General features: G+C 36.8%; 2 protein-coding genes across 3 annotated transcripts in view; one reads left to right on the forward strand and one right to left on the reverse strand.

The window, feature by feature from the left end:
- Positions 1 to 4,276, forward strand: part of LOC145676571 (uncharacterized) — a 5,930-nt gene extending 1,654 nt beyond the window's left edge. Inside the window, exons 2-5 of one of the 2 annotated variants that reach the window (XM_081747407.1) lie at positions 604 to 735; positions 1,507 to 1,611; positions 1,694 to 1,838; positions 3,630 to 4,276. In XM_081747407.1, the coding sequence (XP_081603533.1) occupies positions 685 to 735; positions 1,507 to 1,611; positions 1,694 to 1,838; positions 3,630 to 3,805 (477 nt within the window). In that variant the 5' untranslated portion in view covers positions 604 to 684 and the 3' untranslated portion in view covers positions 3,806 to 4,276. Of the gene's footprint in view, positions 1 to 292; positions 736 to 1,506; positions 1,612 to 1,693; positions 1,839 to 3,629 lie in introns of those variants that run through there. The other variant, XM_081747408.1, reaches the window with a different exon arrangement.
- A 44,998-nt stretch (positions 4,277 to 49,274) lies between these two features.
- Positions 49,275 to 120,641, reverse strand: LOC145676572 (guanine nucleotide-binding protein G(f) subunit alpha-like). Its single transcript, XM_081747409.1, has 9 exons — positions 120,534 to 120,641; positions 104,169 to 104,397; positions 101,075 to 101,172; positions 72,225 to 72,279; positions 69,100 to 69,246; positions 64,809 to 64,939; positions 57,053 to 57,180; positions 53,452 to 53,510; positions 49,275 to 49,686 (listed from the first exon to the last, which is right to left on the reverse strand). The coding sequence occupies exons 1-9, from the start codon at positions 120,566 to 120,568 to the stop codon at positions 49,480 to 49,482; spliced, it is 1,089 nt and encodes a 362-aa protein (XP_081603535.1). The 5' UTR covers positions 120,569 to 120,641; the 3' UTR covers positions 49,275 to 49,479.
- Between the last annotated feature and the right edge of the window lie 23,538 nt (positions 120,642 to 144,179).

The raw sequence follows: 144,179 nt of genomic DNA on the forward strand, positions 1-144,179 counted from the left end.
TCCCCCACCCCACCCTTCCAGAATAAGCCTCAAATTGCCCGCCTCCCAATGTTGAAGACACTTGTGCTCCCTTGATCCTCCACAGCATTATTTTTCTACTTCATAACTATTTTGAACATCGCTTAAAAAAAGGAACGGTATTACCCGTCCCCCCCCCCCCCCCTCCAATGTTGAAGACAGATTTGCGCCGATGGATAAGACATACATAAATCGATAGATCCCTTGGAAATGAATGAAATAATATGCTTTAAGCTAAATTCTTATGCTTAGTTTTTGGGAAAATCGAAAAAAAGGAAGATACTAACTTTTGTGGCGCTAAGAAATGTGTCGTTCTTTACCAATAATAAATGACTGTTTTTAATATGCTGGAAGAAATGGTACTACACATGTGGCAAAATTCACTTGAAGTAGGAGATTGTACTTATTGTTGACACAGCACTGTTTACGCATATACTGCTGAATTCCTAGCTGTTAATGCTGTTTATATGCAACTAGAGATATTACGTAGGAAATAAAAGTACAGGGGTATTGTTACAAGTAAGATGAGTCATTGATGAAACAGATTTGGACTGGAACTAAAATAACTTGATTTATATTTCGTAGGAGGAAGCAACACGAAAACGGACCACTCCACCACCAACTGAGGAACGAAGTCATCCCACCTCTCCTCCTGGGACCTCGCAGATGGATCGTGAGACGATGGTCAAAGAAGTTTTCGTGGAGGAGATCAAGGAGGTAAACTGATTTATTATTTATTTATTTATTGATTGATTGATTGATTCCAAGGATACTAATAACAGTATTAGATTGAAGTCATGCAAATGCTTATTTTAATATTTAGTTTGCAAAACTCGCCGGTGTTGAGATAAGCCTAGAGTTAAAGTCGATGTTTAGAATACTCGGATGTTGCTTTCTTTTTAACCCAACAATCGGCACGTGTATAATACCCTTGGTGTAACCACGTTTTTACCAGTGCGTTGCATCGCATTCTTCTAAAGGCTTTCCTACAAGAAGTTATTCTCAGAGGTGAGATGCGAGTTTCAGCAAGGAGGTAGTTTCTTTTATCTGTAGTTACGTTGTTTATTAAACTGAATGCCTTAACTCTCAGCAATAACTTTAATTATTTTTCTTGCCTCCTTGATGATTTGATGAATTTCTGCTTTAGGAAAACCTTGACTATCTACAAACACTTGAAAATTATTTAATGTGGTGTTAATCATCTCTTTGAAAGCTGGAAAGGAAAGGAAAATAAATATATTAGATTCTCAAGAACAATACTAATTTTTTCTTTTTCATAAGTGCTCCTCTATTAGGTGGAGAGGTGATTTTAACAACCAGTTCGGGCGAATCAGTGCGAACTAGCTGAATGACATCACTGATACTGATTTTTTTTTTCGAAACGCAAGTAGCTTAGAATTATCATTATATATAGTTTTCTATATGAAATTTCAAGAATAATAAATAATGCTTCTCTATTCTCATTAAATTTCTATTGTTTTATTATAGCACGAACGGCGACAGGAACCAAGACCGAGAAAACAGCAACAAGAGGGCACCGAGAGGTCACCGCGAGAAGTCGATGATGATAATTTGAGAGAACACCCAGTTCAGGTAAATTGTGACTCATATATATATTGTTTGTATATTCATTATTTGTATATTTGAAAGATTGATACTATAGATTTATTCACAGAACATATTTTTACAGGAGCCGCCGTATCCATACCCTGTATCTTGGCGAAGTAGACTCTGTTGCGTCATCAGTTGTGCAGCTAGATGCGTTGTCGCCCCGTTTTCGGCTTGTTTGGGCTTTGGAGTGGACCCGTGCGACAATTGGTGTAAGTTATTTTCATATTTTAATCTGTACAAATTAGTGTTATCACCATAAGAGTTATGATCATTAATCTTTATGAGTTAATCTTTTATGTACCAGTATACAAATGTTTACTTGGTTACACGGTGAAACCATCTTATAGCACTGATTACTGATGTTATCCATTGAACTGAAATGCAACTAATTCATACCTAGTCCAGTACATTGCAACTTTTTGTGGCAAACAAGTCTAGTTGTCTATATTTATTTATTTCAAATTATTTTAATATATTTTAATCATTTAAGTTTTCTCTTGGTGAACGTGACTTCCTTCGAAATTGCAAAAGAACTTTTCGTGTTTACTGACACGTAACATCGTGACCCATCTGTCAATAGAGATCAAGCAACCTACTTCTTCCACCCTCCATTTTTTTGTTGACACAATGTGTTGTATGTATCAAAATTGGAAATTGTCTTGATCATAGCGATAAGTAAATGGCAGTTTTCCTCGTTTAATAGTCGCAGTTGGATTTTCGCATTTAAAATAATAATAATAATTAAAAAAAAAAAAGTGCTACTATTACGCAAGTGAACACGGTAGTTTGATTATGAACGTTTAGGTCATTAGCGAAGCCATGCCTATTTATATGTCGGTCTTACTCGACTTTTGCCCGAATATCACCTATTTTTTTGTGTGATTGGATGCCTACTGTGAGGAGCATCTTGGATATAAAAATTTCCACAAAGAAAGTGACTGTTATCTTATCTTGCCCGTAAACAGCACAAATTTCTTAACAGGTCTGTGCAATATTTACACCTTTACTGAAATAAAATTGGAAAATGTAGCGCAGTTTTGCGGGAAGTTCACTTATCTTCACGGCGCAATACCTTACGTCTAACTAACTAACTTCATGGCCTTGGAACCCGGAGGTTCAATGCCGCGTTCGCAAGTCAACTAGATCCAGTTTCTGTTTTGTATTCCTATTTCTGCGAGATCCATTTTAATATTGCCCTCCTATCTGCGCCTAGGTCTTCCTAATGGTTGTTTCCCGATTGATCTTCCAGTCAAGTCTTTGAAAGCGTTCCTACTTTCTTCCAGCCTGGCTACATGACCTGTCCACCTGACCCTCTTAGATTTGATGACCCTAACAATGTTTGGTAAAGCGCATAAATTATGTAGTTCCTCGTTATGAAGTTTCCGTCATTCCGCTTTCACGTTCCTCTTCGGTCCGAATATTCGTCTCAGGATCTTGTCCTCAAATATTTTCAATATATGTTCTTCCCTCAGAGTAAGCGACCATACAGCACAACAGGCATGATTATGGTTTTATATATTTTAAGCTTCAAATTCCTCGACAGAATTCGCTACGACAAGAGATTTTGAGTTGAATAAGTACGAATTCCCTGGTTTTAGTCTACATTTAATTTCTTCGTGAATATGGTTTCCGTCTATTAATATTGATCCTAGATATTTGAAAGTATCCCCTTACGTCTATTTGTAAGAATCCCATCACTTATACATCTACTAGCTTCAACTGTGAAATGACCTTAGGCCGGACACGCTGCGACTTATATACCCAGAGACTTGAGACACTAGGCCCATTTCGTACGCGAAAAGCCTACTGTATTCTAGACTACATTATATAATACTGTATTCAACATATAACCTCCCTCTAAATATCATTAGTCCCCATGAGTACTAATAGTTCCCAGATGAATCCAAGTACAAAAACTGAAATTAGAAATAATGCTATTTAAATTGTATAAAATATAATAATTCAAATCCTCATTATTTTTATATTTTTGTTCATTTTAGATCAACGAGAGGAAAGAAGAAGAAGGTGGGAAAGACAGTATGGAAACAGGGATCTTCCTCCCAACTTACTCCATCTCCGCCATGAATCTCAGTGTGGCCGCTGCTTCAAGTTTTATTTTTGCCCCTGCTGCTGCTGCATTCCTTGGTGTGACGATGAGCGAGAGTGCTTCCTCTAAAGAGGAATTGAGGTAAAAAGATAAGAATATCTAAACATAATATATCTTTCGTTTTATCAATTCGCTTTAATGTCCTTATCTGTATTATGTATTTGTAAGTCTTCGATATTTCTCTTTGACGTCTGTGTCTCGAATTTTCTGTATTACTTGTCTGCAGTTATGATTTCGGGTAATTTGACGGACTCTCAACTCGGCGACTTTTAATTCATCTTTTTCAATCCTTTAGGTTGTCATTTTGCAGAAGGGTTAAGTATTATGTTTATAAAATAAATTTAAACTACCGATCTTTTTACCTCAGAATATTCCACTTCCTCTCAAGATTACATCCATTAGACCAAAGGATGATGTACATATGTGTATATAATCTATGTAGTAATTGTAGTTACTCAAAATTCAATAGTAAGCTTTTGCTAATTCTTAACGACAAGTCGTTTTGTAGAATCTAATACAGTGAAACCTCACAATAACGGACACCTCCATAATACGAACAGATTTTATAAAACTGTTTGTATTATAATAGAACAGGAGCCTCAGCAGTGTTATTTTCTCATAATGCTTTAGTAAGCTCTTTGTTCTCAGTTTATATATATTCAGCACAAAAAATGCTTCCTTCAATTTAAAAATAAAACGTGGTCACACTAAGTAAACAGAAATTCTCTTTTCTACAAAACATCTTTCAAATTCAATCTCAATAAATTGGTGAACCACTACACATAACATTCTTCATTTTCCTGTACATCTATCCAAACTAAATTGCTTCCTGGCGTTACTCCTTCAACACTTTCTATGGTGGAGAACCAATTATAAGACCAAGAATTCTACACGAAATTTCTTTTCTTCCCTGAAAAAGTCACTACTTGTGTTTCCCTTGGTACTTGTATCTTCCCCTGCAACTCCACATAAACACATCTCTTCAATGATACTTCTATTTGTTTACAAAACGAATTTCTGCTTTACTCCCCCAACAATTGGAACATGTCTTGTCTGTAACTGTCAACTTTCATTTACAGACAAATAGTTACGTCCGATCAATGCCCGTTATTCAAAGGTATCACTGTAGTAGAAAGATTTCTGCATGAAATTTATATTGTATTGAGTTTATAACAGTATTTAATGATTATTGTTACACTTTTATTCTTCAAGAAAACAAAAATCATCATTACTTAACCTCAGAAGATCAAGTAATGTTTCAATTTGTTTCATATAAGTTTCCTATAGCTCCAGTAGTACAGGACTTGTTCCAACGATTCAAATGAAAAATGTTGAACCATCCCCCCTATATCATTGACTTGTCACTCTGTGGCCTTCACATTTTGGGTCTGCTAAAAAAGCCGCTAAGGTGACAGGTTTTGATGAGATGACATTTCACATATGATGAAATGAAGGTCACCATACGACAGTGGTTCAAAGACCAACCTCCCGAATTCTGTGTGGAGGGATTTAAACACTATCACAATTGGACAAGTGCCTGAATGTGTTGGGTTGACTTCTGAGAAACATACTGACTCTGAGTCACATTAAATATTTCAGCGACTATAGATTTTAAATACAAAAGAGGACTATAAAATTATCTAGTACATAGTGTTAAAAATTCAGGTCAATGTATTTACACATGATGGTGCTACACTTACCAAAAGAGTTTCATTTATTGTAAAAGTTAAAAATGGTTACGAATTTCAAGCCTCAGACTTAGTGATCGAAAGTTGAGAATCCCATCACTCAGTTTGAGGATAACCTAAAAGGAGCAAGCTCTACCTTGCCATTTACATCATTTTCATGTAATACAAATATTCCAACTGTTTCTTTACACAATACATATGCACTGTTATAGACTCAATATAGAAATCAATAAAAAAATTAAAAAATAATAAAAAAATAAAAAAATAAAAAAATATAAAAAGCAAAAAAAAAAAATGAAAAATTTAAAAAAATAAAAAAAAATATGAAGTAGGTAGAAAGTAGTGTTAAAGTAGAATAGTTGTGTAGAATTAAAACGTAGTGTAGTAGTACCGTAGAACATGTATATAATATAGAAATAGAAAATATATTGAGTAATGCAGAAATCTGAGAAACAAAAGGAAAACAAAAGTAAAATAGATCCCAAGCGAAGTAGAAAAAAGAAAGAAAGAAAAAAATGATTAATCCTAAGTACAAGTCAGGAGAAAATGAATAATTTGCTAAGCGTCATAACATCAATTTTGCTCCTTTTTCACAACTGCATTTCTGACAATCCTACATAGAAATAAAAATTAATTGCCTTTGCATACATTCAATAGAATTCTCTGAGGCCATATTTTATTTGTTGACATAGTGCTTAAAACATCAAATATATCAGAGATCAACAACAATCAAGATAATGTATCAGAATAATGTCCTTTAAAAGTTAGAAAACACATTCCAACGGAAATGTGCTAGATGCACTTTGTGAAGCATTGCACAATGAGAGCAAATTTCTTCTTCAATTTACTTAAACAGACAAGCAAATTTATACTTCGTTTTCCTAAAATTCATCCCTCACGACGTACTTTATCGATACAACGTCTGGTGGATCTTACAAGGTTTTGTTTAAGAAATAGATCGATGTTTTTCAAGCAGTAACGGATCCGTGGAATGAGCTGATCCGGGTTTGTAGTATATCATCTCTTAGCATTGAAAGCAGCCTTCAAAACTGTCCAGAAATTTTTCGATGGGCCGAATTTCTGGAACATTAGCTGGGTTACCTTGTTGCGCTACAAATTAAGTTTCTTATGATTGAGATGTTCAGTCACAATTTTGGGTTAATGCGCGGACGCTAGATCAGGCCAGAACACATATGTCCCTGGTTCATAATTTGCACGTATGTACGGTGTTAGTCTATACTTAATGCACTGTACCAGGTACGTCTGGGCATTGATAACAAATCCAGATCAACGCAACAACGTACCCACAATAGGGTTTCCTTTGATTCCCTTCTCACCGTCAAACAAGGTCACGATAACACCACTTGTTCCTGTATCTGTTGGTGCACTACTGGCTAATCGTCCTGATAAGTCTACCGCCTGTTCATGTACCACGCGAGACAGGTGCTGTCCTCTAGAAGTTTTGTGCGTATTTATATTGAACACACTTTACTGTGTGACAGTAAGATCGGCATCATTTTATGAAAACTGATAAACCTTCTCTTGACACCATTCTTTTTCTTTATGACCTCTTTCTCAAACATCGATTTCACTATCAATGTATGTAGCATATCTTCCAAATCACCTTCTCAAAATAACGGCATCTAAATATGATTCTTTTCTAAATAATTGACCTTATCAATTGGTATTTCGCATGATATTATGTCTTCTCGTCATGCTTGAAGCTGCACATGCTTCTTCACTATAGTGTATTTGTAGGTCATCCTAAAAGCCATTTATCTTTTATTCAAATTTCTATTCCTATTCCGTACGTATCGTCAAATTCTTATGCTATGCAAAGAGCTTTCATGAGAATGTCCACGTGTTCTATGGCGCTCTTTGAATGGTAGATTGGAGTACATAATACGGATACATCTTTTCTTATGATCATTGTACTCTAGGGTTAATTTCCAAAAAGCATTAGAATTAGATTGTAGAAATATAGTATAGTGTAGACTTCATATCAATATTAGTTAATTAAAGAATGAAAAGTTTAAAATTAAAGTATTTGTTGTAATAAAATAAATATTAGATTAATTGAAAAATGGAAATCATTACGCTTGGAGTAGATGTGAATCATATACTTCGTAAATCATGACAAATTTTACATTCTACACTGCTTGACAAACTTAAAAAAAATATGCTTACTAAAATTAATTGGCATATTTTTGGTGAATTTTTTTTGTTTCGATTTTCATGGTGTATATTCCATTACTTAGAATTAATTAAAGACCATAATAAACGCTGTTGTAATAAATTAAACAAGCTGAGACTGCCTTCCGTGTTCCCGCTATTTCACCCTATGACAGTGTTTCCATTTTCCATGAACCATCAATATTGCTAAGTACCAAAATTAACATCCTTCTATCTTTTATTTATCACGAGTTCTTTGTTGTTTGTGTAGATCAATCTCACAATTTACCCCATCTAGCATCAACAAGAAGAGGGAAGACTTACATCTAATACTCTTTGACAGTCATGGAACGTTTAGCCTTTACTCCACGGGGAATCTAATTTTTCTTACGTAACTTTATAAACAAAACATTCATGTCGGCAATACCTTCACATATTTCTCTAAGACGACTTCGTGGCCAAACAATAATAAAATTGAACTTTAAAATAATTTTAATCGAGACTAATTTACATGCAAGTTGAATCTTCAAATTAATCAAACGTGTGCTATCAAAATAGTTGCACAATGATTTCAAACGATCTTCCTTTATACCAAAATGTGAATTGTTAGTTCTGAGCTGTAAATCAGTAGCTTTTTCAATAATCTCAAACATGACAGCACACACTTTTCTTTATACATACATATATATATATATATATATATAGAATATACATACAATTTTTACTAAAATTACAAAAAGCATGTAACAGCTTGAATTTTCTAGAAAGGCCATTTACAAATAGTTTCTGATAACACTAAGAATTGTTTTTATTACTTGTTAAATTTCCTAGATTCTTTCAGAAAAGCTGGTAAGTCCCAATAACTATTGCAACCTTTCTTGCAATAATAGTTTCAGAATCACCATCACAAGAAAAGATTTATGCATAATAGGTGAAATAGCTACGTTTCTTCACGGATTTTTCAACTAAAATACTTATTTGTAAATAATAATAACAATAATATAAATAAATAATGAATAAACAAAATAAAATAAAGAAAAAAGAAACATAAAATTAATTACTGAAACATAACGGATCAAAACTTTATGCACAATAGACGAAATAGTTCCCTTTCATCATGCATCTTTTGACTCTACTTAAACATTATATAAAGAACCAAACAAAAAAAGAAAAATCACACACTATCTGTAGTGCATCATTGAGCTTAGCTCACTTACACATATTCCTATGCTCATTACTCGAACTTGGTTCAGTTAACAATGTTCTTCTCAATAAAAGCGAACATATCCTTGTTGGCTACTGGCCTTACATTTGTTTCAGTTATTTCTTTTGTAATCCGTGGAAACATGACTTAAAGTATGATGGAGACTTTTCACGAGGAAAGGACTGCAATTCACAAAAAAAAGTGACTCTTATAGTCTACAGTACCATTTCGTGGTTGAGTGGTTCTTTGATTGCGCCTAATATCGGGTTCGACCCTGAGTAGTTGTTCGGATGCCTGTCTAATATTGTCCAGATGCTGCAAAGGGATGTTGATTTTCAATCAATCGTCGATCAGAGAGATGTTAAAAATCGTAATTAATCATTTTCATTCGCTGAGATTTCTTCTCCTTCTTATGTTACACATTTCACCAGGGTGCTCACTTAACCGTGGAACCGTGAATTTCATTATCAAATCTCAAAAATCTAGAAAGTTTTCAAATGAATAGGAATAGCTTATCAAAAAAAGTAAAAGTCAAAAGAAATGCTATTTTCTTTTTAGTATTTATCTGTTTCTTGTATGCACAGTTGACATAAGGCTTAATGAAGACAAGTTTAGTTATTCCATTGCAACATGCCAACCTTCAGACGATTTTTGTTGTCGTTGTGCGGTCAGTAAAGATTAATTTTATGAACTTCCTTCCCTACCGTAAATCTTGGACCATAAAAACATGCAGAAGCACTGAATTGGATTATTTAGTTTGAATGGGAACCCTGTACGAGTGACAGAATTACTTCTGTTATAGGGCCCATACACTATCAGCTCTAACTGATCAGTCCAACTGAGCTAGAAACTTACTTAACCGATCCTACGATGAATTAAACTGACAGTGTGTGGACTACCGTCAGTTAATCGAGTTCAGTCCTTCAGTTTCATCGAAGGTTCTATGGAGTGCACTTCTAAGATCCCTGAAGTACCAAAGTTTTGGAACGTACACTTCCTCACCCCCAGTCCCAGATTTCTTGGATTCGTTCACTTTCCACACATCTTCCCTAAATGCCGACCGTAGGTTGTTTATTTATTTTTTTTTTTTTAATAAAAGTGTCGCGTGTCGCCTGAGGTTCCAACTCTTTTAATTTTGTAAGTAACACATCATATGCCTCCCCTCTTTTATACCTATTCGCATAATGCACATGATGCACGTTCCAAAGTTCGGGATGATTACGATAGCCTTCAATAAAAGTCAATAATGCCTTTCTCTTACTAGCTGTCATGATGAAAGGACCTGAACTGAGACAGCTTTGTGTTTCCTTCAGTTAATAGCACAGTTATAATAGCAAAAGACGATTGGTTTGTTCAGTCCAAAATAATCGTTCTTCAGTCCAAATAACCGCATGAAGAACTGACTGAACTGAAAGAATTCCTTCAGTTCACAGAGTTTTTCCTTCAGTTCTGACGTCATGATCAGGGTTTCCTTCAGTTAAAGTGATATTGTATTAGTTCTTTCTCTAAACAGTCATGTTGTGAAAGATAAGCCAAATCTCAGTGAAATTTGAGTGGAACAATTCTCTTCCATTACAACCCTGAGTGATAAATTATGCACTCATTCTCATTCTGTGGTACTACTTGTATGATTCTTTCTTCTAAAAAATCTCTAGAAAATATTATAATCTTCGTCCTTCTTCTAATAGCTTCGGTTATCTTTACCTCTAATTTCAGCTATTTCTTTGTCTTCAAGTGGTTGCATAAGTTCTCATACGTCATCTTAACTCATATTGATACATAAAGTGTCTTCAAATGTCTGAAAACCTCTTGATTTTTCGAGCGCCTTAACTACTATAGCACCAATGATGCATTACGTTTCATAATTTTCACAAATCCAAAATACTATAATAAACAGTTAACCTGGAAGTCAACATTACACTTTTACTCTGTTCATTAACACAGTAATTTTGTCAAGCAGTGGCACATAAATGTACATATTTATTATATATTTTTTAAATAAATAAAATCCCCTTCCTGTGGGACGCCTACACGTGCAAAATGATATCTACTGAATTCTGTTCAGTAGAAATCTGTTGCAGCGAGGCAGCTTGTGCAGTTATTTAGAAGTAAACAAAGAAAACCAATAACCAGATAGTGGTTTCCTTTGGACAACAAAAAAGAATTTCTCCAGTTTGCATTCATACGTTTCATATTCAAAGTATAACATCAAAAAGTAATTTGATAGATATTATTTCGTAAAAAAGATAAATTAGTAAATTGCACTATCTTTTGGCTGTTGCTTATTAAAAATTAGAAATTGTACTACTATCTGTTGGCTGTTGCTTAATAATAGTTGTGCAGTGTCTCGTGGCGAAGGGGGTGTCCAGGAATAGCACCTCTTCATATGATGAAGCTATCCCTGGGGCGAAGGGCCCACTAGAGGTAAGAGGTAATTAATATAGTTATAATTAGTGTAGTTTTAACTAAGTTTAGTTCATAAGCATTGAATGAGTTTAGTACAGTGTATTTTTTATTTTTTAATGTAAGCGTAAGAGTAATATTTTTGAAATATCCATAAAAACGACAAAATAATTAATTGTATGTCATGTTTTCAATTATCTTTGTAATTTCATTGAAAATATTTTGATATATATATGTGTGCGTATTTTCATGTTAGAATTTATTCTAAATATTTATCTGTGTATGTTCTATGAATAGATAATTATGAAATGTTCATATGATTACGCTACTGCGTAATTGTATATTTAAATGTGTTGTTTTGTTCGTTCATATTTTTATTTTATATTTTCAATTTGTATATATCAATGTTTTTGTTTAACTAACTTCTTTGTTAATTTTACTAGTTATTAGTAATATGGTTTAGTACTTAACTCAAATGTTTACTCCTGCTTTTAAATATTGAATGTACCTTAACAGTGAATTTTGTGAAGTGAGTAATTAAGCTCTCAAAGCAGGATAGTCTGTGATAAACTTTCTGTTGGAAAGGAAAACAAACATTGTACTTACGAAGATGTAAACAATATCTTAACAAGATATTGTATTTTCTTTTGTAACTTGTTGATGTGTTATTACTATATAAGCACACACGAGGACTATTTTCTCAATCTCTAGTAAAATACAAATAAGAACATGAATATATAAATTAATAAGAATAAATCGATTCATCAAAGTAGTCATTTAACAAGTTGACATACACGTTTCAACGACCAACTGTTGTCATTCTCAGTACACGTTTCTTTAAGACATCAACTGCTTGTGGAACTACACATTCTGATCTACTGTAGAAATAGTGTTAATAAATCTTGAATTACTGCCTTTAAATTTCCATGTCAGGTAAAGATGCCTGTGAGCTATATATCTATACAATGCTGCTTTGTTAATACTGCTTTACTTGATATAGAAAATAAAAACTAGTATGGATTCCCCACTGAATCACGGGTCGTTTACTTTTTAAATCTGTTTTATTTGTTCACCTTACCTGAATTCAAAATTTCTTCTCAGTTCAATGGGGCCCTGCAACTGATATAAGAATCCTCAGCACATTTGTAAATTCATTAACTTGCTATGAAGAACCGGTACGAATATTCCACTGAATCATTTTGACGCAACTTCTAAAGTGTATTGTTTTCAACTTTGCTGATACTCAACTAAAAATTGTGGCAATGCCAACCAAGATACATATCTATGCTCCAAATTTAAATATTCCTCTTAAGAAACTTATAAATCTTCGAACAACACTTTATTTTTCACTTGCTAAACATTGTCCTAATGTTGCTAACTCAAGACACCACACTCTGATATATCACAGGAACAATCCTATGCTATTTCTACATAGCTGCCGTTGTGATTAAAGTATTTATCATACCTTGGCAAGAGTTTCCTTATGTCCTCCGCAAAGTAGATTTCTTTCTGATCACTTAGCTATGGAAGCCATAAGCCTTTGTTAGCTTTGGGATGGACTTTCATCTCTATAATTTTGAACTGCATACATGTCTCGTCTCTCCTAACAGTTTTGTTCAGGAAACCCTCTCCTTTCGCGTCGTAGCGTTCCAAAAATTTCAAGGCCGAGTCTATTTGCTGAGACTTGTGGTGATCAGTAATCAATTTTTGGAACTCACAGTAAACAAAGTTTCTTGTACTCAAGCATTACAGTCAAAGTGCCATAGAGAACTGATCTTAAAATTTCAGGGAAGACAGCACACATTTCAGAAGACGAAAATCTACGTCTTTAATCAACCACATCGTCACAGATTTCCGCCCGTGACTACCATTGCCATTTACCTTGGTACGTCCCTTTTAAAACTTTCTGTGCCCTCGTACACACAACTATCATTCATTAAGTTCTCGCTGTAGAGATCATTTAATCGATGACAAATTGTGGCTGAAGCCTCGAGAAAGCGATTTACAACATTAGATCACACCTGGTGAGCTCTACGGTTACACTTGATGTTTCTACGTTTGATACTCCAAAACTATTAACCTAGAGGTTGAAAAAATAGACATAGGGCCAAAATAAGATATACCATAAATATAGTTTGTAAGTGTGTTGGTAGGTAGGTAAATACAGAGACAATCTTAAATCCTAAGAATTGTTTACTCGGGCTAAAATAGGATGTAGTGTAGAGGTAGGTAGGTAAATAGATGTAGAGGTCATCATAAGAATCGGTTACTTGGAATAAAATAGGAAATAATGTTGAAATTATAGAGACACATAATGCTTGTAAATGAAAAAGTATCCAGTAACATTGGAGCAGATATAAAAATATGTTCATGTAAAATTGAGTTATTTGGTATAATGTTGTTTGGCGCACTTTTAAAATTAGTATTAAAACAAGTAGTCTTATGAATGAATGAACTGGATTTTGTTTTTTGCTTTCATAGGGTTGTAAAATTAGAACAAATCGCAGTTATTTCCAGGTATATGCTGTTTTTTATTTCGTGTTGTAAAAGAGTATGTATTTTTTTAAAAAAAATGTTAAATGGGTTAAAGTGTATATGACGTGGTTTGCTTAAGAATACTAACAAGTTAGTGTGTGTGTGTGTTTAAAGTAAGATTAGATGGTAGATGAGTAGCTACTTCATCGCTTTCAACGAAAAATTATATTCTCTCTCTCTTTTTTCCTATTGAAGAATAATATAATAAGCTTGTTTAACTAAATTTTAATTTCGTTTCAGCAGACTGGTAATTTAGAGGTAATTTTGTTATTCAAATTTCATTTATATTGCATATCAGTAAATAAGGTTACATGTGTTGTTTTGATGAAAGATAAATTGTACAAGTTTTTCAACTATGTTTATATTTTGATGGTTTCCAATATTGATGAGGTCATTATGGGTATATATATAAGGTTGTAATAAAAGTAATATTTCACGTAGAAGGTTTTCAACATAATAAATAATAGTGTGGTTTTATTCATATTGTTTAAATTATCTAAATAATATCATAAAAGTAATGTTCCTATATGCTACTTTTAAAAGAATTTAGTTAGTAAATTTTGTCACTTCTTAATCCATTATATTGATTTTATACAATACTCTTATGCTGTCAAATGGAAACCTATTCTCTGCCTTGTATCTTTGATCTGTGGTGCATAAGTTTAAATGTGTTTTGTGTATCTTCAGTCTAGTCTTTTGAGGTTTGCCCAGTTTGCATAAGATGTTTGTCGCCGCATGTTGAGAGTCCGTCTATGTTCGTCATTACATATTCTGTGTATTTGTTCAGTAAAACTTTCAGTTGACGTATTGTGTATTATAGGTCTCATTTTGTTCCGTTTTTGTCTTCAAATAATCTTGCTTTACTCCTTGGCTATTTAAATAATTAATTATTTTTTTTCGCTGAGCCTAATTTTTCAGTTTGATCTGGAGTTCTTCATAGGAAGAAGCTATTTAAAAGGTATATTTATTGATGACTGATATCGTAAGTATTCTGATCTTTTTTAATTTTCTACTAGATTGGTGCACAGTAATGCAGGATCTTGGTTCACAGGTTCAAATGGCCACAACTTACATGAAACTGAACGAAATTTATTGAAATAAAAACTAACATCATCAATATAGTTCTGCCAACAAGAAACAACGTTATTTATCCTAGTAGCTTGAGAGTCTGCGGTTATGGATCTAATAAAATCTCAACACATTCTGAGCACTGATTTGGTTATTGAAAACGTGTTCGTGCAAGAAGCAGTCCAAGTGTAGAAAAATATGATAAATAATGGGCGAGAGGTCTGACGAATATGTTGGACGAGGCAGTTTCGTATCCTAATGAGTGTTCAGCAATACAGTGTGCATAGCATTATTATCATTAACATGATTTGAGCCTTTTATGTTCAACAATGGTGGCCATAGACGTTGTAGATTTGATGCATTTGGTAATTTCCTGATAATTTTAGATCATAATGGATTCGCGTGGATTGAGGGCTTCACTCCATCTAAAGATAACTACACAATTGCCATGATCTTCGGGTATAACTGTTGTTTTAGAAAGTGTTTAGGTGCAGAAGCGCAATCTAGCTTTCGCGCGAAATGTCATACAAGATCTTCAACGCGTTCTAAAACCGAATCTGTTTTATTGTGCAGGAGCAGCGTTTACCATCATAATCAAGATTCAGTGGTAGAGCGTTCACCTCTGGTGTAAGGGGTCCCTGGTTCGATCCCAGCTCACGCCAAGTGAACTTTATGGTAGACAAACACCGTGTGTGATTCTGCTGTTTCCTCTCACTTTCTTCATTCCACCATTCCATTCATTTCTCATCATCACAGTCTCCTTTAGCCTCGCCGGCACATCCGTGGGACGTAAAACTGAAAAATATTTCATTAATTTTATTTCATAATCAGATATTCTACCATTATTGTAGATAGTTTGCTGCAACAAAGAAGCTTCTATGCATCACGTTCTTCAGCTAATCTCTTCGTCTTGACGTAGGAATTTTCTTTTTTAATACCGTCCATCAGCTGTAGGCTCTTTCGCTCTCCTTTTTCCACTTCACTTTAGCTTCTATCATGTCCTTCTCATCGAATGTCCCAACCAGTTTCTCTACCTCTAAATTGTACTTTTCTCCCTTCACTATTTCTAACACTTTCTCATTCGTTTCCCGTTGAACCTAGGTAAGTTTCTCTACTCTTTTTCAAACTATATTTAGAAAGCCTCCTGTCTTTTGTTTTTCTTAATTAAAAGTACCAATATGTTCGATTCTTTGTACATTCTTGTGCTACGAATGTGTCCATCTTTTAGACATTTCATAATTTTTCCAATGCCATGTGACGGAAATTCCGTACAACTTCTCGCATCGTTGTCCCTGTTTCTGGATGTTCTTTACTTTGTAACCAGCATTAAACCAATGTTCGAGACTTACTGTATCTTGAGGCTGAAATACCGATGACAGAGCTGACATGCTGCTCATTTATTTATGCACGCTACACTGAAGTTTAAATTCGTGGAGGTAGATTCGACAGAAATGGTTTCAATACACAAAACGGAAACACAATCCATACTTTCTACGAGGTGTATAGCTAAAATAAGTAACACACAAGCTGTTGAATGATATATAACACGGTATATATAGAACATCACTATGACCACAGTCATGTTTTACATTGAGGTACCCCAAATCCTGCATTACTTGTGCAACAACTCACTGCTTAGCAAATAGTTATGAAGGTACAATAGTTAAAATATTTGGTTAAAACTAAAATTAAAACTAGTAGTTTAGCAAACATTCTAACTAAACGTTTCGTTAAGTGTTATTTTGCTATAATCTTGGTATTCTTGTTTCATGTTTGTGTTTTGTCGCTTTTCCAGGAATGAGAAAGAAGAAAGATATCATCATAGCATTTATCTAGTATATAGGGGACTGGTAATAGATTAAGTTTAATAATAATAATAATAATAATAATAAATAGCGATTACCCAGGTTCTTTGTGATCCGAGATAAACCTAAACTCACATTTTCTAGTAATTACTGAGTTAAACCGTTGATTTGTAGATTCAGCATCCATTTTGATCACCGGGGCTATATGAGATGTAGACCTATAAGGTGCAATACACATTTCCGTAAAACGATCAAATTTCAAAGCCCTCCCACCGAGAATCGAACTCGACATCACATGTACTAAAGGCGCGCACTCTAGCCGCTAACCAATGGAGATGGCTAATAAACGATTGAGGGTTGACGATTGGTTGCACTGTGTGTACCAAGTAATTCTTCTTCTTTTTGTTCTTAACCATAGGCTGGTTGGCAACATGGAAATTTTAAAACTTTTCATTCCTTTGAAAAAGCCGTTTTATACTTTGATAAGGTCTCTTCTTCGCAACTGCATCTAGATATTCTATCCTTGGCTTCCTCTTCTTGGTTTTCCTTCTGCCTTTTCCTTCATCAACACGGTAATCCAGAGTGCCGAATAAGATGGTCAAGCATGCTGTTTCTTCTTTTTCCTATTATCTTTATGATCTGTCGTCCTTCATTATCTTCCTTTAGTACGTCTTCATTCCTTTTCCTTTCGATCCATGATATGTGTAGCATTCTGCACCAACACCACGTTTCAAATGTTTCCAGCTTGGATATTTCAGCTTTTCACAATGTCCACGTTTCAGATTCGTAAAGCGTCACACTCCATACCAGAGTCTTAATAAATCGTTTTCGAACGTCCAACGACACATTTCTTAATGTTAGTAGTCCTCTTTTTATATTGAATGCTTGTGTAACCTGCGCTATTTTTGAATTTACATCTTTTTCACTTCTTCCATCCGAGGATAATAGACTTCGTAAATAAGCGAACGTCTTAACGTCTTCGATTTTCTCTCCATCTAGACATATGCGTAGCCCTTCCTTTCAAATAATTAGACACCATAAATATAAGCAAGGATAGGATTTTTATTTTTACCTTTATTTGAAGGTGGATTTCCCAAGTAAGGAAAAGAGTCTTAAAAATATACGCCGATCTCTGTGTATATATTGAAAACCTCTGTTATATTTCATAATTTTAAATCTAAAAAATCTCCGCGGTCGTCGTCTTAGAGTATTCGGTTCAGTTCTTATTTATTATTATTATTATTATTATTATTATTATTATTATTATTATTATTATTATTATTATTATTATTATTATTATTATTATTATTATTATTATTATTATTATTATTATTATTGTGTGTAGTACATTATGTCTATAAGGAAAATAGATGTTGCAAAAGAATAGGATCGGTTGTATTGTACCAGTAATGAGATCTGATGGCATGAACTGATGAATTATTATAAAGGTTTCCGAGCTTGTACCTTATTAATATTTCACTTTTTTAGCATTAATCAATGAAACCAATTCAGTAACAGGAATGAATAGTTAATGTTCTTTAATCGGAATTCATTTGGCAAAATTAAGTCTACAGTTGCACCGAAAACAACTTAAGAGTCGAAACACAAACAAACAAAACACATACTCTATGAATAAAAATACATAAATGAAATATACGTAATATTCTTTTGTGACTTCTATTTCATTTAGTGTTACGTTAATGTATGTTTTATTTTTAAGGAAAACTGCAGAGGTGACTGCAGTACATTTTTAACTCGCCTAAGCCGGTCCCAAGCCCGGTTGCAAAAGCAGGAGGGAAAATGTACGGCCAACTTCACCTGAAGGAAGATTCAACGGCACCTGGAGTCAAATTTTACGAAGAGGACTACGACTGTGTAAGTTGAGCCTAAAATCAGTAAAGGTATAAAAAATTAAAATATACATAATAAAATTGTTATTTACGTTGACTGCGTAGTTATTTTAAATACTCAGCCATGTTTCGTCCTTATACTAACATGGCAATGCCTACAAAATAGTGGGATAATACATAAGTTGCGTATAAAGAGAACTATGCATTCAAGATAAATGATAGTGTTGCTGTTTATTATTATTAAAGGTATATGCTCATTTTAAGTAGCTTTTACCTGTGTTTCACGGGGCTTTCCACTATTGTAACTTATATTAAAAATATGAATCCATCAGTCGAGAATCGAATCGAACCCAGTATAATATGCGAAATCAACTTCTACTTACAATATATAGGTAGATAGATTTATATGTAAAACTTACTAAAGAATTAGTTTAACTCCTTAAGCTAATATTATAGTTTAATTCAGCCATTAAAAAATAACATAATTATTTTGATGTCACTTTTATCCAAGCTATTGCTTTTGTTTGTCTCTTGAGGCAAGGAAAACAAAATAGTCTATTTGGTAAGAAAAGTGGCTCACCTTGTGCTCTGCGTTTATTACTAGAACGGAATAGTTTCTTTTTCTCAGAGAATATCAGCACCATTTTTATTACTGTATAACCGGTCCATATCAGGTTCTGACTTGTCACACAACGTGTCCTCTTTTACTGGGCCGTCAGCAACGTGCAGAGATTTTTTTCATTAACAAATGTTTATGTAGAATGGAATGCACACTGCCAGTTGAGATGCCACATGTCTCAGCTATATATGGCAGACAGTCACTCACCGTTCTACTAAAATCACGGCATGCACTCTTGTAATCATTTCTGATGTGGTCACGTTGCAGCGGCTCATCTTTACAGGCCAGTCAACCACATTTAAAATTCGTGGCATCATCTCTTCACTAGGTCATATGTAGGGCTAGAGTCTCCAAGAGTTCCCACCATATCTGCATATACTTCGGTGTTAGATTTTTCTTGTCAATATTTTATCACTGCTCGGACCTCTGATTTTTCCATTTCTTCAAATGTGGCTACACTTCTTACTGATCACCAGCCTGTAACAAAAAAAGAGAAATTGTTGTAAAGTCTTGAAACTTTGTGGATATTAGTCTAAAGTATGCTCAATATTATGTATAAAATTACAAGTCTTTACTATCACTAGAAATGGGTCAGGAGCGGACCATGCTCAACCGCCGTCGTATATTTCCTATCGTAAATCTTGTTTTCTTTAATTAACAATTAGTGCAAGGTATTCAGTGACTTAATTTTGATTTTTGATTACCCTTAATAATTGCGGCAAATGACCTGCCAATAAGGGCAGAATATCTATGATGATGATGGTTAATAATTGTGTATTTTACGTCAATTCTCTATGTTTATAAAAAATACCATTTACATTAACAGCGGACTTCCACAATATGTCTTTAATTTATGTTCAATGTGGATGTTCCTCAATTCATTTTCAGCTGTTGTAAACACTAATTCCACTGGCAGATTTAACATTCCGCAAATTTAGTGAATTTTTGGACTAAGGTCATTGAACACTTATTGTAGCTTGTGTAGTTTGTCAATTAGATTTATTCTGAAAGCTAGTTTAAATTTTTGTTGGCATCAAAGTGTGGATTTGTGAAATAATTTTCAATTGACGATTCAACTCCAAGTGAAGGCAATGTTTCCAGACCCAGTGTTTGAAGTAATGTTAAATATCATCAGAAAACATTTATTGAGATCCTGTTTAGGTCCTTGATAAGACTGTGAATCTTAACGGTGAAGTTGTGTAAACTGGAAACAATCCCTGACAAAAATATAAATAATGCAATAAAATATAAATAAATATTTCCGTTAATTTTATGTTTTTCTTGAGATGTTGATGAGAAGTTGTTGTTTCATCTGTGATCTAGGATGTCCTTATCTAAGCTAAGTTTAGGTTTTTTGGGTCTGATGAAAAAGAACTCAAAAACATTTCTTTCTGTCTTGTTGGAATAAGGGTATGAAACCGTGGTGCGTTCTATGTTATGGCCTGTATCTTGCAGATGATTTGAGAGACCGGAAGTGGGAGGGGTCTCCCTTTCTTGATATATTCTTTAACCTTGGTTGAAATGTTCCTTTTTGTCATACCAATATAGGATTCATTACATTCACACGAAATATTGTAGATCCCTGAAACCAATTCATCTTTAAAATAATTTTTGTATGTTAATGAGAAACTTTCGAAAGTGGTACCAGATTTTACAAGAAACTAATTCCAAAGGCATTACCTATTTTCTTTAACCTTTCAGAAATGCCTGACCAGAGAGATAAGAAAACAATTTTTTGTCAACTTTCGTTTTTTTTTTTTTTAATAATAATAATATCCCCATGCTGAGCTTTTCTATTTTTCTAGCGTGTGTGTGACAAAGTGATTTTTCTTCCTTATTTAAAAAGTGTTTCGATCTTCTCATTGAGTTCTGTTCCTTTTGTAGAATACCTGAAGACTCTCAAAAGAAGTTTTTTCCAAATAATCCCTTTGATGGGGTGCAAATGCGCCGATTCTTTGTGAAAAAAGAAAAATAATAAAATCCGATTTTTTTTTTCTTTCTTCATGGACCGAAATGAAGAATTTGTTATGCTTCCTGTAAATGTGGATGTCCAGAAAATTAATGCTGTTTTCTGACTTTTCTTCTGTGATGAATTTTATACTATTGTGAATGTCCTTGAATTCTTTGATTAGGTCTGAGAAAGTGTTCTTATCTTTGTAGATCAAAACATTCTCAACATACACTATCTACCAAAAAGTCACCGGTCAGTCTGCTAGGACATCGCCGTAAGGAATCCAGAGCAACTTGCACGACGCCAGTCATTTGTTTTGGTGCAGAACGCATTATCAGTGATCGTGCGTCATGCGAGGAGTCAATTTGACTGAGAGTGGTACACAGATAAGAATTTAGTGAATTCGATACGGGAGTCGTCATCGGTTTTCATAATGAGGGTTTGTCGAATCGTGCCGTTAGTGCCCAATTACGCCACCCAAAATCAGCGGTGGGTTGATGTAATCCTGAAATGGAAACGTCACGGTGTCATCAGTGTTCCTAAACGGCCCGGACGACCCAAGAAATTGACGGACAGGGACCGGAAATTGCTGAAACGAGTGGTATCCAGCAGTCACCGTCAAACTGCATCTGTCATCCAGCCGGAGTTCCACACTGCATCGGGCACATCAGTTTCACTGAACACTGTCAGGACACAACTTCTTGCACTTGGTTTCCATGGTGGAGCAGGTGCCCACAGGCCACATATCACTCCAACAAATAAAGCCAGGAGGTTGGCATGGTGAAAGGCTTATCGAAATTGGACCCTAGACCAATGGAAACATGTGTTATGGAATGATGAATCACGCTACACGTGTTTCATGTCAGATGGTCGAGTGTGGGTGTGGCGACAACCCGGGGAACGATTCTTACCAGACTGCATTGTGCCAACAGTGAAATTTGGTCGTGATGGTATAATGATGTGGGTTCGGCTTAGGCCCGCTTGTTGTTGTACCTGGTAACACGAAGAGTGGAAGTTTTGGACAATTCAGTGCTTCCCGCATTGTGGAAATTCTTTGGAATGGACCCATGTTACTATCAAGATGATAATGCCCCTTGCCATAAAGCTGTCAATGTTATGTTGTGGTATTACGGGAACAATGTGCAACAACTCCAGTGGCCTCCTCAATCGCCATGGAACATCTGTGGGATGAATTGGAGCGGCGTTTAGAGTTCCAGACCAACTCGTTCAAATTTACCTGCCGAACTTGGAACCGCCTTGCAGGAGGAGTGGGTTCTCCTGCACTCATTACTAAGAATTTTCTTTTCGAAATTATCCATAACTATATAGTTAAGTAGGTGAGAAAATGAGCTTCTCATCCCAAGATCTTTTTGGTTGTGAATATATTCTTCAAATTAGATAATTATTGTCGAGATAGCTTTAAAGGAGTTTTATGACTTCGTAAATGATGAGATCGGATACCTTGTTTCTCTTAGTTTCCTCTGTGTACAGGATATAGCTAAATTGATTAGTATTGAACTAAACACAGCTTTGACGTCCAGCGAAGGTAGATGTATATTAACTAGTGATGTGATGTCTGGAATGACTTCCATACCATTCTCGATGGAGTATTCAAAAGGTGTGGTGTCAGAAATGAAAGATGTTAGTGACTTAGCCAATTTGTAAGTTAAAGAATTTTTGCATGACATATAAAAGTAAGAATCCGGCGACACAGTAATAAAAGTGGTGCTGCTGACATTCCCAGAGAGGAAGAAAATATTCAATTAAAATATTAAACATGGAGGCACAAAGTGAGTCACTTTTCTTATGAATACGTGTCCTATAGCTTCTATAAATACCTGGATCAGTCAGAAAGTTAGTTGCACTTCTTCGTAAATATTTTCAGTTAAAGGCTATTTTGATGAAATTGTGTATCAACACTGCAGACATGTAGCTGTATCGTGTGACATAGCGGCTTTCACGAGGCAAGTGGAGGTGCTCTGATAATTAGTTGTAAACGTCTCGACAGCTGTAAGTGGCGTCCAAATTGGAAATGCATGCAGTGATTCGTTTTTTGTGGGCGAAAATGTGTAACTGCATTGAAATTTATCTGCATTTAAAAGTCGACGGCCAAGTAAATTGTCTAAAGGCATTGTGCAAGACCACATGCAGCATAACAAACGTGCGAACTTCTGACAAAGTTTAGGTGGGAAGTGTGGGATTACCCTCCTTATAGCTCAGACCTTTCACCTTGTGACTTCCATGTGTTTGGTCCCATGAAAGACGAACTTGCAAAGCCACGATACCACTCGGATGACGAGGTGAAAGCTGCAGCCCAAGAATAGTTACCTGGCATTGGATAGGATTTCTTTGCAGAAGGCATAGAAACACTTGTACCACGCCTCGACAAATGCTTAAATAACAGAGGTAATTACATTGAAAAGTAGATTGTGAATGGAACTTCACGGTACAAATAAAGTTATTGTAAAATTTCTATCCTGTTTTAATTTCTGAAGTAATGCAATTAACTTTTTGACTGACCCTAGTAGATAGTCTACTTGATATTTTATAACCACAAATCCGAAGTTTCTGTTATATTTGTCCATATTGAATCTTGATATGTCTTTCTATTTCTAGTTTTCAATTGACAACTATGAAACTCACCACAGAGAATCTTACAAGTATACATTTCCCTTATTTGATTGACTTGTCGGAATTTAATGTCCTCAGCACCACGGCTGTAGGTGACTGGGAGTTAACTCTTGAAGTAGAATCCGAGCCATTCCTTCGATTTATATGTGAGGCTTTGTATCCTCACCAAGGTACAAACCCTGAACTGTGTGCATTAGCTATTTGGAGATAGGGAGTTAAAAAAAAAGCCACGTTTGAATATAGAGAGGAAAACTGGTAGTCTTTCACTGAGTTCAGGGCCAGACAGTCTTATAGGTTCTAGAGCATTTCATACGAGTGTACCACAAGTCATGTGGCCAGGTTCACTAACATCCTGCATGTCGGGTGGAATTCGCGATGGATAATAAACGTTTTTAAAATAGTGACTGTACTATAAAGGGGAAAACGAAATTTTAAATTACGTTTTGCGATGTTGTTAATATGTTTTTCATGTTGAAGTATTATAGTTGTGATCAGTGGCGGCGGTTGGACGTTAAAAGTGAGGGGGCAAGACATGATCTGAATATTTGTATATAAATGTTAGCTTTCCTGGTTGTTTCTAACATTTTGTTTGACGAAAGGTTGTATAACTAATAGGATACTATATTTTCAGTTAAAATACCGTATATCGTATATAATAGTTTATTAAGTAAATTGAGAAGAACAACGCAAGTAGATACTAACCCTTTGTACTCTTAAACAACGAAAGTGTAAGAAGAGATTTGATTCCTTGCTCATGAACATCTTAAAATTCTGTCTGGAAAATTGTGTGATCAGATTATTTAATAAGTTTGCAAAACAAATAAATAGAAAGGATAATATTAATCATAGTAATGAATAATGATGCTTGTTTTGCAAAAGTTATATTGAAACTGAGGATTAATGAAAAACTTAATATTTAATTCCACACATGCTATTAAATGTATGTTATTACTTTTAGAAAATGAAAGACAGTAAATACTACAAGCATATGCTACGACATTTAAAGAAATATTTGCTTTTGCAACTTCTTGAAATATGTTCGTTGCCATTAGGTGCAGATTTCACTTTCTTGGAACACATCAAAACACAACAATACTTACAATCCAAACTTCAGTTATACAAAATAAACTTAAAACCTAGAATTATGTTCAATTTACTAAATTTTATTGTATATAGGGGAAAGTGGGGGAATACCGCGCACTTAAGGTACATTTTCCAATATCTCGCTACAAATCAAACAAATTAACATGAGGAAAATGTATGTTGTAACTTAATCATTCTAGTTTCATATTCGGTCGTCGGTAGTGCTCCTTGATTTTCATAGATTCTGTAAAAATAAAGTTTGTGGAAAACGAGAAACGCGTGGTATTCCCCACCACATCGGGTAATGACACGCATTACATCGGGTATTGGCACGCACTAATTCCTTAACGTGAAGCATTAGAATATCTTTCCATAAACTTAGGTCGTTTGTTGACTGTACGTTTAGGTCAACTGCTAGTTTGTCTATACTTTGAATATACCTGTTTCGTCAACGTTAAAGATCTAATCTTTGCAGAAATGATATTTTCGGTAACTCTGTCAGGTTCTTAAAATACTCTTTCACCTCTTGTTCATTGAATTCGTCGACCCTGTTAATACTAATTGCTTCAGATTTCCTTAACCTTATCGTGGAATTTTTCTTTAAAAGCAATTCCAACCAATCATTCCCAGCAAGTCGACCTTTTTTATTCAAATTGTGTTTGATATTATTAGCTTCTGCGTATTCATAAGCTTTTCTGCGTAGTTGAATTAAAGACATTCCGTAAAATAACTTGGCTAAATGTAAAGCGTGACCAGAAAGTTCCGCTTTTTGTGTAGAGCTCAATACAGCTTTTCTTCCCATTTTCTTAGAACAGACAGTCCCAGCTTTCACTTTTGTTCTTAATGTAGCCTCATGTATCCCAAAATCATTTACTACCTCTCTAATTTTTCTTCCGCCATTTATTGCTCCTATGGCGTTTGGTAGTTGTTTTAATGTCCATTTGCACTTCTCTGTTTGCCTAATATAGTGTCATGGCATCTGCAATATACAAAAAAAAAAAAAAAAAAAAAAAGGAAAAGAAACGCAGCATAAACTTTTTTGATAACTGCTTCGTGAAGGGGCAATACCATGCACAATGGACGACATGCGTGCAATTACCCCATTCCAAGCCGAGAAAGAAAAATTGAACCTTCAGAAGTTTCACGTCGTTTCATATAAACAGATTTAGCGTGAACTTAATACTAACACACTACGCTAAAATATTGTATACACATTATAAAAATCAACTAAGTATTTCAATACATATCTCTAAATCTGCAAACGAAGTAAATTAGAAGAAATTACAACAAAACAACATTTCGCCATGCCATAAACCACACCTAGCAGCAACTGGCGCCTCACTCATGCAATATGTCTTTCATAGTCTAAGCTAGATATTAGCACTAATCTGAATCGGTTTCGAAGCATTAGAACTGAGAAAATAGGGTGCGTGGTATTCCCTCGTTGCGTGGTATTCCCCCACTTTCCCCTACACTCGTACATCCTTAAACACAACACTTCACTCGTATATTACACTACAAAACAATGGAAAAGGTAGAAGTTGTTTCTTATCACGCTCTTTTTAATCGATATTCCTTACTTTAGAAAGAAGAAAAGACATTTTAAGAACTGTCAATTTTTGTGCAAATAAAGAATAACTTGTGAAATAGGCCCTACTTTTTTGCATAATGTTCTTTCGATTAGCTTCAAAGCGGCTCACTAACATATCGAGCCCTTGTAAGAAGAAATGAAAGTATGCTGAAATTGTGCTCCAATAGGTTATTTTTTGGGGTTATTTTCTGTGGCGATTAAAACGCAATTACTGTAGCTTTCTTTACTCCACGGGAAGACAACCAATACGTATTCACGCAACAGCAAATATTATATGGCAGAATTTTTTCCTATTAATCAGTAACACATACAAAATCGTTACATTTCCAAATGAAACTATATATATTAATTGGTTACTTAAAAAAAGTGCGGGGGCAACTGCCCCCCTTTGCCCCCCCTAATCGCCGCCCATGGTTGTGATATTGAATGTAAAAGCTAGAATAACTGTATAATAATTGATTAAGGTTTATTATCAGAAATAGTAGCTGCCAGAAGAAATGGAGGCATGAATAAATATAGTGGAGACAACGTGAGGTTTTTTATTAGTTGATGGAGTTGTTCTGTTAACACAGAATTATTATGACTGAGAATTGTACAGTAGCAGCTGGCATTTAGGTTATTAAGACACTAGAAGAGTAACCACAATATTAAGACAAGAGACTCCATCTTAAACCTCATGTATTATCGAATAAAAGTATCGATAAATTCCCTAGCAAACATTTACTAATGATCAAGACACTTTGGCTAGACCAGTTACACACAAAAGGTATAATAACAATAACACTGAACTATTGTAGATATTTGATCAACACCTGGACGCAGAATAAAGCCATTCGAATAAGAGAGGAAAAAAAAAAAAAAAGAAATTGTATGACGAAGAGAAACATTGAATCTAGAATGTAACATATTCATATTAAAGACTCTAAGATATGAATCAGGCGGTTTCAGAACTATCATAACACCTAACTGAATCTTAGTATTCTATTAAACAAACCAACATTTTGCACAAAATTTCTCTGTTTATAGAGAGACGTAAACGTTTATAGAAAAGAAAATTCATCAGAACCAAGGACTCAAATTAAATTTAGCTAAAGGTAGTATAGACAAGCAATGGGATAAACAAAAAGGAATAGATTCGGTATATATTAATATGCAGTATAGAATGCAAGTCGGAAGCAAGTCTCAGTCTTCCGAGAATAAATTAGTTTGTAAAAGAGTCAAAGTATTGTACACTCGTACACTCGCACAGTCATGAGACCTATGGTGGACTATGGGGCAGAGATATGGGTTTAAACAAGGAAATACGAAATGAGCTTGAAAACATTCTAATGAAAATATATAAATATGTGAGGCAAAATGGAATCTGGCGTATAAGATACAATGAGAAGTTAGATATATTAATAAAAAGAGAGGATATTGTAAGGCAAATAAAGATTCAAAGAGTTGAGTCACTGGGTGACCTGCAAAAACACGTCAATGCCAAAAAGAATATACAGTGTGCGGAAAAAGTCCCGAAACGGTATAATATCTCTCGAAATATACAGATCAGCAAAACAAACAAAAACACATGTTAATAGTTTTGAAAAAAACTATCCAATGATACCAAACGCAACCTCCTGTCCCCACCCCTTTCGGAGGTACCGGGGGGTAACTTTAAAATTTTAAGTGAGAACCCCCATTTCTTATTGCACATTTGGATTCTTCAGAAAAAAAGACAGTGATTTGACCCAGAATTGAAAACAGTGCCTTCACAGATAGCGCTTAAATCGACACACAAAACAGGGAGGTACCAAAACGTTATGGAAATGGGAATTGTCAGACCTGTACTCTGTGACCATACTGTTAGCGTACTGAACTGCGGAGTCAGAGGTCCTGAGTTCGATTACCGCTCACAGTAACATTTTTATGTGTATTTTTTGTACCCAAATAATGAATTCGTTTATTTTAACTCCGATAAAAATAATGTATTTGTTCGTAATTTATTAATTTGCAAGGTTTATTTTTGTTGTAAATAACTCTATGAACTCTAATGCTAATAACACTGTTACTAAGAACCACCTCATAAAGCTAGTTTGCAAAACATTTATCGAAATTTGTATTGTATGTAACTTGAATAAAATACTACTTGAAGTTAAAACATATGGACTCATTATTTAGGGAAATAACAAAAGAAAAAAAGGTTACCTTGAGCTGGTATTGAACTGACGATCTTTGACTCCGCAGTCCAGGACGCTAACCGTATGACCACAGAGAACAGGACTAACAATTGGCATTTTCATAACGTTTTGGTACCCCCTTTTTAGTGTGTCGATTCAATCGCCATCCATGAAGGCACTGTTTTCAATTCTGGATCAAATCAGTACCCTTTTTTCTGGAGAATCCAAGTGTGCAATAAGAAATAAGGTTTCCCATTTAAAATTTTGAAGTTATCCTCCGTATCCCCGAAAGGAGTGGGAATAGGGGTTGCGCTTGGTATCATTGGATAGTTTTTCAAAACTATTTAACACGCGTTTTTGTTTGTTTTGTTGATCTGTATATTTCGCGAGATAATGGACCGTTCCGGGACTTTTTCCGCACCCTGTATATAGTTGTATCGAGTTTTGAGTTAATTGTCTACTTTTATAACTGTTACTAAATTCCACTTGGTGTAGTTGAACATTTGCTTTTAGCTAATATTAAATGAAACACCAGGAATGAAGTGTGGAGTATAAATGCTTCCTTCCTAGAGGTCAAAAAAATGTTTTATCTGTAAAACTAAGTGCTGTCAAGTAAATGGAGCTTTTTCAAATGATATAAACAAAACGACGATTCATTTCGGTATATACACAATTTGCAAAATAGCTCAGATAAAGGGTGATGTTTACCAACAAACCCGTTGAATTTTTAGAAGTTGTTTTTCGTATCTTGCCTCATTACTTATTTTCTGGGGTGAAAAGTAAATCGGAATCAGATCAAAAGCCAGCATATGTTCAAATAATAATCGTTTATACTGTAGGTGTGATACCTACTGGGGCCAATTGCCTTGGACACAAACCCGAACAGTGGATCGAATTCTGCTTTAAACAGTAAATAATGTCTCATATAGCGTCGATTTGAAAACAAATTCAACTCCAATCAACCAAACAATAATCATATTAATAACAATAAGACAAATCACAATAATGTAATTTACTATTAACTGTACTGTTTCGGTGTTCCCTGACACCTTCCTCAGAAGCCTGGGCAACTCACATGTAATTCAGACCATTCCTCAGAATTTTGTCTTATACTATTTGGTATGACAGCAGACTGTAGGCAGGTTATACGAAATTTTCTAACAAAAAAGAGCATCAATAACATCAGCCAAAATTAAGAAAATTTAAATTTCAGCGTTTAAAAGATTGGTTGGACACAATGGAGTGCTGGTCATAAAATCAGATAAAGAAGTTATGTTTACTAATTTAGACAGATAGGATTACACAAAAATTAAGAACAACTACATCATTTTAGTTCCTATTCTTTGAATGAATTACACGGAAAGTCAATAACTTATTGGATGAATCGTAAGTCATAGACGAAAAACTAGCTAAGAGTCTAAAAACACATCCCCCATTTCTGCTTCTAATCTTTGGTTTACCGAAAGTGCATAAAGAAGGCGTCCCTATATGATTCATAGTTCCTGATAGGAACTTTATAACTTCCTTTTATAGAAAAGCGAAGTGGTTATCCAATTATAGGCCTATTTTTAAACACGGAAGAAATCAAATATATTATAAAGGGTGAAGGGTGAAGTGTTGAAACAGGAAGTTAAAACAGGAAGTTGCTCATTAGTCAATGTCAGCAGTTGAAAATGAACGACGTTGGACGTCGTGCACGTGTATAATTCCACTCCGGTCAATCTTGCTATCGAATGCACTCAGAAATGGCTCTAAAACAATCCAATTCAACGATTTAGGAACAAGGGAAATTGTAAACATTTTGGAGCCTTGGCTCACCACTAGCAATAACACTCACTGAAAAAAAAAAAAAAAAAAAAGGAAGGAATCGTCCAAGTCAACTGTGATTCAGTAAATTTTTAACGCTATGGAGGATGTGCAAATGATTCGAGATTATAAATCAGGAACAACACGAACAACACAGTGCAAGAAAGTCGAGAAACACATAACACCTTGTCGCCGCATTAGACGGAATTACCAGCATTTGACAGCGTTCGAAATGCGCCACCACGAGTCAGGTTGGGTATTTCGTTCGATTGAAAATCATGTGTAACATTCTGTTGTAACTGTGGCCCGATGTTGGAACTAGTGGATGCATGAAAACAACAAGCATGACATGAAGGTTCTGGTCGATCACCACCGATCAAAACACGGGAGAATCGTCGCATTGTGCGTGAAGCATTACGTAACCCTGTCATGACTGCCATCCAAACAAAATAATAACCTCTGTAAAACACCTTATGTCCCTGCGTAGTTTTCCAATAACATCAGTGCATAAGAAAAAAAAAGTATGGAGGTGGCGTCGCACTCGGGTAGCATGGAATCCACATGAATGATAGGATCGTGTTGAGTGACGAGTCTCGATTTTGCAGCAAAATTTTTGCATAAAGTTGTCGGTAAGTTTTGAAAAGTTGTAGTCTATACATATTTCTTTTTCTTTGTTGATAAATGGACTAATTCAGGAATATATCATGCAAATTGTGAATGTTGGGAATATTATATTAGGAAAAAAAAAAAAAAAAAAAAAAAAACATAGAAACAGAGTTAAAGAAACACATTAGAGACGCATGAAGTGAAGATACTGCTGAGTCGGGTATCTTGAAACGTCTGTATTGAGACACAATATTAGATAGTTTAAAGTGTTACGTAGATCGTCATCTTACATTGAAAGAAATGTATGTGAATCACTTTTCGTCAAAACAATGATTCGAAGTTTGAATCTGGACAAGAGGAGCTTTCAGTGGGATTTCAATATGAAAGTAATAATGTTTATTATTCAAATGAAGTTCAATATTCACATACAGATAAAGTGAAAGAGAAAATTATCTATATTAGGCATTTCGTAAGCCAAACATACTCCTCAGAATCCAGAAATAGGTTTAGAAGCACTAATCAAAATTGTTATGATTAGTTACACCCAAAACTTCAACAATTTACAAGGAAATCCCGCAATACATACAACTGAAAGAAGCTTTTCACAGTAACAACACTTTCAAAAGATGATTTTAGTGCAAAAAATTTACACGATCACATTAACAAGTTTTTTTTTTTTTTTTTACTTTTTTAAATATTTTATTTTATTTTTTTTTTTTTTATACCGTGCACACGAAATATTGAAAAGTAAGATTCTAACAAGTGATATAAATTGTGCGTGAGTTGCAGAGATTTACTGAGAAAGGTGTCATGGAACGCCGAAACAGTACAGTTAACACATTTCAGTCGGGGCTCTTTTTTGTAAATGTTATCCCTCAGTTCGGTGGTTTCTATCATGTTTTTATACAGGCTGATTTTTTTTTTTTTTTAAAAAAAGAAAATTCACGGATTTCGTTTGGGTTTAAAATTTCTAATTGAGGTCCGATTTTCATGGGGTTTGTGGCAAATTATCAAGGATGAATGGGAGATTTATGGGACTATGTTTATTGGTTTAAATTCATCCGGGGTAATATCGACCACGTCTCAAGAAAAACAGCAAATATTCGCAAGTGTAACTTAGAATGGAATGAGGTTTTGGATTTTTAGAGCGAAATTGCAGAATACAAATTAAGTATTAGTGAGAATAGAAAGTAAATGTTAGTGGTAATACCCATAAATCACATGTTGAATAGCTATAGCCGGTTTCGAAGAGATTTCTTGGGCGACCTAAGGAGTCGATAGCTGACATCTTCCACAACACCCACCTGCGGAGTCCGATGCTTCCCTGTCTCACTCCGAAGCGATTCTGTTTCTTCCAATTTATTCACTAACGACCATATTATGTTCCTCTTTTGGGCAGAACGTGAGACAAAATTTGTTTCTAAATGCCCTTTGCGTAACAACAACAGATTCCGTTCTCCAAAAACTTAACGATAAACTGATGTTGTTCCAAAGAGTACACTATTCTTACTGTGTCCTGATCATACGCACACAGTAGCACTGAACTGTACAGCACAATTCCCAATACAACGACCCAGCTTTTTGTTTCTTATTGACCTTGGCCATGTTGCCATCTAACGAAGAAAACTCAAATCTCCACATCGCAATGCACCTCATTCAAACTGTAAGGTACACTGGCGAATATTTTCTGTTTTTCTTTAGGCGTGGCCGATATTACCCAGATGAATTTAAACAGTAAATATAGTTCCATAAATCTCCCATCCATCTTTGATCATTTGTCACAAATCGTATGAAAATCGGACTTCAGTTAGAAATTCTAGACCCATATAAAATACGTAAGTTTTTTTTAAAAAATCACCCTGTAGAAAAACATGATAGGAACCACTGAACTGAAGGATAAAATTTACAATAAACTGTTTCGGCGTATCATGGCACCTTTCTCAGTAGATCTCTGTAATTCACATACACTTTTCTCACTGGTTAGATTTTTACGTTGTAATATTTCGTGTGCACGGTATAAAGATCACCCTTTATTTTTGTAATAAACTATTTAGAAAATTTTGGGTAATCTAATATTTAGATATACAACAGAATACACTACATGCAAGCCATTTATATACTTCAATCGCTCCAACCCAATAATAGAGAGGAAAGGTAATGAATTAAGAAAATAGAATATCTTATGCGCGGTAATTGCATTACGTTGAAGAAATTTTATCATTGCTGAAAAGTAAAAAAAATAATAATAATAATAAAAAAAATAAATAAAATAAAATAAAATAAAATTGAAGTTTAATACTTGATTAAGAGTTTCAAGAAATTCTTTGATTTATTCAGATCGCATTTAGAAGACCCAAAGAATAGATGGCGAGAAGTGTAATAGAAGTTTTTAGTTTATGTTGCATTTATTAGCTAAATATGATCCCACAATCTTAGAAACGAACAGTTTACCTGAGGATCATATTATATCAGTGCATCCCAGTTCCAAGTCATTCAAAATCAGATCATCTATTGCCTGCTTCAAACCTAGAAGGTAGGTGGTACACAATATTGGTACTAAAAGTTTTGCTTAGCTTAACAGCAATTTTTTTTTTTTTTTTTTTTGTGTGTGTGTGTAAGAGATCCGGATTTGATTCCCAGTGGGAGCTCAATTAATTCTAATCTTAAAGTAAACTGTACGTTCAGCACTGTAAGCAAACAAACAAATAAAAAACTTGTGAAAGGAAGATAAAATAACTATTGTTATTCATTATAAATGTTTCAAAAGAGTAAGAGAAATTTTAAAAATTACTTAGTAGATTTGAGTTGAAAAAAAAATCTACATTTTGGAAATTTATGTAAAAGATTTGCACATGTTCTATAGCAAGTGCGATTTTATTTAAAATCGCAATTGTAGTGTTATGATATTTTGAAAAGTTGCATTTGGACGTAAATATATATCTTGAGACTAGTGATATAATAAAATTCCAATGATGAGTGGTGTGTAGAAATTAAGGACTTAGCTGCTGTCCACTGTATAGCGCATAATTAAATCTCATCATCAACGGTAGAGGAAGAAGTGAAAGAGAAATATTAAACAACTTTCCAAGCTTTGCACATGTTCTTCGGTCATAGTATCAAGAATTGTAATTCTTTCATCTTTGGCAAATAAAAAATAAAATGTAAGTTTGAAATGGCTCAACTGCTCCAGCTGTTACTTTACTAACAAGCTATTACTTTTACAATGTGAAAGTGTAAGTATGAAATGAACTGCCGTATATTTTTTCTTGTACTTTTTATATAAATTACAAACATTAATGAAAAATAAAAATAAACTAAAAATAAAAATGATAAAACCTTATCATTTTCATATTTCTCTTGATATTTTCATAATTTTATTTATTATTTTCGATACTTTCGTTTGCTCTGTTGCACTCCTACTCGTCCCACTATCTTCCTTCACCAAATTGCATCTACGATAACACTACTACATGATCTTGCATTTCAATATGGCGTCCATCAGAATACCTCTCAGCTATTTCTCTGTTCTTTATATCTTTCTTCCCCCCCCCCAACTTCTTCCCCGTATGGTGAAGTAATTTAGCGAAAGATCTCTAATTCAGATTTCAGTGTTGTGATCATGTTTCCACTATTTTCTGGTAAGTAATTCCTTATGCAAAGCGTGACTTACATAGAAGTAGTACTAAATTTATATTTCATAAACGGAAGCAGATGCACTAAATTGTGTTGAAGCACCATCCTTTCTCTAATGCTTGAAGTTTAAACTCGCCCAATCTTGGTAGTTCCGAATAGGGTGTTACTCCGTCAACATGTATAATCACGCTGTGCCAGAAAATAGATCGTGTGAAAGTGAAACAAAGGATTAACATTTTTTTTTTTTTTTTTGGTGAAAATTGAAAAGTTGTCAACTAAAACATTCCAACTGATGATCGGAACGTGTGATGGCGTTTGTATGTCCATAGTACAAGTTTTTCAGTAGCGTAAACGTTTATCTGAAGGGAAAGAAAGTCTTCAAGGCAATGATTTTTTTTAGGTAAACCACGATCTTCAGTTACTGACACAAACATCAACAGATATACGAGGTGATCAAAAATTAACGATGTAATGGCTGAACTAATTGAACTTGGACAGGGAATTTGTTCGGAGAATTATCGCAAAAGAATTAAAGATGGGGAAAATCTATTTCAAGGTTATGCCGAAAAATATCTGGCAGAAACAAAGACAGCGCTTCAAGAATTGTGTGCGGCTATGTTACAATACATCGAAAAGGAACTAGGCTTGCTGGAATCTGTAATACCTTCGACTAAACATATATAATTTGCCTACAGCTCAGAGACTAAGCAGTAATCCATGGAGTAGAAATGCCCTGCTTTCCCAAGATCGATAAAAGCACGCATTTACGCTCAAAACTTCAGGCAATGCTGCTTGTGTTGTTTGACGAACATGGAATTGTAATAGTTGAATTACTGTACTGGAGAAATAGTCAATCAGCACTTCAGCGTTCATATTTTGACCCCCTTCGGAAAAAAGGGTGAGGAAAAAGAGGCCTCAACTTTGGAAAAATGGATGAATTCTGCACCAGGACAAGGCACCAGCCAATAAGGTCCTGTCTGCCTACAATAAAATTACTCCTCATACTCGTTGGATCTCTCAATACATGGCTTTGTCTTCTTTTCCGTAGACTAGAGTCTAGGATCAAGAGAACTCGTTTTGCCTTCATCGAAGAGATTTAGTTTTCTCTCAGGATTCTCCCATTTCCTCCCACATTCAGTCATTCAATTTTATTAATCATTCATCTTACTTAGCTTAAAGGGCATAAATAGGGGACGTAAAACTAGAAAATTTATTTTATTTTATTTTTAGGAAGAGGCAGATCTCCTAATTCAACTCATAGAAAACGACTTCTAGTATTGTTCCCAACAGGGCAACAGCATATGCACCTAACCTTTTAATTTGTTCCTAAGAGTTCTCAGACCACCAATCGGGGAAGGCTTTTATATGTTTTCAGTGAATTAGCAGAATGCCCGTTCTTCCCACTGGAAGAATAAGATGTATTGAAAATATTTGAAAGATAAGCAGAAACTTTTCCTTCTTTTTAAGCAAGTTTGATTTTCTCTGAAGTTATGTAAACAATTGTCAATAATAATACAGTATTTTATAACAGGAATAAGGCTAATCTTTTTCTCACAATCCAAACCGATGGATTTATCGAATTCATGCAAATCGTTAGGCAAGATCTTTATAAAATCAAAATAGGAAATTACGAGGGCTGGAAAGAAATAAGTGGCAACATATAAATCGTTCGTAAACCTTGTATTGTACAATCATGAGACTTCTACAGGCCTTCAACGTAATCCCCTGCAGCATGTTGCCAGATGTGGGAAAGTAACAGAATACCAGCAGCTTTTGCCCTCTTTGTGGATGTCTGCAAGAGAGCGCCCTATAGCTCGAAATATGGCATCTCTGGTGAGAAAACGCATCCCTCGCAGTGGTTCCTTCATTGTAGGAAACAGATGAAAGTCATGTGGACTCATGTCGGGTGAATAGGGTAGGTGCTCTAGAACCTCCCACCCACATCATGCAAACACGTTCCTCACAGCAACTGCGTTGTGACAACAGGTGTTTTAATGTAAAACAAGGAGTGGATCCCTTATGTAGTTGGGTCGTTCCTGCGCAGTACAGGACGAAATGTTGTTCCAGAAACCTGCGGTAGTACATTGCATTTACGGTCTGGTTCGGAGGAACTACATGTCGTAATATGACACCACGTTTATCGTATGCCACTATCAGCATCACCTTCACATTCCCCAGTTCCTGACGCAGCTTGTTGGGTCGGGGAAATGATGGGTGGCGCCATTTATTTTATTGGCGCTTAAGTTATGGCTTATAAGAGCGCGCCCATGTTTCGTCAAGTGCGATGATCCTGTCCAGAAACACGCCACTCCCCGCCTGTAACATGGCAAATTATCACCGGCGAGGGCATATCTATGACATTTTTGAACATCTGTCAGGTGATGCGGTACCCACTGGGATGCAATTTTTCGGCAACCAAGGACATTGAGCAACACATTCAACACTGTAGTGTGGGATGTTTCTACCTCGTTAGTCAATTCCCTGGCAGTCTACCTCCTGTCCATATACAGCAAAAATTGAATCAATTCAATAATTCGATTGTCGACCCGATGTCGACCTTCACCTGGTTCCTGTTGCACACTATCACGTTCTGCACGAAACGTTGTAACCCAATGCGCCACAGTCCGATACGGCAGTGCTTCATTACCGCATGATTCAGTTAGCCCAGAGTGACATTCCTTGGCGTTTTTTCCACGAGTCACTTCAATCTTTATCAATGCATATTGTTCTAACTTGGAAAACAGCCCTTTTAGAGAGGTGTGATTTGAGAACCTATATTCAACACACTCCACTACTATCACTGCAGCACCTACATTAGCGCAGCCATCCGAGTTGTATAGCTCCACCCACCCTCTACATGTGTTGCTATCAGCAATTCAAACAAAAGTTTCTGCACGGGGATAAAACAGTGTTGCTTTTTTCTAGAATTAGTACAATATTATAGAAATTCCCCTTTTTATTGTTTAGAAGAGGAATTTTCGAAAACACTGAAGCAAGTGTTCGCTTACTTTTAATGACGAGTTTATATACCGAGTTTCATCTCTCTAGCTAAAAGGGTTTGTGAGATGCATATCCTTGACAAAAAAATTCTCTCCTTAGGATATTATTTCACTTAAAAGTTAAATTATAAAACTCCATGTCGATCCACATGCTATGTTCAAAAATTCATGTTTCAGGTTTCAAATAGTACTGAAAGATTTCGGCACCACCTGACTCAAACTCATTACATTATAATCCAAAGAACTTCTTCTGCACTAGAATTGTAGACAAGTCCTGCTAGGACATAAATATGAATAAAATCAAACGTTAAATTCAAGGGATTTGATAAATTCTATAGCAACAAAAGCATAGTCCTTTCTCTTTTTTTCAATGTATAAGGAGGACACGGTGACACAATGGTAGAGCGTTTACCTCTGGTGTGTGGAGTCAGTGGTTCGATCCCCGACCAAGTAAGCTTGTGATGGACAACATCGTGTCTCGAGTACCCCCGTCTCCTCTCACTTTCTCATTCTACTAATTATTTGGTCATCATTCACTTGCCTTAATCATCCGTCTTCCGTAGCCTTAAGGGCATAACCGTTGGACGTTAAACTAAAATATTTTACTTTTTTTTTTTTTAATATCCAGGGTTAACCTAAATGATTCATCGGGTTTCAAACCACTTTTTGTTTAGAAGTAAGTTATACGACGTACAAAGACGGGTTATACATGAAAAGATACGTAGACTCACCAAGTTTCTGCTATATTTTACAAATGTTGAATGTGTGCGCCCTTGGTCACCCGGTACATATCCAAACCCTAATCAAGTTCCTTCATACGTTCACTAATATGTTTTCGTTTATGTCCGTAACAGCAGAAGTCCTGTACTTCATGCAGCGTTGTTGACATTGGGGGTACATAAACTTTGTCCTTAACATAACCCCACAGAAAGAAATCACATGGCATGAGATCTGGCGACGTGAGTTTCCTCGCAGGGCCGGCCCTAGGCAATTTGCCCCCTTGCAATGACATCATTTGTCATCCTCTTTCTCCAGAAAGAACAAATCTTAAAAGACACGATTTTAAGTAAGCTACTCCATCATGAACAACGAAGGGAAGGGAAAGTGCACTCACGCTCAGAAAGGCCTAAACACTACAATACAATCTCATTGTGTCTGCTTTTTCTCTAACCAATAATCGATTACGTTAGACATAAAGCAAACACACCTGCAGAGAAAAGATGGTAATCCTTTTTATAAAATTCAATATCGAGCTTCAATCTCAATATATCAATTTGCAATTCCAGTGTAACTAGCTCTTTTATCCTTATTTCTTGATTTTAGTTCTACATTTGTTAAAAAATTATATATATAAACTTGTTCCCACCTTCAATGATATGGAACTTATTTATGATGAAGGCAAAACTAGTTTTCATATCAAAATTGTGATAACTAACTGAATGGAACTGGTATTCGCTACTGATCGAGAATTGTGTTCTTGTATTTGATAACAACTAAGCAACTAATGTTGGGATTTGTCTGACCATTTGCTTTAGCACTGTCCATGTGACCTCAAAAGAATGCGACCCAAACATGATATATGAATGTAGTATTCAAATAGGTCAGCTTAGTAAATTTAACTGCCATCATTATTAAGTTTGTTTCCAACAAGAAATATTTATTTTGAATAATATAGTTATGACAGGCTTTGCTGCTCCACATGCACGTAGGGTAGAGCCCGGCCCAAGTGCCTTGATTGAACCTAATGAATCATTTAGGCCCTGTGTGATTTCCAAAAGAAATCTACGAAGTTATGGAAAAGAATAACAACGTAAAATTTTCTTACCAAAGGCAAACCCTTTCTTCCTTCACCTTTCCTTTTTGGAGCTCCAAATACGCGGAGGTTTCTAAACAGTTACGTTCACTTTTCTAGGACGTCATTCGATTACCAGCGCTCTTGTCACCCAATGTGAAGAAATAAAATCGTTGGTTCGTTCATTTTGAGCTTTCTTGAGATTTCTTCTTTTTGGCGTAGATCTTTGATCTAGATCGCCAATATCCTTTAATTGAAGCTTTAGTTATCGCCAATATCCTTTAATTGAAGCTTTAGTTGTTAATGTGATAAGTTTCTTGTTGATTTTTAGGATCTGATGGAGTTTTAGGTTGTTACTTTTATCTTCTATTGAAGATATATATGTTAATTTATACGATAAAAATACGTTAGAATTTCAGTTTCTTAGATCAATCCTTTATTAACAGTTCGCATCAACACATATTTACACTCTTTGTTTATAAGATTTAGTTTAACGGATAAACTCAAAGTACCAATCTATCTCTTATACCAACAATCCCTATTTTAAGTATACATTTTAGATTCATTGCCAAAGAAATTCATCATTGTTTGCTAATGAAACTTCTCATTGTATTGTTACATATATAGCCAGGGCCGTTCCAAGGCAGTTTGTTGCCCCGTACAATTGCATCATTTTCCGCCCCTCCTTCTTCAGAAAGAACAAACCTTAAAAGTCACAATTTTAAGTATGCTACCCCATCATGATCAAGAAAGGAGAAGGAAATAGCACTCGCACTCAGGAAGGCCTAAACACTACAAATACAATCTCGTTGTATCTGTTTTTTCCTTTACATATTAATCTACTATGTTAGGGATAGATAAAGCAAATATACTTGCAGCGGAAAGTTGGTAGTTCTTTTTATAGAATTCAATATCGAGCTTCAATCAATATGTCAGTTTGTAATTAGAGTGCAATTAGCTATTTTATCTTTATTTTACGATTTTCCTTCTACAAAAAAAAACTTGTTTCCACCTTCAATGATAAAGAGCTTGTTTGTGATAGAGACATATTAGTCTTCGTATCAAAACTGTGATAACTCATTAAATAGAACAGGTGTTCGCTACTATTCGAAAATTGAATTCTTGTATTTCACAATAATCAAGCAATTGATGCTGGGATTTGTTTGACCATTTACTTAAACACTGTCCATGTGACCTTAAACTAAAGCGATATAAACATGATTTGTAGACTGACTATAAAATCCATGCTAAGTGCCAGAATGAAGATGTTGAGTAAAAAACTCATATTGTACTTAAGAACTGATAGGACATAGGCCCACGCGCATTCTTCTGGCGATTATTTGAACTACTTCCACAGTGAATACTAGATAGCTCGACTTTAACTGAGCAGTGTTAGGCACTTAGCCAACATTCTGACATTAAACCGAACTTTTCCATTTTGGGCATTTAGCACGGATTTCATTTTCAATCTACATTTATGAATGTAGTATTAGAATAGAGACCAGCTTAATCAATTTAGCTACCATCGTCATGAATTATTATAATCCTATATTAAGCTACGAAGGAACTGGAGAATGTCTGGGGAAGTCAAGAAGTCAGTTGATGTAGTTTGAATTTAGATGAATCCTGCTTGGCAGTTGGGGAAGCCAATAGAACGAAGAGTTGTGTGACCCTCATGAAGGTTTGGTCCGAATGTATCATCTTCTGTCATCTAGCCAAAATTTGACCAGATGTACCACTGCTTGACGGAGAATTTAGATAAAGTAGGATAAAATTTCCAGTGTAATTTTACTGAAAGTGTCAGCCGCTTGATGGAGTTGTGGCATCTTCTTCGTGACATCTTGTAAAAAATCTGAAAATGGGAGGTCTCGGAAAATTTGAAGGAGTTCTTTGATTGAAGAACTGGAGTCGTCGGAGGAGTCCACTGTCAGCTGAGAAGGAGGTTGTCTTCTGGATGTAAAAATGAAATGAAATCTTTGAGTTTTACGTCAGACAGTTATGCCGGTTAGGCTAAAGGAGACGGTGATTATGATAAATGAATGAAATGGTGGAATGAAGAAAGTGGGAGGAAACGGGAGAACCCCGAGAAAACCCACGAGCTCGGTGTTTGTCCACCACAAAGTCCACACGGCGCGAGCTGGAATCGAACCAGGGACCCCAAGCACCGGAGGTGAATGCTCTACCACTGAACGACCGCGCCCTCCTCTTCTGGATGTAGTTGTACGTGCATAAGTAGGTGCAGAATCAGTGCGTGTCGGTTGAGAAGAAGTAGATTTCGACATCAGCGGTTGGAAGTCTTGCTCAGTAAGTTTGACGTCAGCTGGAGCACGGCGTGCTTGGAAGCGTTTGATGATAGGGCATCCTTTGAAATTGGCTTGATGGTCTTTACCACAGTTAGCAAATTTAGATATGGTTTCGTTTTTAGTTTGGGTGCATTGATAACTAAAGTGGACATCTGCACATCACATGCATTTTGGTGTGGCATAACAGAATGACTGTGTATGCCCTAAACGTTGACATCTAAAGCACTGGATAAATTACTTGGGTCGGTATGGTTCTACAGAAATTTTGTGGAATTCCAAATAAATGAGTTCAAAAATAGCCTTTGACGTCTTGGCTAAGGTAACGAGAAACAATGGGAGAGGATTTTTACTTCTCCTCGTAAGACATCGTAGCCTCTGTCAATGAAAACTGTTTTAATATTATCCAGCTGGGTGTCGATAGGAAGTTCGCCGATTACTACCTTAAGGTAGCGGTCGGTAAGTGCAGTGTCCATGAAATAGGAAAATTTATATTCCTGGCAAAACTTTTCCAAGGTTTGGTAATCTTCTTAATTAGCGCATTGAAACTTCATACCGTTCTTGGTGACTGCACAGTAAGGTATCTCTTTACAGCGGGCTAAAGCACCGTGGCTGATCCTGTATCCTTTATCGGTGGAGTAGTCATAAACATAAAAAGATTTTATCTTTCGTCGGAGTGAGACTGAAGCCGCAGGAGCTGGGTCTTACGGATTTGGGAGTCCTCTGCAAGGGCCATTGCTTCCTCAGTGTCAGTGGTACTCGAAAGGGCCGCAAACTTATTTGAAGTTGGTGACTGTCTTCGGAGTGGGTGGGGTAGAAGGCCGACAAAGCTCTCTTGAATAACTGCATTAGGTCGGGAGGTTAAGTTCTCGCTAACTTGAGGTGTGGAAGCAACATTACGGTAACCATAATGGATTTTTCATCGTATGCCAAATGAGGTTCTTGACAGAATTTGCATTTACAATTTTCGTCCGTACGGAAGTCTTTGTGATTCGGAGTAACTAAAAGCATAGTTTCGACGTCTAATAACTCTCCGCCAGTGCACTTGGTTGACTTTTAAAGATTTTCTGCTAGCACTCACGTGAACGTTTTAATCCAATAGACGTCTTATTGGCTTTGTAGTGTAGGTGATGTTAATTACCACCCAGTCGATCAAATGAGGTCATTGCTATTTGGCGAGTAGTTGAAGTGCTTAGTTGCCACGCGCACTCAAGTGTCTTACAGTGATTTGTGAGTGGTATAGCGTTTTGCTGTTTCCTAGCGTATTGTAACTCACAACTCAACCATACGTATGTCAAGTTAGCATACACACATTTAGCCAACACGACCAAAACTATACAATAGTTAGTGCTGGTTAGTGCTAGCTTTCCAAGGTTAGTGCTGCTATACTTAAAAAAAACAGAGCGACTTTTTTATTGTATGCCAACTTGACGTCAAGTAAGCATACGCATATGCAAAAATTAAAGCACTAACAAAAGTAACTGTACCAATCGTTAGTGCTGGTTAGTGCTAGCTTCCCAACGTCAGTGCTAATATACTTAAAAAGTTAGAGCTACTTTTTTGCTGTATGCCAACTTGACGTCAAGTTAGCATACTCATATGCAAAAATTAAAGCACTAACGAAAGTAACTATACCAATCGTTAGTGCTACGTTAGTGCTGGTTAGTGCTAGCTTCCTAACGTTAGTGTTGCTATACTTAAAAAATAGAGCGACTCTTTTGTTGTATGCCAACTTGACGTCAAGTTAGCATACTCATATGCAAAAATTAAAGCACTAACGAAAGTAACTATACCAATCGTTAGTGCTACGTTAGTGCTGGTTAGCATAGGCGGCGCCACAGTGGGTGCAGGGGGTGCAGCTGCACTCACATTAACTTCAATTTTCATATTTTCCTACAATAATCCTTTCTCTTTTGTATATTTATGTTTCCTATGTTTAGATATGTTTGAGTGTTCCTTGAGCACCCTTTCAGACAAAGTCGATAGTTTTAGCGTAAAATCAGTATTTTTAAAAATAAAAAAAAAATCCTTTTTTGGTTTCATTATTCATGGCGGACAGATTTACCACACATCTAACACAAAGTTTGCATACTGGTTTCGTATTAGTGTCAACGGAATATTTTATGGAGATTGAAACAGCCTTATGCAATAATTTGGAGAACGATCATCACGATTCTAAACCGTATTTTTCTACGTTCGTGAACTTGGCCCTCACTTAAGACACTAACAATAAAATTACACTTGTTAGTGCTTCTTAGTGCACCAATCCCTAATATTAGTGCTTCATTAGTGTAGGTGATACAAGTAAAAATCTTTGGGAGGCTAAGTTCATGCTGATCCATACTTCAAGCACTAACGAAAAATTTACGTTAGTGCTTCATTACTGTAAACTCTAGAGCCAAAGAAATGGTACACGTTGGCCCCACTTCAAGCACTAACGAATACATTAGTGCCAGTCGTCGTTAATGCTTCTAGAAAACACTAATAGTTTCGTTAGTGCTTCACTATTAGCACTAATGACCATATAGTAAAGTGGTTACTACTTTGTTAGTAGGTCTTATTGCAGAACTCCCATCATTATGCTTCAATACTATGGATGCTAGAAAATAAAACTTAGGGGAAGCTAACTACACGATTGCCCCTCCGCACAATAGCATTCACGATGAGAAGCAGTAATGTTCGGAGTTGATGCACTAGCAAGTACTAATGAAGAACTAACGATTGCACTAGAATAGTTCATTACTACTTTTGAATTTGGCGAGAATTTGACCCAATGAAAAATTTCCTGCTTTTCTTACGGGAGTTTCGTGATATATATAATTGGCAATATCTAAACTAATATTGAAACACTAACTGAGCTATTAGTGTTTTCTAGACGAAGCACTATCGATTGCACTAGGTTTCATCGTCAGTGCTTTCTTGCTGGCTAAAGCTTTTTGCTTCTAGCGTCTAACCTATTGAAACACCAATGTTGGGAGTTGGTGCTCTAAGAAGCACTAACAAAGCGCTAACGATTGCACTAGAAGAAATTATTAGTGCTTTTGAATTTAGCGGGGATTTGACCTAATGAAAAATTCCCTATGTATTTATTATAGGAGCTTCGTGACATAAATGGCTATATCTACACTGATAGTGAATATCTAACGAAACTATTAGTGTTTTCTAGAAGCACTAACGATGCACTAACGACTAGCACAAATTTATTCGTTAGTGCTTGAAGTTGGGGCCAGCACGTAAAATTGTTTTGGTTCTAGAGCCTACACTAATGAAGCAATAACGTTAGGGGTGGTGCAGTAAGAAGCACTAACGATACACTAACGAATGGCATTAAATTTTTCGTTAGTGCTTGAAGTAGGGCGCCAGCGTAAACTTGGCCCCCCAAAGGTTTGTTACTTGTAGCACTTACACTAGTGAAGCACTAACGTTAGGGGTTGGTGCACTAAGAATAAATAGCAATCCACTAATGATTGAACTACGAGGTCATTAGTGCTTTTGAATTTGGCGGGATTTGACACAATGATAACTACCCCATGTATTTCTTATGGGTGTTTCGTGACGTGTAACTTGCCATAACTACACCAATACTGAAGCACTAATGAAACTATCAGTGTTTTCTAGAAGCACTGACAATGCATAATGAATGGCGATAATTTTTCGTTAGTGCTTAAAATGGAGGTTTAAGTTCACGCTGGCTTCCCAAAGCTATTTATCTTTTACCAGCTACACTAATGAAGCCAAACATTAGAGGCTGGTACACTAAGAAGCACTAGCGATACACTAACGACTGGAACTAAATTTTTCGTTAGTGCATGAAGTGGGGGGCAGCGTGAACGTGCCTTCACAAAGATGTTTACTTGTAGCAACTACACTAATGAAGCACTAACGTTAGGGATTGGTGCACTAAGAAGCACTAACGGTTGACACTAATTTTATCCTTAGTGTGTCATGTGGAGGCCAAGTTCACGGGCGTAGAGAAATAAGGTTTAGATTAGTGATGATCGTTCTCCAAATTATAGCATCAAACTGTTTCAATCTCCATAAAATGTTCCGTTCACACCAATACGAAACCATTATGCAAACTTTATGTTAGATGTGTGTGGTAAATCCGTCCACCAGGAATTAAAAAAAAAGGATTTTTTTATTTTTTTAAACTACTAATTTTACGCTAAAACTATCGCCTTTGTCTGGGCAACTTAATTTATTTACGTTATGATAGATACTATTACTGTCAGCTTTGATATAACTGTCATAATTAAAATATATTTAATTACCATTTGTTTATAATCACAAACAAAGCTATTTTTGTCTAATTACATTAAAAATTTAACAATCAAATATTGTTATAACCCTCGGCCTCATTCAAATTTCTAACACTCAAAATTAATTAACATTAGAAATTTGACAAAAATAAGATATTATAAAACCATTGTTTCAACAATTAGATTTAATAAATGAAATAATCATTTCTAAGAAAATGTTATTTTTTAAAAATTTTCACCTACGAAACAGTAACTTTCTATTCAAGTTAGAGAATATCAGATTCGTATTCGCACTTATGGCTGGTATAGTTAATTTTGCTAAAAAGTCGCTTTATTTTTTTAAGTATAGTAGCACTAACGTTGAGAAGCTAGCACTAACCAGCACTAAGGTAGCACTAACGATTGGTATAGTTACTGTACCTAGTGCTTTAATTTTTGTGTATGCGTATGCTAACTAGACGTCAAGTTGGCATACAACAAAAAAGTCGCTCTATATTTTTAAATATAGCAGCACTAACGTTGGGAAGCTAGCACTAACCAGCACTAACGTAGCACTAACGATTGGTATAGTTATTTTCGTTAGTGCTTTAATTTTTGTATATGTGTATGCTAACTTGACATCAAGTTGGCATACAACAAAAAAGTCGCTCTATATTTTTAAGTATAGCAGCACTAATGTTGGGAAGCTAGCACTAACCAGCACTAACGTAACACTAACGATTGGTATAGTTATTTTCATTAGTGCTTTAATTTTTGTATATGTGTATGCTAACTTGACATCAAGTTGGCATACAACAAAAAAGTCGCTCTATATTTTTAAGTATAGCAGCACTAACGTTGGGAAGCTAGCACTAACCAGCACTAACGTAACACTAACGATTGGTATAGTTATTTTCGTTAGTGCTTTAATTTTTGTATATGTGTATGCTAACTTGACATCAAGTTGGCATACAACAAAAAAGTCGCTCTATATTTTTTTAAGTATAGCAGCACTAACGTTGGGAAGCTAGCACTAACCAGCACTAACGTAGCACTAACGATTGGTATAGTTATTTTCGTTAGTGCTTTAATTTTTGTATATGTGTATGCTAACTTGACATCAAGTTGGCAAACAACAAAAAAGTCGCTCTATATTTTTAAGTATAGCAACACTAACGTTGGGAAGCTAGCACTAACCAGCAGTAACGTAGCACTAACAATTGTATAGTTTTGGTCGTGTTGGCTAAACGTGTGTATGCTAACTTGACACACGTCATAACACACATCTTTTTCATATAGTACGATCCTAGAATTTCAATAGTTCAACGTTGTATTCTACAGGCTTCATAAGTAAAACAACGAAATGTCACAAACACCCGTAGATTTATTTAATTCTGAAGCTGCGTATATCATAGCTCTGCACCACGACGTCATTTTAATGGATCAATTCTAGTCAACTATTGTCAACCTTTCTTGTTATTATGTAGATATTGTTATTGCCTTAAGTTATAGCATAGATTTGTTAGGTATTCTTGTGTAAACTGGCGTTCAACTGTATCTGGAATTATGTTCGTAAATAAATAAAATAAATATTATTTTGCCCTCATTGTAATTTAGTCAGAGGCGGATCTAGCCCGGGGCCGGGGGCCTTGGCCCCCTGTTTTTTGAATGACAAAAATAATTTGAGTTATTATTTATATACTTTTGTAAGTTTATAGTAAACTCATGATATACTGTACCTATCATAGTCTTGGTTCTGGCGGCCCGCCCCCCAGGTCTTACCTTTTAGATTCGCCACTGAATTTAGTGTCTATATCAGTGATGGTAAAAAGAAAGTGAAAAAGTGTATGATTTGGTCCTGTTTCTTTCAACTCCATACGCATTGGAAACAGTATATTTGGTCCTCATAACATACCTGAATCAAAATTTGATTTTCAACTATCATTTTTTTTCTGTAACCTTTTGGTACCAACCTTATTCTGGAAGGTAAAACCGTTGACACCCATTAGAGTTTTGTTCTACAATAGATTATACAGGACGATCTAATAAAACTTTCACTTTTATTGGTGAGTTCCTTCGTGGCTAAGCGGTTAGCGTATGCGCCTTTGGCGTGGGACACCCGGCTTCGATTTCCGGCGGGATTCCAATGTTAAACAGCAGGTCCCGTCTCATAGCCTCACTGCTGAAAGGGACGGTAAACTCAAAATCAACTCAACTCCACCTTTATTGATCGACTGTCAGTGAAGGGGCGAGAGGAGTAGGGGGTGGTTGCTTCCGCTCATTATTCTCCTGCCATTTCAGTTGACGTAGTTTGATCAGGAGCTCATCGCACGTACGCAGTCGAAATCTTTTTCAAAAGCATCAGTTTTGTGATTACAATGTAAAGAATTAAAGTTTGCTATTCCACGTAATGAAAATATTCCTGATCTGAAGATTATCTTGCAGTGGATTAAGACTTTCCGAACAACGAGTTCAGCATTGAAAAAACAATCATCTGGACGTCTGAGAATATTGGGACTATGAGACAGTCTATTTTCTAATCCCCAAAACGTTCCGCAATAGAGCATGTTGCAGCTATTGATCTTCCTAGGGAGAGTGGAAGAATTTTACAAGAAGGCCTGGAGGAATTACAAACCGTTTTCAATTCCACTTTATATTTCTGAGGGGACTCGGTGGCTCAGTGGTAAAGCGCTTGCCTCTATTGCGTGGGGTTCATGGTTCGATCCCCAAACAATTAAGTTTGTGGTAGACAACCTGGATTCCTGGAAACCTGGAAATCGTGCCCGTGGATTTCTCAGGGTACTCCCGTTTAGCTCCATATTCTCATTCCACCGTTTCTTCCATAATCATTCATATGCCTTAATCACCGTCTCCCTTAGGATAAAGGGCATAATCGTGGGACGTTAAATTCAAACATTTCCTTCATTTAATTTCACATATTTTTGAACAAACAACTTTCTTTCCACAATACTCTTTTTTTTAAGTAGCTTTTAAAATGTGGCAGGGTGCGAGCGATCATCCCGGGTTCGATTCCCGATGGGGGCACTCGGTCGAAAAAGTGTAAAAAATCTTTTCCAGGCCTGCTATCCTGAATGAGGCGTTCCTTGGTTTTCCTCATTCACACCAGGCAAATGCCGGGGTGGTACCTAACTTATAGACCCAGGTTTCGTTCTCCCTTCCCTTTCCCCGGACAGCGTGCTCGCCGTGGGACGTGATCCCTGAGACGTGACGGGCTAAATAGCGTTAGATGCCGGAAGCCCAGAAATATAAATCCTAACTCTAATCCTAAAATGTGGTAGGTTTTGTTGGATCACCCTGTATTTGTTCAATTACTTTCTTTGAAAGTATGGGTAGAGAATGGTTTTTCTTTTATTATTATTATTTATATACACACACACAAATCTTATAATTTCTCCAAGTTCCCATTGCTTATGAATGAGCTTACCGGGATTTATAGTGTAGAAAAAAAAAGTTCATTACAAAAAATAAAGCTAAACAGATGAAGGAATACATTTGAGTATTTCGAAGCGTCCTGATTTCTAAGGTTCACTTTGTGATCGGTGACATGATTCTTGTAGTGTTTGTTTACTTGAAAACTGCTGCCATTTTTGATCTAATCGAGACCTGTGGATTTTAAATTCCATTGCACAATCATACTGTGAACATCATTGAACACTATCCGAATATTATTCGTATCAGTGGCGGTCGTGAAATGCCAATATAAAGTCCTTTCTTTCGTAGATATGTCAGCCATTATCTGAAATCCTGGGCCGAAACTCAGTCTTCTATCTTCTTGTAGATCCCTTTGCTTTGTTACATTCTGAAAATAAAATAGAAATAAGCTTTAATGTTGCTTTTATATACAAATAACATCTTCATCAGTGCTACGACTACAACTTGAATCACGAACACCTCTAGACATGAATGAATTCGATCACGAACACAATTTCGGAGCAAATTTTGACTCGACCCGCGAACAATGCCTTGCGGCACGAATACACGTACATATGCGGCTTAGGCAGTGTTCGTAGGTTTCCTTAAGAGTCTTCATCCCGGCGAAATTAAAATACCGCTAATTTTACAGTAATTATGTAATATTTTTAAATAGATAAAATATAATCGAAATGTGGAACAAGAGCGCCCTAGACAATATTATTTTACATGAGAAACCGTTATCACGAGTCACTTATCTGCTTTCGATTTCGAGTCATTTTGAAAATCGGCATTTATTTTCGCGTTTCTAAACAGCTGAAAACGGAAAGGCGGTAAGTGACTTGTGATAACGGTACCTCACGCAAAATAATAATGTCTATGGCGCTCTTGTTCCATATTTCAATTATCTTTTATCTATTTGAAGATATCACATAATTACTGTAAAATTAGCGGTATTTTAATTTCGCCGGGATGAAGACTCTTAAGAAAATTTCCCTTAACTAACACAAATTTTCCCTTTTCTTATCAAAATTTCCCTAGTTTATTGAGTGTCCAATTCGTATGACAGGAATTATGTGATAACTAAGATTAATTTAGCTATATTAAAGAAAGTGCCAATCATATTTGTTTCGTTCACTTGTTTTTTGTTTATATTTCTCTTACTTTTTTCCTTAATTTGTTTATATATGTACGAAAACACAAAGAATGGGTACAAATTATGCTCCTTTGCTATTATATTGGTACATTTTTGAAGAACACAGAAGAGTTTAAACATTTGTATTGGTCAACTAGTCTGCGCGAGAATTTCCCTGCATTTTCCCATTTTATCGAAAAAATCCCATTTTCCCTTTTTGCTAAATTTACGTACGAAATTTCCCTATATTAGGGAAATTTCCCTTATATTACGAATACTGGACTTAGGCGCCATTCGTGGGAAAAAAATCCTATATTATGGGATTTTTTGACGATAATTTCTCGAAATGGGATAAAGGGAATTTTCGTAAAATTGACAGGATTTATGGGATTTTTCATATATCTATTTCATTGACGGAAACAAAATTGTCTATGGGCGAGTGGACAGACGAGTGTTCAATAAACATGAAATCATTGCTAATTGTCCATTGTTTTAAAGTATAAAATGCGTATTAGTGTTAAAGTGATTTATATAGTGACTTGTAAAAGTAAAAAGAAAAATTGAACCTAGGAACTTTCGTTCTAGTCTGCTATTAAACAGAAATGAAAAACAGAATTAAGGAAATAAAGTGAAACAAGAAACGTCAATTTCCAAAACGTTCCATACGAAATAACTGAAGAATAAAGCTTGTCTAGATTGATTACGTTCAGTGAAAGATCATGGCACAAAAGTTTGATGGAAATACTAAACTCACGACAAAATTTACTTATTTTTATCAGCCTTTTCAATTCTCTCTTTCAATTAAGGAAAAATACGTGTTCATAAGCTGTCTGATAAACATAGACGATCGGAATCTAGGATAATTCACTCGTATATTGTAGAAAATGAGTACATTAATTTCACAGTTCATGTTTTCTAAGTTTAAGAAATTTTGTTATTAGTATAGCGTAGGAAACTAAAAAGCAAAATGGGAATTTCTGCGTCTCAAAATAGGATTTTATAACGTTTCAGGTTGGCATCACTGGCGCCATGTTTTCGGCTTGCTAACAGCAAAAGTTGTACTGCTAACAGCAGCAACATGTGCAGGAACGGCGCCAGAAACACTTGATTGGGTTGGCGGAAAGAGGCGGACCTAGGTGCTGGGTGGGCGGACAATGAAAATGAGAACTGGGCAATGTAAACTTTTTTTTTTTTTTTTTTTTTTTTTACAATTTAATTAAGTTTCATTTTTTATACTCTTTAGTTAGCTAAGGCTCAAATTCAAATAAGGGAGCAACAAGGATGTGGAAAACAGCTGTCTTGCCCTATAGAAGGTACAATTCCGGCATTCGCCTGATGGGACTGACGAAATGCACGACTTAGGATAGGCTGAGGGAGTTCGTGGCTATATGCTTGACCTAATGAATTCCACGTGGTAGACACACTGGGCCTTATGCAGAGTCGTTTTGACGTGAGATTAGTGACATGCTAAATAGTTCGACTAACATATGTTTCCTGCAGTAGTCAGGCTTTTAGTATGACTAATCATATGTCAAAACGACTCTGCATAAGGCGGACTACCTCTACTTCCATTTTTTAAAACATTAATAACGGTATGTACTGTGTAGTCGATGAAGCTCAAGACAGCTTTACCTCCTCTCCCTTCAAGAATGCACATGAATGCATAGAAATGAAAGAAGGTCAAACAACACATTCTAACAGATAATACTCTACTTTTCGTTAATAACATAAAATACACAATAAGTAGGTAAAGTAAAACAAGGATAAAATAGGTTACTGCAAACATTTTTATCTTTGAAGGATTTTATGTCTATTTATAAAGGAATTAGTAACATCTAGGAATTCTTATTGAAACTCTTGTAAAGAAAGATTGAACTCTTTACTTACCGAGATTAGATCATATTCAATAGACAATAATGTTGTGAACGGCTCGAGAGCCTCGGCTCACAGCTTAGTCACCACCGAGCCGAGCCGAGCCAAGCCGGTGGCTCACCTGAGCCGAGTCGAACCGAGCCAGTGGCTCAACTGAGTCGAGCCGATGGCTCATCGCAACCGAACCGGCTCAAGTCTATAGCTCAGTTGAACCGAGCCGGTTGACATCACTATTTGAAACCGGAAATCGTATATTTGTAACACTACCGGTTTGAATAGAACTATAAGAGTTGAGACGAAACTTATTTTGCAGACAGCAAATGCATATCAAAATTCCGTTACTTACCAGATCTGAACGCTTTTGCTATAATGAGATTAATATTGAAATCTAAAGATGTAATACAGTTTCAGTTTTAGTAGATAGATAAAGCTAAAAATGGAACTTATTTTTTGGGAAGCTGAATTTATTCAAATAGCTGTTTTACTCTAAGGTGATCAAAATCGAAACTGGAAATGGTTGACTTATACAATTTCCGGTTTGAACAAACGGTTAAAGAAGCAGATGGAACCTATTTTGACAACAGAGAATCCATATCAATAAACGGTTTGTCTCAATCCGTTACTGTTTTTGCTCTGACATTGCCGACAGAGGGAAGACTTGTTTCGCGTAGCATCCCACAAAGCACACTACGTCCCTAGGACGTCCCATTTTATGCCAATTATATCATATAGTTCTCGGGATTATTTGGACAATGAGTGGACATCCCATGGACGTCGTAAAGGATTTCCACGTAGGATGTCCCGGATGGGACAGGAGTTCCCAGGAAATCTCACGCCGGACATACCTAGGACCACATTATCCCATGATTTTCCAGTGGACATCCCTTTGAGCTCCCGTTGAATATCCCGTTTTCCGGAATATTAGCGAACATCTGGATATCTCGTGGAGGTCTTGTGGATGTCCCGGGAGCCAATTCGGATGATCCCGGGATGTCCCGTTGTCACTATGAGATCAGTTTCGGACGTCCTGTGGATGTTCGCGTGCTATGTGGAATAGTTTGGAAGACTAAAACTAAGGGAGAAACTATACCACTAATTAATACACTCATATTAAAAAAAAAAAAACTTGATCCAAAGAATACTTACAATAAACAAATCTCGAATAAAGCATTTTGATTTTGTATATTCGTCCTTCACAGCTCCATCTGGAAATAAAAACAAAATGAGTATTTAATCGATAATATTTCAACATTATGAGAGTCAACAAATTGTTTAGAGAAACCTTAACTAATTTTGTGGGCAAATCATCTTTCAAGTGACGTCATCAGCCACATGATGCTGAAGTTAATCGCTTGTTCCACTGACAAGATTATATGCATAACACAAATCTACTCTACCTATTAGGACTAAGTTTTAGGTAAATAGTGTTTAAACCTTCTAGTTATCGAATTAAAATTACAATTATTTGAAAATGGTCAAGCATAATGTAAATATCGTTTACGCCCACTTTGTGATTTACTAGGCGGCGCAGAGTGCAGAAAAGCAGCTTTCCAGTTACCAGTTCTCTAATAACGGAAACAAACAAACAAACAAAAATCTTCCTAAAAGAGTGTTCGGATTTTCCAAAAAAAAAAAAAAAAAAAAAAAGAAAACTATGGTTTACCTAAACTTTCACATAAAAATCGGAGTCTAGAAGCCTGCTCACAATAGGGATGCGCACGAGACAAGATTTGAGACTGTCTCGACTCGAAAATGTGTTGTAAAAGTGATGCCTCGACTCGAAAAATATATATTTTTCTATTGGAAGAGCTGTGTCTCGACTCGAATTTTGTCAGGAAAATTCTGTCTCGACTCGACTCGAACGCATCCCTAGCTCACAATGTATCACTTCACTAAATAAATATAAGTAATTAAAGGGTGTCTCATAAAAAACGCAACTTTTGAAACACGCACTTTTTCTGTTCTAGTAAGTTGGCAGCACTGAGCGTTACACGATTTGCATGTGTTGTATTTGTGGTTAGTATTGTGCTCCCAAAATGTCTTGAGCCGTGGCAAAAATGCGAACTGAAGCTCACACCCTCACACACCCACGCGTTGAGCCAATAAGGGTTGAGCTGTTGCTAAGCGAGAGAAAGCGAGTGGAATTCCTTCAGCCGATAGCAGCGCTTGCAACGGAAGACTAGGGATCAAGTCAATGTGGTATGTTTATAGTCAGGGAACGCCGAATAGCGTATGATCGCCATCTGTTTTCTGTAAGGGTAGGAATGTAGCGCTTCACAACGAAACGGGGTGTTGTCATAGTGAAAACTTAAGTTATTATAAATGAAGTGAATATTGTGCAGAGATTGTTCTCTGTGGAATGTTTGGTCAACGTAATGCACTGAATAAGTCGACTGTGATCAGACTGACTGCTACATTTATGAAAACAGATTCGGTTGTGGACATTAAACACTCGTGTTAGTCGTTCTACCGAAAACATCGCCATCGTAAGTGATAATGTTGCTCTAAGTTCAGTCCAGAAATCAGATGACGATCATGCGCTGGTCCGCGCTGCGTGAATACTAACCACAAAGACAACACATGAAAATCGTGTGATGTTCAGTGCTACCAACTTACCAAAACAAAAATGATGAGCATTTCAAAAGTTGCGTTCTTTGTAAGACACCTTTAAGTTTTCGGTACCTGAGTAGACTTAATAATAAAGTGTAGTAGACAATATAAAGGATCACAGAGTAGAAGTTTCAATTTCGTCCGGTAGATGTCAGCCCCTGGAGTATGTGTGCTCCTATCTATCGGAGAAATGTGTAACTTCTACTGCCTTTGTCTCAATAGTAGAAAATCGGATATGGATAGCTACTATCAAAGTCACCGTTACCCCTGAAGATTAACCGATTGTCTTAAATATCTAATTTGGCAGAGATACTCCCTCTAGCTACCTACTGCAAAAATAGAATTCAAAATTTGATTTTGTTCTAGAGTTCCTTCGTGGCTAATTCATTAGCGTACTCGTTTTTGGCGTAGGAGACCCGTGTTCGATTCCCGGCGGTAGTTTCGTGTGAAGTGGTGTACTCCATGAGTAGTGTGGATACTATGCTAAAGCATGTATAAACGAGCGGACGCTTCTGAAATGTGGGTGTGGAGAATAACGGGGAAAATTAAATGGGTTCGAACGGAAAGCGCATAAGGAATAGTTAAGGACTATTGAATAACACAGAAAATAATAACTTTTAGATAAAATTAGAAAGAGAATCTGTTCCAAACGTTGGCTAAGGAGGAAGTGTATTATGAAGACTTGAAGAGTGCAGTGGAACGAAAAGAAAGGGAGAGAATGAAAAGAGGCTACAATTGATGCATGATATTGTAAGAGGAGATTGCTACGTCAAGATGAAAATATTATTCAGGGAAGCCTACGAGATTGTGGAAGTAACCTACCGCTAATGACAGAATATTTATTATTATTATTATTATTATTATTATTATTATTATTATTATTATTATTATTATTATTATTATTATTTTAACTTTAATATAAGATAAAGCATTAATTCTATTCTGCTTTAATTCTTATAATCTGATAATTGCATAATAATGAATGCCACAAAAGTATGTATTAAAACTTTTCCCTAAGAGTTACACTACGTGCTTGAGGCAACATGGCGTCGTTTATAAGCAGCCGTGTCTTGAACTCCAGTTTGATACAATATATTATTTTTTACAAGTGTTATTTTTAGTTCAATTTATGTTTGTTTCCAATTTTAAAAAGTGTAGACATTTCTAGTGTTAATAATTTTCAATAGCATGAAAAGTTAGCTATCAGAAAAACAGTTTAATACGGGCGACTTCGGGCTCTATGCTTGCGCCATTTTATTGCAACTCCGGTTGTGATTCTAACAATTAAAGTGTATAACAATTTTAATTTGAACCAATTTTTACTATTTAACAATCATAGAGTAATAGTCGACATGGCTTATAGCTGCGACATCCCTATTATCAAACCACCAGTGTGGTTATAGAACAAGAACAACAACAAGAGTTACACTAAGTTTTTGAGCGGAAGGAATAAACTATAACTATGCTACAAATTATTCTTAACTTATATTCAGAACTGAGTATCACAACATTCAATAAAGTACATGCCGTCGCTCTGACTTAGGCTTAAGCGTCTGTACAAACCAAATACATATAGGCACACTGTTTACTCTAGGCACTTACATATTCCACAATAGAGATTCCGTTACTAATTGTTACGCAACTAATCCTCATATAATCATATTAACATAATAAGAGAAAGATATTCCAGTACATGAGAGAAACTAAGAGATTTCTTGAGTCCTAATCCATCTTGATCCGATAGCAATCCAATATTATTTGTTTGCACAGAATCTAACCTAGCAACATATATTCAATATATAGGTAAGTACATTATTCCGTAACAATACGTGTCCGTAGCCATGTATCCTAACTCCCAACAATATAAAAGCATATTTTTATATAATTTTATATGCAGTAAAACGCGAATAGATGTAACATATAAATTAAATATTGATAGTTTAAATCGATCAATTTTAACACAAAATGGCATTAGTCTCCATTTTAACTGAGTTCTCAACAACCCGAAGAAGTTTCAATAATAAATGTAGGTTAGAAAACTGAAGTTTTTTTTTTTTCTTATATAAGTATAGAAAATAAACCACAAGTAATCAATTCGAATAACAACTAGACAGATGCTAATGATAGTAAAATGTACCTTCTGGTTTAAGTTTGTACGAGTGATATTCAGGGAAGTAATCTCCTAATCTTCTGCCTTGTCTAATCTTTGCTTCCAGAATGTCCTGTTTATTAAAAAATATGATCACACCCGATTCCTTCAGAAACCTGTAAAGGAAACATAATTTAGAACAAAAATTATATTGTATTATTGTACAGTTTTTAGGTAAACGAAATATTTATGATTTCGTTATGGAAGTATTATCCACTTATATCTAGCAATTTAGATACAGTAGTCTCGTTTAACCGAATTTGATGGGGCTGATAGTGTTTCGGTTGTATGAAATTTCGGTTAAAGCGGAGCAAATGTTTTTTTTTAATATACAGTACTGTATATTTGATATATTTTTTTATTGTAATATTCGGTTAAGTAACAGTAGAAGAGTGTTCCTTCATCTTTCTTTTTATTACAAAACATGTTTATACAGTTCGTACACAAAATTACAAGTAACTAGATGTCCAAAAGTTCTCTTCCTTACAATTGGAACTCCTGCCCATTGGAGCTCGGAGGTTTTGAGGTTTGTTTGTTAAAATGGTCCTCTCAGTTGCAGCTCGGTTAAAGAAACCTCTTGCCTGTTGCAGCTGGTTAAAGAAACCTCCTGCCCGTTACAGCTCAGAGATAGGGTAAGATGTCCTGCCCGTTACAGCCCGGAGATGGGTGAGAATTCTTCTTGCTCGTTGCAGCTCAGGGATAGGGTTAGAGGAGTCTGTCTCGCCCGTTGCAGTTTGGAGAGAAGTATATGTTGCACATTGCAGCTGAGAGATTGGTAGAAGATGACCAGTTCACAAGTGATTTCTTCTGCCTCTAGATGTTCTTTTATATAGCCAGTCTTCACAGGTGGAGCCTGTGGACAGGTCAAAAGCGTCTTCTTCGTATCTTTTCGGGTTCCATCGGTGACGACATCCATCGGCTGCTTCCTAGTGCTTGTGCCGATGTACGTGGTTGTGTTTGCTAACATGAGGTGATACTGCAATATTTTCAGCGTAGATGGAGTTGGGCGACTGGGTGAGTATGGCTAATAATCACAACAATGGACTTTTCTTTGATAAATAACTTTTACTGTTAGACTAACCGAACACTACTCATTGTTGATGTTTTTCGATAAAAGTCATTCACGAGTGAAGGCTTTCTTTAAACGAGTCGGTTAACTCAGTTTTGGTTAATCGGAATTCTATTAAACGATAGTCATCGGTCATCAGATTTGGAGTTTCGACTTTTCACAATTCATAAAACTCACCCAATCTTGACCAAACTTGACCCAATCTTGACGATGGTAGACCTTGACAAGTTTAGTACACATATGGAATGATTTGTTCATGGAACGTTAAGTTTGGTTTCCGAATTATGGAGCATCAAATTCCGGATTCGATAGTACAGCTTAACGGAACGCATCCGAAAGCAGTTAAACTTGGCATAGTGGTAGATTTTGACCTCTTATACAAACATGTGTAATATTATGGTGTTCAAACGTTCGAGTTAGGGGCCATCATATTTAGGGTTTGGAAATTTTCGCAAAATATTTTAATTTTAATAAAAATTTGCTTTAAAATCAGAGGACAATTTCTTTGCGAAAGGGTTATGTTCCAAAGTTGGGCGTCCGTTTCCAGCAAAATTTTTAAAATTTACAGGAAAGATATGGATAATTTGATCGTTTGTGTGCTTGATAATATGTAAGAGTCTCGAAAAATCTGTTTATGTGTTATATATAAGCGGTTATAAAGATGGGACTATACGGCGAGCGGAGGGAACTACTTGGCGCAAGGTAACCGAACAGTTGCATACTGGGAAAGAAACGAGCATTTATGTTATCAACATGGCGAATGTACAAGGGCAATGAACTAAGTTTTAACATTTGTGAAGCAATACGTTGATAACGAGCAAAATGTTTTAAAAGTTTGTGAAGAGCACGGATTAATGAACCTAATAACAAATTGTCGAAAGTGTTCAAAGGAGATAACAGCGAAAAAACGTGGAGAAAGCGGACGCCCAACTTCGGAATAAATGCCTTGCGAAATAGGAGAGACTAACATTGATATTTAGGATCAGTTTTACGATATATATCAGAACGTGATTAGAACGTGTCTTATATGAGCTGACGAATTTTCATGTTTTATTTATTTATTTATATCCGCAACTTTTTTTACTCCATGCATCTTCTCCCGCTCCGAAAAACAAACAGGGAAAACAAAACAAAGCATTTTTAATTTCACATTTACATAACCACTTATGCTGTTCGTACAAGTTGAGATTAAACTTCCTTGTAAATGTTCGTTTCTGACTTCTAATTACTTGCGTTATATTGAGAGTCTGAATCGATCTTCCGATGTCTTTCACAAGTAGGTTTGCTTCTGAAGTTCTTTTCGAAAACGGCTAATTCAACAGAGACGTTACAGAATTCATTGCTAGAATAGTTCACGTATATCAGGGACAGACGCGTAATTATGCAGTTACAGCAACAATATCCCAATGAACAACGAAGACCGGCACACACACAGAAACATAGAACACTACAAAGTCCGCTACCCGCTTTAAAATCTCACCCCTTCCCCAATTAACACTCTTTTTCTAAAATCTGCTCTCCAACTTTCTCATTCACCCGTACACACATGAAAAGGAAAACATTGTATCTATGCTGCCAAATTTCTACTCATTCAGATATGAGTGTATTAAATATCGATACCCTCAATTTGTCTTCACTCTTCACGGGGTCGCCTGTATTGTCTCCATAGCTGCCTTGACCTTACTTGGTTTACAGAACCAATTGTTATGACCACTTGGCAATTTCGCATTTAGGCAAGGCGCAAGGTTTTTTCCCCCTCTGTAGCGACTTGGTTACGGTACGCAACATTGTCACTAACAGGGGGGGAGGACGGTGGAGAGTTCCAGTTCCAAAGCATTATATTTTGGAAAAGCTGTTTTTGTTTGATACACTTGTTTGCAACAGATCTGCAAGCATATGGATCCTTATGAGGCAATGCACGGCGTGATAACCCCTCCTTACTGCGCAGCCCCGCAGTGGCCCAGAAGCTGTTATGCTGGGGAGTTTGACAAACTCTCAAGCAGAAAGCAACTAGCCAGCTCCGTTTCAAACGCACTTGTTTAAGAAAAGATGATGCTGACAATAACACGAAATGTGATTTAGCACAAATAAAAATTGAAAATATTGGAAGGAGGTTTGTACAAACATGCAAACATTAAGAGAAACCGCCACTGATGTATATATATATATATATATATATATATATATATATATATATATATATATATATATTGCAAATTCCTAATAAGCAAACAGGATACAAGGGCTGGCTGTAGTGTATATTCTATGGTCTGATTGTAATAAATAGCATAATAACTTCTTTAATAGTTTTATCTCGCAGTTAGCAAACTGAATATTTATCAAAAGATCTGAAAACTATCTCTTAGATTGAACGATGATGAAATATGGTAGTTAACATTCTATCATTAAGTATCCTATAAATAATTTACTTAAAGTGAGCTATTACAAAACATACCGTATTTATTATGGTAAAATATTTACTTATCTACATCAAGTAAATAATTTCTTAATTTAAATAACCGATTTGTTACTCTAATAGCGCGGAATTTATTGTAACAAGGTAACCTAAAAAGTGTTTGTCACTTTTGACGTCTCATTCAATGAAGTGCTCACAGAGAGGAAGGTGGGCCTGTCAGCATCCGTATCAAGTCATTGAATAACGTCAGAGATTTGGGTAAAGTGTCCTTGAATGAACGCACCACCAGATATTGGTTGCAGAAGTACAGGTCAGGATCTTTATGGCTTCGTGACGAACTCACACTGGGCGATCTCAGATGTTGAATGACAATGACAGGAAAGTAGCCATGGAGGAGGACAGGAATCAAACGTGTGGTGAACGTAACGGACGCCTCACGGTTTACAACGACATACTCAGATTTTTCCTGCACCACATGAGGAAATCGACCCCACACGTTGTCAGCAGCCAAGAAGAAACAATGAGTAACAGCCTATTTGTGGTTGCTGTCTCGGCACCGCAACACACTTATGTCTGATCAGTGTTTACGAGAGACGAAGTGTCCAGACGGTCCAGTATGACAGTTCTAAGTAGTCACCATATTACCCTGTGCCTCACACGTCTACGCCTATATAAGATCATACTCTGTGAACCAGTCACCAATTAATGTATTAAGAGCTCCTACCACCAGGCCTCACCATCACTGCGGACGTACAGTATATTTACATACAACACTTACAACGGATGTAACATGCATTGCAGTAGAAGGAGGCAGAGTTGGTTAATCTCAAGGGTGTGCTTTTCTTCCACAATAGTGCGAGATGACACGTAGCAAGAACGACCAGGGGTACCATTCAGTTACTTGGCTTTGAGACTCTGTCTCAGCCACAAGATTTATCGGATCCAGCACTATCAATTTACTACCTGATTCATTACCTGGACAAACATTTCCATTGGAAATCCTTCGATATGTGTCAGACCTGCAGCATGCAATCTAGACTTTGTTGCATCGAAGATTCCCCGGAGTTTCATCACCAGAGCATTGAGCAGCTGCAGGAACGTTAGCAAAGGGTGCTGGATGTTGATGGAGATGACTTCGAGAACTAACGCTAAGTACCATGAGCTATGTGTGTTCTGTTTCTCACGATCACGAACGGTAGGTACTTTTTTGGCCACTTCGTACATATGTTAAATATTATACTTCTCAAATAACTAAACCAAGACGCATGGATTTCTCTTACATAGATTAACTTAACCTCATCTTAAGCCAATAAATACAGCTGAATTTGCTGATTTTAAAATGTGGAAGTGCTCTGCCCCAAGGGCGCCGATTTCTGTATAACTTCGGGGGGCATTCAGATGTGTGTTTGGTTGCAGACAAGGGTCTAAGAAAGCATAATGAGGATCTTAAGACAAATTGAATTCAAATTATGCCAAATATTGTATATTCATGAAAAATATACATATAAAAATTACATATTCATAAAAATATATGGGACCCGCATTACATTAGCAGGGCCCGCCCCCCTAGAATCGGCACCCTTGCTCTGCCCCTAAGTTTAATGGGCAGTTAGTGTGGTGTAGTCTAACAACTTGAGGCGTTAGGCTGAGGCAAAAACCAGGGGGAATTTCGAGTAGCTCTGCAGAGCACAGGCGAACTCTCTCAAAGTTCTGTCCTCGTGTCCGTGTCGTATCAGATTAGGCACAAAAGAGATTAAATATATGATCATAGAGATAAATGTCCGGTTTGAGTGGTTTTTCTTAAAAGAAGAAGACAGCCTTTGGAGCACGAAGTCCCGCGTTCGATTCTCGGTTGAACGCATAGAGCAGTTCGGATATCACTTTATGGTAAACTGTAGGTCTTTTTCTCATATAGCATCAGTGTTGAAAGAGACGCTAACCTCTAAACCAGGCCTGTCCATGAATTGGCTCCCGGAGCCAAAGCGTGAGCGGGCACGAGCGAAGATAAGAACAGGTGAGCACAGGTGCTGCTAGCTTCGCTTCTTCCACTGCATCCGATAAGTGTTGCCAACCACACATGATGGCAAAAAACCTATGACCAAGCCTGGCCAGAAATTCGCACGATGATAAGCATTGAGCAGACGCAAGCGTGAAATGTGCAGGTGTGCTCTCCCCCTCCCCATTTCGAAAGCAGTGACGCGAAAACACTGCAGGAAATAAAATTGGTACGTTTTTTGGTTGAGGAAGACGCATGATAGAGGTTACAGTTAGCGTTGAAGTAACTAACAAATGAACAAGAAAGAAAGAAAGAAAGAAACTAATATTAAACATGTCATCTTACAGACGTAAAAACGACTGCAAAAATCGGAAACGAATTGTTTCAGACCTTTTTAGCTTGCTTACACAATTCGTGACGTTGTATTACATTAGCACTCGGTCTGTAATTTGTCATTCGCTTCACGTTTGCTAAGTTGTAAACGCCTTTCGTTGCTAGATTGATAGGAGAACGACGGGAGGTTGAAAATAATAATAATAATAATAATAATAATAATAATAATAATAATAATAATAATAATAATAATAATAATAATAATACGCATTATTATTATTATTATTATTATTATTATTATTATTATTATTATTATTATTATTATTATTATTATTATTCGGACCAAAGAGGGATGAAAATGGGGATTGGAGGAAATTCATAACTAGGAATTGCATAGTTTATACCGCTCACCTAACATTATTAGGGTTATGAAGTGTAGAAGGCTCAGGTGGGCAGGCCATGTAGCCAGAATGGAAGAAATTAGAAACGCTTTCATAATTTTAACTGAAAACCCAATTGGAAGAAGACCACTAGGAAGACCTAGGCGTAGATGGGAAGACAATATTAACATGGATCTTGCAGAAATAAGAGTACAGAGTAGAAACTGGATCCAGTTGGCTAAGGACATAAGTTAGTGGAAATATTTTGTAAACGCGGCATTGAACCTTCGGGTTCCAGAGACCATAGAGTTAGTTAGTTATTATTATCTAAAAGAAATGTTCAAATGTTGTTAAGAGACAATTACACAGAAGAACCGAGTTTCGACCAAACACTAATTTGCCGGAAGGAAATTCCAGTGCAGTCCAGCCTACTTTAAGCGTTATCCGTGCAACCCACGTTTCATGTTCAAGACATTGGGAATAATTGTTCGTATCATTCAGTTGGAACGTTTCCTTTCGAATTTACGCTATTACAGTAGACCTACGCTATTACAGTAGGCCTACGCTATTACAGTAGGCCTACAACATTGTGACTTTCAAAATCAGTCAGTAACTATCGAAGAAAGACAAGCGTGTAGCTTCAGTCGTTGAAATGATTTAACATTCTTTTTCACTTTTAACAAGCCACCGGCAAGCAACCAGCCAGGGACAATACATTTTTCCTTATTAAAAAGACACTCCTTGTTAAAAAAAAAAAAAAAAAAAAACTAATTGCAGTCACTAACGGTCACACTTAAAAATGGAAAATCTCTTTGGCTCTCTTAATATTTTGTTTGATTCTTTGCGATCAAAGTAACTTTAAAAGTGGAGTAAGAAATACTATTCTTCCTATTGATAGTGTAATAGTGGCTTCTAATCTCCACAACCAACCCCTTGCTAAGCCTATTCGTACACACATACATGCATAAGCTAATTTTCTGGAGATATACTTAGATAATTACAAACAAGTGCTACAGTTTTTTCTTATCAACAGATTATCTCTTTTCCTAAAAAGCGAAACAACATAATATAACAAACCCACACTCGGATATAACAAACCCACATCCCTCTTTAACAAAAGGAAAGAAAAAAGAAGAAAAGGAACGTACATAGTTTATCATTTGATTGCTGTTACAAGTTTGTATTGTCTATAGTTAACGGTTACCACATTGTAAAAAAACACTTTACACTAAATGGCAATCAGTTACCATACATACTTTTTTTTTTTTTGGTAAGCTAGTGATTACCGCCAAGGTTGACAACACTTCCGCTCCTCTAAGGACAAAACCCGAAGATCCACGAAGCACGAACAATGGTATTTGCTCGTAGAATGCTCGTGAGCGTTCACGAGGAGAGTTTCCACTATCTGCTCGCCGTGGGCAGGGCTGCTCTAAACATAGCAACGAACCTAAATCTATAAATCATCTGTTGTTAACTTCATTACAGAGTTGCTTATTATACTACAGTAACAATGTAAATAATAGAGTAAACTTAATAAAATAATCTATTACCTGCTTCTCCATACATTTTCGAAAAGCTTAATAGCTTCTCTTAAACGATTTATAGATGTGTCTTCTCGAAGAGTTTGGTCGAAACTACTGGACGCTACTAGAAACACAATCGCATGTATTCCTTCAAATACCTGCAAAAAATATTATTCAGTATTTCTAAGTGAACAACAGAAGTTTATTGCAAAAGAAAAACAATTTGACAGCGTAATTGTAGATTAGATAGCATTACAATTTGACATCAGGATGAATAAATTACTAAACATATTTGTTTTTGTTTATTTTTCAAAACTTGATAAAATTGCTTGTCGTGCAGTCAAAATAGATACATTACACTGGTTTGCTGTGCCTGTTTCAACTGGTTTTATATTACATTTCCAAGTAATGTTTGTTTCGCAATTCAAAATTATACTTTCGATATGGTTTTTCACAATGTACTTCCAGTGTGGTTTTGTAGGCTCAACATGATTGATGGAGACACTAGATTCACAGCGCTGCGCCGTCGTTATTATGAAAGATGAAACCACAGTACAGTTTCAAACTACTGTATGTGACTTGAATACTGGATCCAGTAATAATAGATCTTTTACTTCCAGATCAAGGGCGCTCGAAAGGTAGGGCAGGGTGGGGCATGAGCCCCCTGGCACACGCAAATGTATTAAATTTCTTAAGATTATTTAAATACAAATAAAAAAAAAATACCAAAGTAATATAGCAACCAGAGAGTTGAGCCCTTCTAGAAAAATTTTCTTCGAGTGTCCATGTTCCTGATGTATTAGAGAGGGTATATTCTTCGGACGTTGAATTCATAACAAAAACATTTCTAACAATTTTGATATTATTATATAGGGATCAATATTTAAACCAAAAGTTGTACTAGTTTATACCAGTGGTTCTCAACCGATGTGTCGCGACATACTGTTGTGTCAAGAAGTTCCTTAAGAGGCCTCATCCCGGTGAAATTAAAATACCGCTAATTTTATAGTAATTAAGTGATATCTTCCAATAGCTAAAAGATAATTGAAATGTGAAACAAGAGCGCCCTAGACATTATTTTGCGTGAGGTACCGTTATCACAAGTCACCTAGTGGCTTTCCGTTTTCAGCTGTTTAGAAACGCGAAAATAAATGCCGATTTTCATAACGGCTCGAAATCGAAAGCAGATAAGTAAGTCATGATAACAGTATCTCATGTAAAATGATATTGTCTAGAGCGCTCTTGTTCCAAATTTCGATTATATTTTATCTATTGGAAGATATCAATTAATTACTGTAAAATTAGCGGTATATTAATTTCGCCGGGATGAAGCCCCTTAAGGTGTATCGCGAAATTTTAGAATTTAAAAATTATGAAGAATTTAACAAACTGTACCAGTCAACCCTGCAGCGGTAGCAATAATGCTCAGTGCTATATAGAGTCATGATAAAAACTAATTGGTTTTACGATTATAATAGGTAATAATAATAATAATAATAATAATAATAATAATAATAATAATAATAATAATAATAATAATAATAATAATACAAAACAAGTGTGTCCTGGACGTTTAGTAAGTGTGTCGTCGGACAAAAAAGGTTGAGAACCACTGGTTTATACTACTTCTGGTTTCAGTGGACGAATAAGAACTAAGTTGACAGAAATCTATTCTTGAGGTGCCAATTCCATATTAAAAAAATATTTCCCACTTTCTGTTACCATTTTCGCCCTATGGGAATTAATGTGAGAGCCAGAACTCGTTGTCGATTCTTACCATTTTCGGTTGTAATGGAAAAAGTCAGAGATGATACTTGTTCATGTAGTACTGAATCCACATAAAAACAAGATGATTGGTATCTATTACCCTTCTCTCCTTATGGCGGTTAGTATTGGAATCGAAATTGTATAGATACACCTACCTTTTTCAATAGAGGAAACAAGATCAGGATGAATCGGTTCCGGAAAACTGGTTTTCACCTTACTGTTTTTGATCTGATAGCTGTTGACAGACGGATGGACGGAGGGATATGGAAGTAATACAAGACTTGCCAAACTTTTCCATAGCATAGTTTGGAACTGTAAAGCCGTTTTTCACCTTCTCTTAACAGTTTTTTTTCTGTGGCTATCAATGTTGTAAGCCGGAAGTAGTATTTTTCTGCTACTTCCGGTTACAACAAATGGATTAGAGATAGGGATGCGCACGAGACAAGATTTGTGGCCGTCTCGTCTCGAATATATGGTGTAAAAGTGGTGTCTCGACTCGAAAAATGTGTATTTCTCTATTGGAACAGCCGTATCTCGACTCGAATTTTGTCACGAAAATCCTGTCTCGACTCGTCTCGTGCGCATCCCTAATTAGAGAATACATTTAACGTATTTCTGGGACACTTAATTCATATTTTAAAACAAAAATGCTATATTTTAACTTTTTGCTTATCTGGCGATAGTGCTGAATCCGGAAATGACATATAACGTTCACTTCCGTTTGATATAGAGCCCGTACCAATGGAGATGAAACCCTTCCAAGGACACTAAATTGATACCAAAAACCCGTTTGTCGTATATATATATATCTTGGGGGTCGCGGCGCCTCAGTGGTAGAGCGTTCACCTCTTGTACGCCGAGTTCTTGCTTCAATGCCAGCTCGCTCCAAGCGGACTTTATGGTGGACAAACACCGTATGCGTGGGTTTTCTCGGGGTTTCTTTCGTTATACAATGTGTTATAAAAATTTGACACAATATTTTGAAAATAGAATCCTCACATCAAAATAAGAAAAAAATTCATATGGACATGAGGTCGGAAGTGCATCGTTTCCTAGTTATAGGATGCCGAAAATTTGAATAAAATAAATTTTAAGGTGCATAGTTCCACTACTATAAGACCGATCGTAGTCGGGTCAAGACATCCCTGAGGAACTATATATTGTTCAGCGTAAGCTCTAAACTCCGATAAACAAAATATTTGTATCCTTCCGCTTGTCACAAGTACGATTGGCTAGCGATGTATCACTCCTACTCCCCACGAGGAGGAGCAAATTATAGACGTGCATTTTGACAATACTGTCTCGTGTCGTCCAGATACAGCAGCAGCAGAAAAGAAAGAAAAGAAACTCGAAAGATTAAAAAAAAAGAAGAAGAAGAAGAAGTATTTGAATTTCGCTCGTAAACAATTGTTGCTTAGTGAGTAAAGGTTTGCCTTGTTGGTGTTCCACCACAAAAGTCGCAGAACCGGGATTCATGCCAGTCATCTTTCAGACTTTAAAAGCAGAACACCCGTCCACAGTTGAGTTGGCGCCATAATTACTGCGCATGCTTAGTGTTTATTTCTATTGTTTCATTAGCCACATTCGATTGCAGTATTATTAGATAATCCGTATTATATTTTTATCATTTATAATAATATAGCAGTTTTATATGAAGCTTCATAGTGAAAGTAATAATGCAATCACATGAACTATTTTGCGGAGGAGTACAAGCGTCGGTAGGACAACAGCAAATAAGCGAGTTTTAGTTTCACGTGGCTTTGTTTATCGCAGTTTAGAGCATACGCCGAACAATGTATAGTATCTGAACCATCCAAACATCCATCTTTCAGAACCTCCGGTACTTGCACAATCATTTTTACAGAGGCTGTTTGGGAGTACTTGATCACTCTCCACCTACCTTTAAAAATTGCCGTGCAAGTACTGAAGCACTCTTAAACATGGGTATTTGGATAATTCGTATGCTAGTTCCTTACTGATGTCTTCACCCGACTACGATGAGTCCCATAATAGTGGAGCTATGAACTTTTAAAATTCACCCATTACACGTTTTCAGCAGCCTATAACCCCGAAACTATCCACTTTCGAGAACAGTTCCATATGAACTTTTTTTTTTTTTTATGTGAGTAATCTGTTCCCAAAATATTGTGACATGTTTGTAAAACCCTGTATATTGCTCAGAATATTTATATTAAATACTATAGGACTATAGCTTATTCACTGTAAGTAACAAGAACATGTGTGGATATAATTGTTTTCATACTCTATATGATATACTGTATTATGTGCACACGCTCTTCTGTCCCCATGGAATCAGTGTTTTGTTGCCTTAGAATTGGCTGTTTGCCACTCCTTGAAAGCATTCTTTCTGCCTCCTTGGAACTTGTCGTCCCCTCCCTCGGAAAAGATCATATTGGCACCCCCTATCTACGTGTGTGATTGTTTTTTTCAAGTTTACATCTGTTTTTATTACCTGCGAATCTAATTTATTAAGTATAATAAAATTGGAAATTTCACAAAGAAATAAATAATAGTTGAAATTGCTTTTTACCTGAATCCACTTTCTTCTCTCTCCTCTCTGACCACCTACATCAAACATCCAAAACGGTTTTTTCCCTCCGCCGAATTTTTTCGGAATTTCAACCGTGAATTCGATCTTCTGTATACTAGTTGTGGTTCTTCGACATCGGAGAATGTCCTGAAACAGAGTTTCATTGTATTATGTTTAGCGAAGGAATTACTATGGGGAAAAAGAGAAGGAAATTACTCTCTCTAGTACAGTATGTCCCTACATTTTTACGTTCTGTCCTTCGTATTACGAAAGCATAAGTTTTAAAAGTTGTTTTGTTTAAAAGATTTCCTTAGATATAATAGACAGTCATTTGGGTTTTCGAACTACTTCGATTTTTTTTTTTTTAAATAAAGTGTGTAGCAACCATTATTTTCAAATTTAAGCACAAATTCCTGGAATATTCTAGTTGAATAGAGTGAACCCTTTAATTTCTTTCTTTTTTTTAAAAAAAATGCCGTATTTAAGAGTGTAGATAAAACTTTTTCAGTTAAGGGTAAATTATTTACTGTTACAAAGAATGTACGCTGTAAATGTGAGAAAGTGTATAATGCAAATATACTTTTTTTTTTTTTTTTGATGCTACACATCACTAATTCGCATACTGATCTCTGTTTCTTCCACATATAGAAAATACTTTGAGAAGGTCTTTCTCCCTTAGAGTTTGGTGACTGATTCCTAGAACTAAGCTAAATTACTTTGTGATTACACATCACTCTTGTGCAGCAATACGTATACGCAGTGGCGTATTTACGATTTTGTTTCGGGAGGGACTTTGCTAACTTTATTCTGGAAGTGTGAAAATTCTTCAAGACATTTCATAATATTTTAAAATAGTAAATAAAATTTCGGGGGGCTTAAGCCCAAAAGCCCCCTCCAAAATACGGCACTGTGTATACGTATGTAATATACGTAAGAATGTTAGATGTCAGACCTCCTGTAACGACATGATGTAGCATCTAAGTAGGAGAAAGGGCAGTGCGTATGTATCATATGGATAATGTATGCTCTGTACAGATTTCCGTTGTAAACATACGGATTCTGTATATTCGTACAATATACCGTTGTCCGAATCACAGATTTTTCTAGTGTACTAAACATTTACACCAAGAATCATTGCGATTAATTCTTTTTTCTGTTCTTCGCGATTGATTACCAGCAATTTGAAACTTTTTTGAATTACACTTTCGGTCATTTGAACAATAACTAAAATTCAAGTTATGGATTGTTTTAAATTTCGTTACAAAAAATTCGCACATCTATTCTTCTTGCTTTAAAAGATATTAAGATAGGATTAAAGTCTATGTTGCTTGACTTCACGTACAAACTGTAGAAAGGCTCTGAGAAATGGGTTTCATCAACTGTTTTTGTCAACACAAAAGTCAAAATTTCTTTTATAAAAATTAAATGTACCGGTACTCCTTTTCATTCAGCACAGGTACGGCTTCATATTTACTGAAATTCCGTACAGACAAGAAATTCGGCAATATATTCAGCATACACTCTGGTCGCCTTTATCCCCCAAGTACCATTTTCAGAGATTCGCTAAACATCTATATCAAGAATGAATTGGAAGTATTTTCCACCTGATCGGAGATCGAACCTGGACTGAGTGGTTGATAGGTAGAGGCGTTACCGACTATCCCACGCAGCTCAAAATAAATTTAAAGTAGTAAATTTAATTCAGAACAATGTGCTAATTGAAATACAACATGGAAACACGGAAGAGTAGTCTGGGTCTCAGAAACGCAGGACGCTTCGCCACTGTGTTTTTCGCTTTAGCATAGAGTCAAAGGTTTCGGAAGCGCTACAAGCTTTCTCTTATTCTACCAGAGGCGCTAGTAAAGCAAATAATTATAAAATAATAGCATCTGCTAGTCGAAAGGAATATTATGTTAGCTAATGAAGAAAACTTACAAGGTACATTCGCGAAGCGTTCCTCGGGATTCGTGTAAAATTGATTCGAAAGCAAAGTTCTTCACTGCCCAATGTGTATTGTACTAATTTTAGTGGCCCATACCGGTAATGTGCATATTTATGGGCCTTCCTATATTCGGAATTCAATCATACACTACTATAACGCTCGGACAGAAAATCACTTTTAGTTTCTTTAGAAGTAATTGGACATGCATATCGTCATATGCAAAACAAATTAGATCAGGTACTGCTTCTATGACACATGTTAACCACCCCAGCCGCCATCTTAAATTCGCCATATTAGATTAAAATTTCGGTTTTTCAAATTAACATAGGTGCAAGTGATACATCAAATTCATGTACCACTTTCTCGTAAATTCACTTGTGTAGTGAATTTTATCGTAGCTTGTGCCGTTTGGAAGATATTACATGTTAAATCCCTCCAGGCACTTCGCGAAAGATATTAAATAGTTGCAGACATAGTTCCAGAGTAAAATCAGTCAATGTTATACTATTACAAGGAAGTATTGTATTACAGTCAAAATGCCTAATGTAAATCCAGATAGATCAGATTGGGTGAAGGCCTACAATTTCTGTATTGACGTTTGTGTGTCTGTATGTACGTTCAGAGAATATTTCGTCTACGATAAATCACGTAAAAGATTACATATACACACGGGGCAGTGCAAAACTTACTATTTGGTTCAATATTCTTGAAGTGTCTGATATTTAACATGGAATACATTGCAAACTGTATAAGCTACGGTAAAACTCACTACACCAATGAATTTCCAAGAAAACTGTACAAGAATTTGATGTATCACTCGCACCCATTCCCATTTGAAAAACTGACAGTTGAATCCAATATGGCGGATCCAAGATGGCGGCCGGGGTGGGTTACATGTGCCAAACAAGCAGCACTTAATCCAATTTATTCAGCATATGCCGACATTTATGTTCAGTTACATCTAAAGAAACTAAAAGCGATTTTGTGTCCGAGTATTATAGTAGTGAATGATTGAATTCTGGATATATGAAGGGCCACAAATATGCAAATTACCGGTATGGGTCTCTAAAATTAGTACAATACACACTTGCTTTAGAATCAATTTTACATGAATCCCGAGGGGATACTTCGCGAATGTACCTTGTTAGACATAAGGAATCTTAAGCTTATATTGAAAACTAACCTGATCTGAGGGCACGTAGTTAGGCTTTCGGATTTCATCCAGTCTGTCTAGGAAGCTGGAAGGACAACAAAATATACACGTTAAATAGAATCTCCTTACACATTTCTCCTTATACAGTAATATGTAAGAATATATCTGAAATACACAGGAGCGAACTGGGTATATTAGGGCCTAGGCGGCTGTTACCATGGAGGACCCTCAGACTATAACACCAATTTCTAAAATAGCGTACAACCAGTTTCGCAACCAGCAATGAGCTCGGGCGGCCCAGGCCCTTCCCAAAACAAACCTGGCCTATTTTATACAGCAGCGTTGCGGACAAATTTTGGTGAAATTTCAAAACAGACAGGGGTGTAGCCAGCAGGTTTGTGTAGGGGGGCCCGTCGTTTTTTAGGGGGGGCAGCTACAATGTACAAAGTAAAAAAAAAGTGTTACTGTTAATGTTTTGGGGGCCTGAAAGAAAGGAAAATTTTGGTTTTCTTCTGGAAAACTATAACACTATTTTAGCTTCTGCTGCTTCTTCTTCTTCTTCTTCTTCTTCTTCTTCTTATTATTATTATTATTATTATTATTATTATTATTATTATTATTATTAGTAGTAGTAGTAGTAGTAGTAGTAGTAGTAGTAGTATCCATAAATTATATTCAAGATAGTTTTTATTATGCATAATCAAGAACTACTGCCCGGGACCAAACGCTATACTTTTGTGCATAACTATAAAGGTAACCAAGAAAGTTCTGTCCCTTTTCGTGGAGGTCTGTGTTCAATTGGACCTCACACCTTGAGTTGAATGTGAGTGGAGATAAGGCGAACGTCAGTTGTTGGTGTGGGTATATCCAACATACTACCTGGTTGTGGCAATTCAGACACACCGTGAACTTGCGTAAAGACAGAGGGAACATGGGACATAGTAGTAATGGGGCGACTTGGCCTCACTTTTTGGCCCCTGGGTCCCTGCCTCAGGACCCATGGTCCCTGGCCGGGGTCAATGACCTAGGGGTACATAGGACCACCCCCTCTAAATTTTGGCAGGGGTACCTTGGCCCACCCCCTAAATTTTGGCAGGGGTACATAGGACCACCCCCCCTAAATTTTGGAAATTGCCAAATCTAAAAATTTGGTATAGTAGCCTAGGACCATAGTATGTACCTCTATCAGTATTGGGTGTCTATGTCGTTCCCTTTCATGAGTAAAAAATTGCCAAAAATTCAAATTTCGGAGGTTTTTGACCTAATTTATCCCCTTTGATGAGGTGTTATTACCCTATATAGTTATATGGGCGTATACAGGGGTCCATTACCTTTCATAAGACATGGGTATATTAATGCACCCCTTTAAATTTTTGGGAGGGGTACCTTGGCCCACCCCTTCAATTTTGGAAATTGCCCAATTTCAACATTGGGTATTATAGTATAGGACACTAATATGTACTATGATAAATTTGGGTGGTCCACCTCATTCCCTTTTAGGGGTACATAGGACCACCCCCCTTAAATTTTGGAAATTGCCAAATCTAAAAATTTGGTGTGGTAGCCTAGGACCATAGTATGTACCTCTATCAGTATTGGGTGTCTATGTCGTTCCCTTTCATGGGTAAAAAATTGCCAAAAATTTAAATTTCGGGGTTTTTTGACCTAATTTATCCCCTTTGATGAGGTATTATTACCCTATATAGTTATATGGACGTATACAGGGGTCCATTACTTTTCATAACATATGGGTATATTAATGCACCCCTTGAAAAATTTGGGAGGGGTACCTTGGCCCACCCCTTCAATTTTGGAAATTGCCCAATTTCAACATTGGGTATTATAGTATAGGACCCTAATATGTACTATGATAAATTTGGGTGGTCCACCTCATTCCCTTTTAGGGGTACATAGGACCACCCCCCTTAAATTTTGGAAATTGCCAAATCTAAAAATTTGGTGTGGTAGCCTAGGACCATAGTATGTACCTCTATCAGTATTGGGTGTCTATGTCGTTCCCTTTCATGGGTAAAAAATTGCCAAAAATTTAAATTTCGGGGTTTTTTGACCTAATTTATCCCCTTTGATGAGGTATTATTACCCTATATAGTTATATGGACGTATACAGGGGTCCATTACTTTTCATAACATATGGGTATATTAATGCACCCCTTGAAAAATTTGGGAGGGGTACTTTGGCCCACCCCTTAAATTTTGGAAATTGACCAATTTAAACATTTGGTATTATAGTACTGGACCTTAACATGTATTATGATAAATTTGGGTGTTCCACCTCGTTCCCTTTTAGGGGTACAAAATTGTCAAAATATAAACGTAAGCAATACGTTGTACCACGTGTTTGGTCTTTTGGCCCAATTTATCCTCTTGGATGAGGTTCTATTACCTTATATGGTTATATGGTTATGTATAGGGGTCTATTCCCTATCATAAGACATAGGTACATTTGTGCACTCCTTTAAAAATTTGGGAGGGGTACTTTGGCCCACCCCTTAAATTTTGGAAATTGACCAATTTAAACATTTGGTATTATAGTACCGGACCTTAACATGTATTATTATGATATATTTGGATGTTCCACCTCGTTCCCTTTTAGGGGTACAAAATTGTCAAAATATAAACGTAAGCAATACGTTGTACCACGTGTTTGGTCTTTTGGCCCAATTTATCCTCTTGGATGAGTTTCTATTACCTTATATGGTTATATGGTTATGTATAGGGGTCTATTCCCTATCATAAGACATAGGTACATTTGTGCACCCCGGGAGGGGTACTTTGGCCCACCCCTTAAATTTTAGAAATTGCTCATTTTATATATTTGGTATTATAGTACCGGACCTTAACATGTATTATTATGATAAATTTGGGTGTTCCACCTCGTTCCCTTTTAGGGGTACAAAATTGTCAAAATATAAACGTAAGCAATACGTTGTACCACGTGTTTGGTCTTTTGGCCCAATTTATCCTCTTGGATGAGGTTCTATTACCTTATATGGTTATATGGTTATGTATAGGGGTCTATTCCCTATCATAAGACATAGGTACATTTGTGCACCCCGGGAGGGGTACTTTGGCCCACCCCTTAAATTTTAGAAATTGCTCATTTTATATATTTGGTATTATAGTACCGGACCTTAACATGTATTATTATGATAAATTTGGGTGTTCCACCTCGTTCCCTTTTAGGGGTACGAAATTGCTAAATTTTAGTACAACCACGTGTTTGGTTTTTTGGCCCAATTTATCCTCTTGGATGAGGTCCTATTACCTTATATGGTTATATGGTCATGTATAGGGGTCCATTACCTATCATAAGACATAGGTACATTTGTGCACTCTTTAAATTTTTTCGATAGGGGTACTTTGGCCCACCCCTTAAATTTTGGAAATTGCTCATTTTATATATTTGGTATTATAGTACTCGACCCTAACATGTATTATGATAAATTTGGGTAGTTCACCTTGTTCTCTTTCATGCGTAAAAAAAATTGCCAAATTTTACTACAACCACGTGTTTGGTATTTTGGTTCACCCCTTGGATGAGGTCCTATTACCTTATATGATTATATGGTTATGTATATTGGTCCATTCCCTATTATAAGACATGGGTATATTGATGCACCCTTTAAAAAATTTGGGAGGGGTATCTTGACTCATCCACTCAGTTTTAGAAATTGATTAATATAAGCATTTGGTATCTTCGTACAGGTCTTCAATATGTACCACTATAAATTTGGATGGTCCACATCGTTCCCTTTCATGGGTAAAGAACTACCAAAAATCAAATTTCGGATGTTATTGACCCCTATTTAATACGTTATATGGTTTATTACCTCTATATGTTTATGTTCTCTTTTAAATTTGGGAATTATCAAATAACAAAATTCGGTAAACGTTTTCTAGGACCCATTGGTATTCCTCTTATGGCCAAATATTCAAAATTTAAAGGTTATTGACCGGCTTTATTATTGAATAAGTACAGGATTTATTACTTTTTCATAAGACACAGGTGTATTTGTGTACCAATCTTAAATTTTGGGAGGGGTACATTTCTTATTGTCATATCAATAATTGGTAATTGTTCTTTGGGTAAATCATTGTGATCACGTGATCAGTTATTGACCTATGATGGGATTAGGAGTCCAGGACATTGGTACATTGAAACTTTGTAGGATAATTTGAGAATGCGTCATTGGTATTGATTATTACAGCCAAATATAAACGTAAGCAAGACGTTGTACCACGTGATTGACCTTGATGAGGTAGTGTACAGGGATACATAGCTATCCTTATTGAATCTTATGACTCATAGACGAAAGGCAATACATGCTACAACACTGGCAAAGTTATTGTTAATGCAATTTGATTGGTTGATCACTATCTTTCCTGCAATCTGATTGGTTGATCACTATCTTTCGTGCAATCTGATTGGTTGATGAGTTTCAAATCTTTGCTGTATTCAGTTTTAAGTTTTGTTTTACATTTAAAAATCTTGTTTTCGTTCAACATTTTGCACTCAATGATAAATATGATCAAAACCGTTTATTTGTTAATCGAATAGTTAAAAACCGGATAAAGTTTGACGGTTAACCGTGAAACGTAAAAAAATTTTTGTTTGAAATTTTTTCGTTTCAAAATTTTGTTTGAGATTTTTTCGTTTGAAATTTTTGTTTGAAATTTTTTTCGTTTGAAATTTTTTGTTTGCAAATTTTTGTTCGAAAATTTTGTTTAAAATTTTTTGTTTGAAATTTTTCGTTTCCAAATTTTTTGTTTCAAAATTTTGTTTGAAATTTTTTTCGCTTCAAAATTTTGTTTGAATTTTTTTTGGTTTGAAAATTTTTTGTTTGAATTTTTTTTTTCGTTTCAAAATTTTGTTTCAAAGATTTTTGTTTGAAATTTTTGTTTCAAAGTTTGAGTTGACATTTTAAAAGTTTGTGCACTTATTAGTAAAGAACTGGAACTGTTTAGAACAAAAACCTCTGGCAACATTGTGGTGCAATAGTACACGTCAGAACATGATAATGCAACGTCATCAGTTTTGCATCATATATAAGTATCGTTCGAGTTAGTATTCATGATAACGTCATCATGGCTACTTGTCTGCAGTTTCTAAACACACGTGATGTGATAAAATCATTTACCAAGATTACTGATTTACAACAGAATGTACCTTATAGAATCTTAGCTAGCCAAATGATCCCTACAAAGTTTGGATTAAGAATCGTAGTGAAGCTTGAAAATGATAAGAATATAATTTTACCAGCAAGATATTTACCCATGGAACCATCAAAACAAGAAGAACTGCTGCGTTTCTTAAATACTGGATCTGTATCTTTATGTTACAAAGGATTCTTGGGTCGGAGTCATCAACTTGAATTTAGTACACAGCCAGATTCGTCAGCCATTGTGATGAAATCGTGAATCATCACATTTCTTTCCAATGACGTCAGCTGTAGTTGTATGAATTTGGTTGGTCAGCATGACGTCAGCAACTGTGATGAAACCATGAATTCAAACGTCAGCACATTCCTTTCCAATGACGTCAGCAATAACTATAAATCAACCAATACACTGTCATCCCACGAAATCATTTGAGCAAGTGCTTTTCAGGAGGAAAGATGTGTACTTCTAACGATAAAGAGTTCATCTTCGCAAGCTATTATCCAATAAATATATTTCAAACAAAACATGTGATGATTGGTATCAGTGCTAGAACATTTGAACCTGTGATTCGATTGGGCAAAGCAGAACAATTTGGTGTACAACTGACCTATGAAGAATGGCAAATATTATGTTCACGAATCGACCAAATGAACGATTATTTTCATGATGAGCTAAATGTGACCATAGTCAAATCATTAGGCTCAAATCATGAAGTGGTGCTGCGTACAGTCCTCGAAGAGAAGATGGTGCTGTTACGTAAAAAGAGTACATTTCATGTCCCTCGCAACATGGTGTATCTAACGGAAACAGAATGGAACAAATTCATCAGCGTATTTCAGTGGGTGAAACATGCAGTGGAAGTGTGCAACAAAACCAGTATATTCCTGAAAAAGTACTATTTTGAAAAATGTGTCATGCATATTGTACAACATGTATCTAGATATTGTGATGGTTGTCAACATCGTTCGTGGGTGCATACCTGTATTGATAAACAGTTTATTTGTGATCAAATGGACATTGAGTTTCCACCAATTGATATTGCATTAGACCTTAAAAGACTTCAACTGGAATTAAAATTATATGCTAAAGACAAACTAGTGCAAGAAGTTCAAAATACATTGTATCGACAATATCCAGAACCACTATCTGGTATGGATGTATGTGGAGTGTAACAAAATGATCCATTTCAATGAATTGTGTTTTTTCATTTCAAGTACAACCCCAGGTTCTGACGTGTACTATTGCACCACAATGTTGTCAAAGGTTTTTGTTCTAAACAGTTCCAGTTCTTTACTAATAAGTGCACAAACTTTTAAAAATGTCAACTCAAACTTTGAAACAAAAATTTCAAACAAAAATCTTTGAAACAAAATTTTGAAACGAAAAAAAAATTCAAACAAAAAATTTCAAACCAAAAAAAAAATTCAAACAAAATTTTGAAGCGAAAAAAATTTCAAACAAAATTTTGAAACAAAAAATTTGGAAACGAAAAATTTCAAACAAAAAATTTTAAACAAAATTTTCGAACAAAAATTTGCAAACAAAAAATTTCAAACGAAAAAATTTCAAACAAAAATTTCAAACGAAAAAATCTCAAACAAAATTTTGAAACGAAAAAAATTTCAAACAAAAAAATTTTAAACAAAAAATTTTGAAACAAAAGTTGTCAAAAAAATTTTCAAACAAAATTTTGAAACAAAAAATTTCAAACAACAAAACTTAAAACTGAATACAGCAAAGATTTGAAACTCATCAACCAATCAGATTGCACGAAAGATAGTGATCAACCAATCAGATTGCAGGAAAGATAGTGATCAACCAATCAAATTGCATTAACAATAACTTTGCCAGTGTTGTAGCATGTATTGCCTTTCGTCTATGAGTCATAAGATTCAATAAGGATAGCTATGTATCCCTGTACACTACCTCATCAAGGTCAATCACGTGGTACAACGTCTTGCTTACGTTTATATTTGGCTGTAATAATCAATACCAATGACGCATTCTCAAATTATCCTACAAAGTTTCAATGTACCAATGTCCTGGACTCCTAATCCCATCATAGGTCAATAACTGATCATGTGATCACAATGATTTACCCAAAGAACAATTACCAATTATTGATATGACAATAAGAAATGTACCCCTCCCAAAATTTAAGATTGGTACACAAATACACCTGTGTCTTATGAAAAAGTAATAAATCCTGTACTTATTCAATAATAAAGCCGGTCAATAACCTTTAAATTTTGAATATTTGGCCATAAGAGGAATACCAATGGGTCCTAGAAAACGTTTACCGAATTTTGTTATTTGATAATTCCCAAATTTAAAAGAGAACATAAACATATAGAGGTAATAAACCATATAACGTATTAAATAGGGGTCAATAACATCCGAAATTTGATTTTTGGTAGTTCTTTACCCATGAAAGGGAACGATGTGGACCATCCAAATTTATAGTGGTACATATTGAAGACCTGTACGAAGATACCAAATGCTTATATTAATCAATTTCTAAAACTGAGTGGATGAGTCAAGATACCCCTCCCAAATTTTTTAAAGGGTGCATCAATATACCCATGTCTTATAATAGGGAATGGACCAATATACATAACCATATAATCATATAAGGTAATAGGACCTCATCCAAGGGGTGAACCAAAATACCAAACACGTGGTTGTAGTAAAATTTGGCAATTTTTTTTACGCATGAAAGAGAACAAGGTGAACTACCCAAATTTATCATAATACATGTTAGGGTCGAGTACTATAATACCAAATATATAAAATGAGCAATTTCCAAAATTTAAGGGGTGGGCCAAAGTACCCCTATCAAAAAAATTTAAAGAGTGCACAAATGTACCTATGTCTTATGATAGGTAATGGACCCCTATACATGACCATATAACCATATAAGGTAATAGGACCTCATCCAAGAGGATAAATTGGGCCAAAAAACCAAACACGTGGTTGTACTAAAATTTGGCAATTTCGTACCCCTAAAAGGGAACGAGGTGGAACACCCAAATTTATCATAATAATACATGTTAAGGTCCGGTACTATAATACCAAATATATAAAATGAGCAATTTCTAAAATTTAAGGGGTGGGCCAAAGTACCCCTCCCGGGGTGCACAAATGTACCTATGTCTTATGATAGGGAATAGACCCCTATACATAACCATATAACCATATAAGGTAATAGAACCTCATCCAAGAGGATAAATTGGGCCAAAAGACCAAACACGTGGTACAACGTATTGCTTACGTTTATATTTTGACAATTTTGTACCCTTAAAAGGGAACGAGGTGGAACATCCAAATTTATCATAATAATACATGTTAAGGTCCGGTACTATAATATCAAATGTTTAAATTGGGCAATTTCCAAAATTTAAGGGGTGGGCCAAAGTACCCCTCCCAAATTTTTAAAGGAGTGCACAAATGTACCTATGTCTTATGATAGGGAATAGACCCCTATACATAACCATATAACCATATAAGGTAATAGAACCTCATCCAAGAGGATAAATTGGGCCAAAAGACCAAACACGTGGTACAACGTATTGCTTACGTTTATATTTTGACAATTTTGTACCCCTAAAAGGGAACGAGGTGGAACACCCAAATTTATCATAATACATGTTAAGGTCCGGTACTATAATACCAAATGTTTAAATTGGTCAATTTCCAAAATTTAAGGGGTGGGCCAAAGTACCCCTCCCAAATTTTTCAAGGGGTGCATTAATATACCCATATGTTATGAAAAGTAATGGACCCCTGTATACGTCCATATAACTATATAGGGTAATAATACCTCATCAAAGGGGATAAATTAGGTCAAAAAACCCCGAAATTTAAATTTTTGGCAATTTTTTACCCATGAAAGGGAACGACATAGACACCCAATACTGATAGAGGTACATACTATGGTCCTAGGCTACCACACCAAATTTTTAGATTTGGCAATTTCCAAAATTTAAGGGGGGTGGTCCTATGTACCCCTAAAAGGGAATAAGGTGGAACACCCAAATTTATCATAGTACATATTAGGGTCCTATACTATAATACCCAATGTTGAAATTGGGCAATTTCCAAAATTGAAGGGGTGGGCCAAGGTACCCCTCCCAAATTTTTCAAGGGGTGCATTAATATACCCATATGTTATGAAAAGTAATGGACCCCTGTATACGTCCATATAACTATATAGGGTAATAATACCTCATCAAAGGGGATAAATTAGGTCAAAAAACCCCGAAATTTAAATTTTTGGCAATTTTTTACCCATGAAAGGGAACGACATAGACACCCAATACTGATAGAGGTACATACTATGGTCCTAGGCTACCACACCAAATTTTTAGATTTGGCAATTTCCAAAATTTAAGGGGGGTGGTCCTATGTACCCCTAAAAGGGAATGAGGTGGACCACCCAAATTTATCATAGTACATATTAGTGTCCTATACTATAATACCCAATGTTGAAATTGGGCAATTTCCAAAATTGAAGGGGTGGGCCAAGGTACCCCTCCCAAAAATTTAAAGGGGTGCATTAATATACCCATGTCTTATGAAAGGTAATGGACCCCTGTATACGCCCATATAACTATATAGGGTAATAACACCTCATCAAAGGGGATAAATTAGGTCAAAAACCTCCGAAATTTGAATTTTTGGCAATTTTTTACTCATGAAAGGGAACGACATAAACACCCAATACTGATAGAGGTACATACTATGGTCCTAGGCTACTATACCAAATTTTTAGATTTGGCAATTTCCAAAATTTAAGGGGGGTGGTCCTATGTACCCCTGCCAAAATTTAGGGGGTGGGCCAAGGTACCCCTGCCAAAATTTAGAGGGGGTGGTCCTATGTACCCCTAGGTCATTGACCCCGGCCAGGGACCATGGGTCCTGAGGCAGGGACCCAGGGGCCAAAAAGTGAGGCCAAGTCGCCCCATTACTACTGACATCCACAGAGCGTCATAAGAGCATGTATGCTGAACGAGTTCAAATGGTGGTCAAACGCTGCTGTAGCGGGACAGAAGATATGCCAGGCCTTTGGTGAGGGTGTCGTGAGGACGCGGACATTGCAGCGATGGTTTAACAAGTTTAAGGACGATGACGAAACTCCCGAAAACACCACGTGCCAGAAGACCAACACATGTACAGAGAGGAACTGGGGCTACAATTCAGTATGTGGTGAAACCATTCGGCAGCACATCCATCAACTTGTGAAGCACTGCAAGTTGGGTCGATGGGTCTCACATATTTTGACTCCGGGACAGAAGGCAACGCGGCAGCCGACTGTCTTTATTTATTGTTTCGGAGCCATTTCTGGACAGGGCGTTGACATATGATAAAAAGTGTGTCTTATTCGAAGCTCCACAGCGCCCTCATCATTGGTTAGCATCCCATGAACCGATTTCAAAACAGCCGAAACCAGCACTGTACCAGAATAAGGTCCTTCTGTCTGTTTGGTGTATCGTGTATCGGGAACTGCTACCAGCTGGTCAGAGTATCAATGCAACTGTGTAGTGTCAGCAGTTGAGCTGTGCTCAACAAAAACTCAAAACTCTGGAGCCATCACTTCTGAATTGCAAATGTGTCCTCGTTTACAGGACAACGCTAAGTACCACGTGGCTAGGATGACTCAGGACAAAATTCTTCGCCTTGGATGGGAAACAATATTGCAACCACTATATTCCCCGGGGATTGCACCGTCCGATTATTACCTGTTCCATTCTTTGGACAATCACCTTAGAGGACGCCAGTTCAAATCCCTAGTAAAAGTCCAAAATGCATCTGATACTTTCTTCGTTTCACGGCCCACCAAGTTCTACCGCGATGGATTCCATGGTCTTCCAGAATGTTTTCAGAAGGTCGTCAATACTGATGGGGACTATTTTTAAACTTCCAGGTTAGGTGACATATGATGTTCAAAGGTGGTGGGTGAAAAAAACAACAAAACTTTTCTTGGTTACCTTTATATTTAAATTTTAAGACCTTGTATACAGAACCTATCTACATAAGATTGATTTTCTTTGAAATTTCACTTAATTTCTTTATGGTTTCCTGACAAAAAATATTTATTTATTATTCGCGACGAAGAAAAACATAATTATTTTATTACACTGAGTAGAAATAAAAGAGAGAGCGAATGAAATTCAAATTGAATAAAATCATTCTTTCTCACCAAATTTTCCATCCTTTATGTCTTTTAAAACACTTGTTAAAGCATATAAAAATAGTACCTTTGTTTTATGGTTGTATTTGTAGTACCTTGTTAAAATGTTTGTCTTCAAACTGTCAAATATAAATCGCAGTAAATTGTGTAATCTGCTGTCACAAAAAAGTATCCTATTTTTCGATCGGTATAAGGAAGAAATACTATACTATTTTTCGATGGGTATGGAAAAAGCAATATTTCTCCATACTATTTTACCATAAATTATTAATTGTCAATAAACTTTGTTACTTTTAAATGAATGAAGCGAGATAATTTTACTGTGATGTTTTAAAAGCTGGTTATTTGGGGGGCCAGGAAACCATTTGGGGGGCCTGGCCCCGATGGGCCCCCCTTGGCTACACCCCTGAAAACAGATGAATACATAAATGAATATTGAATTAAGTCAAAGCACTGTACAAAAGGAGAAATAGTCAGTGGAAACTCTACATTAATATCTTAGAGTAATAAATGTTAGTAAAGAGTACGCCATTTTATGCAAAAAATAAAGATGTACAAAATAATAATTATAGTGCAAGTTTTAAAACTTGTAACCGTTAATAATTGAGAATTTGTCAATTTGAATTTTCATTTTAAGGTCTTTTAAGATGTTAATAATAAGGATAACTAAATTGCTTGCGATGAGGAAAATTCAAACTTTCAATTTTGTTCATAATAGATGGTGCAGCACGTCGTTTGCAGACTACTGTACTAGGTATTCTTGTCCCCTCCCGAAATAAAATCCTGGTTACGCCACTGCGTACAATGAACATCTGCGACGAGCCATCGCGTTATGCAGTTGTAAATTCGTTGTTACTTGATGTTTTTGCAAGCTATGAGTTATCATTGGTCATTGGAAATTTGATGTCACAGCAAGTTTTAATCAAACGGCAAATCACAGGATTTCCAGAAACAAACTCTAGTAGTTTACGTTATTATTGTACTCCCATACGAGGTGATTCAAAAGTTCCCTAACATCAGAATTACAACAAAATGTAAGAGAAGAGACCGTCTCCGAATATGTTTTTTTAATGAGGGATTTTTTAAAATTAGGCCAGCCATTTGGCCTGTACACTCTTTATGTACCCAATGTTACACGAAAATGCAATGTTGCCATTTACCTAGAGCCAGAGCGTAAGTGAATGAAGTTACTGTCTTTTATGGTAACATGTCGATGGCCAGCCCCCATTTCAAAGAGTAACTTCAATCATTTATGCTGTGGGTCCAGGTAAATGGCGCTGTTGCATTTTCATGTAACATTGGGCGCATAAAGAGTGTACAGCCCAAACGACTTGTCCGACTTGAAAAATTCTTCCACTTTAGATTGAAAACATCATATTTGGAGACGGTTTCCCTTCTTACGTTTTGTTGTAACTCTGATAATAAGAGAGTTACCCTATGTCATGGAACTTTTGAGACGTTCCGTATAGTAGCTGAAACACTAAACAAATAATAGCCAATAACTTTTTACTATGGAATGAACAGGACAGCTTACTGAAAATGGAAACACTAACCAACTAATAATAACTTTTGACTGGAATGAACACGACAATTTTACAAAAAAATGGATAACACTGCTGAAACACTAAACAACTAATAATATTTTTAAAAAGTTAAGATTTTTTGCACTTCAGATGATGAATTGCAGAGTTCCTGAATAACTTTGTCCACGGACATTAAATATAACATGTCTCTTTCCATACTCATTGGTAAAAATGTGTCCAAAATGTCTTCACACTAACTAGCTCTGAGATTTGTTTACTCTCTAACTTTAACTTTGAGAAGCACCTTCCACATGTTACTTGTGTGCATGGTAGAGACAACGCATGTTTGTATACAATGTATAAATTATTAAAACAACTAGACTGACAGAAATTGGTACAAAATTTTCCCTGCACATGACAAACAATTTTTACACAAGGTGTTCGCAGTATCATTATCACTCTTGCTGTGAATCCCGTCCAAAGATGTTCCATCCAGCATAGCATGCTCAGATGCATCTTCTACGGATTCAGGGGCATCATTCCCTTCAGGATCATCAAAAAGCATAACGTTTTGTGACAGAGTGTGTGAGCGGGAGGAAGTGAGATTGCATGATATGAATAAATTACCAAATAATTAATATGCAAAAATGCAAATGAGGGAGGAATCTCTATCTGAATACTGACAATTACTTTAATTAATACAACCTCCAGCCACAAAGTTAATTTACTAAATTTAGTTCAGTCGGTAGAGTCTTAAGTTGAATAAAATTAAAATTTTGAAAAGTAAAATAAAATTCCTGTTAAGCATGAAACTCTAATTTACAGGTTACTATGGTTTTAACACCCATCCTGTATGCGAAAGATACCCAAAATACGTTCATCGTATTTACGATCCATTGATAGACCCAGCTTCTGGCCTGAAAAGGAAACAAGATAGACAAAAGGGTAACACATTACCTTGCGGCCATACTGCAAACAAGAATAGAAGTCAAAATTTCCAATGGTAATCCTGTTTAATGCACCACTTCAATAATTCCAGATGCACAAATATTTTTCTATTACAAGAGCACTCGCGCGCGCGGTCTCGCTATGAGACCTGAGAAAAAGAAAAAAAATTCTTTTAAAAAATTTCTTTATCACACTTTCGAGCTCTCAATTTTTTTTATCGTTCGTGCACGTTTATGTTTATTGCGCCGCGCTCTTCATACTTGTAGTGTCTCTGCTTTCACTATTGTATCCACTTCCGGGTAGGGTTTCTTCCGATGTTGGGGACCATGCTCCTTTCCCTCCTATCGTGCTGCTAGGCTCTTTCAACCGTCATCTTTCCTCTGACATTGGATTTCTGCTACACCAGTGGCGGTTCAACGGGGTAGTCGTTTGTGCGATAAAACTAACAAATAGGTTTATATGTGAATAAAGTTCTCACTGAAGTATCATCATATAACACACTGACGTTATCTTGCACTAAACCCGCCTACTTAATACAAGCAAAAAGGCTCAGTTCTTGTATTACACGGTATTTAAATCAGCTATGCTATAAGATAGCATCGGACGTTGCCTACAAAATCAGGCATTGAGTTTGTGTTCATAAATGCGGTTACTAACTTTAGTTTTCACTGTATGTAAAGTTAACAGATGATACGGCGTGCGACGTAAAATGACAAAAGTGACTACTTGTGCGAAGCACTTCACAAAATATATGGTAAAGCATTGTCTCTTCCCACTAGTAACTATTAATACATGTTGCACTTTGTCTGATATCACCTCGTAGATTTTTCGTAAAACGCACTTATGTAAATGTTAGCGTTACCTCCTACGCACTCATTCCACCAAGAGAATATTAGTTCGGCGTAGACGAAGAATTACCGGAGGTAAATTAGCTATTAATGCTCATTTCCAAGCACACAAGCACTAAGTATAGGTTTGTAACTAACGCACTGTTCTTGGTAACACATAGCTGAATGTTACAACGTTTCAAGGAACTGACGGTTAAACAAGACTCCGAATTTCAGTGTTCGATGTTCACTATATCGCGATTCAGGAAGAACTGTCATTTCTGGTTGTCCCCTGTAATGTTATATTCCTTCAAGGTTCATTGTTTCTTCCAACTTTTGGGTTGGGCCATTCCACTATAGCCCGCTTCCCTGGAATAGGGGTGAAAGGTGCAACCCTCACCTGTAAGCTTCCAGTGACCTAAATAACTCGATATACCACACTTTTCATCTTCTTTTGCACTTTGTAGTTCACTCCAATAGCATCGGGGATAGTCACTATGTGTGTTAGATAGCTTAATAATCAAGCTTCAGTTTAGTATATTACACTCACTCACACTGTGCTGTATTTACAAGAAATATTAAAATAAACACCAAAATTATTCAAACTTCGTCACTTGACATGTTTACCTACACACCTTGACAGGTTGAGCCACCTATCGGCGACACCAGGAACTGTTTGTACAAGTGACATTGAATATTGTAAATTACTGAAGCTGATGCATTGAAGGACTGAGCTTATTAGTTGATTACTTATGTTACTTAAACAATTTAAATAAGCCAAACAAAATGAAAACAAATTAAAAGGACTCTAAACAAGGCTGAAGTAGCCTGACACATCATAATAATCATTATAGAACTGTTTGGGAGTTCGCTTCTCTCTTGCAACAGTATTGCATCTCGGCTAGTTTAAAAAAAAAATTGAGGTTTGTGTTTTAGTCTCTCTGAATACCTTCCACAACCATCAACTAGGCCTAAAACTGCCATTAGTACAAGCCATTTGTAATAAACAAAATATATATCGAGCTAAATATATCTAAAACTACGGAAACACCCAGAAAGTTTATTTACATAACATAACACATATTATTATACAAAGCATATATCAGCGGAGCAGATGACAACTATCTTTTGACAGAGACATCTAGCGGATGTCACGGAACAATTACAAACAGCGTTCTAGACGACTACCACTATAACTCAAGTGGACTCGTCCATAATTTTGAAATTGTCAACTTCCCTTTCTCTGAGAGTGTTCCGTTGACCAAGGGACGCTTCAAGAGTCTAACATGCTAAAAAGGGGTGTGTCTTAAAAAAATAACACCTCTTTGTATCCTGCATTCTCTCATCGATACGCTAAAAATTTTATGACTTTTAAAGCATTGTATTTGTAGGAACTGTGTCGCTATAGTGATAGTGTATGCTCCTACCTATAACAACACTAAGAAATGAGACTAGCTATCCATCTATGTAAAACCTGAAACTCATAGGTATTCTATCCTTATGAAGATGGTTACATTGATTCCAAAATCTTCCACGACGTGGGAGTCCAACGCTCCGTTAGGAACACATGCTTTCTTTAAGTTTTTTTTCTGTGAGGCTTTCTCTGCCTTTCTGTTAGCAAACTAGCGTATCTAAAATATAGAATTTACTCTCTTCTTCGAAGTTAATATTAATTAATATCAAAATATCATTGCTTCACTCTGAAGTCCCGTCCTGTTGTTTGTTAATATTCAGTTACGTAACAAAATAAACCATATATATACATAAAAATACTAATAAAAGTTATATACTACCGCTGATACGTATGTAAATATCAATAAACTTTATATGCAAATCCCTAATTAAATTGTAATAATATTCATAATTTCACGCAAAAATTAAATATGTAAATCATCTTAAGACACTGTTCATGTGATGTTCACATTATTCCCCTCCTAAGGAAATGCAACCGTTAATCGCTTAATCGTTGCATTTTCTCAGAAGAGGTGCCAATATACTTTACGTAAATCACATACATATTCCGTATATACTAAACTTTACACAAAATTTCCCTAATTACATCAATATATTCTGACACTATTAAAATAGTAAACTAAGCACTAATACCAAATAAAAATAATCCCTAACATGTCATAATCACTTCATCACTTATCATTTTATACGTAATTCATCTCTCTACATTATATAGTTATTCATCTGTAGTATTACACTCCGCGCAACAACTCTCTTGAACGCCAGACGTAAGGAGGTGCGTCTGGGAGTGTATACTTCTTCAGCTCTCCATCCTGCATGACGTGCTGTGTTTACTTCCTGCTTCTCCTACGTCATCAGGTCAGCTGTGTCCTGAGGAGGCGTGGCTTCACGCTGCACGTATTTCTTCAGGTGAAACACGTTTCTCTTCATTAACTCTTCTCTAGTCTCAGGATCGCTATTTATTTTCTGGCTGTGCTATCTCGAATACTGCGTACTGAACGTTACTCATAACCGACGAAAATTCGTTATTGATATTCATTCGTGAGAGACTACTGTGACTTACTTTCACAACATATTTTATTGACACTTTCTTTACTCATCAACCATGATGGTTGAGAGGCACACACACTAGCGAAGCACACCACGGCTTCAAGCTCTTAAACGATTTCTTCACTTTCTATGTTATACTACCGTATAGGAAACTGAATTGTTACTGGCTAATTGCTTCTATTAAAATTGTGCAATGATCCATTCTTCTTTTGCACTCAACAAGCGGACTCTTAAACGAAGTGGTATTCTTCTCTACAAATCCCCACGTCATCCATCGACTAAAAGTATTATTAACAGTAGATCTATGTCGCAGAGGGTAAGGATACATCCTAGTCTTCATGGGTCGGTCATCGGTCACTTGTATGGAATGCTGGTAGTCCCTAATGGTACCGGGCTTCTCATCAAATATGCGTTGATGTATGTAGAGCACGTCGTACAACTTTTGCTTTTCATCCCCACTCAAATCCGTATACTTTTCGACATGATCTCTGATATCGTCGGGTGTAGCCTGGGTTCGAACCTTCGCCCATTCCTGTGGCGAGTAAACAACATTTGCAAGTTCGGCTGCAGTTGGGAACTTCCCATCGTCCAACTGGCTGCGCAGGGTAGCCAACTCTCCCTGGTGGCCTCCACCTGCTGACGCTCGCTCGAACTGCTCTGTAGTCAGCGGTCCTCTCCTCGACACGCACATACTACTAACTGTGGGATTCTCACAATCAACCACATCCTCTTCGAACTCCCAGGATAATTTTCTTATGAAAAGGTCTTCTTCCTCTACTTCAATGTCTCGAAAAGAAACTTCTATATGGTGGGGGTGATTAAGCAAAAGGACGTTTCTCTCATAGTCTAAAATCGCCCTACTTTCTACAAAGAACTGTGAACCCAAAATGAGTTCACGGTTCAGCCCTTTCACTATTATTGCCGAAGTATAGTACTCCTTGTCTGCAATAATGAGTTCTAACAATACTTGGCCGATGATCGACGCCACGGCGCGACCGAACGCTGAACTGACTCTAATGTTCGCTGACTTAATGAACGCTGGTGGGGGGTCTCGCTTACGTATTTCTTCCCAACATTGCAGTGAGATCGCGGATATGCTAGCTCCACTATCCAATAAAGCCAAAATTTTACTATTAAATAGACCTACTTCTACCTCGGGAAGTGTTACTAAATTATTATTGGGTAGCTTTTCGGTTGAACTTTCCAACAAGTCTCTAAAGATCGCATTCGTCTCGTCAAACAACTTTCTGTTTATTTTAATTTTGTCCCCATTTCTCTGTAATAACATAATTTCAGGGTGACGAATGTCGTTATTTCCTTCACGATCGAAATGTGTGGTGCTAATTATACGTCTACAAGTTTCACAATCCCCATTCTCAAGTGTCTCTACAGTCTTTACAAGTGTCTCACTATTTTCTTCTTTTTCTTCTTCTAAAACATTGTTATAATCAATAACACAATTACGCATATTCTCAGACATAGATTTCGCCGGTTGAACCTGCATATCCAGTACGCAAGTATTCAAGTCACCGCTCTGAGAACATGCGGACAGTTCTCAGTGGCGTTGACTAGTTCCAGGGCTGTTCGCACGTGAGTTCCCTCGAGACGAGACTTGTCTCGAGGACTGTTCAGTCCTTTCGTTATGAACTCGGAGCTCATTAACCTCCGCCGCATAGTCACTGTTACGATTGTTATTGCGTGGTTGCGTGTTACCACGACCCCTATTCCTTCCACGTCTTTGCCCACGATTGTTTTGATTTCTCGTTCGAGAATCTCCAGTGTCACGAGACTGACCACTGGAATTTCTCGGACTCCAATTGCCATTATTATTGTTATTTCTATTGCCATTACCTCTTCTTGTACCCCTATTGTGATAAGGCCCATTGTCCCTGTGGAACCTTCTGTCTCTAGTGGGGTTACTCGGCCTACTGTTTCGTGGGGGGGGGGGAAGATCGTCCTGTATCTTCTTCTTCTTCCTCTACGGTGAGTGTATTTATTCCCCTCCTATTATTGTTACTTGGTGGCTGGTACGTGGACTGCAGCTCACCAACAATACTTAAAAGCTCCTCTAGAGATCGAGGCTTCGATGAAACGATACATCTATAGATGGAGAATGGCAATTGTCGTGGAAGAACTCTCAACAGTACTTGTGGGGGTAAAGGGGGGTCGAGAATACTGTTGGTGTGTAGTAACTCCAACAAGTATTCAGTCGGTTTCTTGTTTCCCCGTGTCTCAAAACGTGACGTCAAAATGGAGGCGCGGAGATTAGCAAGTTTCTCTTCGCTGAGATAGCCGTTCTTGAAATGCCTAACGAGATCTTGGTACGTGTTGCATTTCTTTAAAGTCACCTGCACCCACTGACGTGAGATGCCACGGAAGCAGTGGGAGGCAAATGCTAACCGTCTCTCCTCTGGTACACCCGTTAAATCAAAATAATTTTCTAGCTCTACTAGAAAATTGTGGGCCTGTACTTCCGATTCGCCGCCTGTAAAAACAGGAAGAGACAGATCTCGGTGTAGTAGCCCTAAGGCTGACGCAACCTGGCAAGTAGCTACACTACCATTACTGCTGTTGTTGTTGTTGATGTTTTGAGGGGGGGGGCAGCCTGCTCGTCTGAGTTCTCACGCCTGGGAAGCTCAGGGAACTGTCCCGCATGTCTCGGTCCAGCGACCGGTGTGTCGACTCTCTCATGCGAGACAGAGGCTGTGTTTTGACAGCTGGAACCGTTTTCTCTCACCGACTCCTTCAACAGTTCCAGCTGTTCCTCCCATCTCAGTTCTGCTCTACGTAATTTGGATTGCAAGTGACCCACTGAACTATCCACTGTTGCCTTCACTCTGTCTATTTCAGTAGAAACGGCGGCTACATTTTCCCCCACTCTCTCCATGTCACCACGTAAATGGCTGACATCCCGAGAGACCTGAGCGAGGTCTGAACCAAGGACCTCAGAAATCTCGCCTATCTTATTTTCAGTGTGTACCTCCAATTCACTGATCCTGTTTTCGGTTGCCTCAACTGATGACTTTAATTCTTGGCAGGATGCTGCGATCTTGGATTCCAGAGCTTCCGCTGAGGAATCGATCCTTGCCTCTAGCTCTGTCACATTCTGAAGCATCTCATGCCGGAAACTGGCAGTGATCTGCTTTTCAACAGCCTCTAACCTATCTAGCATCGCTCTGCTAGCGTTCTCCTGCCTACTTGCTAATTCCGATAATGTTCTCTCATGTGTCTTTTCTTGCGTTTCTAATTTATTTGAAATTTCTAACAACGATCTTTCGTGAATCTTTTCCTGGTTTTCAAGTTTATTCGCAATCTCTAAAAGTGATTTGTCCTGCTTCTTTTCTTGTTTTTCCAACTTTCCTGAAATCTCGGTTAACGACTTCTCTTGTTTCTCTGAAAGCTCTAGTAATGTCTTCTCTTGTTTTTCGGCCATTTCCCTTATCATGTTAACCAATGACGCGAGACACGGGTCAGTTATAGATGTGACTTGCACTGAGGTGCTAGGAACCGGTTCCCTAACCTGCTCCGATTCATTAGCCCTTTCACTATTAACGGTGCCTTCTCCAGGCGGAACTACTTCCTGGAGAGAGGCGTTTACATTGCCTACAGAATCGCTCACGGTGTCCTGAGACTCCGATGGAAATTCCATTACTTGCGCAAATTGTTCGTCACTGATATTGTCGCCTACAAAGCCTTCCATCGCCTTAGCTTGTCTACGCGTTATTACCATCAAAGTGATTATGAACTCTAAATAAACAACTATGTGCTCTAATATGCCTGATCTGAATTCACTAAATACAATTCCCCTCCAAAAGGTTCAAAATTTTGCAACACAATTCAACAGAATAAATGCATATGACACAAAAATAATACACACATAAATGGTAAACTTTCTGGATGGCAGCGCGACAACCTGAAAGAAAAAAAACACATCTACTGACAACCGCGTCTGGCTTGTACTAAATTATCGTAAAAACGTTGGGTATCTTTCATTTCTTGTGGCAACATACTTTACTGAACAGAAAAATGAAAAGGAAAACAAGACTTTAATTTAATTCTCTTGCCACAACATTTAATATTAAAAACAAAATTTAGCAAGGGACATTTCTATCAAACATACATCCAGGATGGTGTGTGTGCCGAGCCCCACGCGCACGGCAGCCAAGTTCTTTGTGAGCGGGAGGAAGTGAGATTGCATGATATGAATAAATTACCAAATAATTAATATGCAAAAATGCAATTGAGGGAGGAATCTCTATCTGAATACTGACAATTACTTTAAATTAATGCAACCTCCAGCCACAAAGTTAATTTACTAAATTTAGTTCAGTCGGTAGAGTCTTAAGTTGAATAAAATTAAAATTTTGAAAAGTAAAATAAAATTCCTGTTAAGCATGAAACTCTAATTTACAGGTTACTATGGTTTTAACACCCATCCTGTATGCGAAAGATACCCAAAATACGTTCATCGTATTTACGATCCATTGATAGACCCAGCTTCTGGCCTGAAAAGGAAACAAGATAGACAAAAGGGTAACACATTACCTTGCGGCCATACTGCAAACAAGAATAGAAGTCAAAATTTCCAATGGTAATCCTGTTTAATGCACCACTTCAATAATTCCAGATGCACAAATATTTTTCTATTACAAGAGCACTCGCGCGCGCGGTCTCGCTATGAGACCTGAGAAAAAGAAAAAAAAAATTTTCTTTTAAAAAATTTCTTTATCACACTTTCGAGCTCTCAATTTTTTTATCGTTCGTGCACGTTTATGTTTATTGCGCCGCGCTCTTCATACTTGTAGTGTCTCTGCTTTCACTATTGTATCCACTTCCGGGTAGGGTTTCTTCCGATGTTGGGGACCATGCTCCTTTCCCTCCTATCGTGCTGCTAGGCTCTTTCAACCGTCATCTTTCCTCTGACATTGGATTTCTGCTACACCAGTGGCGGTTCAACGGGGTAGTCGTTTGTGCGATAAAACTAACAAATAGGTTTATATGTGAATAAAGTTCTCACTGAAGTATCATCATATAACACACTGACGTTATCTTGCACTAAACCCGCCTACTTAATACAAGCAAAAAGGCTCAGTTCTTGTATTACACGGTATTTAAATCAGCTATGCTATAAGATAGCATCGGACGTTGCCTACAAAATCAGGCATTGAGTTTGTGTTCATAAATGCGGTTACTAACTTTAGTTTTCACTGTATGTAAAGTTAACAGATGATACGGCGTGCGACGTAAAATGACAAAAGTGACTACTTGTGCGAAGCACTTCACAAAATATATGGTAAAGCATTGTCTCTTCCCACTAGTAACTATTAATACATGTTGCACTTTGTCTGATATCACCTCGTAGATTTTTCGTAAAACGCACTTATGTAAATGTTAGCGTTACCTCCTACGCACTCATTCCACCAAGAGAATATTAGTTCGGCGTAGACGAAGAATTACCGGAGGTAAATTAGCTATTAATGCTCATTTCCAAGCACACAAGCACTAAGTATAGGTTTGTAACTAACGCACTGTTCTTGGTAACACATAGCTGAATGTTACAACGTTTCAAGGAACTGACGGTTAAACAAGACTCCGAATTTCAGTGTTCGATGTTCACTATATCGCGATTCAGGAAGAACTGTCATTTCTGGTTGTCCCCTGTAATGTTATATTCCTTCAAGGTTCATTGTTTCTTCCAACTTTTGGGTTGGGCCATTCCACTATAGCCCGCTTCCCTGGAATAGGGGTGAAAGGTGCAACTCTCACCTGTAAGCTTCCAGTGACCTAAATAACTCGATATACCACACTTTTCATCTTCTTTTGCACTTTGTAGTTCACTCCAATAGCATCGGGGATAGTCACTATGTGTGTTAGATAGCTTAATAATCAAGCTTCAGTTTAGTATATTACACTCACTCACACTGTGCTGTATTTACAAGAAATATTAAAATAAACACCAAAATTATTCAAACTTCGTCACTTGACATGTTTACCTACACACCTTGACAGGTTGAGCCACCTATCGGCGACACCAGGAACTGTTTGTACAAGTGACATTGAATATTGTAAATTACTGAAGCTGATGCATTGAAGGACTGAGCTTATTAGTTGATTACTTATGTTACTTAAACAATTTAAATAAGCCAAACAAAATGCAAACAAATTAAAAGGACTCTAAACAAGGCTGAAGTAGCCTGACACATCATAATAATCATTATAGAACTGTTTGGGAGTTCGCTTCTCTCTTGCAACAGTATTGCATCTCGGCTAGTTTAAAAAAAAAATTGAGGTTTGTGTTTTAGTCTCTCTGAATACCTTCCACAACCATCAACTAGGCCTAAAACTGCCATTAGTACAAGCCATTTGTAATAAACAAAATATATATCGAGCTAAATATATCTAAAACTACGGAAACACCCAGAAAGTTTATTTACATAACATAACACATATTATTATACAAAGCATATATCAGCGGAGCAGATGACAACTATCTTTTGACAGAGACATCTAGCGGATGTCACGGAACAATTACAAACAGCGTTCTAGACGACTACCACTATAACTCAAGTGGACTCGTCCATAATTTTGAAATTGTCAACTTCCCTTTCTCTGAGAGTGTTCCGTTGACCAAGGGACGCTTCAAGAGTCTAACATGCTAAAAAGGGGTGTGTCTTAAAAAAATAACACCTCTTTGTATCCTGCATTCTCTCATCGATACGCTAAAAATTTTATGACTTTTAAAGCATTGTATTTGTAGGAACTGTGTCGCTATAGTGATAGTGTATGCTCCTACCTATAACAACACTAAGAAATGAGACTAGCTATCCATCTATGTAAAACCTGAAACTCATAGGTATTCTATCCTTATGAAGATGGTTACATTGATTCCAAAATCTTCCACGACGTGGGAGTCCAACGCTCCGTTAGGAACACATGCTTTCTTTAAGTTTTTTTTCTGTGAGGCTTTCTCTGCCTTTCTGTTAGCAAACTAGCGTATCTAAAATATAGAATTTACTCTCTTCTTCGAAGTTAATATTAATTAATATCAAAATATCATTGCTTCACTCTGAAGTCCCGTCCTGTTGTTTGTTAATATTCAGTTACGTAACAAAATAAACCATATATATACATAAAAATACTAATAAAAGTTATATACTACCGCTGATACGTATGTAAATATCAATAAACTTTATATGCAAATCCCTAATTAAATTGTAATAATATTCATAATTTCACGCAAAAATTAAATATGTAAATCATCTTAAGACACTGTTCATGTGATGTTCACAAGTGTCATTCACAACAGAGAACTGCTAGAGCTCTTGGCATATTTCCTCCTGTTTTATATTTAGCTTTTTCGCAAGAACTCTGAGAGATCCTGCAGACACACCATTCTTCTTGATTTCCGAAAAGTGCTTGGGATCCAGCATTTGAAGTTCTTTTGGCTGCTGAAATCTATCACTGAAACATGTAGCAGCTGTATTCAGAATTTCGTTGAAGTTTTTTATTCTGAATAAATCATTTTCATTAGCATTTCACTTCTTGCGGCAAACTCTCCTGACATTTTCTTCTTTAAGATTCTTCTGGGTTGAAAGTCTTTTTTTTTTCATTTCTATCTTCTCTACACCAGATTACGCAAGCTGTTGATTTTTTTCACAAAATGTTTTTGTATTTTCATAAAGTATTAAACATTCATCTTTTGCCTTTATTTTCTTCTGAAGCTGGTGCTGCAAATTATCTACAAGTCTCCAGGTTGTAAGATAGTCCAATCCGTGAGACTGCAGGTATTTTGAAACAGGTTCCGTTTCTGTAAACAAGTCCGGAAACATAGAAGTCCTCACTACAGTGTTAAATTCTGTCCATTTATTCAGCAAATTCTCTGCCTGAAATTCTGATTTCTCCATTATAATACCTGTCCTGTACAACATCATTGAGGAACAATAAAAATGAAAAAAATCTTGATGATGATGGACAGTCGTTCTCGTCTTGGCTTCCTGTTTCGTAGCGAAACTCAGTGTCGATTACTGCATTCAGTGCCTTGTTTTTGCTTCACCATCGTGCTGCACCAACTTGTTGAATTTTTCAGTCTATCATGTCCCTCGTGCCTTGCATCTATCATTTTCTTCAAAATATCTTTTCTTTTGCAGGATTCAGACAGAACACAGCACTGGTTTGAACCACACTAAATAACTTTGCAGCTTTAGGGATATGCTCAGTCAAATTTATCATAACCAAATTAAGAGCATGAGCCATGCATTGGGTGTAACTGATTTCAGGATTATCCTTCTCCAGTAATGCTTTAACTCCTTTGTATCATCACTCAAGTTAGCAGTTCCATCAAAAGGGCAGCTTACAATATCAAACATCAAAACATTGTTGGCACAAAGTACTCTTTTGATTTCATTATCAGTTCCTTGTTCTCTAATGTCACTGTTTACAACAACTGCTAACAGCCTCTCAAATACTTGACCATTTATAACGTAGCGAATTACTATAGCCAGCTGATTGAGCACTGAAACGTATTGGTAGAATAAACCATTACGTTGAAAATGCCGGCTTTTTTGACGGCTTCCATTATTTTCTTCTACAATTTTATAAACGTTTTTGATAGAAAATATTTTTTTTTTTAAAATGCGCTGTTTTTTCATTTTTGAGCTATCAAATATAGACTTACAACCTGAATTAACATCCATAAATGACCAATCAGCCTGTGGTTAAATATGGGCCCAGCTACAAACCAGGCCCCAGTCTTCAATGATAAAAGGGTCCCAACTGCCCAACATAATGAAAGACTGCCCAACGTAATGAAAAACTGTCCAACATAATGATAAAAGGGCCCAGATCCCAACTGCCCAACATGATGAAAAGGGCCCAGGGCTCCAACTGCTCAGTGTTGTGAAATAAGGGCCCCAACTGACCAATATATTAAATGAAGGGCCCAAGGCCCCAGGCACAAACTAAATCACAGTTTCTAATAATAAAAGACCATAGTGAAAGATGGACCTAGCCACAAATCCAGTAACAAAAGGGCCCTATTGAAAAGATTAACTTACTGATTGAAGGTTGAAAGAGTGGTGTATGTTAGCAGCATAATAACAGTGATCTACCTAATTATTTAGCTTTCTTCTGTTTTAGCTTTTCTCCCTTTGTCTTTCTTTCTTTATTGTTTTATTAATAAAGGCGCCCCTGGAAATACAATGGCGTTCGCAGAATATTATTATCTGCAAATCCGGGACGGGGAGATAATCTCATTTGTTTATCTAACATATGTTTATGACTTGTGTTTCACAAAATCAATACTTCTCCAAATATCACTCCAATCTAGCCTCATGTTCATGATCAAAGATCATAAAATTCTCTCTCGAACAGAATTTTAAAAAAGATGGATAATAAAGAGCGTTTATTCCCATTGTATTCCATTATCCTGTACATCTCTTACCGAGTCGAAGATGTAACCCTTGAGAGGGCCAGCGTACGCTGGCACAAAAATGTCCTTTCAGTAGCAGCTAATGCATCCACCCCCTGCGATGGGTAAGGCGAACCCCCGCAACGATGAGTCATGCTAAAGAAAACCATAAATATAAAACACGCCATTTTGCCACAATAACGTCAGTATGCTGTGATCCGACGTCAATTTTGTAATCTGTATGCTGTGCCACCATAACGTCAATTTTGTAATCAGTATGCTGTGATCCGACAATAGAAACTGGAAGGAGAGTCCATAGCGGAAGGGGAAGACGATGATGAAATAGTAACAGCAGGACAATAACCAGAGAAGATGAAACTCACCAAGGAGAAGGAAGACACTTCAGGAGAAATCGCCCTCTCGGATCTAGCAGCTAAGAAGGTCCCGCCTATCTTCATATCTGGTATTAAGAACACACATGTACAAACGTTGGTAGCCACCTATACCAAACTTCCTGATATGTTTCTCAACCACGAGCTAGTCAAAATTCATTGGGCCAATATGCAGGACCAACGGCGCCGACTTTCCAAAATTTATGTGGGTACATATCAATGACGGGACGTGTTAGCCTATATGTTTTCAGGGAAGTCTCGATATTTGATTGATTTATTTTTAGTTAAAAATCTTTTATGAACACTGTCATAAAGGCTGTGCTGTGATAAAGTAAAATATACCGTTACTATAAGGATAAGTTAGGGCTGCCCTAGCCTAGTCGGTAACACGGCTGAGTTAAACTCAAAAGAAACGGTTTCAAACCCGACTCCAAATTAAAAGTCTTGTGGGTGCAGCGCACTCACAAGATTATTTGTGTGGGTGCTGGAGCCCCGGAGCACTCACGTAGTCGGCGCGTATGTGCAGGACACCAGAGAATTGAAGCTTACTGCATTCAAACCCAAGCTTCGTATTAATTGGATCTCCCCAATTAAGCCCGACCCTTAAAAGTGGTGAGTAAAAATTTACTAAGTGTTACAGTAGCAAAATATATCCACAAAGCGCTGGAAAAGCTGAGACACACTCAATCAGCGTAATCACAGCTCAAAGGTCGTCCAGACGGAAAGGGAACAAGACTAGACTTCCCCTGTCTTCTAGGTCACCCTTTCAAACTAGCAGATTTACAATCTTCGTCTTCTGCTGCACTTCAAGGTCGAGATCGAACCATGTAAGGGCGTAGACATCGTACAATGTTACAGGTGCCAGAGAACAGGACATTTCCAACTGGCCTGCTAGTTCAATACTTAGTGTATAGAGTAACGGGCATCATTAGAATCACCCGTTAGGTTTTAAAATGTTAATGAATAGACTCCATTAACAAACTCAGCCGAGATAATCACTTTTGCTATCTACTGCAGAAAAAATATAATTTGAAAGTTCACTTTGGTTCAAGAGTTATTGTGTGGAGTAAACGGACGGGTTTAAATCAATGTTACCCATTAAACGGTTAAGGGATTAATTCACACATAGCACACGAACATCCACGGGACGTCCGAAACTGATCCGGAATGGACAGCGGGACATCCCGGGATAATCCGAATTTGCCCCGGGACATCCATAGGACCTCCGCGGAATATCCAGATGTTCGCTAATATTCCGGAAAACGGGATATTCAACGGGACCTCAAAGGGATGTCCACTGGTAAATCGTGGGATAATGTGATCTTAGGTATGTTCAGCGTGAGATTTCCCTGGGATCTCCTGTTCACCCGGAACGTCCCATGGACGTCCTACGTAGGAATCCTTTAGGACGTTCCATGCAGGACGTCCATTGGATGTCTACTCATTTTCTTGATAATCCCGGGAACTATATGGGATAATTGGGATCAAAATGGGACATCCCAGAAACATCGTGTGTTGTGTGGGTTCTGTTAAGGACTGCCAATATAGTAAATCTAGTTATCTACTGCAAAAAATAATAAATAAAATAGATAAAATGAAAAGCAAATAGTGTGGAGTAGTACTAACATTACAATATTAATTGTCCTACTTGCGTATTCGTAAAAATAAGTAAACAGAAATCCCCATCCATATGTTGCATAATTCTTATCTGTTAGCGAACAAAGTACAGACACGTTACAAGACAAAGGAAAATAAATTTGCATTTTTTTAAGTATTCATACTGTATACTATAATATATGAAGTGCACATAATGTTGGTACATTTGAAATTATGATTACGTAATTGTTATGTAGATAGCAAATTATTAAAGGAAGGCCAACAAATACTTACTATTTTGCACTGTCAATCAGTTGAAACTCATTCGACTTTTTAAAACAATTTCGAACACCTTCGTCAGCCCATAATTGTTTGGCGTGCACGTAGAACTCCTGAAACAATTTATATTTAAATAAAATAAAATTAAAACAGCTTCCTGTCTAGTAATAAAGTAGCCTACGTATTTTTTATCTCAAGAATTATATCTGTTTAGTGTCATGTCATAAAAAGTATATAGTGTATATGTATATAAAACAACTATGAAACTCTCTACGAAGCAAATATTAATAAAGGAGAAATCGTTTGACATATTCTGCAGTACCACCACATTAACACTGTTGCCAACACAACATGTAAGTTTTTATTTCACTGTTTCAGACTAGTATATATTTCAAAATCTATATGCTAAACGAAAATTTACATTACTAAATTTATTACAGGGTGTCTACTGGAATACCAGAAAGTAAATTCATGACTTTTTCATGACTTTTCATGACCTTTTTGTTCAAATTTTCATGACCATGGCGATAAAAATTTACCATTAGTAATAATAAACCCCTACCATCAGTGGTGCATCGGAACTATGCGGGTTGCTAGTCTTAAATATCACTTATTGTGAATCTTAAAGAAAGAATCTAAAATTCTGCCGCCTTGTGCTCGAGCACAGAATAGCACTTACCTAAATACGGGCCTGCTCTTACCAGTTAATCACTCTATACTGTATTTGAAGTTTTAATTCTGAGTATAATTATCCATCTAGCAGAAATTTGTCTGAAATTAAGCACTCAGAGAACTGCCCAAAGACAAACAAATTATAAAAGAAATTCGTTCTAAAAAAATAGATCATCAAATTTAAAATCTGCAAACTCAAACGAATAATATTATTTGCATAAGTCTAAAGGCCCAAAAATACACAATTTACATTTCTTAGAAGAAAAGAAATAGCAGATCAGAAAGTTGGACAGTAAAAAGTTGTTACTATATTACAGAGACTAGAAGATAAAATGAGGAGCAGCTAGGAAGACAGTAAAGTACCAGTTAGCCAGCACTAACTGGTGGGGGAAATTCTCCCAATTACTGACCTGATACAACTGTTTCAGTACATGCAGTATGAGGTATAAAAGTATGAAGTATAAAAATATACTCTGAGATTTCAGATTTTCATGACCAGTTGGGTAAATAAAGGACTTTTTCATGGCTTTCATGGCCACTAAGCAAAATATATGACTTTTTCATGACTTTCATGACTTTCATGACCAGTAGACACCCTGTATTATTCTATTTTGGAGGGCCTACGACATTATACTACGCCATTCTGGAGACCTACAACATTATCCTACGCGACTCTGGAGGCAAACAGCACTTTTCTACGCTATTCTGGAGGTCTACGACATTATTCTACGCTATTTTGGAGGACTTTATTATCCCACGCTATTTTGGGGACTCACGACATTATACTATGCTATTCTGAAGGCTTACAACATTATCCTACGCTATTCTGGAGGCCTACGTCTGGGAGCCTACGACATTATTCTACATTATTCTGGAGGCTTACAACATTATCCTACGCTATTCTGGAGGCCTACAACATTATCCTATGCTAGTCTAGGAGCCTACGACATTAGCCTACACTATTCTGGAGACCTACGACATTATCCTATGCTATTCTGAAGACCTACGTTATTACTCTGCACTATTTTGGGGACCTACGACATTATCCTACGCTATTTTGGGGGCCTACGAGATTATCCTACGCTATTCTGGAGACCTACAACATTATCCCACGCTATTCTGGGGGCCTAGGACATTATTTTACGATATTCTGGAGACCTACGACATTATCCTATGCTATTCTGGAGGCCTACAACATTATCCTACTCTATTCTGGAGGCATATGACTTTATTCTACGCTATTCTGGAGGCATCTACAATAGTAATAAATTCCTGTAACGACCATAGCGAAGTCCACGTGGAATATTTGCATATATGAGATACGGATAGACACCGTTAGTCACCGTTATCCGTTAAGAAGTTAGATTTACTTCATTACCGAACTCGGCCTAGATAATCGTTCTAGTTATCTGATGGAAGAAACATAATTCAAAAATTCGCTTGCATGTACGGAATATGCGATAGAGATACCCACCGTTACAGTCAGCGATATCCGTTAATACGTTAAAGGATTAATTCCATTAACGAACTTGGACGAGATAATTGCTCTAGCTATCTATTGCAGAAAATAGAATTTAAAAAATCCGTTACAATAATTGTATATGGACTATATAAAGCCATTGTTAAAGTTGCCGTTATACGTTAATCCTTTAACGGATTTGTTCCATTAACGAGCTCGGGTGAGATAGTCTCTTGAGCAATAGATGGACGAACGGAAAGATGGTCGGACGTATTAAAAACACAATAAGTCTCACTACGTAATCCTAATAAAGGAAGTGAAATTGACTAGTCAACACCCATGCAAGGAACCTTCGTAAAAAATGAAATGAAATGAAATATTTAAGTTTATGTCCCAGGCTAATGGAGAGGGTGATGAAAAATGAATGAAATGGTGGAATGAAAAACCGGGAGGAAATGTGAGAACCTCGAGAAAAGCCACACATATGGTGTTTGCCAACCACAAAGCTCACTTCGCGCGAGCTGGGATCGAACCAAGGATTTCATACACCAGAGGTGAATGCTGTACCACTGAGCCACCGCGGCTGCAGGAACCTTCGTGTCGAATACTTTGATCATACGATGTATCTCGAATCTATATATTAAAATGCTAGGTTTATGTGTTTATTGCCACGGAAAGTTTTCACGTTTGTGGACAATAATTTCGACAATGAAATGTCGAACAGCAGAAATGATCGAAACGTGTGGTTTTCGCTGGTCGATTTCAAATTTTCGGTAGATTGTTCAGCTCTAATTGAATATTTTAAAAGAATGGCCGCGCTAAATGAAGACAAAACTTTTCAGGTAATTTCTTGCAGATCAAGAAAACAATTACAGAAAATATACACTAAATTCATTGTGAGAAACTTTCAAAATTTTAGTTACAGAGATATTTTTATGCTAAAATATTTAAGAAGAGTGCTACTTATGAAGGCATTACCTGCGAATAGTGTCTGGGCGTTTCTATTACGTGAGAGCCTCTTTGTTGGAATGTATCGAGGGATAGAATTTGTACAGGTGGCGGCAGCGACAATATGAAATCTACACTCTTCTCATTTTCCGCTTTCTCTAACTCAATCGGTGGATTAAATTTTCTCATGTTGTTAATAATACTGTAAATAGCTTCGTGTACATTTTGCCTTATGTCAGGAATCTTCTCTATTCTTTCTCTGAAAAGAAATACACATATAGAGAGACAGTGATTACAACAGCGTAAGACAATTATACCTTGTCATGAGTAGTGATGGGTAAATTCCCGGGAAGATATTTTTCGGGAATATTCCCTGGGAATATTTCCGGGAAGATTCCCAAAATGGGAATTTATCCGGGAATTTATGTTCAATCAGAAAGAAAATTGCATTCTATTACTATATTATGATTTCAAAGTTGAATTAATTTTTATATCACAGCAAATGATTACTGTTGTCCACAGAGGATTCTTTAAAATGTATATTCTGAACGGACTAGGTTACTTTATTACCACTTTATTATATTTAGAGAGTACGCATAAATGTATATTTATTTACAATAGGTTCTATCAATTAAATATGTATGAAAAAATATATAGTAAATTATATAGTAACAGTTTAAATTTATATGTAAGTGGATTTGCTCAAGTTGACTCTATTACTGATATTATAAACACATTAAATTTATAAATGTTATAAACCAATTAGATTGGATAAATGCTAGAAGATACATGTTTCCCCAATTTGTCAACATTTGCGCATACATATTTATGTTCACAAAATTTGCAAGATACTTACTTACCTTTATATTTTAGCACATTAACATTGCTATACACGACCTTTCATTCTACCTATTTCTCGAAATTCCATACGTTAATTCACATGTAAAAAAAGTCCGAGTACTTCTTCAGAAATTCGAGTCAGAGAGAGGAGATAGACCGACGTCTATTACTAATGGTGGTTCAGGGTTTATTAATAGTACTTCATCTCTATTTCTACATAATTCTAAATTACTTTACAAAATGGTTCCTTTTCATCATTTGTAAATTAGTACTTTGCTAATTTTGGCTGTTCTTTAACATTGGGGGCCAGCATTTGCACCTACTTTTTTGCGATATTCTATTCCGATGCGGTTGTTTTATGGTTTCATATGTTAAATTACGTTACCAATATTAAATTCAGACAGCGTTGCAGAGCGAGCGTTAGCGAATGAAGGCGGGTTAGAGCCCCGCATGGAACGTTGTTTTCTATCTTCGTTACCAACAATTTACTTTCTTTTCTCACATAAATCACTTCCACTTACATTTCCGTTTTGTATAAATCACCTACTGATCTAAAAAAATGTTCGATAATTTCTTGACTACTTGAACATCACTATCAATTCATTTCTTCCGTATATCATCCTACTTTTTGCTAGTTTTGCCCCCCAATTCTAAACAATTACCTTACTTTTTAGTGCAAATGGAAATGGAAATTAAAAAATCATATTATTAGTTATATAAAGTACCGTCAAATAATTTAAAATTTTTTAACCTCTAAATTCTTTAAAACCTAGAAGTAAATCATAATATATTAAAATAAAGTAATTAGTCATACGGTTTTTATAATTTGGAAGACAAAGTAAAGAAATTGAAATAAATTCCTTCCCGGGAATTTATAGGCCAGGGAAAAAACCCGGGAATATTCCCATTTTTAAATTCCTTCCCACCGGGAATATTCCCACTGCCCATCACTAGTCATGAGCAAGAAATTAGGACGTTAGATGATAAAGGCTTAACCCTTGGACTACCAACGGGAGGTTACTTTGTGCCCACCACCTCCATTTCAGTCACTGTAGATTTTTGTGAGAGTTTCTGATTTGTTTATTTTGCGAGATATATTTAGTCTAGGGATGGGCAAAACCGCTTCTTATAAAAACCGAAAAACCGACATTTCGGTTTTCTCTAAAAACCGGTTCGGTTTTTACCGAAACTGGTTTCAGTGAAAACTTTTCGAAAACACATAAAACTATATATTTCTGTGGAAATGGATTCGGTTTCCGGAGAACAACGAAACACCATTCTGGTCAGAAATAGAACAAATTTTGAAAAAAAAAACGGAATCGGTTTTGAAGAAAACCGAAACCGGATCAGGTGAAAAACCAAACCGGTTTTGGAGAAAACCGATAGCCGGTTTCGGAGAAAACCGAACCAGTTTTGAAGAAAACCGAAACCGGTATTTTGAAAATTTTTGTGCCCACCACTAATTTAGTCTTAATAGGTGAGCACAATATGACCTCCCGTGATAGTCTGCGTTACGAAAAGATACCTAGGTAGTGTGAGGGTTAACGACTGTTCATATGTTAAATATTACAAAGAAACAATCGGATCATTGCTGGTGCCTTCGAAGCCCAATCAGATCACACTCCCTTCTTAATTTTCGATATTCTTTTTACTACAATACAATGTAACGCAATATTTTAAATAAGTATGTTCAGGAATCTTAATATATAAAATAATTTACTCGGGCAAATTGACATTCTAGGAGAAAAGAAAATGTCTCTGTCTAAGTCCTTGCCACTTCCCAATCACAACAGCATCAGTGTGGCACGTAATATGTTGACGTCATTGTATTTTATTTCACAGCAACTACATAGTACAAATACATTCATGAAATTATGTAGTCTCATTACCATTTCAATCGGAGCTCCGACACTTCAATGTTGTGTTAACAGTTCTTTTCTGTTTAGATTTGACGTTAATGACAACGACAGCATTATCAGGCAAAAAAAAAAAAAAAAAAAAAAACCTTGTTGTGCGTGGTGCTACACCGAGATTAAGAAACACATTACTGTTCAATTAGAATTCCGGTAGGAATATGTGTAAGCTTCATCCTCCAAATCTTGTATAATGAGATAAACGAGTAAGTTCCAAGAGGTTGGAAGCGGTTACAACTTGGGTCGAAATGGATGATCAAATGTGAGTCGACAAAATGTGGATCGGAAAATTGTCAGAGGTGTCTCTATGATAGCTGGATGTCTATTGAATTCAGTAGGGAGCAGGGCCGTGCTGGGATACTAATGAGGGCGGTGGACAAGTCTACTAAAAGGGCGCCCATACAAACGGGAATATACATATATATATATATATATATATATATATATATATATATATATATATATATATATATATATATATATATAGAGAGAGAGAGAGAGAGAGAGAGAGAGAGTTTGAAAGAAAGTATGGGTGCCATTTTATATCAAAATCACCACCAAATTTGTTTTAGTATTAACGTAAATAGCTAACCTCGAATCGAAATCCTGTTTACTACAGAAAAACTTTTTAGTTCCTGTAACAACATTTCTGTCAAATAAAAAGAAGCTAAATGTATCAACAACTTAATATAGCACGCCTATGGACGCAGGAGGCTCATTGCCGCGTTTACAAAAGCTCTCCATTGATTTCTGTCCTTAGAAAACTGAACCCAGTTTCTACTTTATATTTCAATCTCTGCAAGAACCATTTTAATATTGTCTTCCTATCTGAGCCTCGGTCTTCCTAACGGTCATTTTCCTATTTGGATTTCCAGTTACAACTTCGAAAGCGTTTATAATTTCTTCCATTCTGGCTACATAACCTGACCATTTGAGCCTCCTAGACTTGATGACCCTAACAATGTTTGGTAAACGATATAAAATTATGCAGTTCCTCGTTATGAAGTTGAATATTGGTTTAAGAATCTTGTTTTCAAATACTTTCAGTCTGCGATTTTCCCTCAGAGTCAGTGACCATGTTTCGCAACCATACAGCACAACAGACATGATTATCCTTTTATATTTTGAGCTACAAATTCCTCAACAGAATTAGCGACAACAAAAGAATTTTAACTGAATAATAGCACGAAATCCCTGCTTTCAGTTGACATTAATTTTTTTAGTGATTATGGTTTTGGTGTGTTAATAATGATCCTAGATATTTGAAAGTATCCACTTTGTCGAAAGAAAATATTATTTGGTATTTTAACGCATCCATAAAATGCAGTATTACGATCCCGACAAACTTCCATTTATTTAGTTTTCTCTGCATTTACTTTTAAGCATATATCCCTGCAAGCGTTAATTAAGGTTTCTGCATTCCTTTCTATTGTTCTATCATTCCCTATTAAATTTACATCATCAGCATACGCCATAACCTGGCAAATAAAATTCAGCTCTAGTACCTGATTGCTGTCTTTGATTTTCCTTAAAATGTTCTCCAGAACAAAGTTATATAATTATGACGACAACGCATCATAATTATATAACGTCAGGTCATTTCAGGTCATTCTCAACGTGAAAACTCGTGAACAAGAATTTTTCTACTCGAACCTTACTTCGGGATACATTTAAACATATCTTAATTAATCTACCTTTTTCTGTATTGCAAATTCTGTAAGCATGTTGTACAATGTTTCTCTCTCTCCAAAGTCTAAAGTCAATAATTGAGGTGCCAGGATGTTGTATTCTCTCATTTCTTTTCAAGTATTAGTCGAATGGTAAATATGTGGTCGATAGTTGATCGATTTTACCTAAATCCGCTCTGATAATCTCCAATAATTTCATCTGCGTATGGAGTCAATCTTGCTAATACAATGTTTAAGAGGATTTATTGGATGTTGCCAGAAGAGAAATGTCTCGATAATTATTAAATCTGTTTTGTTGCTTTTCTTCTGAACTGGAACAATGATTGAGTCTCTTCATTTTTGTGGTAATTCCTCCTTGTTCCAGATAATGAGAATGAATTTGTGTATCTTGCTCTACAATTTTTCCCCTCCAGCTAAAATTAAGACAACCAGAATTTCGTCTACACCCGGAAATGTGTGTTTATTTATTTTTTTAAATACCGATTTCTATTTCTGTCTGGTTAGGTTCTGGAATATATGGTTCTGCTGCATGCATTTCACTTTCTCCACGCGCATTAGTTTTTGGCTATGTGTTAAGCAAATCGTCATTGCAATTTTTCCATCTATTTAAGATGCTATCTGTATCAGTGAGAACTGTTCATTTAGGTTTCTTTAATATATAAGCACGAAGTTGATAGCCCTTCTTAAGTTCGCTAATGCATTTATACATGTCCCGAATTGTTTTTGTTTTCACTATTATCTTTAAGTTAATTAACTTTCAAAAGTCGCGTTTCTTTGTTCTAAAAGTTTTAGAAGTTTTCTGCCAGATGACAATGAAATTTTATGCAGTTATTTCGTTTGGATTTTGTAGCCAACGCAGTTTCTTCTGTTTTCTCTTCTCTGCTACTTTAGTACATTTCTGGTTGAACCATGGTTTGTTCCTACATATTTCTGCGTGCTCCAGTATTTCTTTTGCTGAAATTTTAATGTTATCTTTAATTTCAACCAAGTATCTTGAATACTAATGTACTCCGAACCTTCTAAAACTGAGAATCTATTCGGCACTTCAATCTGTCTCCCCTCTCACCTGACTCTCCTCTATTTTAAAAAGTACCGCTCCGTTTTCAGATATTGAATATTTCCTTTATTCAACGATAGTCTCTTACTATCACAATCAACTCCTCTGAACGACCGAACATCAGTTGAGCTAAACTGTTCTTTTCTATCTACTAAAACATGATCAGTTTGAATATGTGTTTTTCCATCTTATGAGGTCCAAGGATATTTATGAATGTCGCGTTGTTGGAATTTTGTAATCTTCACGATAAGGTTTCTGGGTGTTGCAATTTTCACGAGTCTAACGCCGTTGTCACAACCTTCCTTATGCAAACATTTATTCCCTATAATCGGTTTGAAAATACCCTCTGTCCTACCTTCGCATTGAAACCGCCTAACAGAATTTTCATATGGTATTGCAGGAGATGATCAAATACCCGTTCTATTCTTTCGTAAAAACTGTATTTTTTAAATCGCCATCCTTATTTTCTGTTGGAGTATGTGCATTTAAAATAATATTACACCACCGACCCTTAAGAGAAGTAAAAGAAAATCTATAATTAACAAATTCAACCTATGTAATAGCTGATATTACGTATTCGTTTGTGAACGGAAAGCTCTGTTTCTAGTTGGTAATTTTTAATTTGTTCCCCGTAAAAGGTAAAAGAACGTAAAATTTCCCGACTTGACTCCTCCATTTCCTTCTCATCTAACTTCCTGATATCCCACTAGGTCCAACTGTGACGACGTGGATCGTCACGAATATGTGGGTCACTTGTTATTATGGATTTATTTAGAAATAGATGGCGCCATCTTTTATTAATATGGAGACATACGACCTTATTCTCCCTTCGCCCTTTTCCATCCTACCTTTTTGGTCTCAAAATCAGGTTTGTGTTGTAGTAAGAAAATATATATGAAGATCTGGTACCAGCTGGTAAGGTAATATGACGAGGTCCTCGTGATGTAAAATCCGGATTGTGATTGGTTGGTTTTGAACCCGGAATGGAAGCCATGGATCAACTGACGTAGATCGTCAGTTGGTCACTCTTCGAGGTACGTAGTGTTTCTTTTTCAAATCTGTTAAATTATATTATTTGTTTTTTTGTGAAAATTGGTGTAAATGTATCATCAGAAATTTCGTGAGTATACTCATAAAGGTATTTGAAAAATGATAAATACTTCTGAATTGACATATTTAGTCTCGAGCAAGTGTAAAATATTGCTGATTGAAAAGTTAGATTACTGAAAAGACGAAACATAGTGGTTGGTGTAAGCCATGTTGGAATGGCGACTTTTTTTTTTATGTGTGCTAGGCTGTTTTTCCATCAGAAACAGTAAGATTGTTTATTCTTCTTATTACTATTAATATCGAACTGTTAATATTTTGTGTACTATTTGTTTTTTTATTTTTTATTATTATTACTTTTTTTTCTTTTTGTTATAATAAATTGTTTATCCTTGTTAAAATTGAAATAGTAGGTTTTGTCATTGCTAATTAACTTCCTTAAAACAACTGAGAATTTTTGCTTGCATTTTTCGTAAATTAAAGGTGAGAGTTATACCTATACATATTCTGGGTGCGCTACGCGGCCTTTTAATACAGTACCGGCGAAAGCTCTCCTCGCTTTTTTTCAGGATTATTTCCCCGGTGGGCGGGTCTGTATTTGAATGTTTAGATGTGTGTTATTCTTTTTCATTCTATTCAAGTATGGATTTTGGCCCGGGGTGGTCATTCTGAAAGAGAAGGGGGATTAAGGGTGTTTTTCGTTACAGAAGAGTGACCAACTCGGTTAAAATACTCTCACTTATTAAATTTAAATTTAAATTCAGTTGTTTACTTTCATGTTAATGGCATATAAAGTCAGGGCTGTGTATGTAATTACTTGCTCGTATATATTAATTGGGTACCTTGTAGGAAGTCTTTGTACGGCAGTTCAAGGAATTGGTTCCGGGGATCGAACCCATACTATCCGGTATATATGTATAGAATCGTATCCAAAAATAAAAACAATGGGTGTAGGTGGTGATTCTAGTTTCTTTCTTGATGAAGAGTTTATAGACGAAATTCCTGTGGATGTTAATGCATTTTTGAATATGACTATAGAAGAAAAGCAATCGAAAATATTTTCTATGAATGAAAGTGATGCTAAGAAACTGCTGTTGTCCATAACAACTGCTAACAGCAAGTCTGCACCTGTTGGTTCGGGTGTTGTAGTAGGTCAAGGTAGAGGCACTGATAACACAACCACACAGCCGGATGGTAGTGTGTGTGTGCAAACAGCTGGCAGTCAGCCAGGTCATTTACCTTTTAGCTCGGTGAACGATAAAGCTAGAACTGAAACTCTATCTGGATTGACACAAAATAGTTGTTTTAATAAGATGGAACAATCATCAGCATTTTTGGTTTTACGTTCATTCATGGAATCATTAGAGAATTGTGGTGGTACGGATCCCTTAAAATTGTATCAATTTATTCAAAAGATTGATGAGTTTTGTAATATTGAGCGTTTTCCTTTTTCTGCGGTTTTGTATTCATTGCGTGGGAAAGTTACGGGTCCACTGCAGGAAATTCTGAACGAGCTGCCACATACATGTAAAAGCTGGGATCTTGCACGTGACTTTGTTTTTCATAATTTATTATCAGAATGTGCTATTCAGAGAATAATAGTAGAATATATGTATCGCCATCAAGAAAATAACGAGGATTTAAAAGCTTTTGTAAAGCGTGTAACCACTGTTGATAAACTTTTGAAGTTGCGTTGTGGGGACGAAAAGCTGATTAGTTTTATTACCAGTGGCGTTCTTCCGAACATAAGGGAGCGGTTGTTTTACCAAAGAAAACCCCAGACAATAGATGAACTTAATAAACTAGTTAGTGAATACAGATATCATGAACTTTATATGAAGCAGTTTAGTTATAAAACGACGTCCCAAACAGGGTTGCCGGATGCTCCGGTAAGGAGTGACTTTAAGAATTCTCGTAGAACTATAAGCTGTTACAAGTGTCAGGGTCCACATCCAGTGAGACTATGCCCAGAAAACAAAAGTTCGAAAACATTTTCTTTTTCAAATAAGATTAATAGGAACTTAAATCGTTTAAATAAAAAAGATGATGCAGCCTGTATTGAAGTTAAAGTATGTGGAACTGCAGTGAATAGTTGTTTAGATAGTGGGTGTGTGACTAATCTTTTGAATTTGGAGCTTTTCAATAAAATTAAAAACTCTAGTGATGTGCAAGTAAATTATAAAGAGTGTTTTAAAGGAAAGACTATAAATAACGAATCTATGGTGTTGAGACCTTCAGTTTTGATTCCATTTACGGTGAATGATTACACCTTTAAATGCAAACTGTTTTTGTTTAAAGAATTGGAATTTCCCATTTTGATGGGACTAGACTGTTTTCGTCAGGAAGGAGTTTTAGTGGATTTCAATGAATCTAAGGTTGTTTTTAGCAAAGGAAATGTTACAACCCCTCTTGTTGACTTCCCCTCCCCCTCATCTTTCCAAACGAATTCTTCTGCGGCTTCTTGTCATTCCAGGGGTCCTGGCGACGGAGGGTCATCCGCTAGGCTATTTTTGGGAGATCTCTCTAGTCCCGATGGTACGCCCTGGAGCAAAAGAAAGAATAAACGTGGAGTAAATAGGCAATTGATCTTCGCTCGCTCGAGTTTTCCTGAAACTACTGCTGATAGGGAGAGCGACACTGGAACTTCGTCTGGTGGTCCAAGGATGTTTGGTAATGGAGAGGAAAAGAACAGGTTTGACAAAAAGCATTCATTCCAGAAGAAACAACATAAAAAAGTAAATGGTAGGAGAAACAATAAACATTCGGTTGAGAAAATAAAAGAGAATTCCAGCTTTAATTCTAATCGAAAAAGTGTCGCGGATATAGGTGGCTCTGTTAGTTCTATGTCAATAGAGGGAGAAAAACAGTGTGTTAATGATGATGTAACGTCTTGTTATAGTAAAGAAGATTATAATTCTTCTGATGTTTTGGGTCAGGAAGGGGATCCGTTACTATTAGCATTTAACAAATGTAAAAACGATAAGTGGGAAATTAGTACAGATGAAAAGGTTAAGATTTTGAACGGTATTGATGAGGATATGGTGAAACAAGATCCTACTTTGGTTCAGTATGTAGAATATTTATTAGATAAATATGCGAATGTCATTACCCACCGAATTGGTACTATCAGTGACTTTGAATACACTATTCAATTAAAGTCCGATGAAGTAGTTCGGGAGCGCCAATATCCTTTTTCGAAAAGTCAGCAACAAGAGTTATCGAACTTAATTGAACAATTATTAGAAAATGGTGTGATACAACCTTCTAAATCTGAATATAGATCTCCGTGCTTCCTGGTGCGTAATAAAGATGGGTCACCTCGATTAGTAGTCAACTACTCTAAACTGAATCGGCTCATTTGTGGGGACGGCTTGCCATGTCCTAATATAGAGGAATGTATTAGTTCGCTCGCTAAAGCTAAATATGTAAGCAAGATAGATGGAAAAAAAGCTTTTTTCCAGTTACAGTTGACTCCCGATAGCCGTAAGCTCACAGCATTCGCCGTACAGGATAAATTATATGAATATTTGCGAATCCCCATGGGTATTTGTGTCGGAGTACAAGCACTTATGAGGGCCTTGGATGATATCCTGGGAGACCTACGTGGGCGCGGGGTAGAATACTATGCAGATGACATTGTGATCTTTGGTTCTACAATCCAAGAACATAATCGGTTATTAGAAGAAGTCTTATCGCGTTTTGCGAAAAGGGGCTTAACCATCTCACCAGATAAATGCTTACTTTTGAGAAGTAGTATAGAATTTTTGGGGTTTCTTATTAAAGATGGTGAGATATCTATGTTGCCAGATAGGTTGCAAGCTATACAGGATCTCCGTCCGCCTGTAAATCGCCGGGGGTTGTGTAAAATGTTAGGATTTTTAAATTTTTACGCTAAATTCTGCGATAATTATGCAGGTATCGTAGAACCGATGAATCGATTAAGATCTCCGAAGGTGAAGTTTGAGTGGGGTCCGTTACAGGATGAGAGTCTTGCACAAATAAAAGAGGCTTTTTCTGAAAAAATTATTTTGCGAATTCCAGACATGAGTAAGCGCTTTTACTTACATACCGATGCAACTTTACGTTGCCAAGCGGCTATTTTGTCACAAAAGGATGAGCAAGGTTTATTGCGTCCTGTATGGTTCTACAGTAAAACTTTGAAACCAGCCGATTTTAATCGCACTATTTTTCAACTTGAACTTCTTGCTATATATAATGCGGTAATGAGATTTCGCCCGTTTTTATGTTCGGAGTTTACTATTTTCAAGGATAATAGTGCCTTGGTTAATATGCTGCGAAACCCTAAGAACTTAGGAAGATATGCCAATATTGTACAGAACTTATTTGAGTTCAGATTTAAAATAGTGCATGTCTCGTCTTATAAGAACTATCAGGTAGATTTTCTTTCAAGGATTTATGAGATAAATCCGAATGATATTGATGTTGATCCTTGTCCTTTTAATGACTCAGAGGGATATATGTATAGTCTGTGGAATTTACCGCTAGCACATGAGGACATTAAACAGTATCAGCAATCAGAGGCAGATACTAAGGATATTTATGAGATGGTAAAGAGCCATGGCGGAGAGAATGAACAATATAAGTTAATGAGAGATACTTTATACATGAAAACCAAGGCCAAGGTGTCGCCTTATAAAATACTCGTCCCACGTATCTTGAGACCTCTACTACTAAGCTATTATCATACTTTATTGCCCAATGGCGGGCACTTAGGTTTGTTGAAGGTATACAAAAAGATTTGTAGATATTTTTCTTGGCCAAATATATTCAACGAAGTGCGGGACTTCGTTCGCTCGTGCCATGAGTGTCAATTAGTAAAGGCACGGAATACTCTTCCGCAAGGACAACTAATTTCGGAATATTGTAAGGAAGTTAACGCCCACTATTACGCAGATTTAGCGGGGCCGTTGCCGTCTAGTTTCGGGTATCAATATGTCCTTCTGTGCTTAGATAATGCGAGTCGTTATCTACATTTAGTTCCCTTACGCAATGCTACTAGTAAGTTAGTAGTTAAGGCGCTATATGATATTTTCTGTAAATATGGATTTATTAGAGCTATTTCCACGGACCGGGGCCCTTGTTTTTCATCGGCCTACTTCAAACAATTTTTGTTTGGTAATGGGATAAAGCACATACGCTGTTCTCCGTATTTTCCAGGAGGGAACGCAGTTGAAAAATATGTGAGATTGGTTAAAACGAGCCTTCGGGCATATCTGGATGGTAAGCAGGAGAAATGGGTGCGTTTCCTGAATGAGCTCCAATTTTGTCTTAATGCTGCGGAACATGCGGAGCTTAAGTTTAGTCCATTTTGTCTGTTTTTTGGGAGAGAACCGGTGGATACGTTGATGGTAAAGTGGAGTATTACACCTGAGGATTTGGAGGGTCCTAATAATGCCCAAATATGGGAGCAAGCTTTCGTTAATAAGGATAAAGCATGGGAAGCAAGGCGTCGGTTGTATAATAAGCGGATGCTTCCAGTCACGTTTGCTGTCGGAGACAGGGTGTTGGTGAAGTCTCAGTTAAAATCTTCCTTGAAAGATAACGTAACAAAGTCATTGATGCCACAGTGGTGGGGGCCAATGACAGTCGTATCTAAACCTACTGCCAACACACTTCAATGTAAGACTGAAGATGGTAAGACGGTTGTTACCCATACAAGTTTAGCAAAATTATATAGAGAACATAGAAATGTTAATAACATCAGTGATAATTGAAAGGGATAATGAGAATTGAGGGTACCGGTTTTGTGTGTATATTTTGTTGTTATTGTTCACTTTCATAATCAATCAATCATCTACTAACACTTTTTTCCATCATTTCATCTTCATTGAAAAATGTCTAAGGTAATCCTCAAATTTGGTTAAGATGATTTAATTTGTTCATTTTATTGAAAATTGGTCAGTAATGAAAAATTTCTTTGGGTAAAATTTTTCATCTACGGAGGGGGATGTGTGACGACGTGGATCGTCACGAATATGTGGGTCACTTGTTATTATGGATTTATTTAGAAATAGATGGCGCCATCTTTTATTAATATGGAGACATACGACCTTATTCTCCCTTCGCCCTTTTCCATCCTACCTTTTTGGTCTCAAAATCAGGTTTGTGTTGTAGTAAGAAAATATATATGAAGATCTGGTACCAGCTGGTAAGGTAATATGACGAGGTCCTCGTGATGTAAAATCCGGATTGTGATTGGTTGGTTTTGAACCCGGAATGGAAGCCATGGATCAACTGACGTAGATCGTCAGTTGGTCACTCTTCGAGGTACGTAGTGTTTCTTTTTCAAATCTGTTAAATTATATTATTTGTTTTTTTGTGAAAATTGGTGTAAATGTATCATCAGAAATTTCGTGAGTATACTCATAAAGGTATTTGAAAAATGATAAATACTTCTGAATTGACATATTTAGTCTCGAGCAAGTGTAAAATATTGCTGATTGAAAAGTTAGATTACTGAAAAGACGAAACATAGTGGTTGGTGTAAGCCATGTTGGAATGGCGACTTTTTTTTTTATGTGTGCTAGGCTGTTTTTCCATCAGAAACAGTAAGATTGTTTATTCTTCTTATTACTATTAATATCGAACTGTTAATATTTTGTGTACTATTTGTTTTTTTATTTTTTATTATTATTACTTTTTTTTCTTTTTGTTATAATAAATTGTTTATCCTTGTTAAAATTGAAATAGTAGGTTTTGTCATTGCTAATTAACTTCCTTAAAACAACTGAGAATTTTTGCTTGCATTTTTCGTAAATTAAAGGTGAGAGTTATACCTATACATATTCTGGGTGCGCTACGCGGCCTTTTAATACAGTACCGGCGAAAGCTCTCCTCGCTTTTTTTCAGGATTATTTCCCCGGTGGGCGGGTCTGTATTTGAATGTTTAGATGTGTGTTATTCTTTTTCATTCTATTCAAGTATGGATTTTGGCCCGGGGTGGTCATTCTGAAAGAGAAGGGGGATTAAGGGTGTTTTTCGTTACACAACCTCTATTTCTAAACTCATTTTTTTACAAATTTTAACGCGCATGTCCTATAGAGACTTCTTATATTTTATGTTCCAAATCTCATGTCGATTTTAGTTTGCGCAGTTCATGCCAAGTTATCAGTTCTGATCCGAGGATTCTGCGAACTTATCTGAAAATCCTTTTTTTTTAATGGATGAGGTTGTTAGCCTCACACCAAATTCTCAAGCTGGATTATCACCCCTTGTCTGTATGCGACTGCTTAGTCAGTATATTCACAGCTAACCTCTATATCCCAGAGGCCTTCTCCTCGATCCCCAACCTGAGGACGCGCCGTGCCGTGGTGACAGGAAGACCAAATTTTACGGAAAATAATACAGCTTTATTTCAGAAATACAACAGGTACTGATTATCCGAACACTGCTTAAAAACACACAAGATCAATCAATATGCTCGGATATATGGATGCATATTAAGACTGTGAAAGCTTCGATGCCGTAAAAATTGTAAATTAGAGACTAGTGTCAGTGTAGTATTACATAAATGCATCGTACATTTGACTATCCAAACTATTCTTGATGTATCACTTTGTTTCGTTTTATAGGTATATAACTTTCTGAAAGTATTTGAGAACAAGATCCTGAGAAGAATATTCGGACCCAAGAGGAACGGGAATGGGGAATGGCGGAAACTTCATAACGAGGAACTATATGATTTATACGGTTTACCCAATATTGTTAGGGTCGTCAAGTCTAGGAGGCTTAGATGGGCAGGTCATGTAGCTAGAATAGAAGAAAGTAGAAACGCTTTCAAAGTCTTGACTTGAAGACCAATCGGAAAACGACCATTAGGAAGACCTAGGCGCAGATGTGAGGACAATACTAAGATGGATCTCGCAGAGATTGGAATACAAATAGAAACTGGATGCAGTTAGCTAAGAATAGAAGTCAGTGGAAAGCTTTTGTGAACGCGGCACTGAACCTCCGGGTTCCATAGGCCATAGAGTTAGTTAGTTAGTTAGATTATACTTTTTACCTGTTCTCTGCCAATAGCAACTGTATGAATTTATAATACAAAACTGAAATACAGAAGAATAAAATAAAAAAAATAATGTGATACTTCGCAGGGCATCTTGTGTAAAGGGCGCCTTGTATTCTTCACAGGTTCTGTACTACCAGTCAGTATTTGAATTTATTAAACAAAACTGGTATACAGGATAACTAAAACTACTTATCTATAATGTGATGTCTCGTAGGGCGCCTTATGTAAAGGGCGCACTGTGCCTTTCACGGGTTCTTCGCCAACAGTAACTGTGCTATACAGAAGAGTAAATAACATCGTTCATCTTCGATGTGGTCTCGGAAGGGCGCCTAATGCAAAGGGCGCACTAGACCTTTCACGGGTTCTTTACCAATAAAACTGTAAGAATTTATTACTAAAAACTTGTACCTTTATTTATACTATGATATTTCGGAGGGCGCACCGGGACACGTCCCGGTGTCCCGGTGGGCCAGCACGGGCCTGGTAGGGAGCCTGGTGGACGACGTATATCTTTATATGAACTACACATTGATGTATGTGGAATGTTGGAAAACTTATCATGTTATTCTCAGCTCAAAATACCGTGACCCAAACTTTTACCGCTTTGGTTTCATAGTATTGCGTTTGCCCATAAGTCCTAGCGATTTATTTAGTGAAATTTTTGGGTGAAAAACAAAATGTTTTGCAACGCATTTTATGTTATCCGGTAGAGAATTATGTGCTCTACAAAACAGTGTGTTTAGTTTTTTTTTTTAATGTTGAAATACTTTTTTTCTTTTCAGGTCATTAAAATGAGTGTCAACTCAACAAAATAGATAATTTTCGACACCTTCTGCTTTTTGCGTTTAATCAAGGTACCAAAGCCACAGAAGCAGCTCGAGAGATTTCTGAAGTGTATGGCGAAGAAGCGATGCCTCTTAGGACATCTCAAAATTGGTTTAAGCAATTCAAAGACGGCAACTTCGACCTCAAAGACATGCATCGCACCGGATTGGCATAGATAATGGAATGCTCCCACAGTACCGTAGAGCGTCACCGTCACGCGATGGGAAAAGTTGAAAAAGTGCCTGAACTTATGGGCCAATCCAATACTTTATATACTATAAACTGCTATATTGTCCTTATCTAAGATTGACTTTTTTGACACTTGTTTCGCAAATTCTGTGGAGGAAGGATCTTGAATTTTACACGTGAGGGGATTGTGCAAACGCTTCTGCTAAGTATACACAGTGTGGCAATAAAGTTCCTGATTTGTTTGTTTGTTTGTTTGTTTTGCAAGCAGAGGGAGAAGCTTATCACAGGAATGACAATATGGACGCGAGCACACATGTTTACAAGGTAACTTGAACAAGTTTCAACTTAGCCGACCAGCAGAGCATGAAGTGGAGTTTACCAGTGGTACAAGCTGCACAGCAATCGTGCTTTTAGAATATAGCAGAGGGCTGGAATCAAGTTTTGTGAAGTAAAACTGGGAAAGTCAGACATGGGAACCAATTACTTTTATATAATACCTACGCAAATGATACATTGCGTAGAATAAGCATTTTTGAGTAATATGGGTGGTCTTCACCTGCGGATACTGTTCTCAACAATCATAATTTCATTCTCCCCACACTGATACAAACTGTCTGTGGAAATTTGATTCAAGCGTATTTTATCGAGATCATTAAATTTAATTTTACTGTCATTCCTAACCCGTATTTAGTTCTTTATGCAACTGTGATGTATATCTTGCTTTGGATTTAACCCTCCCAAATTTCTCTGTCCTTAATAAAGGAACCATAGTAATGCTTGTGGCACAAGTCAAGATAAAGCTCTCACCTTTCACTAAAGCCCTGGATATGTAGTATCTTCATTTGCTTCAATATTGTGGTCTTCCCAGCTTCTCCCGCTCCTGAAAAAATCAATTTGCTTTTTAAAATCTGATTTATTAGTTCTAATGTTTAAAAATTAAATAAATAAAGAGTGAAATATTATTTTTTTTGGATCACAATATCTAGTAGTAGACCACAAAAATGAAAAGATAATATCAACACTAAAGAATAAATACGTACGTAGTTATTCTCAAAATGCTTTGATGGAAGATATCATATTTAAGAACTTCCGGAAGAATTCATAGATCTGGACCAAAGTCAGTAGGTTACAAGAAGATGCAGGTAGGCAGTAGTAATCCCAAAATGGCGCCTGTGAGATATCTCAGACTTATTACAAAGACTGTTCAGAAACGCAAAGTATTCACTTCAGCAGAACGTCTAAGAACCTCGAACGGGCACCAAAGCAGCTTTTCAGGTAGGAAATGTTTATATGGATGTTATATGAATGGTCTGTGTAGATCCTGGCGCAGGTGGACATTAGTTGTCACGGAAACCCTGGTCAGGCGCTCTCCTACCATGTTCTACAGATGCTCGAAAGAACTTAGTCTGGGAAGGTTGAAAACACATACTAAATAGTGAGTAAAGTGCGTTGGATTCTCCTGGTGTTATGCAGACGCGCGTTCGTCCTGTATGGCAAATGCGAACCTAAAATGACTTATTCCATTCACTTGTACGTCTACGTGCACTGTGCAGATATCACTGTGTCCAAGATGACTTCCGTTGCAATGTAGCAACGCCCTCCACTTGCATTACCATTGTAGTCTCTCCAGACGCAACCGAAGATTTCTTGGTGTGTGCACTGGGGGCGTGACTAGTGGGGTGACATCCAGAAGTCCTAAAGTGCAGAAGTCCTAAAAGGCAGAAGTCCTAAAAATATGGGCACTAGACCTAAATTTTAGGACTTCTGCACTTTAGGACTTCTGCATTTTAGGACTTCTGCATTTTAGGACTTCTGCACTTTAGGACTTCTGCCGCGATATGATTTTTAGGACTTGTGCCTTTTAGGACTTCTGCCATTTAGGAATTGTGCCTTTATCATTCACTTGCTTTAGTTCTGAAATTCGCCACCACCACACGAAATTGGGACGATGCAGCAACTAGTTGGCAATAATGTTACGAACGTATCTAATTCCAACAGTAACAGCTATATTTGTACTACTAAAATCGTTATTATCACTATCTGTTCTGCACTTATACACAAATTACATAATACAACCTATTTCATTCTAAGAATTAATTACATAATTTGTTAAGAAATTTGTTTCTTTCGAATGGAGATACGAGAATCCCAAGACAAATTCCTAAAACAAAAATAAATAAATAAATAAATAATAAAAAAATGTTTAAAAAGCATATTTTACCAGACTTCTGAAACCAAGCAAACATTCAGAATTGCTTTATATACTGTGCGGAGCGTATTTTATTAAGAGTAGGACAAAAATCCACCAAAGTTTACTTAATTAGGACAAAAGCTCACTAGACATTTCACGAGTGAACATTAAATACCAATTGTATACATAAAGAACGCAGTAAATTTAAAATTGTGCAAAGAACATTTACTATGCAACACGTGGGCGACATTAATAAGTCTTAAATGGCACAAGTCCTAAAAATATAGGCATTAGACCTAAATTTTAGGTCCTGTGCCATTTTTGCAGAAATTACTACATAGTCATTTAGGGGTGTAGCCTGCAAATTTTTCTAGGGGAGCATGATTTTTATATATTAAAAGCAAATCAAAAGTTTATTTCCAGATTACGAAAGCTTCAATAAGACAATAAATTTATACATATTACACATGTACACAAATACATATCATTATATTTCCAGTTAGTTCCTTTTTGAAACCTGGACCTTGACAGAGCGTAAATTTAAAATCACAGCTTGTGGGAAATGTACGAATCAGGTAGTTATAAGAAATCGGAAACTGTTCATGGAAATCCATTTGTTTGACTGTATTTATCTTCTGTACTCTTATATAAAAGAGTAAAGATGAGTGATTTTTTGGGCATACTACTACAAGTAGAGTCGTTAAATTTTAATTATAAAATATAATTTTCTTATGAAAGCAGGACATAAGAAAGAATTTTTGGAAATAAGTATCGTAAAACGGGTGGGGCAAGATTTTTTTAAAGGGTAGTTTTTAAAGGGAAAGAGTAAGAAAGGACAATAGGCTTCATTCATTTATTTATTATTTCAGAACGATAGAATATGTATTTATACAAATAACTTGTAAGAACTAAGGCTCTGTAATATGAAACAGTATATCTAAAACTTGACTAACAGATTGACAGTATTCTTCTTACGGACGCGATGGTAGCGCTACAAGAGATTTTTAGGACTTCTGCACTTTAGGACTTCTGCACTTTAGGACTTCTGCATTTTAGGACTTCTGCATTTTAGGACTTCTGCATTTTAGGACTTCTGCCTTTTAGGACTTCTGCATTTTAGGACTTCTGCATTTTAGGACTTCTGCACTTTAGGACTTCTGCATTTTAGGACTTCTGCACTTTAGGACTTCTGCCATTTAAGACTTGTGCCGCGAAATAATTTTTAGGACTTGTGCATTTTAGGTCTAATGCCGTTTAGGACTTCTGCCATTTAGGACTTCAGCCGCGTCCCCGACTAGTGATGGGCAGTGGAAATATTTCCGGTGGGAAGAAAAATAAAAAATGGGAATATTCCAGGGTTTTTCCCCTGGCATATAAATTCCCGGGAAGGAATTTATTTCCATTTCTTTACTTATCTTCCAAATTATAATAACCATATCACTAATTACTTTATTCTCATTTATTATCATCTACTTCTAGGTTTTAACTAATTTGGAGGTTAAAAAATTGAAATTCATTGTCTGTGCTTTATATAACTAACTAGCATAAATGACCCTCTTCGCTGGGCTGAAATAAATAATTTAAATGCACACTGATATTGCTGATTTTCGATTATTATAATGTATGTCATCTCTCCTCATCCCCCAAGTGTCGCGCTGAAAATGGATTAAAACAGCATCAGAATTGTCACTGTTCATCTCGGGGACCGCAAGAACTATAGATTCAACACTAATATCGGTCATTTTTGAAAATATATATGGCATCGGCCATGGCATCGAAAGTGTCACCGTTTATCTCAGCGACCCCCAAAAATTTGGATTGTTCAGTCTACATTTGGCCAATTTCGACTTACCTAAAAATCTAGAAGAATCCATGGCGCCAGGTCCGTAAGTGCTCGATGTGTTTCCCTTGGTTCCTAACAATAGCCCGACAGTGTAATTTCCACTGTAATAGGCTTCTCTGAAGAACTGGGAAGGGAATCTTGTCCCATTCCCTTTGCACAGCTTTCCAAAGTCCTTCCACACTTCTCACACGCCGTTTTCCCAAAGCCCGCTTCAGCAATCCAAATCCACAATAGTCCATAGGACTTGCATCTGGAGATTTAACAGGTACCTCATTGAAATGTATCACCTGTATACCACTTGCCTTCTCCATCTCCCTGTAGAATGCGAGAGACGATCGTGAGGTATGTGATGAGGCCTTGTCCATGTGAATGCGGACAGATTGGTGTAATTTCCGTACATTGTTGGAATCTCATGCTCGTAGATCGCCCGCATGATCTGCTCCTGAAAATACTGCGAATTTATTTTGCAGTTCTTCGCCACCCTACGAATCTTCAGTTTACCTAAGTAACAGTAGCCAGTAACAACCATGAACCCTTTTGGGAAGGATTCTTTACAGACACGGACCCACCTTCTGAAGTTCTTGGCGCCTTTTTCTCGGTACATGATGGCTCTCGGTTTGCCGCAGTCGGAAAGGCAAATCCATGCTTCATCGAGCATTACGACGTACATCCACCTTTGTTTTCCCAGATGCCGTTCGTACAGCTTCCGGGCGTTATACTTTCGTTCCTTTTGGTGGACATCCGTGAGAAGATGGCCGCAAGCTTTCATGACTTTTTCCAGCTTGAGTTGATGATGTAACGTCCGGCTTACAGTCCCCAAAGACACGTCAAGACGATTAGCCATACACCTTTGTGTTGGCGGATTTTCTTGCATTGCCATTTTGCGAAGTTTCCTCTGCATGGTGGAGGTGGCCTTGGTGCATTCCCGCTTCCTACGCAACTTCGTTGGTGATCCAAATGGTAGAGCTTCATTGCCTTGTACTTTTTAATGACATTTTTTATTCCACTTAAACTGATGTTGCATCCATCCTTCTTGCACTGTTTTCTAACGACAGAAACACTAAAGTGGGCGTCATAAAGAGCCGCTTCATAGCCTTCTCAAAACCGGCTTAGTTTGGGAGGCATTTTGGTCACAGAGCGGAAACCCACACACTTGGAAACAAATTTAACACAACACTCACAACAATGGTCCTGTTTTGCGTGCTATTGTCGTCCGCGCGGGAAAACAACTCCGTTCCCAGGAAGAAACTGCATAACACTGCAGGACGCCACGAGCCAGGTCGGGTGAGTCCATTCTGCACGGGAGGGGGAATCGACCAAACGTAGGCTGAACAACCTCTGTAATATTGGTCATTTTTGATTATTTTTTAAATATCTCTTCCTCTCCCTCCCCCAAGTTGTGGGCTTGAATTTGGATTTAAACGGGATAGGAAATGTCACTGTTCATCTGAGTGATCCTGAAAACTATGGATTCGACACTAATATTAGTTATTTTCGATCATTTTTAAATGTTTATCCTTACTAGTACTACTTACTAGTAGTACTAATTTATAAATGTAGTACTAATTTATACTTACTAGTAGTACTAATTAAATTTTATCCTTACTAGCAAAGTACTAATTTATAAATGATCAAGAGGAACCAGTTTGTAAAGTAATCTAGGAATTCTGTAGAGACAGAGGTGAAGTACTATCAATACACTTCGAACCACCGTCAGTAATAGATGTGGTCTGTTTGCTGTCTCTGATTCGAGTTTCGCTCTCTGACAAAGAATCAGATATTGAATAAAAAATCTCTGTAGTCGTAAATACATACACTTTTAAAATGTAATGTTTACATATCACAATTAGGGTTGATTCTCAGGATGTTTCATTAGTACCGGTGTTTACGGACCTGTGTTAATTAAGATTTGTTTGATTCTTTTAACGTGTGTATTCATGTACCGTGTATATTGTTCGAAATACCCTATTTTCTTAAATTAAAGATTTAATGGTACTCAGTAACAAAGCACAGTGTACCTCAAATCAACATTCTTTATATATGCCATCCCATACACTGGCAACCTTACGAACTTTTCGAGACTACGTATGGTATCTGGCAGTTAGCAATCTAATTTGTTTATAACATTTAAAAACTTAATATGATTATAATATTAGTAGCAGAGTCATTTAAGCTGTTTAGCGGTGTAAAGGTATATGCACTTTTTATACCAAATGTTCTTCCTACATATTTACTCGCATAAAATATATTGTAAGTAAACATACACTATGTCATCAAAAGTATCCCGACACTCCCCAAAACATACGTTTTTCATATTAGGTGCATTGTGTTGCCACCTACTGCCACGTACTCATTATCAGCGACCTCAGGAGTCATTAGACATTGTGAGAAAGCAGAATTGGGCGCTCCGCGGAACTCACGGACTTCGAACGTGGTCAGGTGATTGGATGTCACTTGTCAGAAGTCTGTACGCGAGATTTCCACACTCCTAAACATCCCTAGGTCCACTGTATCTGATTTGATAGTGAAGTGGAAACGTGAAGGGAACGTACAGCACAAAAGCGCAGAGGCCGACCTCGTCTGTTGACTGACTAGTACTCTCAAACGAGTCGGGTCAGCTCGGGTCGGGTTGTCGGATCAGGCTACTCGGGTCGGGTTGTCGGGTCAGCTCGGGTCGGATCAGTCGGGTCGGATCAGTCGGGTCAGTGGCTCAGTGCTAGAGAATTCATCTCTGGTGCATGGTGCCCATGGTTCGATTCCAGCTTGTGCTAAGTGGGCTTTGTGGTGGAGAAACGCTTTGTAGTGGGTTTTTCCGGGGTTTTCCTGTTTCCTCCCACTTTCTTCATTCCACCATTTCATTCATTTCTCATGGTCACCATCTCCCTTAGCCTCGGTGCAGAATCGAGGGACCTTAAACTGAATATTTCATTTTATTTCACCAAGCCCAAAAACATCGATACAAGAACAAGATAAAGATTGAATATGCAAGACCAAGTGCATAGTAGTCTTGCTCTTGGCCTTGTTTTGGTGATCACCAAGTAACGATGAGCACATTTTCTTGCTTTCCGTATAGTATTAAAGACCATAATCAAAATCAACTTGGTCTTCATTTGTACCGATGAGGCGAGCATTCTTGGCTCTTGTATAGCATGAAAGACCACCAAGACTACGAAATGCAGGACCAAGACTTGACTGTGCAAGACAAAGAATAAGACGCAGTATTGATAACCAAGACCCAGGGTGCGAATTGTTTGAATTTCATTTGTTGGGCTGAAAGTGATGAAATAAAATTAGTACTTTATAATTAATTATCATACTGTATTTTTAAATTTTAAATTACAAAATTCATATTACGTATCTTTTTACTTGCCACTATATATACTGTAAAATACATCCCCCGCTTGATCTAGCTAGTGGTTAACGTGTAAGACTTCGGTACACGTGGTCCGGGTTTAATTCCTAATGGGAGTGCATTTTGGCGTTCACCCAGTGTCGTGACCATAGTGCTCTCAAACGGGTCAGGTCGGGTCGGGTCAACTCGGGTCGGGTTGTCGGATTGGGTCAGTCGGGTCAGCTCGGGTCGGGTTGTCGGGTTGAGTCAATCGGGTCAGCTCGGGTCGGGTCGGTCTTCAACCCGACCCGACCCGACCCGTTGAGAACACTAACTGACAGAGACGCCGACAGTTGAAAAGGGTCATAAAGTGTAATAGGCAGACATCTATCCAGACCACCACTCAGGAATTCCAAACTGCATCAGGATCCACTCCAAGTACTATGACAGTTAGGCGTGAGGTGGAAAAACTTGGATTTCATGGTCGAGTGGCTGCTCATAAGACACACATCACGCAGGTAAATGTCAAACGACGCCTCGCTTAGTGTAAGAAGCGTAAACATTGGACGATTGAACAGTGGAAAAGCGTTGTGTGGAGTGACGAACTCCGGTACACAATGTGGCGATCCGACGGCAGGGTGCGGGTAAGGCGAATACCCGGTGAACGTCATCTGTCAGCGTGTGTAATGTCAACAGTAAAATTCGGAGGTGGTGGTGTTATGGTGTGGTCGTGTTTTTCTTGGAGGAGGCTTGCACCCCTTGTTGTTTTACGTAGCACTCTCACAGCGCAGGCCTACATTGATATCTTAAGCACCTTCTTGCTTCTCACTGTTGAAGAACAATTCGGGGATGGCGATTGCATCTTTCAACACGATCGAGCACCTGTTCATACTGCACGGCCTGTGGCGGAGTGGTTACACGACCATAACATCCCTGTAATGGACTGGCCTGATCAGAGTCCTGACTTGAATCCTTTGGGATGTTTTGGAACGCTGACTTCGTGCCAGGCCTCACCGACCTACATTGATACCTTTCCTCAGTTCAGCACTCCATGAAGAATGGGCTGCCATTCCCCAAGAAACCCTGCAGCACCTGATTGAAAGTATGCCTGCGAGAGTGGAAGCTGTCATCAAGGCTAAGGGTGGGCCAACAACCATATTGAATTCCAGCAGTACCGATGGAGGGCGCCACAAGCTTGTAAGTCATTTTCAGCTAGGTGTCCGGATACTTTTCATCACATACTGTATCTACTGTATCTATCTATCTATCTAACCTTCGTGTTGGTCATGAGTTTCCCTGGAACACTAGAAATAATTACAGAACAAGCTGTTTAGCCTTTCCATTGATGTCTGGCAACGGTTCACAAAGCATTGAGAAAATTTTTAGAGAGATGTTCACAATCATTGTGGGTTGTTTATGTCCCCAATAGTCTACGATTGATGAGAATTACCTTAAATTGAGATCAATCGATCACGATCCAGTGTAATTCTTCTTGGGAAGGCTTGCTAGTCGCGCAAAACCTGAGTTTGTAAGAAAACTGGAAAAATTGAAGTAAATCTCCAAATGAACCAAATTTGCTCAGAACAAACGGGAAAATTACACTCTCGTCGGGCATTATTAACATTGGTGCTATTAGTTCTAATTCAAGCTGTCAACAAGGGACGAGTACGTTTCAACTCGTTCCGAGACTATCTCACCAAAACGTAATGAAAATAATAAAGTTGTTAAAATTATTCTTAAATTTTCGAGGTTTCGTGAAATCTAATAAAAATCACATTACAGCCTTAAGTCAGACTATTTCTGCCTAACACAGTTTGAGTCTATAGTACATAGACTTTTATACCATGCCCAGCAACGGCAGGGTTCAGTTTATGCTTGCTGACACAATCGACCAACGCGGCCAAAATAATAGGGAAAAACTTTAGATTTCTTTGGTCTGCCATGGGCAAACAGAGACTAAGTTCGCTTTTAAAATCGTTTAACTGTTAAAAATTTCTAACTTGGACAAAAGTTACCTTAGAACTCCCGTTTCTAGGACAGAGGAGGAGGTTGCTTACTCTCGATCTTGTTCCTAAGCTGGCGGACATGGTTGTATGTCGACTACCTTACTGTCTTTAACATCCGCGCGCTAACTATTTTCCTTACATTTATGCTAGTGTTCGACTCACCTTGTGGATTCTATCACAGAATATTCTCCTAACAATTCGAACAATGCGTATGCGAACAACAGACACTGCAACAGACACTGTCGGGCCCCCACGGGGCTACAAATTCGCGTTTATATACCCTGGAAGTAAGGTACCTGTAACCTTGAGACCTCCTCTAACAGGGGGAGATTAACCTTTGATACGCCTCCTTAGAGGGAAAAGGAAAGAAAACACAACCATAGAGAGCAAATGTTATTTCCGTATTTGTCTGAATGCCGGAAATCGCATCTGTTTATGAATTCCTTCAACATCCCAATTTTACGTCAATACAAAGTTCTATATGAGAAAACAAAACTAATTTGTTGAAGAGAACAACAATTTAGCTGAATGTATTAAAGTAAATTTAATGAGAGGGAATATTCTCCATGTCGCGTAATTGTCGTTCACAACAGCGTTTTTCCTCCCTATCTCTGTTAAATATCAGAGATCGCCGTTAGTTCTGGTTACCATCACTCACATACCAACCTCTTTTAACCTGACACATCCTCTTTTTATCTCCTCTATTACATTCATTACACTCCGACGCAAAATTCAGGAATCCAGTTCCCGACGGTCCAAAGTAAGCTTACGGCTTTTTACGGCAGTGACTTACGTTGAACCTAGGATAGAACTCCCACACATTGGATATGATCATGTACACAGTTGGCCAAGGTTTCTGTTGCGTTCGCCAACCAAGTACAACTCAGTCTACATCATCCTTCAGCTTTCTACAGTTTTATTAAATAACTTTTTCGGTGTGTACCGAACTCGACTGGGAGTTGAACCCGAACACCTGTGATTCTTGCTCCAACCCAGGTGAAAACGCTGTTTTTCTTTCATGGTGTCGCTGAACATAAAATCTATCAACATTATTGACTCATTATTATGTTTTAAATTTTATTTCTAATTATTATCTCTTTTCCTACAAGCACTGTTTAAACTTAAAAAGAAGTGAGATTCTTATTTCTCTACGCTTCCGGTGCTAAACTCGACTACGATTTCCTTCAACAGTTTATGTTAATGTTCATCATTTAAGCCTCTCTCAACTTCACTTATCTGTGGTATGTGTGTTTGGTGCCCGGTTGTGTAAGGTCTAGACAGGGGCGAATTCTAAAGGCATAGGGCCCCAAAATCTGTTTCGTAACAAATGCTTGCATATGATATACATCACAGACAGATTTAATCACATCTTGAACTCTAAGCTCAAGTTTATGATTTATACAGTGAACCACAATTAAGTCGTTGTTCAACAGTTTGCGTAATCTTGTTGCAACTCCATTGTAACAACCCTGCATCACCTCCGCGCCATGTATTGCTAAGCCAACAAGGTGATTCTTCAGAACGTTTTCCGTTATGCCATGGTTAGATAAAGTCTCTAACAAGCTTCCTGATATAGCTTCTGCTGTAGTGTTGTCAAGTTCGACAATTTCAAAAAAATAGTTACACGCAACATCTTCAAAAACTACAGGAAAATAAATTATCATACAAGATTTATTAGATGTCGTGCTCTCATCAATTAAAATACTAAAATTTTCTCCTGACTCCACAGTAAACATAGCAAGACTTTTTTTAATCTCCTCGGTAATAAACATTATCATGTTTTTGCACGCATGATCGGAGTTTAACATATTTCCCACGGAAACCCTATTTAATCTCTTAAGTTCAACCAAAGAAGAATGTTAAGAAAGACAGATTTTCTTTAGCAATTACATATACAGTACGCATGAGTGCTCCTGTTGTTCTAATTTTTTCTTCATTTTGGAGTTGCCTTACACTCGTGCTTTTTTGTATGGATTCCTCAATGTGCTGTTTATTCCGGTTATCCATTATTTCCATGCACTTGAGGTGGGACTTCCATCTTACATGATCACCAATTTTGTCATTAAGTTTCTTGGGATTAGTTGCAGAAACACCGTCTTTAAACGCATTGTCGAAACGTACGCGTTCCATACTATCTACGTTAAAAGATCGAATTTCACTGCACACGGAACAAATAACTGATTTCATTTTGTTTATTGCCAACCACGGTCTGCTCTTCTTCCAGTTATTAAAATGAGATAATTCAACAACAACATTTGCACTACTCTCGTTTCCCGACTCGGTGAAAACGATATTATTAACATCACATTTAGCACATTTTTCTGGTGGTGGGGCTTCTATATCGGTAGTCACTTCATCAGAAAGTTTTACCTTACCCTTTATTTGCTGTTGTATTTGGCGGTCTCTGTTCCTGTTGTTTCGTACTGGGAGCATAAAATGACAATATAGTTCGTTTTTTCTCCATTATGACGGCTGTACGTAAATGGTACTACAGACACGCACTTTAATGTTTAAGATTAGTTACACGAACACAAATGTTCAAAAATAATACACACGCATAAATTTATGATTTCATAAAAAAAAAATATATATATAAGAAACTACCAGAATATTGATCGATATAAGTAAGTATTCGGTTTACAGCGGTGTAAAATGCACACCGCGCAAGAACGAACGCACAGCTACCATCAACTCAACACGAGAGAACACAAGAGGGCTCATCCACATCTAACTTGCTGCGAACAACTCTAAAGTCCTGGCCCTGCCTATTTCTTTTCTTTTTCTTTAAAGCCAAATGGAACCTATATAACTCTTCGATTGTTTGAAAATCCAAATTAGCCGAAGTGGTGTACTGTTGTCAATTTAACGCCGGCCCCTATGTAGAAAGCATCTATGTTTTCCTATGCCCAACGAGCAATAAAACTCGATGTCCCAAACGGATCTGTCAGGGTGACAGCCGCAGAAGAAAAACAAATATGGCATTGACCCCGCAAGCGCGAATGTATAGTAACTTGAATTTCCTCTATACTTGTGGTTATTTTCCCCATTGCCTTTATTCCTTTTCAACACCAGTCTATTCTAGTAATAGTGTAGGTTTCCAGTGTTGTCGTGAGATCAAATTTTCCAGTTCTATTCCTTTATTAGCTATTAAAAAAGAGACTACTGTAGATGACAACAGAGACTTGTATTCATTCTTGCCTTTGGTTGGGAAGGCTGTAGGATCCAAAATTTCAAACATATGTTGACCGCAAGAGCAATAAATATTTCTTCCTTCTGTAATATGATGCATGGGGAAAGAGGGAAAACTCTGGTCCACTTGTGGTTTTGCTAGTTCCTCAATTGCTTTTTTTCTTTTCGGCGGAAGAAGAAACGCATTATTGGTATATTGATGTCCGGTACTCCGAGTTTCAATGGTAAGCTTAAAAATCAAATCTTCTCCTACATCTTTGCTGACAAAGAGGAAGGGAACCTTGCAAATATACGACAGACCTTGAAACAACACGCATCTTTGGTTTTGTTTTCTTGCAAGATTCCCCAAAACGGTATTTTTATGCGAGTAGCTAGCACAAACAAATACAGCCTCATGTACGGGAAAGAAGAAAAGGGAAGTGAGACAAAAGAAGCGTCATCCATACTTAGAAAACAGAATACTCTAAGAGTGTGATTTTAAATATTTCCCATGATAAAGGAACTATGTACAGAGAGGGGAAAACCACTATCCCTGGTTAGGACGACTTTAGCTAAACCAGAAGCCGGGATGATTTTTCCAGAGGGGGGACATCCCAGGCATCCCCCTTACAAGTCGAACACTGCTAAACCTGCTCCAGAGATCACGCTGGACAAAGTAGTATTACATTGCCTAAAATCCATGGAGGCTGACAGGAGTTAAGGGGATTACTAACCACAACCCGAACCCCTGAAGGCTATCATGAACTAAGGAGGTTATCAAAAGTACCGTACCCTGAAGTCGCTCCAGGACGCCCTGAAGGCTTCTATGAGCTAAAGAGTTCCCGTATAAACCAGTTTCTTTCTTCACCTCACTGGTTATAGGGAAGATTTTAAAATATTCACTTTGTAGACACAAAGACTATTTTGTAATATTTTTATGAAATAAATTAGGTGAAGAGCTAGAATCCCGGACTGTCATTGTCTCTACCCACATTACAATATTAAGCATTCCTGTATTCTTTATTCAGGTTGTCTTTGGGCAAAGTTTCAAAATTAATTTCTTGAATAAGACTGGCAGACTATTCTCTGATAATTCCTTCAGAGTGTCTTTGTTAAAAGTTTTAACATTCATCTCTTGAACTAAACTGACGGATTATCCTCTGATTATTTCTTCAGGTTGTCTTTGGGCAAAGTTTCAACATTCATCTCTTGAATTAGACTGACAGACTATCCTCTGACTATTTCTTCAGTTTGTCTTTGGGATAAGGTTCAAAATTCATCTCTTGAATTAGACTGACGGACTATCCTCTGATTATTTCTTCAAGTTGCCTCTGGGAAAAGTTTCAACATTCATTTCTTGAATTAGACTTCGGACTATCCTCTGACTATCTTCAGGTTAGCTTTGGGCAAAGTTTGAACTTTCATTTCTTGAATTAGACTGACGGACTATCCTCTGATTATTTCTTCAAGTTGCCTCTGGGAAAAGTTTCAACATTCATTTCTTGAATTAGACTTCGGACTATCCTCTGACTATCTTCAGGTTAGCTTTGGGCAAAGTTTGAACTTTCATTTCTTGAATTAGACTGACGGACTATCCTCTGATTATTTCTTCAAGTTGCCTCTGGGAAAAGTTTCAACATTCATTTCTTGAATTAGACTTCGGACTATACTCTGACTATCTTCAGGTTAGCTTTGGGCAAAGTTTGAACTTTCATTTCTTGAATTAGACTGACGGACTATCCTCTGATTATTTCTTCAAGTTGCCTCTGGGAAAAGTTTCAACATTCATTTCTTGAATTAGACTTCGGACTATCCTCTGACTATCTTCAGGTTAGCTTTGGGCAAAGTTTGAACTTTCATTTCTTGAATTAGACTGACGGACTATCCTCTGATTATTTCTTCAAGTTGCCTCTGGGAAAAGTTTCAACATTCATTTCTTGAATTAGACTTCGGACTATACTCTGACTATCTTCAGGTTAGCTTTGGGCAAAGTTTGAACTTTCATTTCTTGAATTAGACTGACGGACTATCCTCTGATTATTTCTTCAAGTTGCCTCTAGGAAAAGTTTCAACATTGATTTCTTGAATCAGACTACAGACTATCCTTTGACTATCTTCAGGTTAGCTTTGGGCAAAGTTTGAACTTTCATTTCTTGAATTAGACTGACGGACTATCCTCTGATTATTTCTTCAAGTTGCCTCTGGGAAAAGTTTCAACATTCATTTCTTGAATTAGACTTCGGACTATCCTCTGACTATCTTCAGGTTAGCTTTGGGCAAAGTTTGAACTTTCATTTCTTGAATTAGACTGACGGACTATCCTCTGATTATTTCTTCAAGTTGCCTCTGGGAAAAGTTTCAACATTCATTTCTTGAATTAGACTTCGGACTATACTCTGACTATCTTCAGGTTAGCTTTGGGCAAAGTTTGAACTTTCATTTCTTGAATTAGACTGACGGACTATCCTCTGATTATTTCTTCAAGTTGCCTCTGGGAAAAGTTTCAACATTCATTTCTTGAATTAGACTTCGGACTATCCTCTGACTATCTTCAGGTTAGCTTTGGGCAAAGTTTGAACTTTCATTTCTTGAATTAGACTGACGGACTATCCTCTGATTATTTCTTCAAGTTGCCTCTGGGAAAAGTTTCAACATTCATCTCTTGAATTAGACTGACAGACTATCCTCTGACTATTTCTTCAGTTTGTCTTTGGGATAAGGTTCAAAATTCATCTCTTGAATTAGACTGACGGACTATCCTCTGATTATTTCTTCAGGTTGTCTCTGGGAAAAGTTTCAACATTCATTTCTTGAATTAGACTTCGGACTATCCTCTGACTATCTTCAGGTTAGCTTTGGGCAAAGTTTGAATTTTCATTTCTTGAATTAGACTGACGGACTATCCTCTGATTATTTCTTCAAGTTGCCTCTGGGAAAAGTTTCAACATTCATTTCTTGAATTAGACTTCGGACTATCCTCTGACTATCTTCAGGTTAGCTTTGGGCAAAGTTTGAACTTTCATTTCTTGAATTAGACTGACGGACTATCCTCTGATTATTTCTTCAAGTTGCCTCTGGGAAAAGTTTCAACATTCATTTCTTGAATTAGACTTCGGACTATCCTCTGACTATCTTTAGGTTAGCTTTGGGCAAAGTTTGAACTTTCATTTCTTGAATTAGACTGACGGACTATCCTCTGATTATTTCTTCAAGTTGCCTCTGGGAAAAGTTTCAACATTCATTTCTTGAATTAGACTTCGGACTATCCTCTTACTATCTTCAGGTTAGCTTTGGGCAAAGTTTGAACTTTCATTTCTTGAATTAGACTGACGGACTATCCTCTGATTATTTCTTCAAGTTGCCTCTGGGAAAAGTTTCAACATTCATTTCTTGAATTAGACTTCGGACTATTCTCTGACTATCTTCAGGTTAGCTTTGGGCAAAGTTTGAACTTTCATTTCTTGAATTAGACTGACGGACTATCCTCTGATTATTTCTTCAAGTTGCCTCTGGGAAAAGTTTCAACATTCATTTCTTGAATTAGACTTCGGACTATCCTCTGACTATGTTCAGGTTAGCTTTGGGCAAAGTTTGAACCTTCATTTCTTGAATTAGACTGACGGACTATCCTCTGATTATTTCTTCAAGTTGCCTCTGGGAAAAGTTTCCACATTCATTTCTTGAATTAGACTTCGGACTATCCTCTGACTATCTTCAGGGTAGCTTTGGGCAAAGTTTGAACTTTCATTTCTTGAATTAGACTGACGGACTATCCTCTGATTATTTCTTCAAGTTGCCTCTGGGAAAAGTTTCAACATTCATCTCTTGAATTAGACTGACAGACTATCCTCTGACTATTTCTTCAGTTTGTCTTTGGGATAAGGTTCAAAATTCATCTCTTGAATTAGACTGACGGACTATCCTCTGATTATTTCTTCAGGTTGTCTCTGGGAAAAGTTTCAACATTTATTTCTTGAATTAGACTTCGGACTATCCTCTGACTATCTTCAGGTTAGCTTTGGGCAAAGTTTGAACTTTCATTTCTTGAATTAGACTGACGGACTATCCTCTGATTATTTCTTCAAGTTGCCTCTGGGAAAAGTTTAAACATTTATTTCTTGAATTAGACTTCGGACTATCCTCTGACTATCTTCAGGTTAGCTTTGGGCAAAGTTTGAACTTTCATTTCTTGAATTAGACTGACGGACTATCCTCTGATTATTTCTTCAAGTTGCCTCTAGGAAAAGTTTCAACATTCATTTCTTGAATTAGACTTCGGACTATCCTCTGACTATCTTCAGGTTAGCTTTGGGCAAAGTTTGAACTTTCATTTCTTGAATTAGACTGACGGACTATCCTCTGATTATTTCTTCAAGTTGCCTCTGGGAAAAGTTTCAACATTCATCTCTTGAATTAGACTTCGGACTATACTCTGACTATCTTCAGGTTAGCTTTGGGCAAAGTTTGAACTTTCATTTCTTGAATTAGACTGACGGACTATCCTCTGATTATTTCTTCAAGTTGCCTCTGGGAAAAGTTTCCACATTCATCTCTTGAATTAGACTGACAGACTATCCTCTGACTATTTCTTCAGTTTGTCTTTGGGATAAGGTTCAAAATTCATCTCTTGAATTAGACTGACGGACTATCCTCTGATTATTTCTTCAGGTTGTCTCTGGGAAAAGTTTCAACATTCATTTCTTGAATTAGACTTCGGACTATCCTCTGACTATCTTCAGGTTAGCTTTGGGCAAAGTTTGAACTTTCATTTCTTGAATTAGACTGACGGACTATCCTCTGATTAATTCTTCAAGTTGCCTCTGGGAAAAGTTTCAACATTCATTTCTTGAATTAGACTTCGGACTATCCTCTGACTATCTTCACGTTAGTTTTGGGCAAAGTTTGAACTTTCATTTCTTGAATTAGACTGACGGACTATCCTCTGATTATTTCTTCAAGTTGCCTCTGGGAAAAGTTTCAACATTCATTTCTTGAATTAGACTTCGGACTATCCTCTGACTATCTTCACGTTAGCTTTGGGCAAAGTTTGAACTTTCATTTCTTGAATTAGACTGACGGACTATCCTCTGATTATTTCTTCAAGTTGCCTCTGGGAAAAGTTTCAACATTCATTTCTTGAATTAGACTTCGGACTATCCTCTGACTATCTTCAGGTTAGCTTTGGGCAAAGTTTGAACTTTCATTTCTTGAATTAGACTGACGGACTATCCTCTGATTATTTCTTCAAGTTGCCTCTGGGAAAAGTTTCAACATTCATTTCTTGAATTAGACTTCGGACTATCCTCTGACTATCTTCAGGTTAGCTTTGGGCAAAGTTTGAACTTTCATTTCTTGAATTAGACTGACGGACTATCCTCTGATTATTTCTTCAAGTTGCGTCTGGGAAAAGTTTCAACATTCATTTCTTGAATTAGACTTCGGACTATCCTCTGACTATCTTCAGGTTAGCTTTGGGCAAAGTTTGAACTTTCATTTCTTGAATTAGACTGACGGACTATCCTCTGATTAATTCTTCAAGTTGCCTCTGGGAAAAGTTTCAACATTCATTTCTTGAATTAGACTTCGGACTATCCTCTGACTATCTTTAGGTTAGCTTTGGGCAAAGTTTGAACTTTCATTTCTTGAATTAGACTGACGGACTATCCTCTGATTAATTCTTCAAGTTGCCTCTGGGAAAAGTTTCAACATTCATTTCTTGAATTAGACTTCGGACTATCCTCTGACTATCTTCACGTTAGTTTTGGGCAAAGTTTGAACTTTCATTTCTTGAATTAGACTGACGGACTATCCTCTGATTATTTCTTCAAGTTGCCTCTGGGAAAAGTTTCAACATTCATTTCTTGAATTAGACTTCGGACTATCCTCTGACTATCTTCAGGTTAGCTTTGGGCAAAGTTTGAACTTTCATTTCTTGAATTAGACTGACGGACTATCCTCTGATTATTTCTTCAAGTTGCCTCTGGGAAAAGTTTCAACATTCATTTCTTGAATTAGACTTCGGACTATCCTCTGACTATCTTCAGGTTAGCTTTGGGCAAAGTTTGAACTTTCATTTCTTGAATTAGACTGACGGACTATCCTCTGATTATTTCTTCAAGTTGCCTCTGGGAAAAGTTTCAACATTCATTTCTTGAATTAGACTTCGGACTATCCTCTGACTATCTTTAGGTTAGCTTTGGGCAAAGTTTGAACTTTCATTTCTTGAATTAGACTGACGGACTATCCTCTGATTATTTCTTCAAGTTGCCTCTGGGAAAAGTTTCAACATTCATTTCTTGAATTAGACTTCGGACTATACTCTGACTATCTTCAGGTTAGCTTTGGGCAAAGTTTGAACTTTCATTTCTTGAATTAGACTGACGGACTATCCTCTGATTATTTCTTCAAGTTGCCTCTGGGAAAAGTTTCCACATTCATTTCTTGAATTAGACTTCGGACTATCCTCTGACTATCTTCAGGGTAGCTTTGGGCAAAGTTTGAACTTTCATTTCTTGAATTAGACTGACGGACTATCCTCTGATTATTTCTTCAAGTTGCCTCTGGGAAAAGTTTCAACATTCATCTCTTGAATTAGACTGACAGACTATCCTCTGACTATTTCTTCAGTTTGTCTTTGGGATAAGGTTCAAAATTCATCTCTTGAATTAGACAGACGGACTATCCTCTGATTATTTCTTCAGGTTGTCTCTGGGAAAAGTTTCAACATTTATTTCTTGAATTAGACTTCGGACTATCCTCTGACTATCTTCAGGTTAGCTTTGGGCAAAGTTTGAACTTTCATTTCTTGAATTAGACTGAAGGACTATCCTCTGATTATTTCTTCAAGTTGCGTCTGGGAAAAGTTTCAACATTCATTTCTTGAATTAGACTTCGGACTATCCTCTGACTATCTTCAGGTTAGCTTTGGGCAAAGTTTGAACCTTCATTTCTTGAATTAGACTGACGGACTATCCTCTGATTAATTCTTCAAGTTGCCTCTGGGAAAAGTTTCAACATTCATTTCTTGAATTAGACTTCGGACTATCCTCTGACTATCTTCACGTTAGTTTTGGGCAAAGTTTGAACTTTCATTTCTTGAATTAGACTGACGGACTATCCTCTGATTATTTCTTCAAGTTGCCTCTGGGAAAAGTTTCAACATTCATTTCTTGAATTAGACTTCGGACTATCCTCTGATTATCTTCAGGTTAGCTTTGGGCAAAGTTTGAACTTTCATTTCTTGAATTAGACTGACGGACTATCCTCTGATTATTTCTTCAAGTTGCCTCTGGGAAAAGTTTCAACATTCATTTCTTGAATTAGACTTCGGACTATCCTCTAACTATCTTCAGGTTAGCTTTGGGCAAAGTTTGAACTTTCATTTCTTGAATTAGACTGACGGACTATCCTCTGATTATTTCTTCAAGTTGCCTCTGGGAAAAGTTTCAACATTCATTTCTTGAATTAGACTTCGGACTATACTCTGACTATCTTCAGGTTAGCTTTGGGCAAAGTTTGAACTTTCATTTCTTGAATTAGACTGACGGACTATCCTCTGATTATTTCTTCAAGTTGCCTCTGGGAAAAGTTTCAACATTCATTTCTTGAATTAGACTTCGGACTATCCTCTGACTATCTTCAGGTTAGCTTTGGGCAAAGTTTGAACTTTCATTTCTTGAATTAGACTGACGGACTATCCTCTGATTATTTCTTCAAGTAGCCTCTGGGAAAAGTTTCAACATTCATTTCTTGAATTAGACTTCGGACTATCCTCTGACTATCTTCAGGTTAGCTTTGGGCAAAGTTTGAACTTTCATTTCTTGAATTAGACTGACGGACTATCCTCTGATTATTTCTTCAAGTTGCCTCTGGGAAAAGTTTCAACATTCATTTCTTGAATTAGACTTCGGACTATCCTCTGACTATCTTCAGGTTAGCTTTGGGCAAAGTTTGAACTTTCATTTCTTGAATTAGACTGACGGACTATCCTCTGATTATTTCTTCAAGTTGCCTCTAGGAAAAGTTTCAACATTGATTTCTTGAATCAGACTGCAGACTATCCTTTGACTATCTTCAGGTTAGCTTTGGGCAAAGTTTGAACTTTCATTTCTTGAATTTGACTGAAGGACTATCCTCTGATTATTTCTTCAATTTGCCTCTGGGAAAAGTTTCAACATTCATTTCTTGAATTAGACTACAGACTATCCTTTGACTATCTTCAGGTTAGCTTTGGGCAAAGTTTGAACTTTCATTTCTTGAATTAGACTGACGGACTATCCTCTGATTATTTCTTCAAGTTGCCTCTGGGAAAAGTTTCAACATTCATTTCTTGAATTAGACTTCGGACTATCCTCTGACTATCTTTAGGTTAGCTTTGGGCAAAGTTTGAACTTTCATCTCTTGAATTAGACTGACGGACTATCCTCTGATTATTTCTTCAAGTTGCCACTAGGAAAAGTTTCAACATTGATTTCTTGAATCAGACTACAGACTATGCTCTGACTATCTTCAGGTTAGCTTTGGGCAAAGTTTGAACTTTCATTTCTTGAATTAGACTGACGAACTATCCTCTGATTATTTCTTCAAGTTGCCTCTGGGAAAAGTTTCAACATTCATTTCTTGAATTAGACTTCGGACTATACTCTGACTATCTTCAGGTTAGCTTTGGGCAAAGTTTGAACTTTCATTTCTTGAATTAGACTGACGGACTATCCTCTGATTATTTCTTCAAGTTGCCTCTGGGAAAAGTTTCAACATTCATCTCTTGAATTAGACTTCGGACTATACTCTGACTATCTTCAGGTTAGCTTTGGGCAAAGTTTGAACTTTCATTTCTTGAATTAGACTGACGGACTATCCTCTGATTATTTCTTCAAGTTGCGTCTGGGAAAAGTTTCAACATTCATCTCTTGAATTAGACTGACAGACTATCCTCTGACTGTTTCTTCAGTTTGTCTTTGGGATAAGGTTCAAAATTCATCTCTTGAATTAGACTGACGGACTATCCTCTGATTATTTCTTCAGGTTGTCTCTGGGAAAAGTTTCAACATTCATTTCTTGAATTAGACTTCGGACTATCCTCTGACTATCTTGAGGTTAGCTTTGGGCAAAGTTTGAACTTTCATTTCTTGAATTAGACTGACGGACTATCCTCTGATTAATTCTTCAAGTTGCCTCTGGGAAAAGTTTCAACATTCATTTCTTGAATTAGACTTCGGACTATCCTCTGACTATCTTCACGTTAGTTTTGGGCAAAGTTTGAACTTTCATTTCTTGAATTAGACTGACGGACTATCCTCTGATTATTTCTTCAAGTTGCCTCTGGGAAAAGTTTCAACATTCATTTCTTGAATTAGACTTCGGACTATCCTCTGACTATCTTCACGTTAGCTTTGGGCAAAGTTTTTACTTTCATTTCTTGAATTAGACTGACGGACTATCCTCTGATTATTTCTTCAAGTTGCCTCTGGGAAAAGTTTCAACATTCATTTCTTGAATTAGACTTCGGACTATCCTCTGACTATCTTCAGGTTAGCTTTGGGCAAAGTTTGAACTTTCATTTCTTGAATTAGACTGACGGACTATCCTCTGATTATTTCTTCAAGTTGCCTCTGGGAAAAGTTTCAACATTCATTTCTTGAATTAGACTTCGGACTATCCTCTGACTATCTTCAGGTTAGCTTTGGGCAAAGTTTGAACTTTCATTTCTTGAATTAGACTGACGGACTATCCTCTGATTATTTCTTCAAGTTGCGTCTGGGAAAAGTTTCAACATTCATTTCTTGAATTAGACTTCGGACTATCCTCTGACTATCTTCAGGTTAGCTTTGGGCAAAGTTTGAACTTTCATTTCTTGAATTAGACTGACGGACTATCCTCTGATTATTTCTTCAAGTTGCCTCTGGGAAAAGTTTCAACATTCATTTCTTGAATTAGACTTCGGACTATCCTCTGACTATCTTCAGGTTAGCTTTGGGCAAAGTTTGAACTTTCATTTCTTGAATTAGACTGACGGACTATCCTCTGATTATTTCTTCAAGTTGCCTCTGGGAAAAGTTTCAACATTCATTTCTTGAATTAGACTTCGGACTATACTCTGACTATCTTCAGGTTAGCTTTGGGCAAAGTTTGAACTTTCATTTCTTGAATTAGACTGACGGACTATCCTCTGATTATTTCTTCAAGTTGCCTCTGGGAAAAGTTTCAACATTCATTTCTTGAATTAGACTTCGGACTATACTCTGACTATCTTCAGGTTAGCTTTGGGCAAAGTTTGAACTTTCATTTCTTGAATTAGACTGACGGACTATCCTCTGATTATTTCTTCAAGTTGCCTCTGGGAAAAGTTTCAACATTCATTTCTTGAATTAGACTTCGGACTATACTCTGACTATCTTCAGGTTAGCTTTGGGCAAAGTTTGAACTTTCATTTCTTGAATTAGACTGACGGACTATCCTCTGATTATTTCTTCAAGTTGCCTCTAGGAAAAGTTTCAACATTGATTTCTTGAATCAGACTACAGACTATCCTTTGACTATCTTCAGGCTAGCTTTGGGCAAAGTTTGAACTTTCATTTCTTGAATTAGAGTGACGGACTATCCTCTGATTATTTCTTCAAGTTGCCTCTGGGAAAAGTTTCAACATTCATTTCTTGAATTAGACTTCGGACTATCCTCTGACTATCTTCAGGTTAGCTTTGGGCAAAGTTTGAACTTTCATTTCTTGAATTAGACTGACGGACTATCCTCTGATTATTTCTTGAAGTTGCCTCTGGGAAAAGTTTCAACATTCATTTCTTGAATTAGACTTCGGACTATACTCTGACTATCTTCAGGTTAGCTTTGGGCAAAGTTTGAACTTTCATTTCTTGAATTAGACTGACGGACTATCCTCTGATTATTTCTTCAAGTTGCCTCTGGGAAAAGTTTCAACATTCATTTCTTGAATTAGACTTCGGACTATCCTCTGACTATCTTCAGGTTAGCTTTGGGCAAAGTTTGAACTTTCATTTCTTGAATTAGACTGACGGACTATCCTCTGATTATTTCTTCAAGTTGCCTCTGGGAAAAGTTTCAACATTCATCTCTTGAATTAGACTGACAGACTATCCTCTGACTATTTCTTCAGTTTGTCTTTGGGATAAGGTTCAAAATTCATCTCTTGAATTAGACTGACGGACTATCCTCTGATTATTTCTTCAGGTTGTCTCTGGGAAAAGTTTCAACATTCATTTCTTGAATTAGACTTCGGACTATCCTCTGACTATCTTCAGGTTAGCTTTGGGCAAAGTTTGAATTTTCATTTCTTGAATTAGACTGACGGACTATCCTCTGATTATTTCTTCAAGTTGCCTCTGGGAAAAGTTTCAACATTCATTTCTTGAATTAGACTTCGGACTATCCTCTGACTATCTTCAGGTTAGCTTTGGGCAAAGTTTGAACTTTCATTTCTTGAATTAGACTGACGGACTATCCTCTGATTATTTCTTCAAGTTGCCTCTGGGAAAAGTTTCAACATTCATTTCTTGAATTAGACTTCGGACTATCCTCTGACTATCTTTAGGTTAGCTTTGGGCAAAGTTTGAACTTTCATTTCTTGAATTAGACTGACGGACTATCCTCTGATTATTTCTTCAAGTTGCCTCTGGGAAAAGTTTCAACATTCATTTCTTGAATTAGACTTCGGACTATACTCTATCTTCAGGTTAGCTTTGGGCAAAGTTTGAACTTTCATTTCTTGAATTAGACTGACGGACTATCCTCTGATTATTTCTTCAAGTTGCCTCTGGGAAAAGTTTCAACATTCATTTCTTGAATTAGACTTCGTACTATCCTCTGACTATCTTCAGGTTAGCTTTGGGCAAAGTTTGAACTTTCATTTCTTGAATTAGACTGACGGACTATCCTCTGATTA

This window comes from Thermobia domestica, unplaced genomic scaffold (assembly GCF_964235325.1).
Source record: "Thermobia domestica unplaced genomic scaffold, izTheDome1.hap1.1 HAP1_SCAFFOLD_226, whole genome shotgun sequence".
In the NCBI taxonomy this organism is placed as follows: domain Eukaryota; kingdom Metazoa; phylum Arthropoda; class Insecta; order Zygentoma; family Lepismatidae; genus Thermobia; species Thermobia domestica.

Coding starts and splice junctions, on each gene's coding strand:
- LOC145676572 (XM_081747409.1), bottom strand. CDS start 120,568: ATGAAGATACTACATATCCAGGGCTTTAGTGAAAG. Junction 69,247..72,224: donor ACTACGTGCCCTCAGATCAG/GTTAGTTTTCAA, acceptor ACTCTGTTTCAG/GACATTCTCCGATGTCGAAG. Junction 49,687..53,451: donor TTATTCGAGATTTGTTTATT/GTAAGTATTCTT, acceptor TTTTATTTTCAG/AATGTAACAAAGCAAAGGGA.